Source organism: Notolepis coatsorum, assembly GCF_963971535.1.
Source record: "Notolepis coatsorum genome assembly, chromosome: 13".
In the NCBI taxonomy this organism is placed as follows: domain Eukaryota; kingdom Metazoa; phylum Chordata; class Actinopteri; order Aulopiformes; family Paralepididae; genus Notolepis; species Notolepis coatsorum.
In genome coordinates this window covers 54,816,799-54,960,977 of record NC_140177.1, presented here as the reverse complement: position 1 = coordinate 54,960,977, position 144,179 = coordinate 54,816,799, and the positions used below count along the sequence as shown (strand labels likewise).

General features: G+C 43.0%; 3 protein-coding genes across 3 annotated transcripts in view; 1 reads left to right on the top strand and 2 right to left on the bottom strand.

Annotated features, from left to right (window-relative positions):
- The window catches only part of mep1bb (meprin A subunit beta b), a gene marked incomplete at both ends in the record, with an annotated part of 211,403 nt that extends 192,471 nt beyond the window's left edge, over positions 1-18,932 (bottom strand). The window contains 3 exons of the mRNA XM_084327668.1: positions 16,058-16,208; positions 18,198-18,487; positions 18,690-18,932. Coding sequence (XP_084183794.1) covers positions 16,058-16,208; positions 18,198-18,487; positions 18,690-18,932 — 684 coding nt within the window. The remainder of the gene's footprint in view (positions 1-16,057; positions 16,209-18,197; positions 18,488-18,689) is intronic.
- Positions 18,933-55,143: 36,211 nt separating this feature from the next.
- On the top strand, positions 55,144-95,143 carry LOC311239361 (opsin-5-like; the record flags this gene model as incomplete). The annotated part of the gene is made up of 5 exons (XM_084327667.1): positions 55,144-55,231; positions 74,234-74,396; positions 74,694-74,821; positions 75,293-75,627; positions 94,517-95,143. The coding sequence occupies 5 exons, from the start codon at positions 55,144-55,146 to the stop codon at positions 95,141-95,143; spliced, it is 1,341 nt and encodes a 446-aa protein (XP_084183793.1).
- Positions 95,144-100,611: 5,468 nt separating this feature from the next.
- ripk1l (receptor (TNFRSF)-interacting serine-threonine kinase 1, like) lies at positions 100,612-130,483 on the bottom strand. The gene is made up of 11 exons (XM_084327899.1): positions 130,433-130,483; positions 130,049-130,233; positions 126,340-126,496; positions 121,511-121,648; positions 121,170-121,392; positions 120,403-120,552; positions 114,984-115,060; positions 113,959-114,034; positions 113,132-113,761; positions 108,248-108,388; positions 100,612-103,948 (listed from the first exon to the last, which is right to left on the bottom strand). Exons 2-11 carry the CDS (start codon positions 130,204-130,206, stop codon positions 103,653-103,655), a joined length of 2,046 nt encoding a protein of 681 aa, XP_084184025.1. The 5' UTR covers positions 130,207-130,233; positions 130,433-130,483; the 3' UTR covers positions 100,612-103,652.
- Between the last annotated feature and the right edge of the window lie 13,696 nt (positions 130,484-144,179).

Genomic DNA, 144,179 nt, shown 5'->3' with positions numbered 1-144,179 from the left:
AGTATTGCAGGTGACCGAGATTATAGCTCACACCCCCTCACCCATTAGAACCTCACGCAGACAGACCAAACCAGTTTACCAACTATTGGCAGGGGAGGACCAGACCCACTTGTGTATTGGAGACAGGATTTAAACAACTTGTTGAGAACAGTAGGGGACTCAGTCTAGCCGAGACTGTTGTCATGGAGGGACCTCTACTGTGCTGCTGTGTAACCTGTGCCATGTCTGCTGAATAAATCACATTCTTCACCAACTGAGCCATTGCCTCTGAAAACCATCTCCAGTCTGAATTCTTCTTGAAACCAGCGCCCACTCTCAAAGAATCTACTTCAAATGGTGCCGAAAATCCAGGGACGCAAAAAGCAGATCTTCACAAACTTGAGAGGGTAAGTGGAGAAATTATGTTAAACAGGAGATGTTGGCATGATTCAGGGACAATCATAAAATGGAGGAAATGCGCTGATTTCAAGAAAGAAAAAACCAGAGGAAAAAGGTTGGTGTATTTTAAAGCACACAGAATGGGTTGAAAAAGCACAGTAAAAGTCTATCTTTAAAGTTATCTCGTTTTAGGCGTTTGGCCAAAATAGTAAACAAATAGTATATATTAGGTTAATTACAATTGGAGTGTCAGCCGTATGACTAGCATACGAAGTTAATATAGATCTTACTATGAAAAATAGTAAGCAAATAGTATAGGTTAATTGCAATTGGAGTGGGCCGCAGATGTGCGATGTTAAAAAAAATTAAACAAAGTAAATAATTACAATTGGCGTGTCAGCCGTATGACTAGTATACGAAGTTAATATAGATATTACTATGAAAACGAGGGAAATAACATTGCAATTCGCATGTAATGTGTAATCTGCTGAATTTAGGAAGTGGATTTTTAGCGATTTGGAAAATATAGGCATCACTAGGGTGGCTTGAGAAATTACGTTAGATATACATGCATACGCCTGGTAGCTCCGGTAATGTATGTAGTCAAATGTTTAGGGAAATTGGATAGGTTAATTGCAATTGGAGTGGGCCGCAGATGTGCGATGTTAAAAAATAAAAATACTATGATGAATGAAAAATCACATTACAGGGCGAAGGAGAATGAGAAGAGAATTGAGATCCGGATATTGTTATACTTGTTGGCCAGAAAAAGACGTTTTCTTGGGTCGATAAGAAGGTGAAATGCACTTAATAAATTAAATCCTTTTTAATAAGGTGGCGATATTACATAACTAATGTGTTATGTGTAAGAGCTACTTCCGGTATCGCGGACAACGGAGAATGTGTTTGAATTACGACACTTATCATTGGCTATGTGCTGCGTGACTGGTAGTAACGTGAATTCTCATTGGTCCAAACGATCTAATGGCGAATCAGCACATGCACAAAATGAGTGGATGACGTCAGCACCGCCAGTTCCCACGGGAGAATGGGTTTCATTGACAAAAATGACTAGTAGCGTTGACGTGCTGTATCAACGTAGCAGAGAAGGAAAATATGTTTGGATAATGTTGGACGAATGTTTTATATGTATAAATGTGGGCGGAATAGAATAAAGGACTAAATTGCAATTTGTTGTGTGTATGTGAGAACAATGTGTAGAGACGGCAGTTAATTACAAGAGTAGAGAGCAGGCATGCGTTGTTCATGGCACGGGGTACCACTCAGTGGTACCTCACTGAGTATTAAAGATTTGAGCAGAAGCGCGTGCACGCACATGCACGCGCTCGCGAGAACGCGCTGCGCTCGGCTCGGATCGTTGTGTTTACCTGCGGCGCTACCTCGCATTATCATAACAATAGCCGCTATAGGCTGGTGTCTTCAACCAGTCTGGGACTCTTTGTGATGTAAATATGGAACGTCCCAAGTTGCCGCTGCCCACAGAGTGCACCGCCGTCCAAAGGTGAACGACGGCGAACGAAGGGCCAAATCAAAACAGCCGTCAATTCCGAATTGACAACTGTTTTGATTCAACCCCCCACCCACCACCACTCACCCCCGGACAACAACACACTCTGCAAACAGCAGCAACCCGGGACATTCCATATCTACATCACAAACTTCGGGACTGAGTAGATAATTAATTAATCTTCTCTTTATTTTTATTATTTATATTAAAACTGAATCAAACCATAAACAAGGTTGCCTGTTGGGATGTTAGATCCTAATGTGAAAAACTGATTTTATATGTCTGCACTTTATGTGCTCATTTTATGCCTGTCTTAATTCTGTTGTGAAGCACTTTGAGCTGCAGTTTCTGTATGAAAGGCTATACAAACAAAGTGTATTATTGTGCGCGAGGGAACATATGCGCATGCGCGCGGGGCCGCGCGTGCGTGCGCGCGCGCGTGCGCGCGGCGTCATTATCCTGCGTGGCGGCTCAGCCCATAATAACAACGCAACGCTGGTAGAGAGCCCGCCACACTGAAAATGCTGCTCAAAATCATTGAGGAAATTTCGTTTTCACCACAAGGTGGTAACGAATCACAACAAGTCATTTTAAATCCAATACAATGGATTGATTTTATAAGGTAAATACGCTGCCTATGCTACAAAGCAAATAGATCTGTCCAATAGAACATTACTCTACATGTTAAATGATATGGAAGTAAAAAATAGTTACAGATAAATAAATAGATATGGTTAGAGAAAACTAGAAAACAGCTTCACAGGACATTTTTGAGCTGTTGAAACGCTGCATTTCAGTAGAAATATTGCATCCTGATTGATCATATTTAGTACACAAATATCGGATATATTCATACACAGAGTATCATGTTAAAACTCACACAGCTAACACATAGAAGACACTTGATGTTGGGACAAGTGTTGAATGTATATTTTATTGTTTTTTATTGATATGTTTACTGTATCAAAGGGGGCATTAGCTCTTTAGAACTATGTCGATTTTTGTTTATAAAGAAATTCCTTTGCTGTTAAATACACACGTTTGGAAAATATGAAATGAATGTGCACTTCAACTCATAGAGGCCTTTACTACAATTTAACAGAAATAGGGAAAAGATTGTTAGCAACGTCTGCTGGTAGGGTAGGGTATAGGATATTGTACTACTACTAGTAGGAGGAACTTTGGGGATTTAGTCAAATAAAATGGTTGCTTCTATGAAAATCAAGTGTTTAGAAGTGTGTTTGAATTCCATAGCTTCAACAAAGACTTATTGGTTTAGATTATATGGTTAGAAGTGTTTTTAAGATCCAGTCTCAGAGTTTAGGGGTGGGGCGAAGAAGGATTTGTGAGTGGTTACTAAGCTTATAATGTTAAGTAAGGTGAGAACGGAAGAATGGGGCAACTTGCATACTTATGAATGACTGCGGGAGGTGTGACCTGTTGAGGATGCAGGCGATAACAGAAAAGAATACTGATGTGTTTAGAGGTGTTTAGATTAAATAAGTGAATAATGAAGGAAGAAATTATTCTGTGAGTGAAATCGATTAATGTTTTAATGAGAGACAATGGTTTATACCAGTATGCTAGTTAAGACGACACGTTTTTTGAAAAATATATATTAAGGGAATGTTTTGAATATATTTAATGCAAATGTAGGTAATACACTGCATTAGAACATTTTAGATATACTCAGTACGTTTGACTTTGTGCATATACTGTAGGCTAACAAATCAGCTTGATAGAAGTACATTTACGTATTAAATACATACATACACATAACACCCATATTTATATTTATAAAAAACAAGATACATAAAAGTGTACTCCCCTTTCACTTCATCAGTACATTTAAAAATCAGAGCTACCATTGGACACACATAACCACATAGAAACGTGTGATTTTGTAAAGTGAGTGGCATTTGGATAGGAACCAGAAGCGATTGAATATATTCTATTTGTTTTTATTGATGGTTTAGATAATGTGTGCTCTTGTTATTTAACTATGTTGTTGTGTAACTGATTTAGTGTTAGTTTAATTTTAGATATAATTGTTAGTACTGGATCAAAGTGAATTGATCAATGCAACTATTTAGTTTCACTAAGCTTGTAATGATAGGAGACAGACACAGACTCTGCTATGGTTTGAAAAATATTCCACCCAAATTGTGAAATAATCCTCACTTGTAAATGAATGGATAGTCCAGTCGGGTCTTCACCAAATTAACTTGTATACATCCTCCAAATGGTTTATTAGATGACTGTTGTGAGTCCACATCAAATTATGGCATTCAGTTTAAAACAGTAGATAAGTACTGTACAGAGATTGCGACTTACAAATAGATGGAATTATAAATAGATAGATAGATAGATAGACACATAAGTGTTGATTGCAATATTATAATACAGAAGAGATAGAAAACAATCACACAAGTGGCGACTGAGTTGAGAGGGTAACTAATTTACATATATTGACAATAACTACTCCTAGAGGTGTGAACACTTACTTATGCGACGGTTTGGCTTGACAGAAGAGAGGAGAAATTACTAAGGAAAACTATATGTCAGATGAAATGGTTTATGATGTGTTCAATAATGCTGTGCTGAATATATACTTGTGACTGTACTAACCAATTAGATTGTGCTGATTATGTGTCCAGGTGAAGTAGATATGTTTGGTTTACATTGCATACAAGATACAAGATACAAGATACTTTAATGCCACACAACGATGGTTGGTGGTAATTGTTTTCGGTACAGATGTTGAGCACTGGTTACATCAAACATGAAACAGACATCAAACATCAAAAACGTCAAAAACATATATACATAAATACATATAGGACAGTCACGGTAACAGTGTGAGTCAGTGACAGATGCTTGCCCGTCTGTGCAAAGGGGGGCGGGCCAGGGTGTTCAGTGTTTGGACTGCTGTGGGGAAAAAACTGTTTGTGAAGCGTGTGTGTCTGGTTAGAATGGACCTGTAGCGACCTGAGGGCATGTGCTGGAATAAGTGGTGTGCTGGGTGAGAGGGGTCGTTGACTATTTTAACAGAGCGGGTGACTGTGCGTGAGGTGTAGATGGAGTCCAGAGAGGGGAGGGGACAGCCAATTATTTTGGAGGCTGTCTTGATGATGCGTTGGAGTTTGTGTTTGGTGTGTTTGTCAGTGGAACCGTACCAGACTGTGATGGATGAGGTGAGGATACTTTGAATTATGGCAGTGTAAAATTGGACCAGCAGGTGTTGTTGGACTCTGTACTTCCTCAGTTGTCTGAGGGAGTACAGGTGCTGCTGGGCCTTTTTGATGATGGCAGTGGTGTTAATGTCAATGAAGATAATATGCTCAAAATTCCGATTTCTGTGCTCATCAGAAATATAATTCATTTAGAAAAAGATTGTTTTGCATATAGTAAACAATAGTTTAGGTCAGTATAATGTTTTCACAGTAGGAACTTGTTGCAGGATTGACCATGCAAACTATATATGTGTCATTTTATTGTTAAATAACTGCTATGCATTCATTTGGCAACATTGTATACCTTATGATTATTATTTTAGATTATTGGAAATGTTTATTTCACATTATAACAGAAGAAATTCTGGCTTTCTTTTAAGTAATATAATACTGTATATTCATATTTTTAAGTCTGGTAACAGAAGTGTATACATGACATGAATGGTGTGGAAGTGGGTATTAGGGTTAGGGTTAGGGTTAGGGTTAGGGTTTCAAATGTTTTATTGATGTGTTATTGGCGTTTAAAATGTTTTTATTGATGTTATAATGTATGATTGTTTATCCCACTGTGCTAATTAAGCTGGTTCTTGATTTGTTTAGTGGATTATAGTATTCAACAAAAAAAATGGGGTTAATGGTCCTATGGGATGACTGTTCTTGTTTTGTAAAATGATAATATTATGAGAATATTATGATTAGGGCTGTCAGTTTATCGCGTTAATTAGATTAATTAATTACACAGCAAATTATCGCGTTATGAAAATTGACGCAAAATTAATTACAGCCGACCTATATTTACTTTAGACAAGTGGCAAATCGGTGCGCTTTTATTTTGAAATCCACGCTTGAGTTGGGCGTATTAAACTTGGCCCATTGAATGACCCGTAGCCTACTTGATCGTCACTTCACACATGCGTCGTCTATCAAACAAAACAAACACACAAAGGAATTAGCTCAGCTGGAACAAGATGTCAGCATCACCCGAGGCGATACTCCTGGGACCTATGAACGGCAAGTTCAATTTCAAAAAGAATATAGATGGGACAGTAAACAAGACCATTGTAATATGTAGCTTATGTCAAAAAGAATTTGCGTATCACCGAAGCTGCTCTAGTCTAACGTATCACATGAACGCTAAACATGTCCAGGCAAGTTGTTCGAGCAGCTCCAGTGTAGCTAACGTTAGCTCCAGAGCAACTCGCACGCTTCGTCAAACCACTCTTGGAGAATTACCGTTAGGCAAACGGTTGAGTAAATCCACCACAGACAAACTAACCAACAGCGTCGCGAAGTGGATAGCAAAATATTGTAGGCCAATAGCTATAGTGGAAGATAAGGGTTTAGCGGAGTCATTTCGAATAGCGTCGTCTGACCCAAATTACAAGCTACCCTCGAGAGCTACAGTGATGAAAAGGATCCACAACATGTATGACACAGAGAGGGAGGCGAGGGAAGAAGTGTTGGCACGGGCTGGCCCAATGGCCCTAACGGGTGATCACTGGACGTCGGTGGGCAATCATAATTATTTGGGTGTCACAGTGCACTTGATCGATACTGAGTGGAAACTGCAATCATTTGCATTAACGGTGACCAAAACTGTGGGCCGCCATTTCGCCGATGCGTGTGCTGAACAGTTCAACACAGTAATAGAGGAGTGGAATATAAAAGATAAAGTCACATCTATTGGGACTGATTCCGCCCGTAATATGATAGCAGCAGCGCGCTATATGCCGTTCCAGCACATGCCATGTGCTGCACACGTGCTGCAAAGAACCATCACAGTCTCCCTTGAGGACAGAAGCCTTGACACCACCCTGGCAAAGTGCCGCAAGATTGTAGGCCACTTCAAGCACAGCCCTGCCAGTACAGAAGAACTGCAGCAGCAGCAGACTGCCCTCGGACAAGCAAAAGAGCCCATGATACAAGATGTATCCACAAGGTGAGACTGTTTAACTACCTGTTGTATGCTTAGGGTAAATTTAGTGTGTGTGTGTGTTTATTTCTTTGTGTTCTGTACAATTGCATCATGCTGCATTAACAACCCCCAGTGGGACTAATAGTTATTTTATTGAATTGGAAGGTGGAATTCGACACTGGCCATGATCTCACGGTACCTGAGGAACCAGGAGGCTGTGACTGCCACTTTGGCCCAACAGAACCACAAGCTGTCCATGCTGACCCCCACAGAGTGTGACAAACTGAAGAAGCTGGAGCTTGTACTTGAGCCCTGCAGGTAAGTGTCTCTCCCTCTCTCTCTCCCCCCATACACCCCCCTCCTCTCTCTCTCTCCCCCATACACACACCTCACACCCCACTCTCTCTCTCCCATACACACACCTCACCCCCCAATCTCCCCCATACACACACCTATCTCTCTCCCATACACACACCTCACCCCCCCCTCTCTCCCCCATACACACACCTATCTCTCCCATACACACACCTCACCCCCCCTCTCTCCCCCATACACACACCTATCTCTCTCCCATACACACACCCCCCCCCCCCTCTCTCCCCCATACACACACCTATCTCTCCCATACACACACCTCACCCCCCCCTCTCTCCCCCATACACACACATATCTCTCTCCCATACACACACCTCACCCCCCCCCTCTCTCCCCCATACACACACCTCACCCCTCTCTCTCCCATACACACACCTCACCCCCCCCCTCTCTCCCCCATACACACACCTATCTCTCTCCCATACACACACCTCACCCCCCCTCTCTCCCCCATACACACACCTATCTCCCTCTCATACACACACCTTCACCTCTTTCTCTCTCGCTCTCTTGTTTCACTGCAGGTATGTGACTGAGCTCCTTGGAGGGGAAACCTACGTCTCATGCTCTGTGGTGCTCCCCGCACTCTGCCACCTAAACCGCATCATGGACCTCAACGAGGAGGATCCGGGCTACATGGTAAAGTTCAAGGCCAGCTTCACGAAGGACCTGGACGCACGCAAAGCGACCCTCAACAACAGATGGCTGAAGCTGGCTACAGCCCTCGACCCGCGATTCAAGGACTTGAAGAGCGTACCAAAGGACGAGAGGGATGAGGTGTGTGTGTGAATGAGAAGACCAGTGTTAAGTCCTTAGGCTGTCATGAAAAGTCCTATGCAACTAATTAATTGTCCCTCTTATTAGGTGTGGACCTGGCTTAAAGAGATGCTGCCAGGACCAGAAGCAGACAAAGCTGCTCCACAAGCCACAGAGGACGAGCCACCAGCGAAGAGGACCCTCCTCCTGCTGTCTTCAGACTCTGATTCAGATGAAGTCAGGGTACTGTCAGGACAATTAGACCTCTACAAAGCTGAGCCCAGCATCGGAATGAATGACTGTCCACTGGAGTGGTGGGCAGCTCACGCAAAAGCCTATGGACAGCTGTCTCCTCTTGCTCGCAAATATCTGGCTACTCCTGCTACCTCTGTGCCATGTGAGAGGCTATTTTCACTTGCAGGTCACATAGTCCAAAAGAAGAGGGCAGCCTTACTCTCAGACAATGTAAACAAGCTTGTTTGTCTTAGCAATTGGCTCAAGGAATAGATTTGTCATGCATACAGTAGACCCTGCACTAGACCCTGCACTAGACCCTGCAGTCATGCCCCAGACCCTGTAGTAGACCCTGTAGTCATGCCCCCAGAAACTGTAGTAGACCCTGTAGTCATGCCCCCAGACACTGTAGTAGACCCTGTAGTCATGCCCCCAGACACTGTAGTAGACCCTGTAGTCATGCCCCCAGACACTGTAGTAGACCATGCCCCCAGACACTGTACTAGACCCTGTAGTCATGCCCCCAGACACTGTACTAGACCCTGTAGTCATGCCCCCAGACCCTGTAGTCATGCCCCCAGACACTGTAGTAGACCATGCCCCCAGACACTGTACTAGACCCTGTAGTCATGCCCCCAGACACTGTAGTAGACCCTGTAGTCATGCCCCCAGACACTGTAGTAGACCATGCCCCCAGACACTGTACTAGACCCTGTAGTCATGCCCCCAGACCCTGTAGTCATGCCCCCAGACACTGTAGTAGACCATGCCCCCAGACACTGTACTAGACCCTGTAGTCATGCCCCCAGACACTGTAGTAGACACTGTAGTCATGCCCCCAGACACTGTAGTAGACACTGTAGTCATGCCCCCAGACACTGTAGTAGACACTGTAGTCATGCCCCCAGACACTGTAGTAGACCCTGTAGTCATGCCCCCAGACACTGTACTAGACCCTGTAGTCATGCCCCCAGACACTGTACTAGACCCTGTAGTCATGCCCCCAGACACTGTACTAGACCCTGTAGTCATGCCCCCAGACACTGTACTAGACCCTGTAGTCATGCCCCCAGACACTGTACTAGACCCTGTAGTCATGCCCCCAGACACTGTACTAGACCCTGTAGTCATGCCCCCAGACACTGTAGTAGACACTGTAGTAGACCCTGTAGTCATGCCCCCAGACACTGTACTAGACCCTGTAGTCATGCCCCCAGACACTGTAGTAGACACTGTACTAGACCCTGTAGTCATGCCCCCAGACACTGTAGTAGACACTGTACTAGACCCTGTAGTCATGCCCCCAGACACTGTAGTAGACACTGTACTAGACCCTGTAGTCATGCCCCCAGACACTGTAGTAGACACTGTACTAGACCCTGTAGTCATGCCCCTAGACCCTGTAGTCATGCCCCCAGACACTGTACTAGACCCTGTAGTCATGCCCCCAGACACTGTACTAGACCCTGTAGTCATGCCCCCAGACACTGTAGTAGACCCTGTAGTCATGCCCCCAGACACTGTAGTAGACACTGTACTAGACCCTGTAGTCAGTATATTAATATTTGAATAGTCATATTTGGCACTATATCGTCGAGTTGGACGTAGTCTATTAAGCTAATAATAGTCTGTTAATATATAGTGCTTCGTGCGGTGAGAATACTACCGTAGTCAGTACCCCATCGTTTCGGGCAGAGAACTGGCTGCTTATCCAGGGTGGTTGACCCCACGTGAAGCTGCACCCGAGGAGCCCCAGAGCCGACGAGCGAGTGGACCTGTATACCGGATTATTCTGCCGACGACAGCCCGCCTTCCCAGGCACGGATTATGCTTTGTATACTTTGATTATTCCATGGATAAAGACCCCCGACACTGCCGTGTGTTGGAACCCCCCCCCCCTGGAGAGGACGCAAGGTGAGGAGACGCTCTGCAAGACGAGGTCGCTTCACGTCTCTCCTCCGTGGACCGGATGACGCCGGCCCACAAAGAGTCCACCTGCTTTCATCTGTGGTCCAAGGATCGCCGGCGCATTGAACGGCACTACAGTGGGTTCACCTGGGATACCCTTGGCCGGATGAGGCAGCCGGATTCTACCCCCCCCCCCCCTCCTACTCCTGTCGGCTTACAAGCGACCGGATTAACCCCCCCCCTAGTGTGTCCAGTATATAATCATTAAAGTATCATTGCTGTTATTCCCTAAACTATTCCAGGTCGTACTGTACTAGACCCTGTAGTCATGCCCCCAGAAACTGTAGTAGACCCTGTAGTCATGCCCCCAGACACTGTACTAGACCCTGTAGTCATGCCCCCAGACACTGTAGTAGACCCTGTAGTCATGCCCCCAGAAACTGTAGTAGACCCTGTAGTCATGCCCCCAGACACTGTAGTAGACCCTGTAGTCATGCCCCCAGACACTGTAGTAGACACTGTACTAGACCCTGTAGTCATGCCCCCAGACACTGTAGTAGACACTGTACTAGACCCTGTAGTCATGCCCCCAGACACTGTAGTAGACACTGTACTAGACCCTGTAGTCATGCCCCCAGACACTAGCTTGCTGTGGGCTGTTTTGATTTTTGAGGATACTGTAGCTTAGTGTAAACTGTTATTGGCTGTATCAGCAACAAATGTTACCTTATTGAGAGGTATGTTTTCATTCATTTTATTTTATTCAATTTAATAAAATTGATTTCTAAAGCATTCTTCACTTGCAGGTCACATAGTCCAAAAGAAGAGGGCAGCCTTACACACAGACAATGTAAACAAGCTGAAGCTTGTTTGTCTTAGCAATTGGCTCAAGGAATAGATGTCATGCATACAGTAGACCCTGTAGTAAACCCTGCACTAGACCCTGATTTTTGAGGATACTGTAGCTTAGTGTAAACTGTTATTGGCTGTATCGGCAACAAATGTTACCTTATTGAGAGGTATGTTTTCATTCATTTTATTTATTTATTTATTCAATTTAATAGAATTGATTTCTAAAGCATTCTTCACTTGCAGGTCACATAGTCCAAAAGAAGAGGGCAGCCTTACACTCAGACAATGTAAACAAGCTGAGGAATAGATGTCATGCATACAGTAGACCCTGTAGTAGACCCTGCACTAGATCCTGCAGTAGACCCTGCAGTAGACCCTGATTTGAGGATACTGTAGCTTAGTGTAAACTGTTAGCTGTATCAGCAACAAATGTTACCTTATTGAGAGGTATGTTTTCATTTTATTTATTTTATTTATTTAATAAAATTGATTTCTAAAGCATTCTTCTTGGTGTATTTAATTGATCAGTCACCTGCCACAATAATGTAATGTCCTTGAATTTTAAATATTTATATGAATATGAAATATAAATATGCGATTAAAATGCGATTAATTAGATTAATTAATTACAAAACCTGTAATTAATTAGATTAAAAATGTTAATCGCCTGACAGCACTAATTATGATCAATGCTATGTTTCCAGGTACACTTTTCAGGTGTGTTGGGTTGATAAGTTGGTAAGTGGTTGTGACAACGACTTGAAGTCAACCAGGTGTAGACCCCGGACATTTTTTCTTTTTAACTGAATATTAAGATAAAATCAAATATTCCCAGTAGGGAAATATAGATACTTGTGTAAGGTATCATGGATTTCCTTTTTGCTACAGTGTTTCTGATCAACTCTTGCTGTGGCAGTAAGGAAAACGTAAGAGAGGATGGTATGGTGGACAATTTTGATGTCTCCCACCTGTACAACCTGGCCAAGCTGCACAGATGGGAGAGGAAAATTGTCACCGCAATGGCTTTTGTGGTCATGTGGACTCTGAACTAGACAGAGTCAAAGAGAGGATATCAAAATGGACGGTTGATTAATCCGGATGCTTACAACCTGTCAAAATTATGATGACTAATAGACAGAAAAAATGCAGATGTGTCCAAATAATTTATGCTAAATCATTCTAACCTTGAAGAGGCCAGTGAATGGTTTCTGAAACAGGGTAAGGAGAGTCACATTGGGAAATGGACGTGGTCCTATAACCTGCCAAAATTACGGCGACAATGCAAGATTGCACACAAAATTCCATGGGCAAAAAGTGAGAGACTATATTAGGAATGTTTTGAATAACCAAAACATGTGAATATTTTGTTCTTTTTCTGAGAAAATACAGGTGGAAGTGGCCAGTGGACTAGAAGTATCTTAGATTAGTTTAGAAAATAGGGAACGAAATCCAACGAACCAGCATGCTATATGAACAAGAAGACGACAACGAAAACAAAACAGTATCTTTATATTTATATCACAAATTCTCTCAATAAAAATAATGGTAAAAGAACAACATTTATGCTAAATTTAGAAGAAATTGTTTCTGAAATTACAGTTGTATATATAGTAAAACATGTCTCTTTTTGCCTTGTTCTGCTTCACAGCGTCTCACCGGGAGAACGGAGTCTGTGACAGACGTCCATCGAGTAAAGGCAACAACAGGGTCACCTAACTGAAGGTTTGTGTAAGAGAGACAAGAACTATATTAGAAGCAATATAAAAACATGCATACATACACACATACATATACACCACACACAAATTAGGAGTTACAGTTTTTCTTCTTCTGCCGAGTACAAAGGAAGTCTCTGAAAAACAATCTGAACAGTAATTTGAAAAGGAAATAGGAGAAGCCTACTTAGAGACTACATCACAGTTCTGGAGCAAAAGAAAAATGGTGAGAAAGCTCAACTCGGACAATGACAAAACAGGCCATTAACTCAGCAATGGCAGCGCGCAAATATGCCTCCCCTCAACAAGCGACGCGGTCCCAACGGGTACGCTGAAAACAGGCCGGTATGGAAGAATGATAATGATTAATTCATTATAGCCAAAGACGGGTAAGACTGCACGGAGAGAAACTCGCGGCAACCTAAGGCAGGCACATTCACGATTACAGGAGCCGTAAAAATCACTGTGAGCAAAGACTCACTGAAAGAGTGAACACAGAGAAGGGGAGGTGAAGAGAGTGAAACACAGAAATTGCAATAGGCATTGAGGACACTATCAACACCGAATAAGTGACATCTCCAGACTCATATCTCTGGACTAATAATGCACCAGACAAAGTGAATAAAAATTCAAAAAGCTTGTGGGATGAAAAATGCAAAAAGCCTTCCTGCAATTACGTTAGCCCAAAACTGGCAAACTATAATCATATTGACTGAAAATGTTTAATGGCAGGAGAAAAAAATAAAAAATACACAACACACAGAGAGTAAGGCCACTTAAAGGTCAACCTCCATGTTGTATTTTTGTTCAATAAACAATGTGGACTAGGCCAACAGTGACTTTCATGAAGAATTGGAAAAAAAAGTATTGAAATTGACCCAGTTTTAGCGTTTTTATCAAAACATTTTGTCTGCCCAACACAATCAACATGCACGTGCATATTTTAATCAATGGTTTATAACGTGCACGTGTAATGTCGTCACAACAGGTATTGGTCACCAGGGGGCTCTGTGACCCTACTCCTGTGCTCTGGGAGACACAGGCAGTAGCAAGGAGGCAGAGCATTATTTTCGGCGTTGGGTGCATGATGCGCATGCGCTGTGATCACACAAGGCAGCCAACGCCGGAAATAATGCCGTTTTGAGCAGTTTATAAAAAATATTTAAAATGTTTATTAGCAACGCAGAGCTTTCAAACCATCCCGTATCTCTGTCCGAAACCCTCGTGCAACTGTGAGTACATTTGAAATGTCTCTGTGATACTTGTATAACGAACGGTTCGGCCAGAACCAGTCCTTCATGGTAAATCTAGGTTGGTTTCCTATTAAGGAGCAAGTGACTGTGGATTCACTCGGTGCATCAGTCACGAAAGGGGCTATGATGAGCTTGGCAAGCCAGAGTAAAACACAGTTTTCATTCAATCAATCAATAACAACATTAACCAGACTCTCGTTGTGTCTATTATGCTAACGCTAACGTTACCTCATTGTGTCTATTCTACAAGCTTTAACGTTACCTAGCCTCTCGTGTCTATCTGCTAACGTTAGCATTAGGCTAACTAACGTTACGTCCCTAACCCCAACAAGCGTAACTAATCAGCGATCTTTTTGTCAGACTAAACACTTCGCTCTGTGGCAAATTGTGTTGATGTCGGTTTTGTTTCATCAATAAATGAGGCAGAATACACAGTGACTGTATCCTTTTTTATTGCACTTGTTTCTTGCTGCAAACATACAAAAGACATCCTACGCGAGACATTAAAGATGGCGGCGTTCTGTTTTCGTTCAGACTCCCCAAACAGTGACGCGTCTCTCTTCTGACCAATCAGTGGTCTGCCGTTTTTCACGTGACATTTCTGGAGCTCTCATGCTGATCACCAGCAGCCCTGCCTCCCCACACGGAGACAAACTGAGTACTTTATTTTAGTGGAAAAGCAACATTATATTCAGCACATTAATATGCAAGCCACACCTGTTGTGACGTCGGCTTTTGATAAGCTTTTTTGATTCGCGCGTGCATGTTATTCGTGCGTGGACCTTTTTAACTCTTTCAGAGTGGCATTTCCGGTGTCAAATGGAAAAAAATAAATAATGAAATTATATACCAATGATGTAAACTACCCATAATTGATCAGTAGGGTTTAACCTGGAGGTTGGGCTTTAAGAGTAGGGCACAAATAAAGTAAGAATAGAAACATGACACAGTGAGAGTTGACATAAAAACAAAGTGAATATGATGTTTGTCGCGGACCCCGTTTGCCTGGTGGGAGCTGGGAAGAGTGCACAGGAAAAGAGAGGTAAGTACAACAAAAGTGAAATAATAGAAAATTAAGACAAGGTAAAGGAAATTAGGCAATATAAACTAACTTAAATAAAAAGCACAATAGACATAGTATACAATTCAAAATAGCATAGAGTTAGTAATAGGCCAGGTCTGTGCAACTGAGCTGAGGTAATCAAACAGACACTAGAATACACTAATCAGAATAAAATAACACTACAGTGAGAGTCAGCGTCCAGGATGAGTGTGTTAACAGATGAACCATGTATTGTTGAAAACGTGTACAAGTAATTTTAGAAACAATAAGTAGGAAATAAGAACGTTCAATCAGAAAATTCTATAAGCAAATGGACAACAGAAAAATGATTCAAAGTGATGGAGAAATAACTAAAAATATAGATTAATTAGCTAAAGAAATAGTTAAACAGGGCTGAGAGAGAAAGAGAAACAATCTGGAATAAAAAATGAAACTATAAAACTGAATATTTAAGAAAGGAAAACCAATTAAGAAAAAGCACACACGCAAGGTTGAATCAGAATATGAAATTAGCTGTACTATAGTTAGTTAAGTAATGTTTTTATGAACATAGAGTGAGAGTAGATAGATTAGGGAACAACTAACATGGCCAAGGAGTTTCTACAAATTATGTGTCCACAAGGAAACTACACAGAGAGAAGGCGATCCTCCCAGGCAACCATGCACAGAGGTTCAACGACCCAACACGCCAACAGGGGATGACAAAAGCGTATCAAGAGAGGTGGAGCCAGTGACAAGAGAGGTGGAGCTATATACCACATCGCATCAGAAACTCCGGGGGGCCGAGACGACCTGGTGATCCTGCAACAATTGGTATGATCGCCCACGTGGTCCCAGGGTGGCACACAGCAGGAGGAGGTCCAAGAGTGGCACACTGCACCAGACGACTGAAGACAGCAAAGAGGCTGTCATTGGGAGCAGCCCTCACAGAAAGACCATCGGCGAAGAACAACGGTGGAGATCGAGGGCATGGCAGAGAGGAGACACCTGACCGACAGCTGTCGGGAGAAAGAGAGGGAGACTCAGACAGAAAACGAGGGCTTCACTACATTGGATTCTGACGACACACCTGTCGTGCAAAGACATCGGGAGGCCATAGGCCACAAAGAATGACAACTAGACCCAAAAGATACAGCGAGCCTTGATGAAAAATCAAGGAAGCCTCTATTCCTATTGAAAAAAAAAATTGTAATGAAATTTCATATTTCATAAAAAAACAAAAAAAAACAAAAAAAAATGTATATACTCGCCACCAGTGATGCCACAGATTACTTGTAAAAGTAATATGATTACTGATTACTGATTACTCCTTTAAAAAGTAATCTTAGTTACTTTACTGATTACTTGATTATCAGAGTAACTTAGTTACTTTGAAAGTAACTAGGTTACGAAGTCGTCCCCCCTGCTGCTGCCACAACATAAGAATGACAACAGTTTTTTTTAAACGCTTTATTGAATGTTTTTAACTTGTTTCTCTGCACATAACGTAAATTGTTAAAATAGTGCTTCAGCTTCTGTACCATCAAGTATGTTAAAGCAACAGTCTCTCCTGCTCACAGCATTAGAGCAGCCAGACAGTGGTTTTACAAAACATACACCTAACAAATGCAGGTTGAACTATTCAATTATATCAACTGTAACTATTAAATTGTTTTTATAAATGTCTTTCTATAAACATACAATCAGTCTCTCTTTAACATGAAAATGAACTGTAAATCTGGAAAATAAGAGCTTTTGCTCTGCCACAATCTTAATATACATTAATCAAAATGTATTGTATTTATAATTTGTATGTCTTTTAATCTACATTTATTTTGATTTTATTACTGGACTGTCATTATTGTTATTATTATTTCTGTCATTGTCCTGTGATTTATCATTGATTATTACTGTTACTGTATTGTTTGTCTAGTTTCATGTTAAAAAAGGGAAAATAAAAAACATTGTTCAAAAAAAAAACATTAATCAAAAGGGAAAGCAACAGTCCTGACTGTTGAGCAGCAACGAGTGGTTTCCCAAAACAAACGGTGAATAACACCACATGTAGGCTAAAAATGTCTATGAACATTCAATCAGTCTCTCTTGTCTTTAACCTGTAAATGAACAGCATTTGGCAAATAAGAGCTTTTGCTCTGCCACCATCATATATATGAAAAGGGAAAGCAACAATCTTTCTGTTGAGCAGCAACGAGTGGTTTCACAAAACAAACAGTGAATAACACCACATGTAGGCTAAAAATGTCTATGAACATTCAATCAGTCTCTCTTGTCTTTAACCTGTAAATGAACAGCATTTGGCAAATAAGAGCTTTTGCTCTGCCACCATCATATATATGAAAAGGGAAAGCAACAATCTTTCTGTTGAGCAGCAACGAGTGGTTTCACAAAACAAACGGTGAATAACACCACATGTAGGCTAAAAATGTCTATGAACATTCAATCAGTCTCTCTTGTCTTTAACCTGTAAATGAACAGCATTTGGGAAATAAGAGCTTTTGCTCTGCCACCATCATATATATGAAAAGGGAAAGCAACAATCTTTCTGTTTAGCAGCAACGAGTACACAGTAAATTGAAGTGAAAAGTGAAAATTGAAAATAGAAAAATAAAGAGTTATAAAAAAATAAATGTACTAATAGGGCAGGTAGGCCTATCTATAGATTTATAGATTTCACAAAAGATAAATGGTCAATAACACCACATGTAGGCTGATATGTACACTACCTTTGAGGCCTATCCTATTCAGATATGGTATAATGTTCCTAGTGAAACAGGGGAGAGGGGTGAGTAAACCAGTGATTATATCTCAGTAACAGAATCTTCTCAAACCTCTTGTCAGAAAGTCTGTTCCTTCTAGGCGTGAGCACCAACCCTCCCAGAGAAAAAAGACGCTCCACAGGAGCACTCGATGGGGTTGGAGTGTTATATTTCAAGAAAATGTTCTTTATGTTTGAATACCTATCCAGTATCTGAAGCTCATGCTCTGACCTTAGGTAGTCCATCACCTCCTTTTCTGCCACGTAGGTCTCCTCCTCTGGCTCGGCCTCAAAGGAGAAAAAGTCCAGCTCACCTTCGCTGGCAGATGTGTTGGGGTTGGGGACGCTGGCAGCCCTCTGTGCTCCAGCATTGTAGGAGCGACACTCTTCTGTCAGGAGCTCCTTCACTTGCTCCTTCCTACCTTCGTCTCTCAGCCACCGGAGTTTAAACTTTGGACAACTGACAGCTGCGAGAAGGGCATCTTTGTTGTCCAGCACTGGGGCAAAACGAGTCTGGATAGCCTGAGAAATATATTTTGATATTGTTATTTAGGGATGTGCGAGACTAGTTGACCAGTCTATTAAACGGTACTGCTCCTCTTATGCTATTATTATTATTTATTATTGTGTGCTACTGACAACCTACATACTGCAGTATGGTGTTCCATGTTCATGATTGAATAGTGCAATGCAAAATATGTTTAACTCAAAGGTGGAACATTACCTGCACTATGGCATCTGGAAGGCCTGCAGTCGTCTTGGAGAGGGTGTTCTTCAGAGCGAGGGTCTTCTGCATCAGCACTTCAAGTGTGGGTAGTAAAGTTCCATAAGGACAGTCACCTTGTAAAATGTCCAGTGCTACAGTCAGAGGCTTCATGGTGGTGCAGTACTCATGCAGGAACTGGTATTCTGTATCTTTGAAGCAGGTGACTCCCACCTTGGTGCACAGAGTATTCAGCTCTTTCATGGGGATTTCTACGATTCTCTTTATGGCATCGTAAAAAGAATTCCACCGAGTGGATGTAGGTACAAGGAGCTTCCTTTTATTTACTTCCTCCACTGTCTCTGAAGCAATGGTAGACCTACTTGCTTTGGTCCACAGGGCTGTGCATTTAGCCGTGCTGCTCCTATACACAGCTTTGCTCTCTGCTTTGGATAACAAGTATTTCTCCACCTCATTTGTAGAAATGATGTTGATGGTATGAGAAGCACACCTGTAGTGCGGGGGGAGAGTCACATCCTGGCCATCACTTTCATTCTCTGCTGAGAGGATTCCAGCCACGTCTAAAAAAGTGGCATCATCAACAGTGGGAATAGACTCCTCAGTCTCATCATCGGATTCTGTGACAGTGACAGGCTGATACACTCTAAATGCCTTCACGAAATTGGAACCATTATCAGTCACTGTTGCTACAACTTTATTTGTTAGTCCATATGATGCATGGATGTTTTCAATTTCTGCACCAATAATATCAAATGTGTGTCTACCACGGATTCTCCGACATGCCAATGCTGCCTTGTTGCGCTGTAGTGTTGCTCTGCTGATCCAGTGACAGGTCACCCCCATATAACTGCGGTTATTAGCAGTCCAAATATCGGCTGTAGTTGATACATGGTCAACCTCATCTAGCGTGGCCTTAAGGTTCTTCTCCATCTCCGCATATTCCGTATCCAAGTACGAGGAGAATGCCGTTCTTCGGGGCAGCTCAGCACTAGCACTACAAGGGATCTTATCTATTATGGCACGGAAAGAGGGCGAGTCAACAGTGTTCAGAGGTAACATTTCTTCTACAACATATCTCCCGACCATTCTCTTCAGCTCTCGCTCACTAACGGGTGTTTTTTTATTGAAATCCAGCTTTTGCTGTTTGGCTGGTGGACCTCCCAGTCCTGTAGAAGTCGAAGCTTCGGCTTCGTGTTTTTTTTCTATCAGTTTGGTCGCGCGGTGCTGTGATTCCAGATGCTTTCTTAAATTGGATGTGCTGTTTTTAGCGGTAGACAGTATTTTGCCTACTCCGCATAGTGTGCAACTCACGTGAATGTTTTTTTCACCCGGTTTAGCTGACACAAACCTGAAGTAGTGACTGAATTTCCAGTGTAAGAACGCGTTACCAGCATCTTCCTGCGCCATTGTAGCTCGCTATGTTTTGTTCAGTGATGATGACGATAACATGATAATAACAGCCGCGCCCACCAGCATGGAACAACACGTGAGGTTACGTGCTCAGACACGCTTTGAAAACGTGACATGTGACGTCACTCCCAAAGAGAAGTAAACAGCTCTAAGCGTATTTTTGACTGTCGAAAACGAAATAAAATACTGCATTCCGCCTGCATTATGAATTTATGATGAGATAGTAACGAAATAGTAATGCACAGCCACTTGGACAAGTAACTGCAATTAGATTACTGGCTTTTAAAGATTAACGCGTTAGATTACCATTTTCGCGGAAAAGTAATCAGATTACAATAACGCGTTACTTAGTAACGCGTTAGTGGCATCACTGCTCGCCACTGACATTCCAAAGCGCCGGTCAGGGCCCAACAATGGGGTACCACATCGCCACATCAGGTACCAAGGGACCAGGGAGGAAGCCCAGCTCTCACGGATTGAGAGCTCCGGCCAACGCACTGGCCAGACGGAGGAATCAGGGGGAGGCATCACTAAGGCCTGCGGTCATCCAACCGGGATTCCGAGCCCCGACCAAACATCAGGCTGACATCAGACAGAGGCACCTGCCCCAAGAGAGGAAGACGTTTGTGTGCCATGAGACGATGTTTGATTGCCTTGCATGACGAAAAAGAATATAAGTGAAAAACAATGCTATATTTCTCTTAAAGAGAGGAGATGGACAGATGGACTACAAACACTACAAAATGAACAACGGATGACCATAAGACCAACGACAAAAGAGCGACCACAATTTTTCTATTTTTACAAATTCAATTTTATGACAAATGGACTATAATTCGTTTACTAATTTCTTGGATTATTATTTCTTGTATTAATAATGTTAACATTCTTTCTTTCTTTATTTTCTTTATTATCTTTCCCGATATTATTCTTAGTAATATTAACTTGATTGGTAGTTCCTTCTGTTTAAATTGTATTATTATTATTTCTGTTATTATGTATTTTAGAAATTACTCTTCTGATTAATATTAATTTTCATTTAAAAAAAATTCTAGGAAAACTGAATATAAATGTTATCTTACTATTGATAGGTTACATACATTGAAATATATTAATGGGTTAATTTAGTTAAGCTAAATAAATAAAATAACGGTAACCAATATGGAAAAATACAAATTAGGATATGAGATTAAAACATAAATAATTCTGCTTGTGTGGATCCTATTGATCCACAAGAGAGGAATGAAGTAACAATTTATGTTCATATGGTCAATAGAATTGATATTATCGTGTATTTATGATTAATGGGTTATTCAACATTATCATAGCATTATTCAGAATGGCTAAGCTGAAAACAGACAACAGTTGGCTTGACCGTTGGCTTGATCACACACCCACACACTATCTCACCCCCACACAGAAACCAGTTTTGTTGTATACTTGATGAATGACACACACTCTCACACACACCAAGTATTGCAGGTGACCGAGATTATAGCTCACACCCCCTCACCCATTAGAACCTCACGCAGACAGACCAAACCAGTTTACCAACTATTGGCAGGGGAGGACCAGACCCACTTGTGTATTGGAGATAGGATTTAAACAACTTGTTGAGAACAGTAGGGGACTCAGTCTAGCCGAGACTGTTGTCATGGAGGGACCTCTACTGTGCTGCTGTGTAACCTGTGCCTTGTCTGCTGAATAAATCACATTCTTCACCAACTGAGCCATTGCCTCTGAAAACCATCTCCAGTCTGAATTCTTCTTGAAACCAGCGCCCACTCTCAAAGAATCGACTTCAAACGCAAGCTGTATAAGAATTTGACGCAACGGTAAGGTGTGTACAGAGATATAGAGGTAACAGTCCAAGTAATGCTTTATAGAGGAAGATGTACCAATGATGAAGCCTACGAGCAGGCAGGGACAGCCAACCTTCTTGTACAAAATGCAGAGATGAGTGAGTGATCTACAGCCAGTAATGAATCTTATCGCACCATGATAAGTGGCATCCAGCATAAGCAACGAGGTAGAACAGGCATTCATATACAACACGTCACCATAATCGAGTACCGGTAAAAAAGTAGCAGCGACAAGCCTCTTTTTAGAATTAAAGGAGAAACAAGCCTTGTTTCTAAAATAGAACCCCAACCTTACCCAGGTGGCCAAAAAGTTCCGGCCCATTAATGGCCTGTATCCGGCAGGCCGGATGAAATTAATAGGCCCTAGTCCGGTTGCCGGAATCGGCCAAGTAGACGGCAAAGATTACTTGACTGCCCGGAACCGGCCAGAGTACACTGGGCCAGGTCCGGGGTTGCCGGAAGCGGTCAACGTCCGGTTGCCGGAAGCAGCCCAGATGCGGCCCAAACACACAGGGCCAGGTCCGGTTGCCGGAAGCAGCCCAGATGCGGTCCAAACACACTGGGCCAGGTCTGGTTGCCCGAAGCCTAGCCGACACTGCCAATGCAATACTTGTACTACACAGTAAATTCCGCAGAGTAAATTTTCCTCAAACTGAGTACTTTTGACTCAAACTGAGTAAAGAAATTTTACTCAGTTTGAGTGAAATGTACTCAGTTTGAGTCAAATTTACTTTGCAGAATTTACTGTGTACCCAGTATTCTGCCAGAGCTACTCCACTATCTGCCTATGACCGTACATTACCGGACATACAGTAGGAAATGGTTGATTAGTAATACAATGCCACATATTTAAGGACCCTTCCCTTTACCAATGGAGTATTGGCATGTCCCTCATTGAAGAATTCAGAAGTTTACATGCTGTCTCCTACCTCACTGAAATATATTCTCAGTGTATGTGCACATTTTACACAATATACATCATTCTGCAGTGAAGCTCAAATATCAAGTAAAGTAACAATTACCCCCATACATGCTACTTTTTCCAGTTAAAAATGACAACTTGAATAGATATTTAAACATTTATTAACAAAAAATATCACATCCTCCTCTCTGAACCCAACGACAAAGCCTCCAATTAAATGAACCCATTGTTCCCCTGCAACAGCTTCTCCCACATGGGGATCTTTGATTAAACACCTGCTATCAGAAGAATATAGACAGTCAGAAAAAAAGTTCACTGTTTACTACTTAAGTACATTTAAAAGTAGAAACTTTGACTTTTACTCAAGTGTGTACTTTCACTTAAAGTGGAAATGAAGCAGTGAGCAATGTGATCCTAGTTGTTTGTTGTGTACCTTGTGTAAGACAGGGTTCTATAATCAAATGTGAAATCTATCTTATTTGTCTGAAAAATCAAATATAATATCCCTGTTTTCAACATGGGCGCCGCCATTTTGTTGCTGACGTCATGGCTGACGTCATGGGGCTTGTTTGGTGTATACACTGCTGGTTAGTTACCTATAGTGAATGGGTCAGTAAGTAAATAAAATGTTGCCTACAAAACAACGGGACCGCGGTGGTTCTGTTTGTATTGCTCCTGGCTGTTCAAACTAATTTTACCATGTGAGAGAGAGGAAAGTTGGTTAATTTCCACAAACTACCAGTGAAAAAAACAGTGTTGTTGGCATGTTGGCTCAGGCTGGCTGCACTCAGGCGGCGTGATCAGCCTGTTGGACAGGGAATGAAGATCCCCAGAGAACACTTCATTGCCTCGGATTATGTTGTTGGGGGTGGAAGGTTTGTCCAGAAGACCACTAATCAGCTGAAGCCTGATGCGGTTCCCTCGGTCTTCGACAGACAGACCGGCGTTAGCTCTCGGGAGCGATCGCTAGCTAGTTAGCACCAGCCGGGGACCGGCGTTAGCAACCGGGAGCGTCGCGGAGCATTCAGCCTGCTGGCTACCTAGATCCACTTCAACCAGCCGAGCGTCGGGAGCTCCAGCAGCTTGTCGATGTGCTAATAGCCTGGAGCCAGCTACCGTTAGCTTGCAGAGGCTCCAGCACACCGACAAGCTGTGTAGCCAGCTACCGTTAGCTTGCAGAGGCTATTAGCACACCGACAAGCTGTGTAGCCAGCAGGCTGAATGCTCCGCGACGCTGGTTGAAGTGGATCTAGGTAGCCAGTAGGCTGAATGCTCCGCGACGCTCCCGGCTGGTGCTAACTAGCTAGCGATCGCTCCCGGTTGCTAACGCCGGTCCCCGGCTGGTGCTAACTAGCTAGCGATCGCTCCTGAGAGCTAACGCCGGTTCCCGGCTGGTGCTAACTAGCTAGCGATCGCTCCCGAGAGCTAACGCCGGTCCCCGGCTGGTGCCAACTAGCTAGCGATCGCTCCCGAGAGCTAACGCCGGTCTGTCTGTCGAAGACCGAGGGAACCGCATCAGGCTTCAGCTGATTAGTGGTCTTCTGGACAAACCTTCCACCCCCAACAACATAATCCGAGGCAATGAAGTGTTCTCTGGGGATCTTCATTCCCTGTCCAACAGGCTGATCACGCCGCCTGAGTGCAGCCAGCCTGAGCCAACATGCCAACAACACTGTTTTTTTCACTGGTAGTTTGTGGAAATTAACCAACTTTCCTCTCTCTCACATGGTAAAATTAGTTTGAACAGCCAGGAGCAATACAAACAGAACCACCGCGGTCCCGTTGTTTTGTAGGCAACATTTTATTTACCGACTGACCCATTCACTATAGGCAACTAACCAGCAGTGTATACACCAAACAAGCCCCATGACGTCAGCAACAAAATGGCCGCGCCCATAATGCTAAATGCTTCAGAAATGCACACAACAAATCGTTTTTTCTTAGAAACTGCTTATTTTTATAACGTGATTTCTTCTGTGGCTTATCTAAATACTAATGTGATGCTATGAATATGTATTTATCGCACTGCTTCATTTCCACTTTAAACTTAGTCTAGCTTAGCACAATTTTTTAGGAGAATTAATACAAAAACCGAGTGATATGGCCGTTCAGTTGTAAATGAAAGCCTGCATTTAGTAAGACGTTGTGTATAAATGTCTTTTGGTTTGGTTATGAATGAATGACAGCATCTCTATAGCACAGCTCTATTACTAGGACATAAAGTGCTTTGGAATGACTGCATACATCTTTCACAATGGGTGGCCCCAGCAGGAATCAAACCCCTAACCGTGACAGTGTTAGTGCCATGCTCGGAGTGCCAAGCACAAGACCCCAATGTTATGCGGGGCTCTGCTCATAGGCGGGCGGCTCGTGGCGTGGCTCGTAGTCCTGGTTGTAGAAGCAACCGTCGCCCTCCATGGAGCCCCCCCCTCCTCCCGCGTCACCCCAGCGAGGTGGCGGGTGGCGACCCTGACGGGGTGAGCCATGGTGGGGTGGCGGGGGGCCGGCAGGGGGAGGCCCCTGGCCCTGGGGGGGCTCCGGAGAAAAGCGCCAGGGGGCCGGGCCGGGAGGCGCCCCTGGGGCACCCCGGGAGGCGTGGGCATAGCCTTTTACGGACCACGGGGGAATAGGTGACGTGAGACCACGGGGGAATAGGTGACGTGGGGGCGTGGCGTAGCGGGGGTCTGGGGGAGCTGTCGCCGTGGAGGGGACGGGACTTCCACTCACCGAACTACTGCCCTACACGAAAAGTGAAAAAGGCAAATAAAAAGAACGAACCACAAATTCAACGACAGAACAAAGACAGAAGAGAAGAGGATGAGATAGAGAGAGAGAGAGAGAGAGAGAGAGAGAGAGAGAAGAGAGAGAGAGAAGAGAGAGAAGGAAAGCAAGATAACAAAATACAACAAGAGCCACAGCATAATCTGACAGCGTATACTACTCATTGGCAACATTTGATTTCTAATTGTGTTTACCTTGGAAACAAAGTAGTTGTTGAAATGTCAATGTCAAATGGTTTAGTGATGAATATACCATCTGACTCAATAAATGATGGCGTTTTGCCCATTTTATTTCTACCCAAGAGGATGAAGAACATACTTTCGTCTTGTTTACAATTCATCAAGACATTTATGACATACACAAGACATACAAATATACGGTACTGTGTAAGAAAAAGAGATCATAACAAAATATACATCCGAAGGGGAATAAAGTGTAGTTGTTAGTATTGAGCTGTACTGTATTGTACCCATTCTGCAAGCTGTTAATAATGTTTTCAATCAATCAATCAATCAATCAATCAATCAATCGTTATGTTGAGATTGTCTTTATTGAGCGATGCCCCTCTGTGGTAATTTTTAAGTATCTATGAGACAGTAATAAAAATGCTGTTACACAATTGTTACATCAACCTCTGGTTCCAATTATTCAGAAGACACACTTGAGTAAGGCGGTTAGGTGGCCGAGCGGAGATTGCGTTCGTCACCAGCCCCGGAGCTGAGCTGGATTTGCCTGTTCGAATCCAGCTCACAGCTCCGGGGTTGTCACCAGCTTGGCTGGCCGTCTGCACTGATACAATTGGCTGTATCAGAGGGTGGGAGAAGCTGGCGGGGTGGGTCCGGGTCGTTGTAAACAGCGACTCCTACAGTTCGGTCGGGGCGCCTGCTAAGCGCGGATTGGACGTGAGGGGGATAGTGTGGTCCTCCCACACGCTACGCCCTCTCAATGAGAATCCGCGCTGCCAGGTGAAAAGAAGCGGTGATTGGCTGGACGTGTGTCGGAGGAAGCACGTGGTAGCCTCCACTCTCCCAGATGATCTGACTGTGGGGGGTAAGTGCGCAGCGACCAGGAAGGGACTGGGAATTGGCATACGACTAACATTGGGATGGGAGAAAATCGGAGGAAAATGGAGGGGGAAAAAGACAAAAAAAAAAAAAAAAGAAGACACACTTGAGTGGGGACACTGACCTCTTTGTAAACCGTTAATGTTTCTTGTAGGATCTCTCACTCCTCAATCTGTGCCGAGAACCAGTTTGTTACATTTGGTTTATTATCACAGAGGAATTGCTTTTCGTGTTACCGGAATAAAGTACACCCCCACCCCTCTTATTCTTATTCTCTCTCTAGTGTGTGTGTGTGTGTGTGTGTGTGTGTGTGTGTGTGTGTGTGTGTGTGTGTGTGTGTGTGTGTGTGTGTGTGTGTGTGTGTGTGTGTGTGTGTGTGTGTGTGTGTGTGTGTGTGCGTGTGTGTGTGTGTGTGTTGTACCTGACGTCATGAACATCTGAACGTCATGCTGTTGAATCCACTTGGCTCACTACAGCAGGGCTTCGTGTGGTGATGAACCAGCTCAGATGAGGACACCCTCCGTCAAAGGTGCCACTGATATACCGTGCGCGCACCTTGCATCTCTCTGCGTCCAGGAAAGCACTAACCAAATAGCGCTGTTGTGTATTCGCACATTTTACTGCAATCGACTCCTCTTGAATTAGCTGACAGACATGACAATGGGGTATCAACGAGGTTTTGCGATATGATTTTGTTAAAAAAAACTTTATTGGACCTCCGTAAACTATAACACCAAGCAACTCGGAGCTGCCTGGAATCCTCAATTGCCAGGATACGCCGAGGTAAGACAAATTCGGTTTTATTTTTCTGCAACGTATAGCCTAGGCCAGGTGTTGTCGTTTAAAATTCATAATAATTTGGATTTATCTTTGCGTGGTGATGAACTACAGTATAACCCGAGGCAACATGCATGCCGTCATCTCATTTCAGACTAGTGAATGAATGAATGAATGAATGAATGAATGAATGAATGAATGAATGAATGAATGAATGAATGAATTAATGAAAACTTTATTTAACAGATTGCAGAATGGGTACAATACAGTACGGCTCAATACATACAATTGTTAAGGGGATGCAGACCAGAGAAAGACGTTTGTCTTGTTTACATCAGGGTCCCCCATTTTCAATTCATAGTGTAATGTGTAATACAATCTGTAATACAATCTGTTACAGAGACGTTGCCTACAGTACAACTGAAATTAAATTAGCAACATGAGGTTACATACATTCTTAAAGAGTATGATTTGTAAATGGAAAATACACTATTTGGAACTTTCTTAAAGGGGCAATTCACCAAAAAACAACGTTGATCTATTTTGCAGATTATATTCTCACGCATATCCCAAAATTTAACACATTCAAGTTTCACAGTTATTGAGAGTTAATTAATGAGTTTGAATGTCATCCAGTGATCTCATCGGAGGACACTGAATTAGACATACAGCTTAATTAAATTATGTAAGGGATTGTTATATTTTCATCATTCATACTTTTTTCATCTCTAATTTACTTCGCTGTAATCCACCATTTCATTTTATTTGTCAATAACAACAACACCTTGGATGTCTCCAAGACTCCTTTTGTGGCAACTTTTTTAATACATTTTGATTCAATATCCAAATATCAATAGTGATTCAAACATTAAAAAAATAAAAAATATTATTTTGTTTTATAGTATGCTTATTTACATTAGCACTCCTTCATTCACTTTTTTATCATGTCATACTGGCATTGGATATCGGTTCGATACCAGTCTAAAGCAGTGGCGGCTGCAGGATACATCTGCAGTGCCGCAGCCCCATACAGGCAGGGACCTGTGCTGTGCGCGTCTATGCCAAATACAACGCTGTTCGGTTTCCGGATTCCTCTGATTGGCCACGACGCCCACGTGACCCCGCGCTAGCACACTCCCTTATCCACGCCTGCCGCTACGCCGCGCCAAGCTCCTCTGTGTGTTGCAGCGCGCGGCAGAGCGCCTCAATTTATACGCATTGGAAGTATTGACTACGCTGTAACGAATCATTAAAAAAATATACCGTTAACTGGAATATGTTGTTTCTTTACACATATGTTGGATTATGTAATTGGTTTGTCATGACAAACCAATAAAATCGCTACAGAGCTCTCATATTTGCTATGAGTGGCGACGACTTGACTTTCACTTTCGTATTTCGCTTTCGTCTTGTTTAATCAGCCGCTTCTAAAGTCGCTGTCGAAGCCTGTTTCCGCCTCCGCGTGCTAAAGTTCTGGTAAGTTTAAAGTGCTAAGTGCTGCTAAGTGCTTTATAATATTGTATTTTATAATATTGTCGCGCATCACGCGCAACGCCACTCTGAGTCAAGAGCTCTGTCATTGAAGTGGGTGGTGTTACCAACAGCGTTCACCCTGATGTAAAGTAGCGATTTGCGATTTTGTCATGACAAACCAATTACATAATCCAACATATGTGTAAAGAAACAACATATTTCAGTTAACGGTATATTTTTTTAATGATTCGTTACGGCGTAGTCAATACTTCAATGCGTATAAATTGAGGAAGCTTGAGAACACACAGGGACCTCTGCCGCTCTGCTGCGCTCTGCAACACACAGAGGAGCTTGGCGCGGCGTAGCGGCAGGCGTGGATAAGGGGGCGTGCTAGCGCGGGGTCACGTGGGCGTCGTGGCCAATCAGAGGAACCCGGAAACCGAACAGCGTTGTATTTGGCATAGACGCGTACTGCGTGTTAGATGCCTGTACACTACTGCGCATGCGGATGGGGGGGGCTCTCTTGCGCGCTATCTCTCTCTCTCTCGCTACGTGTTACAGAGACATTAGCGGAGACACGTGTTACTTTCAATTCATAATGACATTTATGACATACACAACATACGGATATACAGATATAAGAATCTAACATAAAGATATACAGTACTGTTACATTTGTGATTGATTGATTGAACATTTTATTAACAGATTGCCGAATGGGTACAATACAGTACGGCTCAATACACACAATTGTTAACCTGCTGTCGTGTGGCAGTTAAAGGGTTAACCTTCTGTGTATTGTCACAGTGAAAGGGTTAACCGTTTGGTAGTGCGGCAGTGAAAGGGTTAACAATTGTGTGTATTGAGCTGTAATTATTGTTAAATCTATATGTCACAACGAGAAAAAGCAACCAAGTCCTCACTCAGTGGCATGGGTTTTGGCTAAATGCATACATAATAAAATAATGTGACTGAAGTGATGGAGACCATGTTTGAAGGCAAACAAAAGCAAATCCCCCTCAGATAGCACAGCAACCAGAATAACTGAAATACTGGCTGGTGATTTGATTAAACAGCTTTGTGATATAATAAAAAAAAATGCACAGTGCATTTCCATAGCTGTGGATGAGTCCACTGACACCACTGAGAAGCCTATATGTTCTGAAGAACCATTCATGTTCTGAAGAACTGTTCATGTTCTGAAATGTTATTGCTAAAGATTGAGAAGATTGATCAGTTGTACTTTTTTTTTGAATACTTGAAACCCTTTTTTTGTGGAATATTTGATGCAGCCCAGCCTCACCCAGACTCTACCTCCAGCGGCCCCCAGGTAAATTGAGTTTGAGACCCCTGGTCCAGATCTATAATCATAAGTGATTGTTAGTCTGGGTGGTAATTTTATTTATTTTTAGTACTTAACACCCATTAGAGACAAAAGGAAAAAAATGAATAAGGGCAAAACATATTAGGCTTGTGGTCATTTTAATGTCAGATCAAATCGAAGGAGAACCTCATATTTTTCGAGGTTGCAAACTTTTCCCTCCCCCCTTGTAAGTCGCTTCAGTCTCTCAGTTATATTTGCCTTACAATAAATATAGTTACACTATGGAATACCATCAATACTTCAGTGTGTGTGTGTGTGTGTGCAGGGGAGGAAACTAACTTTTTGGCTTACCAGCCAACTGGCGAGTATATAATTTTTTTTTTACCAGCCAAACAGATTTATTACCAGCCATAAATAAATCGCTAATTGTGATAATTACTTCTTTGTATGTCTTCGTCTAAATTGATTTTCAATCATAGTAATAATCACACCATGTCTGTACTCTTCAAAATATTTATTACCATAAAAAAAAAGTGTCTCTACTCTTCAAGTCAAGTCAAGTCAAGAGTTTTATTTGTCACGGCATACAAGTATACAATGAAATGCGGGTGGTCTTGCCCGCAACAATGTGCAATACAGTAGTACAACATATAATAGAATCCAATAAAAACAACATTGTGCAATAGACAGGTAATATACAGGTAATATAGTGGGACATCTCGGTATCTGTACATAGTTATTTACAGAGCATGTAGGACATGTTAGGTCCTTTGGTAGTGCAATACACTGTTACTGTTGCTTTACTATTTTTAAAGTGACCTTTCCTATTTTGGACTGGGTTGGGCTGGGCAGTGAAAGATGCTGGGCTGGACTGGGTTGGGCAGGGAAAGTTGGGCTGGTCTAGGTTGGACTGGGTTGGGCTGGGCAGTGAAAGAACCAAGCATTTCACTGTAATGTAATAGCTAAATAAAACAAAACTTAAACTTGACTTGTTACATTTGCACTCTGGTTGGACGCCAAACGTATTCTGGTTGTACTGTACTTGTGCTGTATGATGACAATACATTGGAATCGAATCTCATGTCAACGCTACTGGTTCAGCAGGTGTATTCTGAATGACAAGTATGACAACATCACCGTTGTGAAGGGTATATGGGCGAGTGGTGATATGGGGGAAACCCGGTAATAATTTGGTAATAATAAAATGTTACTCGGCTGCATTTAAGCAAAGCCGCTCAGTTAGTCGTCCACTATGTTGAACACCCGTAGCTTGTTACATGCTAGGTAGCTAGCCAGCTAATGCTGGTTGACTTGAGTGAGCTCATTCTCATCCGACTCGAAGGAGACGAGTCGGGTGCTGTTGTTCGCCCCATGTCAGACCGCACTGATATCCGAAAGCGACGACTCTACCTGCAATTATTTTCATCCACTGATGTGTTTTTGTCTAAGTTTGTCTACGTTGTCAAGCCGGTGACAGGAGTCTGTAGGGCCGCACGCAGTGGTGTGTCCACTTCCCCTAGATGGGCGGCATCTTCTAGAAAACGAGTGTTCATTGGAGGAGCTTAGAGCGCAAGATGATGTTCATTGGTTATGGATTATTATGAGGCACAAATGGGAGGAATCATAAGGGGGGAGTCAGAGTTCGGCTTGTGCCAGTGAGCGAATCAGCAGATTGCAGAATGATTTTTTTGTTTTGTTTTGTTTACTACTCGCCAGTGTGGCGAGTGCTCTTCATGAATCACTCGCCAAACATAAAGAATACTCGCATTTGGCGAGTTAAAATGGCCTAATTTCCTCCCCTCAAGTTTCAAGTTCAAGTTTCTTTTATTGCCACACGGCCAGGCCGGTGGAATTTGAGCACGGTGCAGGTGGTAGCTGCGACAATACACCACATGGATGATGGAACACAACATAACATCAACAACAACATAACATAACTTAACATAACATAACATGCATAACATAACATCCCCTGTGTGTGTCAATACAGGGTTGATCTCATTCTCTCTGTATCTCTTTCATTCTCTCTCTCTCTCTCTCTCTCTCTCTCTCTCTCTCTCTCTCTCTCTCTCTCTCTCTCTCTCTCTCTCTCTCTCTCTCTCTCTCTCTCTCTCTAAAAAAAAATACGATATATATATTTTTTTTACTGATACCCGATCCAGCTATTTTACTGATATCGGCGGCCGATACCGATACCAATATCGGATCGGTGCATCCCTAATCACATTGCATTCTGGGAAGGAGTGTAGTTCTCTAATAATTTTTCTGAATTCACTGAATTCTTTCTGCTGCCTCCTGCTGCGAATTGGTAAGGATTGTACCAGAATGTTTCATAGGACATTGATTCAAATGTCAGCTAGAATTTTACAATTGATGGCTTATTTTGAAGGTATGAACCTGTACTTTCATATTATGTAAAAAAAAATTGTGAAAATTCTTAAGGAGGAGCATAATCGGCTAGACTTCAGAGGGTTAGCTCACTGACTCGGCGTCACTGCGCGCAAGCGGCCAATGTAAATGGATCAAGCAAATACATTTAGCCTACCAGGGTCATCAAATATGATGTATCGGGGCGCTCAAACAAAGCAAGTCACACACTCAGTGCGCCACTGTGTTGTCACTCGACACCAGTCGTCAAACAGTAAAGATTTGCGCCATTTCGAGGAGCATTGTAGCGAAAGCAATGCTTTATTTTGCTTTCCCTGCCTTCTTTTTCAAACGAGAGGATCAAACCCAGCGTGGATTCAGACAGGAATGACCGATTTGAAGCACATAAAGCAAAAAACGAATTTCTTTAATTCGCCCTGTACAAATTTTTGCATTTAAGAGCATATACATATTGCATATTACATATGAGAGTCCCACACTGTTGTGTCCTCATATTACAGGTTGAAGCTGTACTTCCCAAGAGTCTCCACTATGGGGCGTAGTTGATACATTTCACTCCAAGAATCAACATAGTACTCAAGCGACACACGTTCAGAAAGCATTGCACAATACGTTGTTGCTTTGCGTGACCTAGCTACCAGATGTGACTTTGATAATAAAACTGAGGAAAATCTCCGGGATCAGTTGATTGAACATGTAGCTAGCCCACAGATAAGGGAACGTCTGCTGCTTGAACCAGGTTTGACGCTGGACAAAGCTATCAATCTAGCTACGCAGTTTGAAGCGGCTACACTGCATGCTAAAGCTAGAAGTACTGAGCGTGCTGCTCCAGTACAGGCTGTGATGCCGCGGTCTCATAATACTTTCAAGAAACGGGACTGGCAGCACTCCCGTCCAGCTAAACCTGCTACTGATTCTGCCTCCACTCGCTCTTGCTACCGATGTGGCTCGGGGAACCACCTGGCGAACTCTTCACAATGTCCAGCAGTGAGAGTGACTTGCAAATTATGCCAGAAAACAGGACATTTTGCTCGTGTCTGCCGTGCTAAAACACAGTCGGTGAGTACAGTGGAAATTCCTGAAACTACAGTGCTATGCTTGGAAGCTTCTGACATTACAAAAAGGATTGTATGCAATGTGCATGTACACACACCTACTACCCAGGCTCAAGAATTGAGACTGATTGTGGACACAGGCTCAGCAGTATCCATAATGCCACTGTCTACTTATGAGAAATACTTCAGTGAAACTACCCTATCTGCACCTACTGTTCGGCTGGTGTCGTACACCAAGGCTAGCATACCTGTCATGGGGTGCCTACAGGCTCAGGTGAGGAGAGACAATGTCACGGTCCCTGCTACATTTTACGTTGTGGATAAAGGAACTCCCCTGCTGGGAATGGACCTGTTGACTGCACTCCACCTCTGCATTAGTGGAACTACTGTCCTCCCCTCCTCCGCTACACCTGCCCCTGTGATGGCTACTACTGTCACAGCTCCTACGGCATTTGGCTGTGCAAAAGGCTTTGTGCATTATGTAAAAATGTACCCTACTGTTAAGCCAGTCCACCAGAAGTTACGCCGCTTGCCTTTCACGGTCAGAGACGCCGTCTCTACTGATACTACTACTACTACTGCTACTACTGCTGCTGCGGATACTACTGCTACTACTGCTACTGCTGCTACTATTACTGCTTCTACTGACTCTGCTATGGATGTGGAGCCCGAGATAGTAGCACACATCGCTGCTACACTCAGTGCCCTGTCGGTGACTGAGTTTGGGGCTGCTTGCTCTACCTGCCCTGAAATGACTGCACTGCGTGGTCAGATTAACAGGGGTTGGCCTCACTCAGCGAAATCAGTGAGCCAAGATCTGATCGCATACTTCAAGATCAGAGAGGAACTGTCAGTCAAGGACAATTACGTCCTCAGAGGCAACCGCCTCATCGCACCAGTGTCCTTACGCCATACATTGCACACACTGGCACACGAGAGCCACCAGGGGGTCGTACGCACTAAGCAGACTCTGCGGGATCTCTATTGGTGGCCGAAGATGGACTCTCAGGTTCAGGCCGACATATCCAAATGTGTCTCTTGTCAGTCTAATGACAAGACGGCCAAGATTTATTTTGCACCACTACAGCCAGTTCCACTGCCAGACGGCCCGTGGAAGAAGCTAGGCCTCGACATAGTCGGGCCCTTCGAGTCAGCTGTGCCAGCCTGCCGTTACGCGATCACACTGACAGACTACTATTCTAAGTGGCCAGAGGTAGCCTTTTCTTACAACGCTACAACTACGGATGTAACCAAGTTCCTAAGCTCTGTGTTCGGTCGCCATGGTAACCCAGAGAGCGTCGTCACAGACAATGGACCTCAATTCACATCAGCAGCCTTCGCCGAGTACCTCAAGGAAAGAGACATTGCTCACAATCGGATTTCAGTTTACTATCCGGCAGCTAATGGTGCTGTCGAACGCTTCCATCGTGTTCTGAGGAGTTGCATTCAGACAGCGATCCAGCAGTCTCAACCGTGGAAAGAGGCTGTGTTGGGTTGTCTGCAAATATACAGAGCCACTCCCCATGCCACCACTGGCGTTTCACCACATGAACTGCTTTACGGTCGTAGAATGCGCACCAAACTGGACGTACTGCCCTTGCAGCCTACTGTGCACAGGACGAGACTGTGAGAGAAACGGTCCAAATCAAGCAAGCCAAAATGAAGCGCTACACAGATGCTAAGCGTGGCGCTCGTGCACCTGTTTTTCGGGAGGGCGAGAGAGTCAGGATTAGAATACCACATCACGTCCCCAAAGCACACCCGAGATACAGTGCACCAATGACAGTGAAAAAGAAGATTGGCAAAAGCACCTTTCTGCTCAGTGATGGAAAGAAATGGAACGTATCCCGTCTGGCTCACACTTCGAACACTCCAGATGAGCAGGACTTAGGGATCCGCCCTGCCCTGACAGCGCTCAGCGGTCACACTTCAGCACAGTCGCGTGCAAGAAACAAGCCTAGTTAGCATCAGGACTTTGTTGCACACTGAGTGAGAACTAAGAGTAATATTGGTTGAGCATATATAATTATATCTTGATAATGATTGAATAACCTGTGCTCCCTTTGTTTAATGATTACCTTGAGTTACCCGTTTTATGATACTGACTGTTGGTTCAGTTTACTTAAGAAAGTGAAAAAGCAAAAGTTCTAAATTTGCATAATGCTGAGTAGCAAGTAACATCCTTTCACAGAGAAGGGAGATGTTGTGTCCTCACATTACAGGTTGAAGCTGTACTTCCCAAGAGTCTCCACTATGGGGCGTAGTTGATACAATGCCATGTTATGCATACAGAAGGAAGTGCAGAAGGAAGTGCAGAAGAAGAGTACACGATGCTAGATGATGATAGAACATGCTGTACCATGCTTGTACCCTGCTATGCTTGACTAAAAGGCGAGTAATCTGCTTCCTGAGTCTTATTACTACACCTCTACATACATACTAAATACTACGGACGTACAACATAACACACACCACCACCACTTAATCCTTACTTAAGCCTGGTAACAACCTCTCCTGCACATCACACAGTGTGACAGTGTTCTCGGTCGTTTACATGAAGAAATGGCGCCACCGTCTGGGAAAATGCGGTATTGCGCCCCTCCTACTTCACGTATCACCGGCCGCCACTGGTCTAAAGGTATCATATCGGAGAACTTCCCCATTGAAATCCAATAGGGAGGTGTAGTGGTTACGTCATTTTCATTTTTTCCTGTTCCACCCTCTGTTCCACATAATGTATTTCCCCATTGCCCATTTCTAAAACGGTTTGTTTAAAACAAATAAAGCATGGACATTGGCATGGTGTACATTTCTGTCCGTATTCATCCACAATCTATAGCTCAACATGAAAATATTCGCAATTAATCGTAAAGGTAGCAAAATAACAACGTTTATGTTTTCGTTCGCTGGGAAACTACACTGCTATTTGGCGCTGCTGACTGACGTCACTACAGCGTAGACGCCTGGCTTTAGTCGCAGACCTAGGATCAGATTTCCCTTACATTCCATAAGCTTAACAATTCGTACAATGGGAAAATAACTGACCCTGAATCTGTGGCTAGTATCTCTCTGGTGATCATAACCATTTATCAGATGAAGCCAACCACCATTTCTAAAAGCAACAACCACGTTATCATTATTTGTATTCACTGCATATTAAATCACTGTAAATACTAATATAAATCATTGTTTCGTTGTACATATTGTGTATCGTTTATAACGTTATTGTTTTTACGGCGGGCTCTACATGCCCCGATTTAAAATGGTTATCTCCTCTTTGTATACTTTTGTCCTCACAAACAAAGTATTCTGCCAGGGAACTTATGGACAGTAGTAGTTATAAGGTTTTTGAGCTTGTAACGTTCACGCTAGTTAGCTATCGTGGTATCAGCCGGCCGTGACGTGTAGCTAGCTAGCTTGCTAGCCGGCATGGTGCGTGCAGTCAGTGCACAGGTCTGAGAAGAGGACCTGCACATTTTACTCTGTCCCGAAACGCCTCTACATGCCCCGAATTAAAATGGTTAACGACAGTAGACATTGCTAACGTCTAGTACGTTTAGCGAGGTAATGTTAACGTTAGCTAGCTAGCTAGCTTGGTATCAGCTGGCCGTGACGTGGTTTAGGCGACAGCACTGAACAGGCTGCCTAGTGAACAACAGGCTGCCTACTGGTAAATGTAGTTCTTTTTTTACGACAAATAAAAAAACGTATAACTACCTTTATTTCAACCAAAAATGCTTAAACAATAATGTTACTGGTAGAAGGGAACTCATTTTGTGCAAAAAAGGGAAGCTTGTCAATTTCCATGCGGCAGAATTGGTACAATAGCCGATAATCCATTTCCCCAATGATAAATCCCTATACGGGTGGAACAACCAGTGACGTCAGACTACACCTCCCTATACCGAGAAACGTGTAGCCTATGCTACAAAGTATGCTCTATAAGTATATGACATACACAACTTTTCTTTTCATTAACCTATATAAAGGCTTGAATTAACTTGTGACAAAAAAACAATAAACCTACAAGCCATGAGGAGACTGAAATCATACACAATGTATACAAATTAGGGGTGGGACTCTATACATTTTTTTTATCGAATTAATTCGAGACTTTATAGTTAATTAAACGAAAATACTCACATTTGAATTGCATATCAATATTTGATGCGAAAAGCAACATTTTTCAATTAAAATGAATTTTGGTATACGAGTGAGTCAATGAATATACATTATACATATGTTTAAGCAGAAATATCCTGTATTAGCTATACTACACAACAGACTACACAACAGATCAATGCAATTTTTAACAAAGTGCAGCAATTTTAGGAAAAATATATATATAAAGCGCAAAGGACCTTTTGTAAACTCAAGCACTTTCGAGGAAAAAGTAAAACGCAGTACTTTCAAGTACATTCCAGAACAGTTGACCATTGGGGGAAAAGAAACTCTTGATTGATCTCAATTTCTCTTACAATTTTTTTTTATGAACAAACCAGACTAAGAAAAAAAGTTATTTGCGATTTATTATACTTTATACTTATAGCACATGCATCAGTCTGGTCTAACAGGTATAACATTCTTACACAATAAAGTAAAATCATAATGCGATTAAATGCGTACATTTCTTTAACTTTTAATTCTTTCTGTAGTTAATTAATCAAAATTTATGCGATAAAGTCCCAGCCCTAATACAAATACAGAAATGCAAACAAATACATGAAATATGACATACTGTATGGCACTAAAGCAGCAAATTGGCTCTAACCTATATTTCAATCATGTTTGTGACTCCACAGTAATGGTGTAAGTCTGTGCTGTGCAAAGGGCTGCTCTGTGTCGGCCAATACCTACTGGCGGTTATGACTCTTGGTATCAGCAGTGAGGGAGTGGTGTTGGTGCATCATCCCTAAGAAATTAATTGGTCTACAAAAAAATTAAGAAATTAATATGAACATAACCCACTTATATACATATAACATATAGACATAATACTGTATATATACCATATATGTATAACATATCCACATCTATCTAGTTATACTACTGCCCAGTATGGCTTACTGTACATAATAATATATATAATACAACTTATTTTCGTTGTACTGTACTTGCACTGTACATTGATAATAGATTTGAATCTAATCTTGAATCTAATATAAATACAGTATAATTATTTAACAGTGCAGAACAGACAGTTGGTGGGTTGTGTTTATTATAAGAGTCCAAGGTGAGAGACAGATGTGGGAGCAGAGGTGACTGGGTGCTATAGGGGCGGGTTGAGGGGGTAGGCGGGCGGAGCTGATTGTGAAAGAGGAATCCAAACCAGACAGGCGGTCCAGGGCCCTCATTTATCAACATTGCGTACGCACAGATATGTGCGTAACACGTGCGTACGATCATTTCTAAGCAAAGTGTGGGACTTATCGATTTGAACTTGTGCTTGACTTTGTGCGTATATCTACGCACAGCTCAGAGCATACGTACCTGGTGCCCGGTGGTAGAATATGAATATTACAACGCGGAAATAAGGCGTGTTCTGTATGGCCCGTAATTCATTATAGTTCATTGTAAAATAGCAACAGTAGTGTAATTATGGTCAAAACCCTATAAATAGCATTTGGAATAATAGGTCTTTCTCTCCAAATGAATGCAGCATGGTTTATATATAGCGTTATCGGAATATACAGGGTGTACTGACTGCGCTCCGCGTAACTCAACTCGTTATTATTTTGCTCACAGACCGCAGAAACACGGGAACGCCGCAACCACATTCAAAAGGCTTTGCCATAACGTTAAACGAAACAAGTGGAACCCCGAAGGTGTAAACAGAATACAAGTCATATTAACACACACAATATAGTGTTCTTCCCCCTTCCTACTGAGGGATTTGGGGTGCTTTTTCAATGTATGTGATGTATATGTGGCCAGCTGGGGGGTATTGTGGGTGTGGCTCTGGCGTCAGCGTGTATTTCAGCCTGACCGGATGGCGGCTGAAACAAACACTGCTAGTTGGGAACGGGCGATGGCAGCAGCATTCATTTCCCCACGCATGTTACCAGACGAGAGAGAGTGTGGCGAGTAAATACTCAAGTGTCCTGGTGAGTAATTTAACTATAGTGTAAATTATCATTATGGCATTGTCATGTCGCTAGGTTTAGGTGCACTGTCAAGTTGTTTATACCATGTTTGGTCTTCCCCAGGGAACGACAGACTGTGAACAGCGACGAGGCGGGGCGTTGTGCTTGCGCCTGGCGATACCAAGGTATCGCTCGCTCCGTTTGTTTGTAGTTACACGCACAGACTGTTGGGTATAAATAGTATAATACAGACTGTCCTGATTTCCCTCAGGTTGGGGGAATAGTCGTACCGTTGCGGTCCGGGTGCGTGCTGCGTGTGGCGTTTGCTACGCCGGGTGTTTCATTCAACGTGTAAGTTTAAGCTCTCTCTCGTTTATGTCTAGTGCCATGCATTCCATTGTATCGTTATGTGATTATAAGTGTTCGCCGTTTATAGTGTGCAACAAGCAGCATGTTAAGTATGTTATATTATGCTTGGATATTCATTGTTCCATTTCCATGTCATAACAGGTGGTGGTCAACAGGTGGTCACTGCTTTGGCTATGTTAGGTTAGGGGGAGCAGTAGTGTGGATTCAGTCTGTCTCTCTGTGCTAAATGTATACATGCCGATGTATACATGGTGATAGTGATACCTCTATTTTGTATAAAATTCAACTAATCCTTTCTGATATCATAGCTTAAATAAAGATAATTATATTAAACATAATTGCTTTGTCTGTCTGTTATATGTCCTAAGCCTCCTGGTTACAGTTTGGCGCAGTTGGCAGGATTTAATTTGATTTTGTGACCTAGGCTTCGGGTATTTATAACAGCACATAGAGAGACAGATTGGATCTGCATACAGGGGGAGGATTCAGGGACAGAGTGGCTAAAAGCAGTGACCACACAGCGTCCAAGAAGAGAGGCCGGGGAGTCGGGCAACAGAAGACTCTGCCGACACAACAGTCTCCTGCCAGGCGGCAGGCCTGACAAGAGGACCATTGGGGAAGTGACGCGACACCACGGTTTAAGGTGGACTTGTGGAACATAAAAATGAGTGTGAAGGACTTGCGAAGTGAACTGGCTGCTCTGGAAGCCAGAGTGCAGTCTGGTGAAGAGGCCATCAGCCAGTTGAAAAATGAAAATGACTCTTTAGTACAGAGGTTGGATGGGAAGGAATCTCCCTTGTCTACTCAGTCCTCTGGTAATCAGGGGTTGGGGGGGGGTGGGCATGTGGGGGGTGAGAGTCTAGCTGTTGGACCCAGGGAACGTATTGTATACCTGACACAAGAGAGAAAATGTACAGTGTTCACTGGGGGGTCAAGTGCAAATTTTTATGAATGGTTGGATGAAATTAATGCCACTTTGGTCTACCGCTCCTACACTGGAGCTGAAAAGGCAGCGTACATTTATGAGCAGCTGGGGGGGGAAGCAAGGCAGGAGATAAAGTATCACCCACACAGGCTGAACGATCAAATCCAGCACGGGTGTTAGACATTCTCCGAGAGATATATGGGCAGCCCTTGTCACTCTCTAAGTTACAAAGACAGTTCTTTGATAGAAGACAGCAGGAAGGGGAGTCTGTCCGGGAATATTCACATGCATTACTGGCTGTCATGGAAGAGATCAATCACTGTAAGGTGAAGGAGGCGTGGTGCAGCGACTTGGCCTTGCGTGACCAATTTGCAGAAAATGTATCTGATATCAGTCTCCGTCGAGAGTTAAAAAAAACAACTCGGCAGCAACCAACCATGTCGTTTTTTGAGCTCCGTAGAGAAGCTTTTCAGTGGGGGGAGGAAGCGGAGTGCGGGGGAGAGCGTAGGAGGCGGGTGGTGGGTTCCTGTGAGAAGGTGGAGGCCACACCAGTAGAGGCTAGTATGGTTACCGCTGCGATGGAGGTGAAGCCTGAACCTATGCTCGCTAAAGTTTTAGATATGTTACAAAGACAACAGGTTTTAATTGATGATTTATCACAAACAGTTTCAACCACTTGGCAGGCATTAGGGTTCAGGAGAACAGATGCCCGTAAATGGCAGCCGCGATACGATGCCTCAGGGCAGCCTATTTGTTTTAAGTGTCAGAAAGCTGGCCATATCGCACGATTCTGTATGGCCCCACGGCCTAGCCCTAGTCAAGACCCTTGGTCTCCTGATTCGGCCGCAGGGAGGGAGGGGGCAGCCCAGATATCGGAGCAGCATGCAGGGAAACTGTCTCCCTCTGTGGTGAAGAGCCAAACCCCGGGTGGAGTACAGCCAGGCTCAGTAACGGTACCCGATATTGATCCACAGGTGTATGAGTGTTTATTAGGGGAGTGTGACACTGTGGAAGTTTCTATGGGGGGGGTGAAGTTTCAATGTTTAATAGATTCTGGGTCAAATGTTTCAACGGTTACTGAAGGGTTTTTCTTTAAACATCTACTGCCAAGTTGGGGTGGGAATTTGACTGACTGTGGGTGGCTGACATTGAGTGGGGTCCGGGGGTTGAATATCCCATACCTGGGTTACTTCACAATTGATGTGGAGGCGGTGGCGTTGGGCAGGACTATACCACAGAGGGGTATATTGGTGGTGAAAGACTCAATTGGACAAGCCGAAAAAGAGCGTAAACAAGCAGTGCCAGGCTTGCTTGGGATGAATGTCATTAAGGAATGTTATCAGCTGTTATGCCCTGTGCAGGGTCCTAGCCCACCGCCGCCCCTCCTGAAGGCCCCAGGTTGGCAGACTGCTGTTGCAGCCGGTCAAAGTGAACAAACGGTCATATTGAAAAGGAACATGTTTGCTGCTGCCGTCTCCCCGTTTACGATCCCTGCAGGATCGGTGTGCTTTGTTCCAGCGGCCGGACCTGGCAGTCTATGCCTGTCTAGGGCATCGGTACTTGTAGAGCCGTTGGGGTTGGAAGAGGGGAATTTGCCTGCGGGGTTGGTGGTCTCTAGTACCTCTGTAGCAGCCAACGATGGACATCTGGCTGATCCGGTCATTAATGCGGGTTCCTCAGATGTTAGGGTGAAGCCACATCTGGTGGAGGTAGTGGCCGGGGAGGGTCCACAGGAAGTGCAGGTTATGATTAGGGAGCAGCATGGGGTGCAAGGAGAGGAGAGTGAGGATGATGGTGTAATTTGGATTGGTATTGGGTCAGAGGGGGGCTTGGGGGCGGATCCCGGGGAGGGGGGTCCGGAACGGAGCAAGCAGGGTGGTCCGGATGACTCTGGGGAGCAGTCCCATCATCGTGACGGTGGGGCACGGTCTGAACCGGTGAAACCATGGCCCCACAGAGAACGGAGGGCACCGGAGGAGAGAACCATGCTCCCGGTGCAGGTGCGTCAGTCACACCATAGCAATGCGGGTGTGCGTTCGAATCCCTTTAATCTGCCGCGTTCAGCCGTTCGACATCCAGGGGGGAAGAGTGCGGTGCTAGGGGTTGCGGCGTCGCCACTTGGCCGTTGTCGTACGGAGGAGGGGTCCTTTGGGGCCAAAGACGGACTTGGCGATCAGTGGGACCCTGATTAGTTTTCTAGGGGGGTGAGTGTGGCCAGCTGGGGGGTATTGTGGGTGTGGCTCTGGCGTCAGCGTGTATTTCAGCCTGACCGGATGGCGGCTGAAACAAACACTGCTAGTTGGGAACGGGCGATGGCAGCAGCATTCATTTCCCCACGCATGTTACCAGACGAGAGAGAGTGTGGCGAGTAAATACTCAAGTGTCCTGGTGAGTAATTTAACTATAGTGTAAATTATCATTATGGCATTGTCATGTCGCTAGGTTTAGGTGCACTGTCAAGTTGTTTATACCATGTTTGGTCTTCCCCAGGGAACGACAGACTGTGAACAGCGACGAGGCGGGGCGTTGTGCTTGCGCCTGGCGATACCAAGGTATCGCTCGCTCCGTTTGTTTGTAGTTACACGCACAGACTGTTGGGTATAAATAGTATAATACAGACTGTCCTGATTTCCCTCAGGTTGGGGGAATAGTCGTACCGTTGCGGTCCGGGTGCGTGCTGCGTGTGGCGTTTGCTACGCCGGGTGTTTCATTCAACGTGTAAGTTTAAGCTCTCTCTCGTTTATGTCTAGTGCCATGCATTCCATTGTATCGTTATGTGATTATAAGTGTTCGCCGTTTATAGTGTGCAACAAGCAGCATGTTAAGTATGTTATATTATGCTTGGATATTCATTGTTCCATTTCCATGTCATAACAGGTGGTGGTCAACAGGTGGTCACTGCTTTGGCTATGTTAGGTTAGGGGGAGCAGTAGTGTGGATTCAGTCTGTCTCTCTGTGCTAAATGTATACATGCCGATGTATACATGGTGATAGTGATACCTCTATTTTGTATAAAATTCAACTAATCCTTTCTGATATCATAGCTTAAATAAAGATAATTATATTAAACATAATTGCTTTGTCTGTCTGTTATATGTCCTAAGCCTCCTGGTTACATATAGATTGGGGAAAGATGGTAGCATCTAACGGTGCCAGGTCAGAGAGGGCAGAAATGTGTTTGGCTTAGCAGAGGTTGGTTCAGAACGGTGACCAGTGGATTGAATACACTGCCAGCGAGGGTGTTTGTTGACATTCCTTGGAAGAACATCTGAGATAAGACGGAGTGTCTCCCAGAGCGAGGGAGAGCGGTTCACAGTAAATGAAACGTTTAATGTGTGTAAAGGTTATTAACGCAGTTGTCATGACAACACGTCGCATGACAACCAGAAGGCGGGGCCGTCGTTGCGACGACGAACATCTATGAGTCGAACGGTGTTTCCGGGTGTAAGGCAGACTAGAATCTGACCGAGAGCGAGTAGGACTGAGATCACACAGAGGACTCTCTCTCCTTTTATCACGAGAGAGGGGGGGGGGGGGGGGGGGGGGGGGAGAATGCCACGACATCATTAGCTTCGGCTAACACGAGGAGGGTTCAGGCTAACAAACAGGCCTGAACACTATTGGACTGAATAACAAAAGGACGATAGACGAACACACCGAAAGATCATTAGAATAGACTCTTCAAGGACGATACAATTTGATAACATCTGACAACATCTGATTATGAGGTTCTGTTTATAGCAATAAAACAACGCTTTTCCTCATAAGGTATCTCACGGTGTCGAAGTGTCGAATTCTTACGGAGGTGGAGAATTATTATGGTTTATGGATTGCACTAACGGGGGAGATAAGGATCTTATCAACCGGTATCGGAGACGTCAGGACCATTAAAAGTACACAACGCAGAGGAATTGGATGGAGAGCCAAACAGACGAAGACGTGATACTGGCCAGTTTGATCAGGATCTTACAGTTGGTGCCGATGACAGCCGGATTTGCAAGAGATTAAAACAACGGGAACAGTTGGTTGTTGATGACAGCCGGATTTGCAAGAGATAAGAACAACGGATAAAGACTTTTTCAATAATGGGGCGACAGTGGACAACAGTCATCAATGTGTGGGAGAATCATGATCGAAGCAAGGCCGGCCAGCCCTGGGGGAGAGCGGCGAGTCGAGCGGTCAGGAGGCGAACCAGCGCTGTAGGGAAAACAGCGCTCCGATCAAAAATGTGAGTTCACTGTGCACACGGTTGTTTTGATCTTTTAAGCCAAATAAAAACGAACAGATGTGCATCCGTAAACGTAAACATTTCTAGTTCGACACAGAGAGAATGCCAGCTGTAATAATATGAGCAGAGAGCCATGGTGAAAATCGAGGGTGTTATCTACAGAGAATGAAAAGCAAATGAGGCAGGCTGCACAGTTTTGGTTTAAGGAGGGTAAATGCGAGATGAGGAAAAGGGGGGGGGGCGCTTGAATCAGATCGAAAAATTGTTGATGGCGGGACTGTTTTCATAACAGAAGGAAAGTCGAAAGGAGATTGTACCAGTGTGTATTGTGTCCGATCAGGCAAGAGTATTAGTCTGAGAAAGCGTCCCCTGATAATGGATAGGAAAGAGAGGAAAAACAGCGGTGTTTTTAGGCCTTGGAAGGAAGGGCAGCGTTCGTTTGTTGAGAGAGTAGCCATTTGCACCGAGTCAAAATGGCCGCAGAGCCACGAGGGGTTTAGAATCAGGAAGTGACACGTCACCTACAATCCTCTAGACTGAGTTTTGGCCGCCATCTAGGGGGGCAGTGGGATAATACAAGCAAATGGAGGAGGAGTAGGTCGCCACCTAGTGGCGGAGGGGGGGGGGGGTAGTGCTGGGGAGTTTCCATTACCCATAGGGGAATATTTAGAGTTTAAGTTAATTAAGGAGTTTAATTTTTTCAAAATTACCAACTGCTTGTGTGTATACACGGTGGTGTATGTGAGAACTTTGTAAAGGAACTCAAAGTGTGGTATAGAGCGACGGGACAGCTCCAGGGCGACGGTAGACAGCCCCGTAGGGTATATAGAGCGACGTGACAGCTCCAGGGCGACGGTAGACAGCCCTGTAGGGTATATAGAGCGACGTGACAGCTCCAGGGCGACGGTAGACAGCCCCGTAGGGTATAGAGCGACGGGACAGCTCCAGGGCGACGTAGACAGCCCCGTAGGGTATAGAGCGACGTGACAGCTCCAGGGCGACGGTAGACAGCCCTGTAGGGTATAGAGCGACGGGACAGCTCCAGGGCGACGGTAGACAGCCCTGTAGGGTATAGAGCGACGTGACAGCTCCAGGGCGACGGTAGACAGCCCCGTAGGGTATAGAGCAACGGACAGCTCTGTTGTATGTTAGATGATAGGACGAGTACGTATGTGAGTTAGGGGCAGGGAACCAACCTGCTCTGTTGTATGTTAGAGCGATGCTCGGTTGGATGTTATTATCATAATAATAATATCGATATACAGGTTAATTAAATAGTTTAATTATTGAATGGGTTAAATAAGAATTGCACAGAGAGATGAGATGCGGTTTAATTAAATAAGTTTAATTATGTAATAAGAGGGAGTTCGATCTCCAGTGGGGCCTTTCTCACACCTAATAAATAGGCAGAGTCTTGAGGGGACACGTCACCAGAAAGAACTGGCGCGCGCTGGGGGTCACCCGTGGGACAAACGTAGAGTGCCGAGTGGGTATCGTTTAGCTGCTGGTGTCACGCCGGAAGACAACAAAACAGGGAACAGCCCTGTAGGATTAGATATGGGTGTTGAGAAGGTGGGGGACTAATAGAGAACAAATAGCGCCATGGGCTGTAGGACACTCACACCGTCCAACAGTCTGAAAGGGCGTGGCCATGGCAGGGGCTTGCAGAGGAAAAAATATATAGAGAACGAGCTGCAGGCCCAAAGCCACAGTAGACTAATAGAAAACACAGGGTCGAGTGTACAGAAAAACTGCCGGCGTGGTGTTTCTGCTTTCAGAGTCTGGAGAGGGCCGACGGCGGTGGAGATGAGCCTCAACCAAGATGACCGACAGGGCAGAGATGACCGACGGGGCGGAGACGGCCGACGAGGCGGAGTCCAGCGGTCGCAGGCGGTGTTTGCCCAGGGGAGAACGAGGCGGACATCGGAGGGGGTTTCCCTGCGGAGACGCTGTTTAGAGAGCGTTTTGAAACAACAGAGCACGGGCGGTGAATCATGGACAAACAGGGACTTCCTTTCAGAGTCAATCAGGAGTTCGAGAGACGAGACAACAGCGAGAAGTCCTGTGTTCATTGATTAGGAGTATGAGATATAAATGGAGGATTCATATAGAAGATATATGTATAGAAGGATATATATATATATAGAAGGTTGATAAGAGGGAAAACAGTAAAACAACAGGATAGAATTATTGGGAGCAGACAGAGGAGCTCCAATTGTGATGAGTCGTTGGATGTTGTTGGTTTTGGTGGTCGGTTTCGGCTCCCTTTGTGCACGAAGGGGGGCGCAAACAGACATCAGGCAGCAAGATCACTGGGTTGACCGTGGGCCGTCTTCGTTTCTTGTGCACGAGAGATGGGGTTGGTTTGCTTCAACCACAGGCTATTTTTGGCATAATTAATTAAAAAAACCAAATAATGATTTATGATTCTGAAGGTTGATTAAGGGGGGAATGAGGGATTTGGGGTGCTTTTTCAATGTATGTGATGTATAGATTGGGGAAAGATGGTAGCATCTAACGGTGCCAGGTCAGAGAGGGCAGAAATGTGTTTGGCTTAGCAGAGGTTGGTTCAGAACGGTGACCAGTGGATTGAATACACTGCCAGCGAGGGTGTTTGTTGACATTCCTTGGAAGAACATCTGAGATAAGACGGAGTGTCTCCCAGAGCGAGGGAGAGCGGTTCACAGTGAATGAAACGTTTAATGTGTGTAAAGGTTATTAACGCAGTTGTCATGACAACACGTCGCATGACAACCAGAAGGCGGGGCCGTCGTTGCGACGACGAACATCTATGAGTCGAACGGTGTTTCCGGGTGTAAGGCAGACTAGAATCTGACCGAGAGCGAGTAGGACTGAGATCACACAGAGGACTCTCTCTCCTCTTATCACGAGAGAGGGGGGGGGGGGGGGGAAATGCCACGACATCATTAGCTTCGGCTAACACGAGGAGGGTTCAGGCTAACGAACAGGCCTGAACACTATTGGACTGAATAACAAAAGGACGATAGATGAACACACCGAAAGATCATTAGAATAGACTCTTCAAGGACGATACAATTTGATAACATCTGACAACATCTGATTATGAGGTTCTGTTTATAGCAATAAAACAATGCTTTTCCTCATAAGGTATCTCACGGTGTCGAAGTGTCGAATTCTTACAGAGGTGGAGAATTATTATGGTTTATGGATTGCACTAACGGGGGAGATAAGGATCTTATCAACCGGTATCGGAGACGTCAGGACCATTAAAAGTACACAACGCAGAGGAATTGGATGGAGAGCCAAACAGACGAAGACGTGATACTGGCCAGTTTGATCAGGATCTTACACTACTGTATAAAGAAAGAATTAAAAACGCATTGCAACGAGAACAGAGGTTATTTGTTGAGTTTATGTGTATTACAAAACCCTTGCAATAAATGTGTCTTAAATGAATGAAAAGCATACATGCTCTGGATATATCGATATTGTGTGGGTTATATGACTTGTATTCTGCTTACATAACTTCGAAACTCCACCCACCCCGTCCCACAATGTCAAAGCCTTTCAAACATAAATCAAAACGTTCCCACACTTCTGCAATCTATGCGCAAAACAATAACGAGTTGAGTTCTAACAAAGAACGTATTACATGCTGGGTAGGCTGATAGAGTAAACTATGATATGAATATGATATGATATAAGGTATACTGGTCCGTCCACGAGGATAGCGAGGAGTCGGATAGCCATTAAATGGCATTTGAGAATATAGGCTATTAATGCAAAGCGACGGCCTATAGCCTATACATATTATTTAATGTTTTCATAAGCGTAAAGATACAACAGCTAGATTAATGATCAAGTTAGTTTACTGTATGCAGGCTTTGCAGGGCTGTGCCATGTGTTATTATATATGCGCAAGTTACTGTTGCATAATGTAGGCTATGGCTGCTATTATATGTAATTCATATAGGCTACCTAATACCGACAACAAAATAGATTGTATGCCTCTAGTACAAATCATATTATACCCGGTAGCCAATCGAACAAAACAAATAAAGGCATTCATATTCCAGCATGGTTATAATGACACACCAACGCCAAAAAGTGGTTAACGAACAGTCTTTATTAGTATTTCGAGCTGTCCAGGCAGAATTGCAGCAATGGTCTTAGGGAGCCGTTGATATCTGATATTACCATGTACAAGTCCGCCAGCCTTTTATTTAACCCATAACACGGGTTGTGTCTTCTTAGTTCGACAGCGCCTCAGTGAACAATCTCTCGTGGAGTTTCTCAGAGTTCGCTCGGGTCAGTCCATTATTTCACATCCCATGGGGGGTGTTTCATTACCATATATGGATAATCATGCACGAGCATTGACGGTAGAACAAAGAGGTATTTATCAACACAGAGTGTGCGTAGGACCCGTGTACGCACAGTTGATAAATCCCAATATTTCTGTGCATACACACATTCAAAATTCTGTGCTTACGTACGAAAATAGAACACTTTCTAAGAATTGTGAGCTGGGGGCTGGAGTAGGCTGGGGTATGATCTTCTGAAGGCATAGGGGACGCAACAAAATGCTGAGGGAACGGCAACAAGAATATTAGAGTTACAGGCAAAATACTGAGGGAACAGAAACAAGAATATTAGAGTTACAGGCAAAATGCTGAGGGAACAGCAATGAGAATATTGAAAACTAGGGAACAGCTACAGGAAATAAGGGCAGAGAGAGATGCCTACACCAAAGCCCCACCCATCTGGTTACTGCTGTCCCTGCTCACTCACCACTGGAACGTCTCCGTTCATGAACCACAACGGTGCACTTGATAATGCAACTCATCCAATTGTACTGCTACAGTCGTGAATGATCTCTTAACCCTTTCACTGCCACACTATCGAACGGTTAACCCTTTCACCACGACAATACAGAAGGTTAACCCTTTTCACTGCCGCATGACAAAGGGTTAACCCTTTCACTACCACACTACAGAAGGTTAACCTGTTGCGATCTGGCATGGTGGTGGTGGTAGTGTGTAGAACCCAAATGCAGACAGTGAGCGAGCAGAGAGACGAGGCAGAGTCGACGGAGTAAAGTACAATGAAAAGGCTTTACTGAGCAGCAGTAAACAAAGGCATGTTACAAGGCACAAGGAAGTAGCGGCGCAGCCGAGCTGGCTCGGGGGAAACCGCGACACAGACTATAAATAAAACCTGACCAGAAACCGAACTGAGCACGAACCAAAAGAGCATCAAAACGTGAACACTAACATACACTTACTAGACATGGCACAGGAATAAATCCGCGAACGGCAGGATAAGAACATACAGGGTACAGGCAGGATAACGGGGAGCACGACAGAGTAGCGAGTGACTGGGAATGCAGGATATGGGGAACAAGGTAAACAGGGAGCTTCACGCAGACGAGGTAGGCAGTGCACGTGGTGAACAGAACAATGATGCCACAGGGAAACACAGGGCAGGCAGGCATAAATATGGATACTAATTACAATAGGCCACAGCTGGGAAGACACGTACAGACTAGAATACATAATTTTTAATTTTTTTTAATCAAAAACTATCGGTATCGGATTGGTATCGGCCGATATGGCTCACGACGATCGGTGATCGGTATCGGTGGCAAAAAACGTGATCGGGGCATCCCTAATTAAGACTATTGCAAACATATTCTCCATCTTCTACTTGGTTCTTCAAGTTCTTGGTCTTTTTCTTCTTCTCTTATTCCAGTTTGTCCTGATTAATTGTCTAAATTGTTAAACATACTACCAGTACGTTTCTAGGGGGTGGGTTATGTGACTGGTTGCAAGCTTGGTTGTAAACAACAATACACTTCAATTTGCAGAGTTTGTAATGACCTTATTACCCCTTATTCTTCAGCTGGCTTACTGCTCCCCAGTGTATTCGTTGATTCATGTCAGCCGACATTGACCAGCCTGCTAAATCTGATTCTGATTGCTGAAGCAGAATGCAAACACTTCCAAAGGGACAGTGGCTGTCTGTCTTGTGGTCAATCAAGTGACCAGTCAGCCTAATGCCACATTATTGTACAGTCTTGTGCATCATTATAACTCTCCACGAGATAAGGGGCATATTTGAATTATCTTCAGATGTGAGAATAAACTAGACTTATCTACTCATCTACCATATTCTGAGGTAGGGGTGGACGATATAAACGGTATACGGTACTATAAACGGTATGAATTTGCGCTACGGTATGGATTTTGACTATACCTTCATACCTTGTGACTGGTAGACTAGCCTAGTCTAGAGATGGAAGTAACTAAAAGGTTTTGCATTTTTCTATTGCAGTTTTGCACAATAAATGTTCTTAAAATACCTCTGTACTATGTGAAATATGACCTAGTAATACCAGAGTACAGTAATAGCTGCCAGTGTTTTACCCCTTCAGAAGCATTTACTGTATATAGACATTTTAAGATAAATGAATATACTGTGATGTATACCGTTACCGTCTATGCTTCAAATTACACCGTGATATAAATTTTAGACCATACCGTCCAGCCTTATTCTGAGGTCATTATTCTGATCATTTGGAGGAACGGTATAATTGCGCTGTGACACCTCCTAGCATCATTACACGTTCCTTTCAGGTTTCGACCTCATCTGGAATTTACATACCTTGGTTATGCAATACAGCTTTTGAAAAAAAGGTTATTCATGTGGAAAAAGTGAAGGCTGGTTTTGAGTCATTATTGCAGCAAAGGATATTCATTCCTATCAGTCCAGTGTAGACACAGCTTGAGGTTTCAGTTAGAATGCCATTCAAGTTCCCGCTGATATCCTCATCTTTCTTCTTTACATATTTGTGTCTTCAATTTGTGAATGGATTTATTGACTGCAATGCTGACGTGTACACTTACATGAAGAGAGAGAGAGAGAGAGAGAGAGAGAGAGAGAGAGAGAGAGAGAGAGAGAGAGAGAGGAGAAAGAGGGAGAGAGAGATAATGAACATTATGTAGTGAAGGCGGGAGAGCAAGAGAATGAAAAGAAAGTGAGAATGTAAAACTGTTGGCAGTGGAGAATTCTTGGCAGTGGAATCATTACTACTAGGTTAATAATTAAAGTACATAATTGCCTGATCAGGCTCTGATACAATATAATAACAGATGTTACAAAATGTGTTTATTAATGTTTGGTGATAATGCAGTTTGCTATCTGAAATGAAACCTTCAGACAAAGAAAAACATGTTTTGAGTAGTTTTGATGTATATACAGTTGTGAAATGTGACAACTCAGCTGAAACAGTTCTCCTGTCTTCTACTCACTTAATTAGCATGCATTACTAATTTAATTAGCCCTACTTAAAACACACATACACAAAAGTTAATGTGTAAACCACTGGATTTCCTCGGGCTGTGTCCTATCCCCTAATCTGTAATGTATACTGTATACGCTCATAAAAACTGCTATGACTGTAGATGACTCTGTTCATTCATAGCTTTCGATTGGCTCATCATCGCATACATCTTGGTAGGCAAACAGCAGTTGATTACAGTTGAAGTCACCAACAGGGCTATTCTATTCTGAATAATCAGAATCTAATCTTCTAATCTCTGCGTTGTGTCTTATTCCTTAAAAGCCCTATTGTACTTTAAAAAACCAGGAAATGGTTTACAAGGCACTCAGCAAAAAGACGGCGGTTTGAAGAACGAGTCAGCGAGAAGATTTAAGGTAAGAATCCGGTTTTAATGAGATCCCAAAGTCAATTACAAACAAAAGATTTGCACTAATGAAAGAACAATGCAATGATTTCTCCTGGTTGCACTCTCTATGCCGAGGGATCAGTAGAAATCAGACTAAAAATTCACTTTAAACTAAAAAGCATCTCGCTCGGCTCCGTCTCGTTGTTTCGATGGTGTTCGTCTCAATGTGTCGCCCGTCTTTTCGTCCAGTAGGGGGAATGTGTAGAGTGTGTTGCTCCGTGTTGTTTTGTGTTCTGTGTTTCTCTCTCGCTCTGAACAGCTTCCTTTAAAGACTAAACTCCCCCCTCTAGAATACGCCAGACTTTACGTCATGAAGGGCGGACCTTTCTATGAGCGAGAGAGCTTCCAATTGGAGAACCAGTGTTTGTGGGCGTTTTTAGCCTACCCACACTTTTGATTGGCTGACTGTAGGTAACTGCCTTTTTGAGTAGGCATATACCGGAAGGTCCTTGTAAGGTATGTTTTTGCTGGAGGCAACGTCTTACTCAACTGTAATTTAACAGCTGCCATTGGCAATTGGCAGTTGGGGGGAAGTGAATCACGATAAGGCTTAAGGGTCTGGTGTCACCCCATTGTTTCAGCCAGCCAAAAGTCTTCTGTAAATATCGGGGTTGGGTGTCACCGGCCATTCCTTTGTGTTGAGTGGATATGGTCAACAAGCCATTTCTATAGTCTTATTGTCAGTGAGTTTCGGCCTGTTGTTGTGTTCTATGTGTCACTATGTTGTCACTATGTGCTAATCCAAACTTATCTCCCCTCCCCTCCGCCTCTGCAGGCAAAAGGTGGAGACCTTTGTGGACTAGAATGTATGTTGCAATGCGTTACCATGTTCACCAACGCTGCCTGGCGGACGACATCTCCTGTACATGTATACAATTTGCTTGGGAATCTACCACACAGTACAATCCAATAACAGATGATCTGTGTTCAATGAGCTGTGTTGATGGCCTTATTGGTAGGAAATACATGATATGTAGTGAGAATACTATGAATTGATCTCAAACCCAGCCCTCCTTTTTGATCCTACAATCACAACTGTTGCTTCCCTCGGACAAACATCATGACTCAGACTATCATCAAATGACAGGCTATTGAGGCAGTTGTGAGTTAAAAATAACAGTATTTGGGAGGATTTGAGTGTTTCCGTCATAATCTTAAAGTCAAATCATTGTTTAGTCCTTTGTGCTGGACCTGTTCTCTGTCAGAGTACCAGGATGTAACCGCTGGAGCGCCAAGTGAAGGATTCAACAATAATTTGGGTACAAAATTATGACATAAACACTGACATTGACCCTGATAGACTGTCTTATCCTTTCATTGGCTTTGGGTGCACTATGGAGTATGTTTAAATGCTTTACAGAAAAAAAAAGGTTACTTTACATTCGTTTTGTGTCCAAGTAGTCGTAACCGAGGGCCAGATTCAGGAGCAGCACAGGGTAAACTGTGAGGTGGCGAGAAAATGTGCTGCGGTACACTTATTCCACGTCTTGTTTACGATGTCTGACTTGACTTAGACCTGATCACTAACTTGAGACTTGCTTGTCTTGACTTGTGACTTTACTTGGGGCTCAAGACTTGAGACCAAAACTATGACTTGGTCCCACCTCTGAATATAACCCCACTACTTTAGCTCATTACAGTCTCCAATCTCCATAGACATACATTGATATTTTAAGAATTGTACTATGTAGTTTTGGGATAGAAACTTGAACCTCTGAAAATTCCAAATAGTATATCTTTAGAACTTAATTAATAAAGTGTCCCAAGAGGAAAGGTGGATCCCTGGAACGTTGTATGAAATAGCCAGTTTGACCCTCCCACCACATTTACAATACAAAGAAGCATCTTCTAAGTTTAATGTTGTATACAATGTATAGAACATTTAATGTTCTAAGTAATTTCTTGGATTTGCGTTGAGATAGGAAACGTGCTTGAAGCATTTGCAACTAATTATTCCAGAGGTTATTCTTTCTTTGCAAAACTATATAGTGGAGCTTTCAAAGCAAATGTAATCTGCAACCAAGTCCCGCTGCTCATGACAGAAAGTCCTCATTCTGTTTCAGATGGAGGAGTTTGTTGACGACATTGAATTCAGTTCCAACATACCGGTGTCAGCGGACATAGTAGTGGCTGTAGTCTACTCCATATTTGGTAAGTGAATAAACTCCTTCAAGGGTAAGTTTCAGAGTGACATAAAATAGTTCCAGCACAAAATGTTATGCGTGTGTGCAATAATGTACTGATGCTCAATGTGTAGCAGTGAGGTATTTTTTATTAGCATGTTAGGCTAGCTCCAGTCAACAAACATGTTCCACCCAGAATGCCCTAGCATGTGAGCGTCCTCTATTGTGGGGAGATGGTTGTTGTAACTGAGGGGTACAATTCCCTGACTGTATTAAATAAGTATGGTATCATTAAACCACTACTGTCTTATGTACATTACTACTGGCCATACAGTACACAGGTATATGATATGAACACCTCCACAATGACACGGTTCCACACAAATCTTGGTTAGAATAATATTTATTAGCAGCAATAATAGTAGATTACATTACTTTACTTAGAGTCGCGCTTGTAAGGCGAAGAATGTGCGTGAGTAAGTCAAGAGCGTAAGTCCATTAGAATAGTACGCAGGAGATAATAAATACCACCTGTATCAATAGGAATTATATCTATGGTACACTAGTAGGGCAGCGGGAGATACTAGTAGGGTCCCTCCGGTTGTAGGCCAGCAAGGGGGGGAAATGTTCGAATGCAAACTCTGGATCAACGGGAAATCAATAAGCTCCAGCTACGGGAGTCGGTACATTACTCCCTTGATCGGCAGACGAAAGCAGCAGCTGTAATCCAAGTATGCATGCAGCATAGGTGAAAGCCGGCCAGCCTCTCTTAGAGACGGGCTCGAGTGATGTTCCTCACGGGTAAATCCCACACAGTAGTGGGTGTAGACGATTCTCCTCCGCTCCAACAGCCACAGGACCAAAGCAATAATCCAGCTGGAAAGGGCTCTGCATTCACCGGTGTAGATTCTCCGGTGCGCGGTACTTCACATTAACTAGGTCGAACTTGACGTTATTCCACTAAGCTCTGACACTTTTACTGTCCTATTCGCACGCGGTTATAAGTGCTCTATTTAGATGCAAGGTTGCTCACTTCACTTGGTCGTTGACTCGTGATGAAGGCTTTTACGTTTGAGGGTAACACGTTTCTAGGTTAACTTGACTTTAGGCTAAGTGCTGCTGTATCCACCTGCAACGTATTTATACGTACGGTGAATAATCTAGTAACAGCCTTATTCCTGTCTCGTATTCTTGCGCAGAACCGGGCATGTCCAGGCAAGCCTTGGCGGTGACTTTGAACTAGACATTGGGGGTATGGCAGTGGCGCCTAGTGGATCGCTATCCAATAGGAGAACGAAATATTATGGTCTGTACTAGGTAAAAGGGATATTCCGTGTATATGTACAAAGAATACACAAGGGATATCAGACGATATACAAATACTATGCAATATATATCAAGTAATAAATATATATATTCGGTTTAATCTGATCCTTCGTAACAGCCGCCTCCTAATTAGTCTGCACCTAATTAGATAAGCAGAGACAGATTAACTGCACTGTCCACTACTCAATGTCCGTTGTGAGGGTAGGGCAGTTCACAAAGTCAGTAGGTCATGGTCGTCATTAGGAGAGTCGGGGAGCCTTGGCAACTCTATCAGCCTCGCCACGGGTCGGGTGTATGTCCGCCCCTGGACGAGCACTTCTGCCGCTCTGACCTTTCCGTCGGCACCAGTGATCACTTTGCTTACGCGGCCGGCCGGCCACGCAGCTCGGGGTAGTGACTGGTCTATGATCATGACGACTGGACGGGATGAAGGGGGGCTTAGGAGGAAGCGGGCCTGAGACTGCTTTGATCTGTGCTTGGCTGTGCCTCCTCCTCCTCCGTCTGTTTCTCTTGTTTGCTCTGTACCCCGTCTGAGGAGGGGCCGCCGCCCCGTCAAGGTGTCGCTTGGGGTGCTAGGTTCGAGGTCAGCTACGTCTGGAGTGCAGCTGAGGGGGGTGGAGTTCAGAACTCCCTCTTGTGCCCACGGTTCTCTCACAGGCCTCTCGCTTAATGTCAATAGCCTCTCAACGGGCTGTACGAGGGAGTGGCCGGTGTCGCTCGCCTTTGTGTGTAGGCAGCGTGTAGACGTGGGTTGACTGTCAAGTCCGTAGAGGGGGCCCTGGAGAGTCCACCCCAGTCGGGTCTGAACCGCGACTGGGCATCCTTTGGGTCCGATGTGGGCTGCCTCAATTGGGAGAATGAGGTCCGCGTGGTCGTAGCCGATGAGCAGGGTCGGTGTGGCGCCGTCGATAAGCGGTATAGGTAGTTGACGTAGGTGCACATACTTAGCCATCAGCTGTGGGATGGGGTAGGTGTACTGTGATAGGCCTATGTCGTGGCTGGTGAAGACGTTGGTTATACTATACTGCTTCTCGGGCTGGTCCACCGCTGCTATCTTGAAGGAGACCTTTTCACCTTTTATGGTCTTCTGGTCCCTTCTGATGGTGCGTATTGTCATGGTACCTTTGGCACCCCGCAGGCCCAGCTGGGCTGCGGCGGAAGCGAGGAGGAGAGTCTTTTCAGACCCATCGTCCAGGACGGCGTAAGTGTCCAGGACCTTGTCCTCGTAGCTCAGGAGCACTCTGACCACTTTGATGAGCACTCGGGGGGTCCCGCTATGCTGGTCAATGTGGAGCACTCCTGTTGGTCGGTTGCTTTGGGTCTTCTGGAGGGCCCCGCACCGTGCTGCGCGGTAAGCGGCGCCCGCCTGGGCCGTCTCACGCCACTGTTCAACTTGGGCGGGGTTCAGTGTCTTATATTCGGCGCACTGTGCCATCCAGTGTCCGCCGTCGCAGTAGGTACATTAGGGGGCGGTCTGGTGGCTCTTCGGTACTGGTGCCACCGCCTCGGCATGGTACATTACCGCGACGGGCCCACTCTGTTGTCCTGGCTGACGCCTGTTGATGTCATGCAGGACCTCCAAGTGGGCGCCGGCGCACCTGCCGCACTTCTTCTTCAAGCGGCACTCAGCTGCCATGTGGCTGTGCGCGCAGCGGAAGCAGCGGCGGTGGTCCTTGATCCACTGACTCACCTCATCCGTGGTCAGCTTCTTGAAATCGTCGCATTGATACAGCCGATGTTCCCCTTCACAGTACTGGCATTCAATCTTCCACTCCTCTTTCGTTGAGGGGGTGTCGTGGTTCTTGTGCTGCGGTACTGATTCGGCTTGGTGCATAACGGTCACCGACCGGCAGTTATCATTTAATCCCCGAGGTCCTGGTCTTGGGCTTGGTCCACTCCATACGAACGTGTCCAGTCGTAAGCTGCTGACCTCCCTGGCGAGGAACTCAGACAGGTCTAGGAGGGATGCCTCTGGGCCGTTGGGGTCACGTGGTCTCTCTGCCGCCGAAAACGCTCTTGTCGGGCGGGAGGGAGCTTCTCTAATATTCTCTCTACATTAGAGTTAGCGTACAGTTCGTATATCCCTTTTTCCTTTTGGGACCCCAGCATCCCTACCAGGGACTGTACCTTGATAGAGAGGTCATCCAATGCTCTGTTGTCTCTGGCTGGGGGGAGACGGTCAATGTCTCTTATCTCCTGTATCACGTAGTCCCATATGCGTCCATAACATTGGTCGAGGGCTACTAGAGCCGCGGTGTATGGGGTAGTAGCGTTGGAATATGCCAGCGCTATATTGTGCGCTCTGGGCACCTTCAGGTGCTTGAGTAGGATAGCATACTTGTACGTTTCATCCGGTACATCGGACATCATTGTCTCTAAGCACATTCGTAGCTCTGTGTACTGTGCTCTGTTCTCGTGTGTGAAGTCCGGGAACGTCGGTGTGCCAAGGTACGATGCCATGGATGGCTGGCACATCGGTGAGCGTTGGGGGAGAGGCCTCCTGGGCGAGTCTCCCCGTGCGTGTCGTCTTGGGCTGGTACTTGGTGGGTACCGAAGGTCGGGTACCCAGGTGCTGTTCCTCGGTGCTGACGGTGCGTCAAACTCACCCGTGAGTTGAGTCGGGGGTTTGTAGCGCAGTGCCTCGGGGCTGACGTCTGGGCTGTACTGGACCTCCTGGTCCAGAGTACGTTGCTGCTGGTCGGGGCTGTACTGGGCCTCCTGGTCCAGAGTACGTTGCTGCTGGTCGGCTTGACATTCCTCCTCTTCCTCTTCCTCTTCCTCTGCTAGGTCCTGGAGTCTTCTGTTCAGTCTCTCGGCGTGGTCCGATTCTTCTCGGTTGCTGGGTCTCGTATGGACCAGCCGGGGAGGGGGTTCGGAGACGTGGACAGGATCCTCCTGTTGGCGGGGTCCCGGGTCGCTTGGTCGGGTAGGGGAATGTGTCCTAGACCCTTGTCGTGACGATCTCCGGGAGCTCCGTGCGGAGAGAGGGGGTGTCGACATGGCAATCAATTTGTCCATCAGCTGCGCTTGCAGCCGGTCGCGCTCTGCCTCGCGCTGGGCATGGGCGGCGTCGCGCACTGCTTCGCGCTGGGCATTGGCGGCGTCGCGCTGCGCATTGGCGCTGGCATGGGCGGCGTCGCGCTGTGCATTGGCGGCGGCGCACTGTGCATCGGCGCGGCTTCTTTCAATGTTCTCTTCTGTCTGAAGGCGTCTGGTCTCCAGTCTTATGCGGTCGTCTTCACTCCTTTGTTGCGCCTGGAAGCGCTCTCGCTCGGTTGCAGAATGTTTGCGTTCACTGAGGGCTTGCGCTTGGAGTTGCGCGTGAAGGCGCTCTCGTTGGTCTGCAGCTCGTTCGCGCTCGGTGGAGGCTGCCAGGGTGGCGATGAGTGCCTGCGCCAGCATCTTGTCCGCTTCGCTGGGGGAAGACACAGGCGGAGGTGATCGGCTTCTGGCAGTGCTCGTTGGAGATCCGTTCTCCTGTCGCGCTCCGAGGAGGTCCATCTCCTGGGTGTGCGTCTCTTCTGGTAGTGGGTCGGGTTCCGTCCCTGGAGGGCTTTCTTTATCCTGGAGCTCTCCGGGGACTACCTCGTTGGCGTCGGCGGGGGGTAAAGTCATGTCAGGTCCCTCCTGGTCCCCCCCGGGAGCTTGGTCAGTTACGTTAGAACCCACTAGGGTCTCTACTGGCGGGGTCGCCTGGTCGGTAGGGTTTGACATACTTTGACTATCCGCTTTATTTATTTTATCCGCATTTAACTTCTTTATAAAGCTAGGTATTAGACTGACAGCGTATGCCTCTAGATAGGGAGGTGGCTCCGGGCGATCTAGCTTAGGAGAACCGTTTGTGGAGTGTTCATCATCGGCCATGTTAATATTAATATTATATTAATATTACGCTAATTACCCTCCGGCTCGAAGGACCAATTGTAACTGAGGGGTACAATTCCCTGACTGTATTAAATAAGTATGGTATCATTAAACCACTACTGTCTTATGTACATTACTACTGGCCATACAGTACACAGGTATATGATATGAACACCTCCACAATGACACGGTTCCATACAAATCTTGGTTAGAATAATATTTATTAGCAGCAATAATAGTAGATTACATTACTTTACTTAGAGTCGCGCTTGTAAGGCGAAGAATGTGCGTGAGTAAGTCAAGAGCGTAAGTCCATTAGAATAGTACGCAGGAGATAATAAATACCACCTGTATCAATAGGAATTATATCTATGGTACACTAGTAGGGCAGCGGGAGATACTAGTAGGGTCCCTCCGGTTGTAGGCCAGCAGGAGGGGGAAATGTTCGAATGCAAACTCTGGATCAACGGGGAATCAATAAGCTCCAGCTACGGGAGTCGGTACATTACTCCCTTGATCGGCAGACGAAAGCAGCAGCTGTAATCCAAGTATGCGTGCAGCATAGGTGAAAGCCGGCCAGCCTCTCTTAGAGACGGGCTCGAGTGATGTTCCTCACGGGTAAATCCCACACAGTAGTGGGTGTAGACGATTCTCCTCCGCTCCAACAGCCACAGGACCAAAGCAATAATCCAGCTGGAAAGGGCTCTGCATTCACCGGTGTAGATTCTCCGGTGCGCGGTACTTCACATTAACTAGGTCGAACTTGACGTTATTCCACTAAGCTCTGACACTTTTACTGTCCTATTCGCACGCGGTTATAAGTGCTCTATTTAGATGCAAGGTTGCTCACTTCACTTGGTCGTTGACTCGTGATGAAGGCTTTTACGTTTGAGGGTAACACGTTTCTAGGTTAACTTGACTTTAGGCTAAGTGCTGCTGTATCCACCTGCGACGTATTTATACGTACGGTGAATAATCTAGTACCAGCCTTATTCCTGTCTCGTATTCTTGCGCAGAACCGGGCATGTCCAGGCAAGCCTTGGCGGTGACTTTGAACTAGACATTGGGGGTATGGCAGTGGCGCCTAGTGGATCACTATCCAATAGGAGAACGAAATATTATGGTCTGTACTAGGTAAAAGGGATATTCCGTGTATATGTACAAAGAATACACAAGGGATATCAGACGATATACAAATACTATGCAGTATATATCAAGTAATAAATATATATATTCGGTTTAATCTGATCCTTCGTAACAGTTGTCATGCCAACTTCAACACAGTCTACATCCCCCTTCGTTATGTCAGATATACTATGTAAACTATAGAAAGCAATATCAGCTACAATATTGACTTGTAACAATACCTATTAGGAACATAGAACATAGCCATGTGGAATTGAAAAAACAAGGTACCAAATAATATAACATTGGCATATTATTATTATTATATATAGTATATATAAATGGTAAATGGTGCATCTATATTGCACTTTTATCCAAAGCACTTTACAATTTTGTTCCTCACATTCACCCATTCACTCACACATCCACACACCGACGTTGGAGGCAACCATGCAAGGTGGCAACCTGCTCATCGGGAGCAATTAGGGGTTAAGTGTCTTGCTCAAGGACATTTCGACACGCTGCCCGGGAGGAGCGGGAATCAAACCGGGAACCGGACGACTGCTCTACTTCCCGAGCCAGTGTATATATATTTTTTTTCCCGTTGTTGTTCAGATTGCAATCTGAAATAAATAAAATAAAATAAAATAAGTACAACTAAGTATAATTAAAAGAAAATTAAGTAAAAATAAGTAAACATTCGACAAGCTAAGATAATTGCACATTATATTGATGCACAAGGGTGCAGTAAAGTGGCTAAGCATTGTAGTCCAGTAATGAGCGGATTAACTGTTCATCAGGCGTACTGCCTGTGGGTAGAAACTGTTCTTGTACCGGTTTGTGTTAGTTCGTATGCTGCAGTACCGGTGACCGGATCACAGGGGGAGAACAGCTGGTGTCCTGAGTGGTTGTGGTCCTGGACGATGGAGATGGCTTTTTTCCGACAACTGGACTCATGGATCTCCTCGATGGACGGCAGTGAACACTCAATATTTTCCACCGTCCTCACGACCCTCTGGATGGCTTTTTTATCCTGAGTGGTGGTGTTGCCATACCACACAGTGATACAGCTCGTCAGTACGCTCTCTACGGTGCCTGGGTAGAAGTTCACAAGCCATTGCATGCTTATGCCACACTTCCTGAGGCACCGCAGGGGGTAGAGGCGTTGGTGGGGCTTCTTGAGTATGACCTCTGTGTTGTCCACCTTAGGTCATCGGAGATCTGGAGTCCTAGGAACCGGAAGCAGTTGACTACCTCCACTGGTATCACATCCAGGCTGATAGCATGGTTGCTCTGATGTCTCCTGAAGTCCACGATGAGCTCATTAGTCTTGCTGGCATTCAGTGCAAGGTGTCTTTGCACCAACACGTCAGCTGGACCAGCTCATCTCTGTACTCTGTCTCATCATATATCAGTCCGATGACTGTAGTGTCATCTGCAAACTTGAATTCTGTTGCTGTTGTGTGTGGCTGTACAGTCATATGTGAACAGAGAGTACAGCCGATGGCTAAGGCAGCAGCCTTGGGGTGCACCGTGTTGAGGATCAGAGTGGATGAGAGGTTGTCACCAATCCTCACCACCTGTGGCCTGCCCGTTAAAAAGTCCATAATCCAGTTGCAGGTGGGGGTGTCCAGGCCTAGGTCCTTCAGCTTCAGGACCGGTTTGGCAGGCACGATGGTGTTAACGCAGAGCTGTAGTCAATAAACAGTAGTCTGACGTAGGTGTCTCCCTTGTCCAGGTGTTCCAGGGCAGTGTGTAGTGCCAGGGAGATGGCGTCGTCTACAGCAGTGGTTCTCGACCTTTTTACACCAAGTACCACCTGAGAATGTAGCTGGCTCTCCAAGTACCACCATATGACCGACGTTAAAATACAGTCTATTCAGCTATGCACAGTTCACGCAGGAGGCAAATGTATTCCTAATACCATTATTTATTGTTAACTTTTGTCAGACACAGCCACAATGTACAAAGGGGTAGCACTAGAACTAGCAAACTCTTCCACACAACTCATACAATGCAAGGGGCATTGAGAACATAATAACTAACATTCTCACATAGCAAGTGAGAAAATTAACCCATTCTCTGCCACCACTTTGATCATCCTAAACCATCCTCTGCCAGCGCTATTTGTCTATGGAGATGTTCACCTTCTTTGCAGGGCTATAACTTTTTAAATTGTATTGCTAAATTGACATTACTATGGCCCATTCAACATCAATTATCTATCGTTCAGGATGTAGGAACGTTTTACTTTTTCATTCACACATTCATACAAAAATACCGTCAGAGTATAAATATGTTTTTATCGTTTTCTGCAGTATTTCATAGAACGTGAGATATAGGCATAAATGCATATATTAGATTATCAAATGCAGTTTGATACCGATCCATGCTATATTAAAAATTTCAACTGTACATGGTCCTAAACGTCATGACTGATCATCTGCGGGTGAACGGAGGGGGGGGGGGGGGTCGTTTATAATTCTATGACCGACGTTAAATGATTTATGTAGTATGGGTGATATATTGATCAGAGCAGTTTGAATCGAAAATGATAAAGACAAACGCTGAAACTCATGTCAGTCTCCTCGTAGCGTTGGACGATGAGAGTGGAGCAAACAGATCCCAATTATGGGATGTTGATCGATGCGATCCATTTCCGGTTTGTATATTACTAATACACGTCCAAATCATGTTGATTATTGAGTTATGGCAAAGATCCATATCCACGGTGTCTGTATTGAGCCCCGGGACGATAAACGAGTGGCCGGACGAAAATAGGGGACGGGCCGAGCTCCAATGGGCACTTCCGGTTTGGCAACTCGCCGATCGGCCACCAAGTTTCAAGTTTCAAGTTTCTTTAATAGTTGTCATACAGAAGTACAGAATACTTTTATACAAAATGCTTCTTACTGTTACGCTCCAGAGACTGTGCTAGACAAGATAAGTATGAAATAAAATAGTATAGCATGTAAAATAGAAGTAAAAATAGAGGTCACAGTGTTCAGTATAGACATATGTACAATGTTCGATGCAGAATAGAAGTAACTGAGTTACCATACAATATACAATATACTATGCAATGTACTAATATACAATACTATATAGTGCAGAGCAGAAATGGGATGAGGTACAATTTAGGTACAATTTACAGTAAGGTGGCGGTATTGAAGCGTTGCAGAGTTCTGATGGCTCAGACAGCATCAGCCAAGACTCCGTGGGTGAAATATGAATACCATGACGAAAATATGAAATATTGATCTCAAACACGCCTTACGGTGTGATTGGCAGACAACGAATGGCGGAGAAACCATGTTGTTGTCCATTGACAACTCACATAAGCAGGGCCGGACTGGGGAAATAATTCAGGCTGGGAAATATAGTGTGAAATATAGCCCCAGTCAGGCCACTTTCTAAGTGGGGGTCCCCCACCAGGAATTATTTTGTTACAAAGACTTAATTTCCTGCATTCTGGTGCAGGAATTTTTTAATGTTTACCCTTTAAATGCCAGCGTTTGTGATGGGCATCACAAATTATTGTAAAAAAAACAACAACAAAAAACATATTCAATACATTTTCAAATTGTAACCCTTTAAATGCCAGTTTGTGTGATGGCATCACAAATTATTGTTAAAAAAAACACACAAAAAGTTAAATATTTGCAAAGTAAATCTTTCTGGGGGGGATTATTACAGGCTAGGCATGTGTCAATGATTAGCAACAACACAGATTTTGATGGATTTTTTGTTTTTTGTAATGTCAGATTTAACAACAACTCTTTTCAGAAAAGTGGGAGTATTTCATTTTGTATCTGACGTTACAAAAAAATCTAAAAATAAAAATGGTTATGATCAGGGCTGAAGTTGAATAAAAGATTTATGACTGTTAATCTCTGTCACAGTGATCTCCTGGTTGTTCCCCACTTAGGTTATCTAACTACCACACCGCCGCAACTAGAAACACTGGCCTGCTTCTAAGTTCAGTGGCCTGACTGCAGAAAAAAATTCAATAAAAATTAGAATAAAAAAATATATATATATTTAAGGACCACCAGCAGTACCACCAAGTACCACTAACTGCAATGGGTCTAGGGAGTCTTGGATGATGCTGTTTATGTGAGTTATGACCAGCTTCTCCATGCACTTCATGGCTATGGGTGTTAGGGCCACCGGACGAATACATACCCAAGTAAATGGAAGATTGCTCCACTTCTATAAGGTCCATTGCACGTTATTGGTATCTAGCTACATCTATGGACCTCAGGGAATGTATTCCTAGTGTCAGAAATATTATGTCTGTTACTATGTTTGAGTAAATTGTAATGAACCAGGACAATATAAATGATTATTATTATTAGTTTTTTTCCCCATTTTCATAATTCTATGAATAACACCATGCTAACATTGACCAAAAGTGGAAAAAAGAGCCACTGAGCTCATTCAGCACCTTCTTGAGATCAAGTGTACTAAATATCTAAGCAAATGAACAAAGGGCAGATTATTTACAGTTTTTTTTTGTAGATACAGTACTGAATTTTGCCATCCGGACATATGCAATAATGTCGAGGTTTGTTTGACCCGTGAGATATAAACACGATTTTCACGCCAATATTTATTTTTCAAATCTAGCAGCTGCGGCTTTGTCTGGGGCTGGTGTGAGCTGGGTAGTGTAGTTTTATGACGTTTAGACGTCCATCGAAAGCCCTGGGTCTCCTCTTTCTTAGCTCTACAACGATTTCATGATGGCATCATTTCCTCACATCTAAATCATCCGATGCAATGCACTGAGATTTGTACAAGCTCATATTTAGCTAATAACACTTAAATCATTGCTTAACAAACGAAGTGTTGAAAATATACACTTTGACTGCTGTTTTGATAGTGTTAGGGTCTTTACTCTTGGCTACATTTGAAAAAGAAACACAACATCACTCAATACGGACTGTATTGATCTATTTGTGACGTGTAATAAATCGTACACTTCCTCATTAAATATGCACACATTTGCATATATCGCCAAGTCTCGCATCACCAACATGGATAATGCCAGATTAAAAAACTTGGTTTAATTTTGTTGATACATTCAAAAATAAACTTTTCACAGAAGGGATTGTCTTATCAGCCCATACATCAGGAAATACTGTCTACTGTCATAAAAAAATATATAAATATATAATATAAATATAAAATGTACTATAAACCTGGCTATGAATGATATATCAACAAACCCTTTTGTAATTAGAAGCAGGATCTGGATAGGAAGAAATATGGAAAGTTTGGTGTGTGTAGGTACTAGGGAAATGGAGTTCCAAGACTCAAATAACTAAATAATTGTTGCAGCCCTAATCATGACTATGATAATAAGCGGTATAAGCTTATATCACGACTATGACAATAACCGGTATAATCTCCTAAATTGATTGTGACGATGCTAGGATTAGACAAGCTAGGATTGTGAGGATGGCAGTGTCAGTTTGTTTTATAGTATGCACTCATTGTAGACAGACACACATAAGCGAATGCAGTGAAAGAGACTGACGTGCATATATCAACTCATCTGAGCCTCAGCCAGGGAAGCACTGTAGAAATTAACTATCATCAAAGTCCTTGATCTTGAAATCAAATCAAATCAAATCAAATGTATTTGTAAGGCCTGACAACACACGTTAATGTCCCCATGGTCCGGACACGTCTTCTTTAAAAAAGTCAAAAGAAATTAAAATAAATGCAACACTGCCAGACATACCCCACGCGAAGGTAAGGAAAATCTCACTAAAACCTAGCAATAGGAAAAAAATGCACCACAGGCAATGTAGAGTAGAGAAACCTTAGAAGGGCCGTTCAAGGGGGGATCTCCCTTCTTAGATGTCGGTGATAGTAGTGTTGCAATAAAACAGGCAAAACAGTTAGTAAGCATGCACTCATAAGTGTAATGAAACACAGATAAGTGCATGCAATAGCAACTGAACATTTTGAAAGATTAAAAATAGAGCTGATGGCGGATCTATTTGAGGCAAGGGGGCGGCGCAGAGAGGGTCGCATCCTCCCGGTTATCATCACAGGACGTCCAACACTCCGGTCATCACTCCGAGACAGCCGAGACAGGGGGACAGGCGTTAGACAGTTTGCGTGATTGTGATAGGCGGACATAGCATTAGATACAAGTGGTAAGCATATATGTGAATAGAATAGATATATGTAGTAAGCATATTATGTGAATAGAATAGAAGTACTTAACCCAGCAATGAACTCTAAACCACGTTGACAGACCACGGACAGAAGACGGTAAGAAGCTGATCCATGGCCTCGTGGTGCACGTAGAACAGTCACTGCAATCTTGGCCAAGACCCTGAGACATCCACCACCTTGGTCAACACTACGAGACAACAACTCAGAGAGATGGGGGGGGGGGGGTTAGAGAGTTCCCATGTTTGTAGTGGGCGGAGATGGAGCAATAAATACATGAAGTGAGCATATGCATATGTAGCAGCCTGAATATATTGTTTATTATTCAGAGCTGCTGACTTGCCTTTTTGCCTCCCCTTTCTGCACCAAGACATTTTAATTAGTTTCACTGAGGTTCGCACGAACAATGACACAAGCGACTCCTTCGCTCTCGCTGGAATATGGATTATAACTATTGGATTATATTCACCATCCTTCCCTTGTGTGACTGGCAGGCGGGACCAGCAGGGGGCAGTAGCAGACAGAGAGAGATGCGAGGAGATATATGGAAGAGAGAGCCGGAAGGAGAGCCTCTGCTGCTTGGATCGTTGTTGTGAACAGTCGCAGCTAAAACGGGAGGTGCCGTGGGAGCCCCGTGAAGGAACCATCAGAGAGTCCCACCGGAGCAACGGTGGGTTAGCATAGGAGTACTCGAGTTATAATAGTTACAGTGAGTGGTATAGGTAGCGTGCGGCTAATAATATATCTGAGTTCACATTAGTCGGGTTATAGCAGTTACTGTGCCGGTATAGTGTGCGAGCCAGATACGGGCGTGGACCTACAAACAGTCTGCTCCGGCCGTCAGCAGCTGTCTTCCCCGGCGTCCTGCATCAGCTCTGCACCTGGCTGCCTGCAGCACGGGAGTGCGCGCCGACCAGCAGAGGTCGGCATCGCCCAGCACACGCTCTCAGCCAACACTGCCTCCCTGCTCCAGCCCCGCCTGCTAGCACCTGCAACGAGAGCGTTCGTCGCCATCTTGCCACCCGGACGGTGGTGGAGCGGCGCGGCCGCCATTTTGGTAGAGTAACATTAGGGCTTCGGTGCCCAGGATCTATTGCACGTTACACAGTGTGGTGCGGCCTGCGGGCGAAGTTAACGGTGCTAACTACAGACCCCAAACATTACATGCCGGCATTAGCATAGGGCTTTTGTTTTGGTAATTGTGGGCTCACATTTTGTTTCTTTCCTTTCCTTTGAGCGTGATAACATGTGTGCCTAATAGTATTTTCCCATTCAGTGAACCCTTTTATTCCTCCCCTATGTTCTCCCTTCTTTCCCCATATTACGGAGTACTAGAGCAGTATATGTAAACCCTTAGGGAAGGTATTGATACGGTGTCTAGCCCAGACGTGGGCAGTCTGGGTAGAACGAGAGCACTTGGTGCCTAGGGCGTAATTACATAATTATCAGACTGTAATTATTGTGTAACAATAACCATGGTGCAATAATCACCAGACGTAGCTATTGTGTAACTAGGCCAATGATACAATAATAATCATACTGAATGGGAGCACGGTGTGTGTGTCTTTTATTGAGCCTATCTTAACCCTTTTGGTGTGGGTAATGTTAATATAATTAACCCTTTCCTATTCCACCTTTCCCTCTTCATTGTAAGGTTTCTAGGGTCATTGAGGGAGGGTACTGCTTGCGGGGGGAACTCAGAGTATTTGATTACAATTCAGTCACGAGGTGTGGGAGGGTCTAAGGAGCAACTGGGAGGAGTGGGAGCGTGTTGGGGAGTACTGCTGACCGCCCTGCGGCAGGGAAGGAAGACCAGAGTACCAGACCAGGTTGGTAAATCCCGGGTCCCATCCACTCACACTACCAGCCTCCAGTCGACGCCCCAGGCCCAAAGACGAGGGTGCAGTCAGACAGAGTTCTACTGTGTCCAGCTACCTCCTGACTGCCAGCAACCGTTCCCACGAAGCAGGGATAATCTACCCTGCTACACATACATGGTGACAGTAGAATCAAAGTATATAAGAAAATTGTGAAATTGAGTAATAGATAGAACTACTGCAAGCGTATGTATACAGGATGAGATACAGGACAATAGCTCAAGGCCGTATTACCCCGGGGGGCAGGAGAAACCACTCAGAATTGGTCAGGGCAGAGCAGGTAAGGTTCAGCACTGCAGGCCAGAAGGCGGAATGAAAGCGTTACCAGAGCATGGGTATGTCTAATGTAGGCTTACTCTTAGTCTATGCCATATTCGGATGGATGGAAGGAAGAAAGAACAGCCACGCTGTTTTCTTCTTTCTTTTTTAATGAATGTGATCTCTCTGAAAAGTAAGAGCCTCTTATGCTGAGGCATGTCGTATGTAGGGATGCACCGATCCGATATTGGTATTGGTATCGGCTGGCGATATCAGTAAAATAGCTGGATCGGGTTAAAAAGAAAATTATCTGATATTTTTTTATTTTATTATTAATAAATAAATAAGAAATAACCATCCAGTACATTTATATCTATGTGTTAATTTGTTACATTTAGTTTCACTAAGTTAGGAAAGTAATGTTTTACGTCAAGCCTGACGTTGCCTTGCACAACAGAATGATCCCAGTCTCTTCCACACAGTGACAGTGAGGCATACAGTTTATTAATTGAATGAATGAAGTTTATTTTCTGTCTTTGTTTACAACAAATCAAAAACACACTTGTGGTCCTTTACGATTCTTAAAAACTAAATATATTTTAATATAAAAAAAAACATGGATAAATCTTTTTTTTTTACTTTTTTGGAGATAGAAAAATTGGACAATAGGTATCGGATCGGTATCGGTATTGGCCCCAAACCCAGGTATCGGTATCGGGACTGAAAAAGTCGGATCGGTGCATCCCTAATCGTATGGCTTGTGTTTGGCAACAAATCCCCAATCGGTGTGGTTATTCCCAGACGTGGGGCTAGAGTTGACATGGTTCAGGGCTATGCTCAGACCATCTGTTCAGGATGCAGTTTCTTTTAGGTGGTCCCTGCTGTTCATGTAATACGATATCTCAATTATTAATCCAGTCTTCTGGATAAATAAAAATATATTCTTTATAATAAAGTGATCGTTTTGAAATTAGGTGTATTTTCTCCACTCTCAGTGATTGAATCTGACACAACATACCAGATAAAAAAATACACAAAAACAGGATACAAATATTTAAAATATTATTAAAGCTTTGGATGTGTGTGAGATTATGTGCAAAATAAATCACCATTGTTTTTTGATGAAGTGCCCCTTTAAGGTTTTAATATGCCAATTGTATATCATTGAAGCTACAGATGAAGTGGGTTAGGGTGTTTTTTGGTGTGTCAGTCAAAGGGATGCATGTTATGGTTCAGCACCTTGGAGAGCTCATTTTATGTTCTAAAAATTATAAAAAAAAATATTTCTGGAGCTCCAAACAGGAAAACTAAGCTTCCCTATAAATATCAGTTTTTTCAGCCACTCTACAAGCCTGAGATACGTGAACACACAGATCCTGGAGGACAGCCAGGCTGGTGTGAGCTGCAGTGAGGCAGCCGTTCTGCTGGTCGTGTGTCCTTGGTGTCAGTCTCTCCACACACAGGCAGCAGCACAATCCAACACAGCTGGGATATGCAGCGTGTAGAGTAGAGGGTGGTTGCAAATGAAAGGTCCCGTGTCTTGCTATTCCTTTCACTATTTGGGCAATGTTACACAATTCCTGTGAGTCTATGGAACACATCTGTACGTTTTTTTTTCAAAAGAATTCATTGTTTTGTATTTCTAATCAAGTACTCTAGTCTAAAGCAGCATTTTTCCACTTCAAGATTTCAAGCTGTTTTGGGCTGCCCATAAGCGCTTTGAGTGACAGTCACCCACAGTCTGCACTGGCAGAGAGAGACATAGAGAGATAGAGGAGGGGGATACTAATTAATTTCGCCATGGGGGGGGGGGGGGGGGGGGGCATAATCCCACGGGACAATGCATCTGTAACTTGTTTCAAATGACAATATATACCACTGTGAATATTATTGCACGGATCGGAATACAGGCGCACACGTGGGAACGTGCGCACTGCGCAATGATATTTTGCAGCAGGTTGACAGTGATATGCGAGTGCTCCCGACTGTGTGTGTTTCCCCGAGAGAAGCTCCTGCCCCGCGCACGCGTGTGAGTGTGTGTGTGTGGGGTGCTCCTGTCCCTCTCTCTCTTATCTACTAATTATTACTCTTTAACATTTTGAAATGGCATTACATGTGAAGAATGCATTAGAACCTGTTTAGGACTCAAAACCAAAAGTTTCAGACTTTGGAATTGCCAGTGTTGACTTGACTTGATTTGGGAATTGCCCGTCTTGACTTGGGACTTGAGTATGAAGACTTGAGACTTACTTGGGACTTGCAAAACAACGACTTGGTCCCACCTCTGGCTAATAGTCTGGATATAACACAGGGCAGTTGGAACAGGTGTTTACATAAGCCAGTAGAAATAGATTTTACATCTGTACTACCAAGGGACCAGGGACGTGCACAGGACTTTAGAGGGGCAGGTGCTCAAAGGCTGAAAAGGGCACTACACCTGTGTGTATATATTAACCGAGCGCGCGTAGCGCGCGAGCACAATTTTTAAGGGCCCTTTTCGGGCGGGGGCCCCCTTTTTATGCTTTTTGAGGGGTTTTGGTGATCAAATATTGAATATTAATAATAATCAGTGCAGGAGCTCACTTATCCTTGAAAGACACTTTTATCACTGACTTAAAAGGCCCATACATCTCCATAAATGTTCAGGGGGGAGGGAATAAGTGCTTACCCTACAGACCCCAAGAAGTGCTGTATATTCTGTATTGTTTAATATAAATGCATTTTTTATTCCAATTCCGATTTGTATTTGAGATTCCCAAATCCCATCGGACTTGACTTCTTCGTGTCCCTCAATGAGTGTAATACCAGCATTCAACAGCAGTTTCTATCATCATCATCATCATCATCACCACCCACGCTATGCATAAAATATATAGGTCCGCGGAGAGGCACGCTGAGGAGGCCGTGCAAACTGCAATGGAATATGGGGCATCTCTCTCTCTTTACCTAATATTTTGATTCTATCCTGACATTTTTCAGTTGGAAGGGCAGTCTATATGCTTAATAGTAAAAAAAAAAAAAAAAAAAAAAAAAAAAATCCAAAAAGGGCACTTTTTTGATGAGGCTCAAAAAGGCAGGTGCTCAGGCACCCCTTGGCCTCTATGTGTGCACGTGCCTGCAAGGGACCCTTGGCAGCTGTGATATTGTATGGCTCCTCAGATCAAATGTATGTGCATCATACGCTTTTTATGGCAGTTACAGTATATTGGCAAAGAGTTTATATATCATAAATATAATCTATATATTACAGTTTATTGTAGTTGGAGATGGAGGGGATGTTGAGCAGTGATCTGTCTTTATTTTTGGAGGTCTTTAAATGTTATAGAGGTAGGTCGAAAACCGTAAACAGAAAAGGCTCCTGTTCACTCTTTATTTCTGCATCAAGGACTAGTGACGTTTTGAGCAGAGTGCTCTTTTTCAGACACATTGACACCAATCTTAAATAATACCCATGATACTCTAGTACAACTGGGATCTTAAAAAGAAATGTGAGATCTTATAAACAAGTGAGTCTAAACACAACATCAAAATGCAAGGATTTATACATTATTATCATTTAGAATATTGAAATATCTATAAAAACATTTAACATCACGATAGAAGTGTAAACGAGTCATTGGACCTCCACTATCCCTATGGTGGACAGGTAAGCATTGTGATTGATCTGCATCTCTCTTGCTGACAAATTGAGCTCATTGAAGATCACTGATTTGATTTCCAACAGAGAAACATGGACATGTAGGATGTCTGGTTTAAATCAGAGCTCTGAGTCTGGTGACATGTACTGTTGTTTTCCCCCAATGGCACTCAATGGAAAGGGACAACCAGGCTTGGGGAGTTACTGATTACTGTGTAACTGGATTACAGTAATTAATTTACAAACGTTTGGTTACTATAATCACAATACAATCAAAATCCAGATGCTTTTGAAAAACTAGGGATTACTTGTTGGATTACTCAGAAGCATGTTTGAAGGTGGAAAAAGGCATTTTGATGGCGAGATTAAGGACACAAGCGGCATTATACACTACGTGAAACAATGAAACAACTATTGCACGCAATAGTAATAAACGTTATTCAAATTATTTCTGTGAAATGGAATAAATAATGGATTTATTGTCCATTTTACCCTACAATTCTTTATATTTAAGGTAAAGTAATCGTAAAGTATTTAGTCATCTGGATACGGTAATATGTAATCCAATCAATTACGTTACTAATTACAATTGTAAGCAGGTAATCAGTCACCTGTAATGGGATACATTTTGAAAAACAAATCTGGTGACAACCAATTCGCTCACATCAGTGCCTCGGTTTCCCTATGTAACTCTCACAGTGGGGGGTGTCTGTCCTCTCGTCTTACTAGGGGGGGTCTCTGTCTTCTCGTCCTGCAGGCGTCTGCTCGCTGTTTGGAAACAGCATGTTGCTGTACGTCTCCTACAAGAATAAACACCTGCTGAAGCCTGCAGAGTTCTTCATCATCAACCTGGCCATCAGCGACATGGGGCTGACCCTCTCACTCTACCCCATGGCAATAACCTCCAGTATCTACCACAGGTACTGCCCCTGTAGCACCCAGCAGCAACGACGACAACAGGTATAAAAGAGAAAACATGTCTCTAGTTCAGCGGTTCTCAACTGGCCTGCTGGAGGCTGTTCACACTTGTGTGCCTTGAAGGCAGTTCAGGGACGCCTTCAGATTTAGCTGAAGTGTCTGACAAACATTTGACATACTTGATTCATAATACCATGTTGCCATGTTGTTGCTCTGCTCCTCCATCACTCTGCTGTATGACAGAGTATTCTTGCCTTCCTCCGTCTCTCTCACACCCCTCCTCGCCCTCCTACACACAGGTGGCTCTATGGGAGAACGACGTGCTACATGTATGCTTTCTGTGGCGTGTTGTTCGGCATCTGCAGTCTGACCACCCTGACCTTAATGAGCGTGGTGTGTTTCATCAAAGTATGTTATCCGCACTACGGTAAGAGACTTTCTATTGTCCTTCCTGCTCAAATGACAGCGGTCGATTGTTGATGCGTAGAAAATGAAACGATAACCCTTCAGCGGGTCATTGCACACTGGCCGTCCTTCGATGACGGACAGGTTCAGAAGCCTGCACTCAATAAAAGTTGCTAGTGATGTCGGCTAATGCGGTGCAATGAAGCTCGCCATTTGCATTTTCGCACAGATTGACTAATACAGTGCTCTCACTTGGATGTTGTGGCCGGAGGCTCGCTCAGCCAACTTATCTGAAATTAGTTATTCATGAACCACTAATTTTCTCATTGCTGAGCTGTTCCTTTGAAATGTGTCCTTGCAAACAGTAGTGTCACCCTTCATTTAATATACCTTGTATTACCCAAGCGCTGCTCGTGAATGTACAAAACGTCGAATATTCGAATAATGTATTTCTTCCCATTCTTATAATTGCTTATTAACCTCCACCCCCCAGGAAACAAGTTTAACTCTGCCCATGGCTGTCTGCTCATTGGCTGCGCGTGGGCCTACGCTCTGCTGTTTGCCTGCTCCCCATTGGCTCACTGGGGGGAATATGGACCGGAACCTTATGGCACTGCCTGCTGCATCAACTGGCAACTGTCCAACAGGCACACCAAGGCACGCTCCTACACCATGGCCCTCTTTGTCTTCTGTTACATCCTGCCGTGCTGCGTGATCGTGGTGTCCTACACAGGCATCCTGGTCACAGTGCGTGCCTCGCGCAAGGCCATGGAACAGCACGCGTCCAGGCAGACGCACATGAGCAACATCCACACCATCATTGTTAAGGTGAGAACAAGGCCCCTGTGAATAATAAGCAGATTAATTCCTTTGTGTGATACGCTCACTGCATTTAGATTTGTATGTATGTTCTTTCCTCTGTAGTCGTAATTGGATTCAGGTCCATCAATAGGAAGGGTTCCGGGGGGGGGATTCCGAGGGAATATGAAAAAGCATTAGTATCACAATTATTAACTGCCTCTGTACCTTCCAGTTACTATACTGAATGTAAATAGACCTGGGCCCTCATTTATCAATAATGTGTAGAAAGTGTTCTATTTTCGTTCCTAAGCACGGAATTTAGAATGTCTCTACGCACAGACAAATCTAGATTTATCAACCGTGCGTGCACAGGTCGTACGAACACTCCGTGTTGATAAATACCAATGTTCTTACGTCTATGCTCGTGCATGATTGTAAGCATTTGCATACTGAACCGCCCCTATTTAACCATATATGGTAATGAAACACCCACATGGAATGTAGAATAATGGACTAAGCGGACTTGAAACGTCAAGTCCTCCTCGTGATCAATCTAGCTCTTAGTGAAGTTTCAACAGAGGTCATCTATTCTAACCAACAAATTGAAGCTAGAAAGCATTTCGTTGTGACCAATCTTATTTGGAAACATGACATGTGGGGGACCCTGATGTAAACAAGACGAAAGACTTTCTCTGGTCTGCATCCCCTTAACAATTGTGTGTATTGAGCCGTACTGTATTGTACCCATTCTGCAATCTGTTAATAAAATGTTCAATCAATCAAACACACAAAATAATAGTATTTAGCTTTTTATTTTAAACAATATTTAATCGCGTTTGGAGGTGGGTGTTCTGCGTCTGCCCCCCTGTGCCAAACAAGCAGGCCAACTGCGCTCTAAAGGGCTCTTGTTCGTGCGTAAGCCCTTTATAATTGCACTCCTGTTGAGTCGTTCGTTGGGTTGGTCAGAGTCATTAACATACGGTTATTCTATAACCATAGTTATATGAGTATAGCGAGCGCTCTGCTCTCTTGGAACTATCCCTTTATCAAATCTAATAATGAATAATTTTTCTCCACATGCACACACCCATCCGCCTGGCCACACCCACATCCGCTCCTCTACATAAGCGGGGTCGTGGCCACACCAACAGCTCCTTCCCAAGTCTTTCACCACGAAGGCGAATACTACGGGGTCCTCAGTGAGTCAGAGCAGAGCACTCGCTATACTCATATAACTATGGTTATAGAATAACCGTATGTTATATTATCGTATAGCTTACGCTCTGCTCTCTTGGAACACAGGAGCTGAGCAGAGCGGAATGCTCGACAGATGTACCCACTGAGGCCCCCCACAACCATCAGAACCGGGGAGGACCCGAGCCCCCGATGTGCGAAGAGGGTTTAGCACCTCAAATGCACAGGGTGAGCAGATCGTGGGACTTACCTTCACACAGAAGGACCCGCGACCACTCAGGCACGCATCCCACATGCCACCAGGGAACGGACGGGAAGCAAAACACCCCCGTCACAGCCCCCAACATCACGGGGTCAAAGGTCAAGAAACCAACCCTGTGGCAAGGCCGTAGCAGCGGAGCGCGGAGGAGGACCCAGCCCCAGGAACAACCTGAGGGCCAGGACCCCCCGAAAAAGGGGGCCCGGTGAGGTCAACGATGCCGTAGCATCGGGACCCCACCAGACGGTCACTGATGACACCAGCCCCCACATCGCCAGCGTATCGGACAGGGCCTAAATCAAGAGTAGGCCCTTCCCCCCTTTGGCACGCCGCCCTGAAGCACTCTAGCTTACTGCACCTGGTATTCCCAAAGGGGGTTGATCCCTCAATCCAGGCAACAGGCCAGAACTCGACCTGTGCCTGGAGCACTGCGGACTAGACAGGCGCCTAAGGGGTCTACTGTAAGAACAGTACCCGGCGGAAGGGGTGTTCGGTATGCTGTGCACCATGTCATGACCTCAACAAACCCGACCCCTCCAGCGGGGTCGAGGTTCAAAGGAGAGGCAGACACAATTGGCAGACGTCATGAAAGATGCAGGGGCACTCTCGGGCAGACGGGGTCAAGCCCGGCCTCAACCCGAGAGTCGACTCTGCTACCAACACACCGGAGAACCAACCACCTCCCTATGTTTAGTTTAACAGGAGGCGGTTGTTCCCTTAACCCACCAAGAAAACTTAGAAACATAACTGCGCGTATACACAGGCTATACAAGCAGTACAAGTGTTTCAGTTTTCAAAGGGTTAACCCAGGCCAACAGGTCGACGAGAACGAGTCCGGACCTGGGCCTGGCGGACCGGGACCTACACAGGGACGCCTAGAGGGGTTGACAGCAACCACCTCGACAGCCCCCTCCCATCCCTGCCCAGCAGGGGGAGGGAGGAGTGAAACAAATGGAGAAGGACCAGGCCCCCTAACACAGCGCAAAGCACAACACAGTATGGACCAAGCACGTCACTGTTATGGGCAAGTCGTAGTGGCATACATATGACACACACATCCACGACATCAATCCCCACGAAGCCCGGACCGACCCGGCATTTTCCCCCCGGAAAAGCACAAAGTCCTTCGGGGTACCAGAACAGCAGATCTGCGCCCCGGTGGACAACGGGTTAACTGACCTGGTCCGGTGTGACCAGAACCACGGATCCGGAACCTAGTCACGCGGCCATCCCGAGTCCTAAGAGGGGGGTAGGTACGCGTGTCGATCTAAAACATCACAGAGGGCGCCACCAAAATGGACAGAACGTGAATGCGCTGCTCCTGGCGGCCCACCTCATGGGCGTGAGACATCGAGTCTAACCTAGTGCACTGGCGCTCGTTAGAGTTAAAAAATCTCCTTCCTAGTCGCCTGCATAAAAAACGCCGTTTCTATGAATTGGACAACCAAGGCGCGCCGGCCCATAACGTGGTTCCACACGTGGACGCTATATGCACGTCAAGAACCCGAAACACATCAATGGTGAATTCTAATAAGAAACACCAGATAACGTTCCCTCCATGCTGTCTGGGACGAGCAGCAGGAAGCCGGTCAATAAGACACCGACACAGGGCCTTATATGACGCGACTGAGGGCAACCCGTCAATTCTGCTCCTCACATAAGAGGGGAAGACAGAAGTTCCCCCAGAGAGACCTCTACGTGAGTACAATTGAAAAAGATACATGCAATAATAATTGGGCCAAGTGACCAACGGCCCAATACACACTGTAATAGAGAGCAGAGCAGAAAACGAACAGTTTTCGAATGCATCGCATCATCCAACTTTGACAAAGACAGCGGTCTGCAGCACAGAGCCTGTAACCTCACGGATGTCTCCTGGCCAATAGGAAACGTGCCCAGTGACGTATCCCATGGCCGGGGGGAAATCCCGTAACCCACCCATCCTAACATGTAGTGGAACCAGGGAACCCCCCCTTCCCCCTCTCTGTGACGCGCTGCCCCTCAGCCGACAGGGAAAACTGACAGGCAGGAGGTCCCACCTCCCGGCCAATCAGTAAAGAGGGGGGAAGGATTTATCAGCCCACCCTCTTATGACCCCTCACCCCTGATACGATGCAACGACAAAGCAGAGCCATGACACCAGTCATAGCGTGCTACATGAAAGCGCATTATACCTGTTAGGGTAATAGCTTCACATTCTGCACGCCAGCCACAGACGATAACCTTGTCTGTGCAAAAACTGGTTTTATACATGGCTTCAGGCTCATGTGCGAACTTGCCACCTGAATTGTTTACACCTTTACCCTAAAGTAAGAAAAACACAGACCAAGAGAGGGGCCAAGGGCCTTGGTACAAGAGCTACACATGTAACTTCTGTAGGCCAACACCTAACCCAGTTGTGGATTCAATGCCACGTTTACTTAAACGTGAACACGATAGGCTACACACAACCCTCTATCGCAATAAAAAAGGGCAAAAGTTCACTCTCACTACTGCAAGAGGAACGCCGTTTTTTATGATGAGAGAAGACATAAGTCCTCGATCAAGTGCGGGTCACAGGCCTTGCTAAGTCTACATAACAGCGACCAACCAATTTTCAGAGAAATTGCCTCTCTCTAAGCAAGAGCACAACCCCAGCAGAAGCTGAGGGATTTACACCGTATCCCCAAAAATATAGTGAATCAACACACATTTTGTAAACAAAATCATATTTGAGGGGAGGGGGGGGGCAGGGGCAAACCGGGGAATAATTTCACCCACCCCTCACCACCTCACCCCTGATACGACACCAAATGTGTAGAGTAAAAGCTTTACATCATGCACGCCAGCCACAGCCGAAAACCTTGTTTGAAAACAGGTTTCCCACAGCTCTGCTAATGTGTGAAAAAAAAACTTGCCACTTGTTATTTTCATCATTACCCTCAAGTAAAGAATAACAAGCTAAGAGAGGGACTCAGCCCTCGATCATATGCCACTATGCACAGCATTGTAGGGTAACACCCAGCCAGTTGTGGGCTCAGCCACGTTGTCTAAGCCGTATATTTATGTCTTTCTGCTATTACCCTGCCCATACCTATACCTCCCCTCCCCCATGCTGCTATGACACCCACATTTACCCAAGAGGATCAATAAAGGAATATTTCATCTGATTGTATCGTATCGCATCGTATCTCATCTCATCTTATCTTATATTATCTTAGTTTTGAGTCTTCAGTGCTTTGTTAACTTAATGTTACAATGGGAATGAGGTGATGATGTCAGACCGCAGAACTAAAACTTTACTTCAATAAACTGCCAACCTGTGTGACCATGTGACTTTATCCAGGTCATCCACTCACTCACTCACACACACACACACACAGCCGGTCTGCCACAATATATAGACTATTAATTATATATCCTGGGGATCACCACGATTGATTGCGTAGTAGGGGGTACTTTAGGTTGGCTTGAAATGCTTTGGGGGTACAGTACTCAAAAAAGGTTGGGAACCACTGCGTTACATGAACACACACAACTTCTCATCATACCACAAAAACCCAGTTAATTTTTACTCACATAAAAACAACGCTGTTCTTAGGTAGAGAGAAGACATAAGAAAAGGATCCTAGCCTGGAGCCGACCTTCGTAAGCTGTGCAGTTGACCCCCCACAACTGACACACCTGGCGCCCGCGTCGCAAAAAACATCACCCGCCCAGAGAGGCCGTCAGCCCCCACACAGCCGACCGCCTCCCAAGCATAGTGTCCAGCTGCAGAGCCGGAGGAGGTCAGAATGATCATCATCTTCTAGACACTCCGGTGGCGAAGACATTATCGCTGTATTTCCTCGAAAAATAGTGAGAGAGAAAACAAAGATATAATGTCAACGCAGCTCCTTTTCTCCAATAACGTAGCTCCTTTCCAATAACTATTTCGGCACTAAACTAAAGTGGTGTATACAGGCACTTTACGGTGGTGAAAATAGGGAAGGAGCTGTTGGTGTGGCCACGACCCCGCTTATGTAGAGGAGCGGATGTGGGTGTGGCCAGGCGGATGGGTGTGTGCATGTGGAGAAAAATTATTCATTATTAGATTGGATAAAGGGATAGTTCCAAGAGAGCAGAGCGTAAGCTATACAATAATATAACTATGGCTTCAGTGGATAACCCCGATCACCTGCATTTAAGTGATATTTTAATTACAGATACCCCAGTAATAACATTACAATTTAATTCAATACAATGCGTGCCTTCCTCCCGGTCACCAGCAACGACATGTATCAGCCAAATGCTCATTGCAACATTGACTGAGTGGAATATCCCTTTCTATTCACATAACTGAATTTGTGATGGAGCTTTGACAGCTGCATGGGTGGTACAGTAACAGTCTATTGCTCAATCCATCTCCAATATATCATGATGGACCGTGCCAGTGGCCAAAGACCCGAGGGTGGAGAGGACTTGAATGTGCATGGGGATGGCATTTGTGCGTTTTTTGTTCCACGCTCCAATTTGGGTCCCAAATTGCGGTACAAATCAAGGAGAAATTCTCATTCTCCAAGGACTTATGACAAAAAGGGCTTTCTCTTAGGGCCATTTGAGACCTTTTCAGGCCGATTTTGGGATTCACCAACCGTCCCAATAAAACATATATAATTAATATTATATTATAATATATTGTCTATATTCATTTCTTGCCTGAAAAGGTCTCAAATGGCCCTAAGAGAAAGCCCTTTTTGTCGTAAGTCCATTGGAGAATGAGACCCAGAGGGTAGCGTACTCTAGTTAATATTATGTTCTCTCTGCAAATAGACTGCCCTATCTCTTAAAACAGCTCCCTGCAGAGCGCAGTCAGCGCACCCCGTAGTATTCCGATAACGCTATATAGATAAACCATGCTTCATTAATTCGGAAAGAAAGACCTATTCCAAATGCTATTTATAGGGTTTGACAATAATTACACTACTGTCGCTATTTTACAATGAACTATAATGAATTACGGGTCATACAGAACACGTCAGTGTTGAAACTAATGCATGAAAGTCCGTCTCATGTTGCAGTCTTCATATTCTACCGCTTGGTGACATGTACGCGCGGTCTGAGCTGTGCGTTTATATGCACAATCTCAAGCACACGTTCATGTTAATAAATCCCACACTTTACTTAGAAATGATCGTACGCATGGTTTACGCACATATCTATGCATACGCAGCATTGCTAAATGGGGGCCCTGGGAAGTAGGGGTGTAACTGTACGTGTATTCGTTGTGCGAATTTACAGTACGTGTGTCACAGTGCGGTACGTGCAGCCATACGAAGAATACGTCTCATACCACTAGGTGAAACTAGGGTTGCACATTTTACAAATCTATGCTCAATATCTTTACTTTACTTTACACTGGCTTACATTGATGGTTTAACCTTGAATATTAAGCTTGTATTGCCAAATTTAGATGATGAATAAAACATTGAAGCTTGAAAACGCACGCACGATGACAAGCGGACAGAACTCATTAACAACGCGCACTGACCCTCTGCACTGCAGGCTGTTTCTCCCCTCCTCTTACTACAGGTGTCGGGTGTCCCTAAAACCAAATCATGAATGTATCATGTTTGTAACACAGCAGGGTCATTACAATTTTAGTTTTCTTTCGTTTTCTTGTTCGCCCAATAATGTTAACCAATGGAAAGACACACACACAGACACACACCAAGTTGGTGTGTCACCAACACACACGCCAACTATCTCCAGCGGACATTCTCTCACAGCTGATCGAAAGGGGAATACAATACATACTTTTCCGGACTGATCATCTGAGCTCCTCTCCAGTTGAACTGCTATTGTCTTTAAATCCAAAATATTGATAAATCCTCTGCCATTGTTGTGTAATATGTTCTCTAGTCTTCAGTCTCGGTTATCCGACGCTGCGATCATTACAAAAGCATGTTTTATGATGGGGTTCGATAAAATAGACGTAAAATAGATGTTACCTTTGTCAGAAACGAGATAAAAAAAATTTGGCGCTCAAGCGTTGGCTCTCAGAAACGAGATATCTCATTTTTGGCGCGCAATGAGTTAAGGAGACAATTAACAGATTCAGTGCCAAAAACGACATATTACGCTTTTTTTATTTTTTTTTTATTGATCTTTTTCCCCCCTCCTTTTTCCTCCGATTTTCTCCCATCCCAATGTTAGTCGTTATGCCAATTCCCAATCCCCTTCCTGGTCGCTGCGCACTTACCCCCCACAGTCGGTCTGGGAGAGTGGAGGCTATCACGTGCTTCCTCCGACACACGTCTAGCCAATCAACCGCTTCTTTTCACCTGGCAGCGCGGACTCTCACTGAGAGCGTGTAACGTGTGGAAGGATCACACTACCGCCCTTAGATCCTATCCGCGCTTAGCAGGCGCCCCGACCGAACTGTCGGAGTCGCTGTTTACAACGACCCGGACCTACCCCGCCAGCTTCTCCCACCCTCTAATACTGCCAATTGTATTAGTGTGAACGGCCAGCCAAGCTGGTGACAACCCCGGAGCTGTGAGCTGGATTCTAACAGGCGAATCCAGCGTCTCCGGGGTTGGTGACGAACGCAATCTCCGCTACGCCACCTGACCGGCCTGACATATTACGCTTTTGCTCGACAAGCGTTGAGTGCCAGAAACGACATATTACGTTTTTGGATCGTTTGATCTTTTTACTTTGATTCCCGCTCTACAGACTTGCCGGGAGCGATCTGCATTATTTTGGCACATCCCCACACATTTGTATTTGTATTTGTATTTATTGGTTTAAAATACAGAGACAGTGCATATTAAGGAACATTTGACTGTAAATATGCCAGTTTAGCCAGGTTGGCTAATTTTCAACTGTAGTCTCTGGGGCAGGTGACATGAGCACTACAATAATTAAGACATAGTACAATAATTAAAACACAGTAGTAATCAGTATAGGTTACAATACACTAAAATACATACAAATAAATACATTAAAATACATTACAATACATCACAACCCCTCAGTTAAAATGGTCGCACACTTGACCATCTCTCAACCATGATTTTAAGTTAGTTTTAAATTAAATGTAACTTTGTAACGTACCCCAGTAAGGAGACGCAACACAAGCCCACAGACAGGGTAGGTGAGGGTGCAGTGACACAAAACCATGAAACAATTTGCTAAATAGTATTTATTTTTATAAACACAAAAACTCAGCAACACAGAGAGCAAGGACGACTACCTAGTGGCACCAAATGAAATATCAAAAGGAAATGAAAACCCACCCCCCCTTACAGGCGCGGACGCCCAAAAGTACAGGTGGCGGTGCTCACTTCTAAGGTTGGTGTCTTTAACATCAGGTCACCTACGTGATGCAAAAATGTAGACCCCAGGGTATCTTCCTGTCCTCAATGTCCCTGTGTGCGAAACAAAAGATTAATACAAGAGAAAAAAGGAATCACCATAGGCTGGGTGACAAGGGAATAACAAAATACACGGGTTAGGGTTTAACCTGTTAATCTGTAGACCGTTTTCGCCTAAAGGTACATGCCTAAGTAAATGGAAGATTGCTCCACTTCTGCAAGGTCAATTTGCATGTTCTTGGTATCTAGGAACATCTAGGGACCTGGGGGTATGTATTTCCAGTGTCAGAAATATTGTTGAATATTTATTAATATTGAATGAATTAATTATGATTCATTATGATTTATGATTTCTGCATCTTTGATCATGTTAAATCTGTTGGGCACGAGAAAATGCTTACTGAGCTCATTCACCACCTTATTGAGATCATGTGTACAAAAAATCTAAGCAAATGAACCGCGGGAAGATGATTAAACAGAAGGATTTATAGATACAGTAATTAATGATAATCGACTTTAATTATAAATTCATATTTGACCTTGAACTTGACCTTGACCTTATTATGGCCAAATCATACATCTATGGATAGGGGAAATGCTCCTCTTTGGCAGGGTTGAATCTGGATTTAGTCATTTCTTGCGTTTTTTACGATAAATAGCATTTTCAGATACATTTTTATTTCCGATAAAACATATAAAACATTGGTAAAAAAAATATACACTCTGACTACTGTTTTTGATATGGTTATGGTCTTTACTCTTGGCTACAAAAAAATATTTAAAAACATTGACCTCTTAACATCCAAGGGCCCACATGTGGACGATTCTTTGCCGACCTCTAGTGGCTCGGGTGTGCATTTTCTTTTAATACAATATATAGATAGAATTAAAGCCCTATGATGGACTTCCGGTATGGTGAGCAGGGAGTAGGATGCGTTTTTCCCTCTCTCCCTCATGTGTTTTTAAATTCTACGTTTTAAGACTCCAAACCCTCACAATTCTTGTTTATATGCTAGTATCGATATAGCTAACTAAGTATTTATCTTCGCAAAGATGACATCCAAGACTCCAAGACCAAAACGGGACGATGTTCAGAAACGCTTTTAGCAAGGCCTGGCTGGCCACCCTACTTGAAAGCCACAAATAGGCTATGACCACGAGTTCAGAAAACCCATTACCACTCTGGAAAATAAACTTGACCAAATGAAAACGGACGTGGCCGACAACGGACGGCGGGTCAAGTCCCTGGAGGAGAATGCGGAATCTGTAAGCGAAAGAATTGCGTCGCTAGAGGCTACATGTGCGGATCCGAGGGCTAGCCATGCTATGCTAAAGGCTAAGGCGGAGGACCTCGAGGCTCGAGGGCGACGTAACAACCTTCGGATCATTGGACTACCAGAACAGATTGAGGGCCCGAGACCAACATCCTTCTTCGCCACCCTTTTATCCCAAATTCTTGGGGCAGAGACCCTCCCTAACCCTCCAGAATTGGACCGCGCACACAGGTCTCTGGCAGCTAAACCGAAGCAGGGTGAAAAGCCTAGGCCTGTTATCATCAGGTTCCATAACTATCAAACCAAAGAACGGGTGATCCGGGAGGCCAGAAAGAGAAGAGCGGAGATGCAGTACGACGGTCAACAAATTGCTTTCTACGAGGATTATACCCCGGCTGTGTTGGAACAGCGAGCACCGTACCGCAATGTGATGGCACTACTTTACCAGCGGGGGCTGAAGCCTAGTCTTCACTACCCGGCTAAACTGATGATTACGGAAGAGAGCGGGGACAGACTACGCTTCATGTCTGTTGGAGATGCCGAAGCGTACCTCAAGGCCAAGCTAGCCTAGCGTGGACGGCTACCCAACGAGTACCCAGTGGTAAGCTAACCTGACGCCGGGAGCAATGAACAATGAATGTAGAATGCGAGACTGAATTTATAGACATTGGTTGGGCTAAACTGGTCGACTGCGTTAGACCTGACACCTAGACCTCATGGGGAGATGCTATTGACATTAAGCGGACTGGCTTCTGAAACTGAACTTTATGCTTCCCAAATAGCCGATGCGGATTATATTTGCCTGTATTTCTAACTCCTTTTTGTTTTTTTTATTATTATTTAATAGCCCTTATTTTACATGTGTCTCTCTCTCATTCAAACTGTAGACATTCCCTCTGTTTAGAGGCTGCTAGATAAATAGAATGGACCGGTTTGACAGGAAAATAAAGGTTCTATTTGTATGCTTTAGGAGTACTCAATGCGCAGAGACTGGGCCTGAATTTACTAGGCCATTTACCTAGGTCTAACGGACACCTCGGGGCCAGCTGAAACCAACACCAACAGCAATAGACATGATTACGACATATTGAGTGTTCCGCTGAACTTGTGGACCTTGGTTATATTATAGTGCCCAGTCACTATAGATTGGCCACCTATGCCTCAGAAGGGGAATATTGTTATTTCAATCGGAGTGACTCCTTCAAAAGGAACCCTATGCCAACCAGGTTGCTATAGCCATGACCTTGTGAATGATTACATGCCGTTTTCTTCGGCTCCTTATTTTGTATTTTTTGTTTTTGCTTTTTTTTTTTTTTTTTTTTTTTAACTTAATTTGTCTTTTATTTTGTATGGATTTATATACATATGACTCTCTATGCAGGGTGAGCATATTCAGGGTGCACATGCTCCTCTTAATATTTGAGGGTCTCAATACAAACAAACTGGATAGTATCTATTGGGTAGTGGGGGTTTTGTATGCATGTTTCAGGAAGCACTCAAGGTACTGACTGAACCAATTCAATTTGCACACGCTTCTTTTTACTGTCTTAAGGTACAGGTCTCTAACACTGCCGAATGTAACTAACCACATTACCTCTCTATACATATTTTATGTACATTGTGAGGTCCCTGCATCGTGTAACCCCTGTAACTGCATATACCTCATGTTTATTACTATGTTACTCTTTAAATGTATGTATATAATTTTTTTTTAAATAGGCAGAAGGAGAAAGGGGGGAAAAAGAATAGAAGAGAGTGGCACCTCTGTTTCAACTCTGTTTTGGTTTTGCAATCTTTATATCCCTAGTGGGCTTGGTAGCAGGGGCTAAATACACTCTCCCCAAGCTGTTATAGGCTGGAGGCGGGCTTTGCCCAGGTCCACTGAATTATAGGTTGACCTACACACACTGGAACGCCTCGGTTTACTTGTTCACTCTCAACTTTCTATGGGTCGCACTCCTTATTGGTAGTCATTGGTAGCGCTTTTATGTCTATGCTCTAATGGATGAGCCCCGAGTTGTGTTGCAAATATCTTTCATTTCTATCCCAATCTTTAATTTTTGAATTTAAGCATCCCTTTTTTTGTTTTGGTTTTTATTTCTTATTTCTTTGGTTGTTCGAATGTTCTTTTAACACAAATTTTAAAGTTTATCCATAACCATATTGGAAGCTGTTCGAAATTGACGGGAGAGAGGGGGAAAAGGGGAGTGAGGATGAAGTCTCCACCGGAAGGAATGTATCCAGAGAGGTACAGAGGCTGTTGCTGTTCCCTTAGGGACCAAGGGATGTACCCCCGGGTGAGTATGTTTGTGTATGGTTGTGTGGGTGTATGTGTGTGCGTCAACCCCCCCCCCCCCTTTTCTCTATCCCCCTCTACCTTTCTCCTCTCTTCCAATGTTTTATCTTTTCAACTCAGGTATGTATATACTTAACAGAACATGGCAGTGACGGGCAGGAACATCCGTTTCGTCTCATGGAATGTCAAAGGGATGAATAACTCTATCAAGGCTAACAAGGTACTTAACCATCTACAGCACCTCAAGGGTGACCTTTGTTTTTTACAAGAGACACACATCTGCACCTCGGATATCCCCCGCATTAAGAGAGCATGGATGGGACACGTTTTTCATTCTAAATTCTCAGCAAAAGCCAGGGGAGCTGCAATTATTATACATAGGGATGTACCCTTCGAGCCTGCCACCATTTTAACTGATCTTGACGGACGATATGTTATTGTGTCGGGCAGACTGCAGAACATTCCGGTGGTTTTGACCTCAATATATGCACCAAATTGGGACAGTGATAAATTTGTATCTGATTTATTTTCCTCGATACCTAACCTTAATGATCATCACATAATTATCGGAGGAGACTTTAACCAGGTCCAACCATCCCCAAAGTGGCGAGCATCCTAAAATTTCATATGGAACAGCTTGGGCTTATAGACCCTTGGAGAGCAAAATTTCCTACCGATAAACTTTTCTCCTTCTTCTCCCATGTCCACCACACGTATTCGAGGATAGACTTCTTTTTACTAGATGAAAAACTACTACATAATGTAGTCTCTACTAAGTACCATAGTATAGTCATTTCCGATCATGCCCCGACATCCGTTGAAATTAACTTCCCCCAGGGTAGAACACCCTCAAAATTCTGGAGATTCAATTCCCACTTATTATCTGAACCTGAATTTAAGGATTTTATTCATGCACAAATAAAAATCTTCTTTGAGATAAACGACACACCTGAAGTTAGCAGTGACATGCTCTGGGAGGCCTTTAAGGCATATCTCCGTGGAAAGGCCATCTCCTTTACCTCTCATTTTGGGAAGCAGGAACAATCCAAATTAACGGGTATATCAAATGAGATTAAACGATTGGACATCCAGTATTCATCTAAACCAACTCCTGCTCTATACAAGAAACGACTCCAGCTCCAATCACAATATGATTTGCTCTCAACTAGTAAGATCGAGAGGCTACTCCTGCACACCAAGCAACGTTTTTTCGAGCAGGGGGATAAGGCCGGAAAATTACTTGCGTACCAAGCACGAGTGGTGAGTGCCTCTAGACTGATTCCCAGGATAAAATCCCAATTAGGTGTCATTACAACAGACCCTACGGAAATTTCTGAAATTTTCTCTGACTACTATTCCAAACTTTACACGTCGGAGTCCTCCCAGCAGGACTGGGATCGCCCAAACCCCCTCAAGTCTCTCAAGTACCCTCAGGCGAATAAAGCGGAAGCTGAAGAGTTAGGCACGCCTATAACCATCTCTGAAGTGACTGAGGCAATCAAATCTTTACAAAGTGGCAAATCACCCGGGCCAGATGGCTATACTACAGAATTTTATAAAACCTTGGTTGCTCCTTTTCTACTGAGAGTATATAATGACTCCCTTCTAAAGGGCCAAATGCCACCCACGCTATCAGAGGCGTCACTGTCCCTGCTGCTCAAAAAAGGTAAAGACCCTCTCCTTTGTAGCAGTTACAGACCAATGTCCCTCCTTAATGTGGATTGTAAAATATTGGCTAAGGTCCTCTCATGCCGTCTTCAGAAGGTGGTCCCGTTCCTGATAGACCCGGATCAGACGGGTTTCATCATAGATAGACAATCCTTCTTTAACACCAGGAGGCTGTTAAATATCCTTTTCACAACCACGACTGGCGCGCCGGAAATGGTACTTTCCCTGGATGCTGAGAAAGCGTTTGACAGAGTGGAATGGAGGTACCTGTTCCATACACTTGAGAAATTTGGTTTGGGACCGGGATTTATTTCATGGATAAAACTCCTATACTCGTCCCCGGTAGCCTCGGTTAATGTGAATGGTACCAAGTCGGGCCAGTTTGCGCTTTATCGCGGCACTCGTCAAGGATGCCTGCTTTCTCCCTTGCTCTACGTGCTCGCCGCAGAACCTTTAGCCATATGGCTTCGCAGTGAGGACAGATTTGAGGGGATTGAGAGGTTCGGCCTGGTTCATAAACTCTCATTGTATGCCGACGATCTCCTACTTTATGTCTCCAATCCGTCATCGTCCCTGTTATCCTGGATATTCTAGAACAACATAGGCAGCTCTCTGGATACAAACTTAATCTCCAGAAAAGTGAATATTTACCTGTTAATTTATCTGTGGAACGGCTTCCTTAATCGCTTTTCCCCTTTAAAAGGGCCACGGAAGGATTCACATATCTAGGGATTTTTATGGCCAAATCACCGACAGAGCTCTTCGCAAAAAATTTCCGTCCTCTGCTGGATCGCTTTAAGCTAGATCTGACGAGATGGTCCTCTCTCCCCCTCTCGCTTCTGGGAAGGGTTAACCTGATAAAGATGGTGGTCTTACCCCGATTTCTATACACTTTTCAGCATATACCAATATTTATTAATAAAGCCTTTTTCACTTCAATTGATAAACTTATAGGTTCATTCCTGTGGGGTAACAAAAGAGCACGTATTAAGAGGACGATCATGCAACTTCCCAAATCGGAAGGGGGTTTGGCTTTGCCCAATCTTCGCTATTACTACTGGGCATGTAATATAAACAAACTCCTTTACTGGAGGACTGGGAGGGAGGAAGAAGACCAACCCCAATGGGCTCGGATGGAAGTCTCCTCTTCAAAGTACTCACTCTGGTCTGTGGCAACATCCCAACTACCCATTTCGATCCCTATTAAACAGGTGGCTCGGAACCAAATTGTGACGGATACTTTGAAAATCTGGAATCAGTTTAGGAAACAATTTGGCCTACACGCTCCGTCTGGGCTAGCTCCAATCTCTCGTAATAACCTATTCTTACCGTCCTGTTCTGATCCTGTATTCAGAAGCTGGGCGAACAAAGGTTTGCTAACCATTAATGACCTCTACACCGGAGGTGTTTTATCGTCGTTTGCAAAACTATCAAAAAAATGTGGTCTCCCAAATTCCCACCTTTTCCGTTTTTTTCAGATCAGACATTTTGTTCAGAACCAATTCCCACAATTCCCTGGCCGTCCTCCAGACTCTAGGACTGACCCTCTCCTATCGCTCGGTACCGGGCGGAAAGGGCTCGTCTCAATTTTATGATAAAATATTTTGGATGAACCCAACTTGCTTAGACTCCCTAAAAGCCAAATGGGACGAAGATCTGGGAATTATCATTACAGATGAACAATGGGATCATATATTAGACCTTGTACACACTTCCTCTATATGTGCAAGACACAGTTTGCTGCAGTGTAGGATCCTGCATAGGGTTCACTACACCAATGCGAGGTTAGCAAAGATATACCCGGATAGAACGGATGCGTGTAATAGATGTAAACAATCTCCAGCCGATTATATGCACATGTTTTGGACGTGCCCCAAACTCACAGAGTTTTGGACTGCAATATTTGATACACTGAGTAGGGTCTTGGGTGTGACGTTAGACCCTGATCCACTCACTGCCTTTTTCAGTATCCCGAATACCCCTTCGATCGCATCTAGGGCTGCAAAACGAGTTGTGGCGTTCACTACCCTCCTCGCTAGGAGACTTATTCTCTTTAAATGGATACACCCTTCCCCACCCACTCACAACAGATGGATACATGAGATACTACATTGCGTTAAGCTTGAGCGAATCAGATTCTCCCTAAAGGGCTCCCTTGAAACATTCCATGTGACCTGGCAACCATTTCTGCAACACATCGATACCAGGGGCGGAGCTAGGGGGTGGCTACCTGGGATCAAGCCCCGGATGTATTCTGAAAAGCCCCGAATCTATTTAATTTTTTTTTTTTTTTTTTTTTTTTTTTTTTTTTACAATTCATCATTGTTACATGAAAATATGTTTGCACCAGATTTAGCAGAAGCTAATTTCCATCTGTGGTCTATCCAGCTGCTAACTGTATTTGAGTGAGTTAAGTCTTGGTGTTATGGTAGACTCAGACCCAAGCTTTAAATCACAATCAACAAGTTGACAAAAACTTAATTCTTCCACCTTAGAAACATAGCTAAAGTACGGCCATTTATAAATCAAAAGGACGCTGAAAACCAGATCCATGCCTTTATCTCAAGCCAACTCGACTACTGTAATGCACTCCTTACCGGCCTCCCGAAAAAATACGATGATAACTATTTTATTGCAATGCACTATTGCATTATTTTATTCTATTTTACTAACTATTTTATTGCACTGCACTATTTTACTTTGTATCAGTGAATCATAGACGCCTGGCCATAAGAGCATTCGGAGCATCTCTGCTCTCCCACTATTGAACTTGGGGAGCAAAGGTATGATCTTGCTCCACCACTTTTTGATTATATGAAAAATATGATATATCCCCCCCCAATATATAAATCTAACCATAACTACGTTATGGTTAACTGAGTTTTATAGTGAAAAGAGCAGCTTTATTGGTCAAGATTGAAGGCTCTATATTGCAGGAAATTGCACGTACAGGTTCATTAAATTAAAAAAAAAAAATGTCGTGGAGGGGGTCGTGCAAAAGTGACCCCCTCCAAACCACCCCTTGCCTGCCAAAAAAAAAAAAAAAAAAAAATCTAAAAAAAAAATCAAAAAAAAAAAAAAAAGGGGGGCCCATCTGGGCTAAGCCCCGGATCTCCTACAATCCTAAATCCGCCCCTGATCGATACCCTGACTATCAATGAAGAGACTTAGAAAGGATAGAGCTTTACACCTCTAACTGCACTTCCTTATCTTTTATTATTATTTTATTCCTATTTTCTAATTCCCCCCCCCCCCCCCTCCCCCCCTTCCCTGTCCTGGTATGTATGGGTGTGAATGAGACCCCCGGGGGCTGGGTGGGTAACAGGGGGAGGGAGAGGGGAATGGTAGACGCAGCTGCAGAAGGTCGAACTACTCAAGAATTATCACGATACTATAGACAGGGGTGGGGGAAACAGTGAAATAATCTCATTGATGACTTTCTTCCACAGCTACAGCCGTGCTAGAGAGTTTTCTTTCTGTACGCACATACAGTAATATAGCCCCGCTACCTAGTTCCCTCTCGTCCGTATTTCAGCCAGCAAGTCATACCACCAGCTCTGTATAAACTAGCCCCTTTCGTGACTGTGATGCAAGCCCTGGCTGCCCCTGTATTCAAGCATCACAGTCATGAAAGGGGCTATGTATAAACAAGCACACGCTACAGTTGTCCACGACTTATCCTCCAAGGCATCTGCTAATATAATAATCTTCAGATTTACTTAAGTGTTATTAGTAGGTTACAGCAGTAAGCATTAGTTTGCTCAGTAAATTATGGCCAATTCATTTTATATTGTTTAATACAGTTAAATAAATAGATAAATGAATTTGTACCGAAAATATTACCGAACCGTGACTTAAAAACCGAACGTACCGAACCGTGGATTTTGTGTACCGTTACACCCCTATTACGTACCCATTGTACTTTTTCTGATGAGAATGTGTAATACAGGCAGCCATGTCGGAACAAGCATTCTATGCAAGGCCTCTATTATTGACCAGGAAATTAAACGTTTCTGAGACGTTTTTTATGCCAAAGGATATGGCTTCCTATAATGACATTCCTCCTACAAGCTTCCATCCTTCTCTCCTTCATCAGCACTATGTCACTGTAATAATCACTCCTCCTCCCCAGAGGAGCATTATTAAAGGACTCAGTCTCTCCGCTGACTGTGTGTGCCATTAACAAAACCTGCCTTCAGCTCAGCTCAGCTCAGCTCAGCTCAGCCCAGGGGTGACGGCCCCTGCTCATACCTATAATAACTGGAGCAACTCTTATTACGGTACCACACATTCAGTCTATGTGTGACCCCCTCTACAACACAAAAAGTGACAGAGACATTGAGGGGGGATAATCTAATGGCCATGTAAATGAGTTTTGAATATCAAAGCTCCTCCTTGGACAGCAGTCCTCTGTAGAGAGTGCGCTCTGTCTCTCTCTCTCACACACACGTTTTCGATGAAACTGGATGTGACCCCAATAGATCCCCCTTAGTGATGGCGCCTCTAATTAGCTGGAATTGACTGGAACACATAATGATGGATGAAAAGCCTGGTGTTGATGTCGGCCCCACCGCTGCTAAGTGCTCCTCATCTTGCCCGTGAGAACTCCCCCGGTCCATATGAGATCGGCTCAGCGATACCTCTTCTCCATACACTTGTTTGACAACAGGCACAGGGCTGCGATATTGTGAGATAAATCATTTACGCTGCTAAGAAGTTTCCATCAACCTCACTCCTGTGGGGGGGGGGGGGGGGGGGGGTCTCGCTTTGGTGTTCATCCCTCCAGAGATGATTGCATCTGATCTGGTAATCAATACTGTAACTATTTTATAACACATAATTAATTACTATTCCTCTTCACCTGTCCTTGTGTTTTACTCTCCTCCAGCTCAGCGCCGCCGTCTGCGTTGGTTTCTTTGCGGCGTGGAGCCCCTACGCTGTGGTGTCTATGTGGGCGGCCTTTGGATACATCGAGAACATCCCTCCTCTGGCATTTGCCATGCCGGCGATGTTTGCCAAGTCCTCTACCATCTACAACCCCATCGTCTACCTCATGCTGAGACCCAACTTCCGCACGGTGATGTGCAGGGACCTGAGCACCCTGCGCCGGGCCTGTCTGAAGGGCTGCCTCTGCTCCCAGAGCCCGCGGAGGCATCGCTCCAAGTCCGTGATCCGGATACGTCTCCGCAGGCAAATCGACCAGTCCTGCTGCTCCGCCCACCCCGCTGTCGTGGGCTCAAACGGCAGCGGCGGTGAGAAGTGCAGCGACGCCTTTGCGTGCTTCAGACACTATCCCAGCGTGTGCCGTGTCGCCGGCCCCTCGCCGAATGTCGACGTGCCTCCGGATCGAGTCGCATCGGCTCTAGAGCTGCACGTGCAGAAGCAAAACGTGCAGGAGGCGTGTCACAGGAGGCCTCTGCAGGCCACCGTGTGCTGTGAAAGGACCCCAGAGATGGAAAACCTTCAGATCAACCAGGAGATGGTACCAGGCCATGCCAAAGTGGCTTGGCCCTGAAAACTCCCTCCTATTGTTTACAGTCCATCTCTGGATATGTTTTGCAGTCAATACTCTCTAAACTGTGCAATTAGTTTATTTACGTTATTTATTTTCAGGAATAGATCTTTGTTAATATTTTTTTTTAAAGCAGTCACACACTGCCTGAGCCAACTTAGTAAATGTTCTACCTCAGGGAATTATATGGGCTGGGAATACAGGACATACATTATTATGGGGTGTACTTGTATCGTCAGGGTCAGGCTGAAGTCAGGGAAACCTATTGGTTATTTATCATAGCAATATTACTGAATGATACCTGAGAGCCAACTCACTTCAACGGTTGCTTGCCTTCCTATACTATCTCAGTTCAGCTATTGTTTACACTTGATGAATGCAGGTCTACACTTTTACAGGGGTGCTTGACAAATTATTTGGATAAATTGTTGGTACATTATATGCTACCACACAGTATATATATATTAGGGCTGTCAGTTTATCGCGTTAATTATATTAATTAATTACACAGCAAATTATCTCGTTATGAAAATTAACTCAAAATTAATAAAAAATAATAATAATAAAAAGAAATATATATTTTTACTTAAATATTTTTTTAACTCATTAATTCCATAAGAACGTAGAATACACATTTACAGATTTTTTTTTTTAATATGGTCAATTTGCATGTTCTTGGTATCTGATTCTAGGGACATCTATTGATCTCAGGGAATGTATTCCCAGTGTCAGAAATACTGTGTCTGTTACTAGGCTTGAGTAAATTGTGATGAACCAAATGAGAATATCAATTACATTGACTGTGAATAACACCATGCTAAAATTTACCAGACCTGAAAAATCTAAGCAAATGAATAAATAGAAGATGATTAAACAGAAGGTTTTGTAGATACAGTACTGAATTCTGCCATCCAGGCACATGCAATTTGAAATATGATTATATCTAATGTGATTAGATTAATTAATTACAAATCCTGTAATTAATTAGATAAAAAAATGTAATCGCCTGACAGCACTAATATATATATAATAAAACTGCAGTCTTGATTGTTCGTTTGTATAGTGTGATGAGAATTACTAGTCATTCTCAAGCAGAATATCAACAATAACCTCTTTGCTCCCTATTAAATACAACGAAATATAGGGAGAGGATTAAGCAGAAACAGAAAAAGCAAATCGCTATAAACCAATTTACGCAGGTGTAGATAAATTAAATCTCTATTCATTTGTGTTGTCTGATATTGACCCTTTGTTATTGTGAGTGAAATCATGTGTAGAAAATATACATTGCACTCATTGACATGAAGTCATTATCCAACACAGAGTGCGAACACAAGTGACTAATTGCCTTGGCTAATAGAATTGCAATTAGTTGTTTTAGCATTAATTACTTTGTTTTATGTGTTGAGCTTTGATGGCGTAAAATGGATTATTTTCATTTTAATACTCCAAACAAATGTATCAGATTTTATTTAATATTTTGAGCCACTGGTGGCCCTTTTACAGGAATCCTTGAAATCGGATAGAACATGGACGTAATTATTGTAACGTAAACTCTTACTGTCGATTACACATTTGTTTTCCTGTATCTAATAAATCATTCATGGCATGCAGGGATGCAGTTGCAGTAATGTCCTTGTGTTTTACAAAGGGATTCATGAAACCGCAGAACAAAAATGGATAACAAGGTTGGATATTATCATCCCCTTATCTCTGATCCTTGCTATTCATGTTCAAATATTATTATTATTATTTTTAAGTCTGTTTAAGTCTTAAAGGTACACGCCAACATTTTGGGAAATTAGCTTACCGTCAAATGGAACTGGTATATCTTCTTGTCTCTCTGGAGAAGATGATAAGCTAATTTCCCAAAATGTTGGCATGTTCTTTTAAATGTTTTTTATAGAAACGGTCACAGGAAGGCAGAGATTTAGAAACGCCATTAGTTGAGGTAGATAAAAAGGACCAATGGTTCCACTAAATCTTCTATAGAGTGTGTTGCCCGAGTTGGTACCATCTTACCAAAGTAATTATACTCTATAATCTATTCTATATAGTCCGGGAGCCATGGGGTTGAACCTTGTTTTGTCGGTAGCATTTATTCTTTTTGCTGTTTCTTGGAGCTTGGGGGTACCTCTTCAAAATACAAGAGGGTGCTCGGTGATATATCTTGGCAGTAGCGGCTGCTGGTTCTCTCTCCACTAGGGGCGCTATACCAAAACATACAGTACCACGCAACCAACTCATGGCAAGACGTGAGCGATTCGACTCACGCTCACGGCAATGAATCGGCTCTTATGAACGAGTCGCTCAGCTGTTACTACAACAACACACAACCAGTCAAATAAAGTATAGTCTAATTCACAACTTGAAACACAATATATAAATAGAAAAGTTAGAAACAAAACTCGCTCCGTCTCCAAACACACGCATTTACATTTACATTTAGTAATTTAGCTGACGCTTTTATCCAAAGCGACTTACAAGTTCTGTACGACACGCAAATCTCTCCCTCTCTCCTTCTCTCTCTCACACACAGCGCGACGTGGAATCGATTCGTTACACTATCAGACCTATTATATACCAAGAATAACTTCAGTGTGAGTACAGGGCTGTACACATATTTTGCATATTGTTAAACGAGCCAAGGCTAGCTATTAAACTATCGATATGAATCGAAAATCTGGGACCCTGATGTAAACAAGACAAACATCTTTCTCTGGTCTGCATCCCCTTAACAATTGTGTGTATTGAGCCGTACTGTATTGTACCCATTCTGCAATCTGTTAATAAAGTTTTCATTCATTCAAACATAGACGATATTGAACAAGCCATAATCCACGTATTTTCAATCCAAAAGAAAGAGAGAGAGAGAGAGAGAGAGAGAGAGAGAGAGAGAGAGAGAGAGAGAGAGAGAGAGAGAGAGAGAGAGAGAGAGAGACTCACTGTTTAGTTGACACGTCCAGGGCAGGAGGGCTTGCCTTGATAAAGTGTATAATCCACTGTTGATGTATTCCAGACCACTGTCCACTGTGTCCAGACTGCATCCGCCATATAGCTTGTTAGCCAAGTGTTAGCGTGTTAGCTTGTTAGCAGTTAGCACGACACAACACAAGTACTTCACTCCATTTCCGCGTCGAACAGACTGCAAACTACCTGGCGTTCTATCGCCATGCTCTAAGACAAACTCTAACCTTAACCAACTTTGAAAGAGTGCCTAAGCTTAACAGTCTAAAGAACTTGCAGTCACGGCACGCTCCAAGACAAACAGCTGCATCTCACAACAACACAACTATCTCTACCACCAACGGACCAACCTAGGAATAAGCTAGAATTGGAACATTAGAAATTGGATTCGGCCAATCAGAGATCGTCTCTGTGAAATTCTGCTACGGAAAAAAATACTGGCGTCGGCCAATCAGAGAGCGTCTCCGCGAAATGCGGCTACAGAAATTCTTGACGCTACTGGCTAGACCGCTTCAAATCGCGCCCGGATTCCAACATAAATACATAATAGTCATATTTCAATGCACAACGCGTTACGCACTGATTGGCTGCGACGGATACAGCGATCAAACCGTGACGCGCACTCAGAGCGCTATCGCGTCTAGCCCGGGCCGAGAAATAAAAAATAATAATAAAAAAAAAGAAAAGTGAGTCACTTCCTGTTCAAGAAAACGAGTATTTTTTTTTTTATATAATAACGTTATATTGTGCATTGGAAACACAAACATACTTAAAATGAGTAAATATTATTAATTTTAAACATGTTTATATTATTTATAGGGCTATAAAACAAAAAACTAAAAACTTATTTTTCTTCTTCTCTCATATAACCAGGGTAGGGCCTGAGGGGGGGGCGGCGCCCGAGCGCCCCTAGTGGCGAGCCGCCACTGTATCTTGGGCATTTTCAGATATTAATACCTTCATGCCTGAAAATGCCAAAATCACACAAAAATTGAGATTTATGATATTGCATGCTGAATATAAATGAAATGCATCAAATTACTTTCTCTAATGTTTTTTCATACAAGGGGTGGTGTGAAATTAATATTAACATGTAACATTTTCAGATATTAACCCCTTCATCATGCTTCATGCCCAAAAATCACACACACATTTAGATGTATGATATTGCATGCTGAATATGAATTAAATGCATCAAATTAAATTCTCTAATGTTTTTTCATACAAGGGGTGATGTGAAATTAATATTAACCCTTTCAAGCCAGGCCTGTAAAACAACTTTTGTAGCAGTTATTAGCAGCGACGCACACACTTAAGTTGTGTTGGTCCATTTATTCATATGGTGAACAAAATAAATTGCAACAGGAAAAGGGGTGCAGCTCTTCCCCCCCACAAAATGTATCTAACTAAATCAAACAAGTGCACACTCACTGGTGTGAAGGACAAATCGTGCAGATGCGTTACATATTAGGGTCTTCGGTCTTAAACATCCTACCCTGAAACATGTACCGAACATTGTACATGGCAAACCATGCACTTTACAGCTGCACTTCTTAGAGGTACACAGGGCCTCACTCTTGCAGCACACCGGATCATCTTCAGGATCTAGTCTAGGACAGGTTTGACATCTTCTGGTAGGTGGATTGGGATCAGTGCCCTGTTACAGGTGTAATTATTCCATCCAAATTCCTCTGGGTTCATTGCAGGTGGCAGATTCTTAATGAGATCTCGCCAGAGGTACGCTTGGAAGTGGGCCCTCTTCACATTTTCAATGAACGCTTCTTCCTTTGTTGGAGGTAGAGCAGCTAGATTTGGTGAAGACATATCATGTACTTTCACATTTTTACCAGTAGCCTTGTGTGTGTCATGTCTGTGCTCTCTGTTATGCCATAACAGGCTGAGATGAAGGCAGTGGCCTGGTCAAGGACTTGCTGGAATGGTGCATCCACATTCCCAATGACTGATGTAACAAGCTTTCAGGGCTTTGATGACAAAGCCTTTTCCCAACCCATAGTACAACGCTACAGTGTCACATCCTGATATGGCATGGGCTGGTAAAAGGTGTAGTTGAGCAAGTGACTTCAAAGAGCAGACAGCCTTTGTGGCTCCATCTGGTGGCATTGGAGGCTGTTTGGGTCCCTGGTATCGGTGGATGTCGACGTCATCAATCCTGTCAATCTTTGGATTTGTTTGCTCCTCACCCTCTGGGGTGAATGAATTAATTAATGAATGAAAACTTTATTTAACAGATTGCAGAATGGGTACAATACAGTACCGCTCAATACACACAATTGTTAAGGGGATGCAGACCAGAGAAAGACGTTTGTCTTGTTTACATCAGGGTCCCCCATTTTCAATTCATATTGACATTTATGACATACACAACATACATGACATTTATGGCATAGGGACATACAGGTATTTAGTACTGATACATTTGACAGAGTATATACATATGATGGGGAGGGGACTGTACATTAGGAGGGGGTGGGTGGGTGGGAAAGAAATATACATACGGTGGGGAGGAGACTGTACATCTCACTGGGTCTGTGAGTACTGTGTTAGAAGGACACCCAGAGAATCTGTGGACTGCTTTGCATTCTGTGAGGATATATCAGCATCAAAGTTATCAACAATAGCCTGAACTACTAGACTGATTGATTGATTTTATTGTGGATTAGAGACATCATCCAAGGGATAAAAAACATGATAAAATGCAAGCACTTATTTCCATCATGGTCCCTGGTATTAAAAAACAGGACATACATCAACATAAAACAACATCATAAAACATAAGATACAATATGCATTGATGGATTATCCAATAGGGGGTCCGGGGTACGAGCTAGAGCATATGTGTGTATGGTATTAGATAGCAGGTATTAGGGGTATATCCTGTATAAGACATTTAACTACCGGTAAATGGTGATTTCATTGGATGTGCACTGTTAATTAATGCTTGTATATCTTATCGTGTGTTGTCATGTTTGTTTATATGTTTGTTTAACAAAAAATTAAAAAAATACAAAAAAGATACAATATGCATATACAGTTGCAGATAAAAGAATAATAAATAAATATGCTACCCTCTCTTTCCTATGCTGATAGCCATGATCGTACATGCTTTTTGAAGCATCTTCAGCATTACATATGCCAGATATAACTTCAGGACTGCAACTGCTGCCTGAGATGCAGATTTCTTGAACCTACGATACTCTGTATATGAACAGTAGACACCATAGGGGTACATACTATTGATGAGCTTATTGGACACCACCTTTCCTGCTAGGTCTATTTGCAAACAAGTTGCTTGAGACTTGTTGTGACAATTGAACTGATGAGAAGTCCAGGAAGGGTATTATATAGCCTGGGAGACACCTTTGCTAACAGCAAAAAGTCCCTCACTGACTCTTTGACCATGTCCGTATTAATGCTGATGTTATAGTGTCCATTGTCCATGTTAATGTTTTTCACATCCTGAATGATCCTGCTGGTGTTACAATGCTCTCCATGCAAGAATGGTTTATTCACATAATCACCAGGCATATAACAGTTATAATAAAATAGAACAAATCTTTGTATGATTTAGGCATTTTCTGGCATGAAGGGTTTAATATCTGAAAATATTAATGTTAATATTAATTTCACATCACCCATTGTATAAAAAACATTAGAGAATGTAATTTGATGCATTTAATTTATATTCAGCATGCAATATCATAAATCTCTTTTTGTGTGATTTTGGCATTTTCCAGGATGAACATTTACATTTAGGTGATTTAACTTTTATCCAAAGCGACTTACAATTTCTGTACGACAAGTATGAAGGGGTGTGTGAAAATGCCACAGGGATATCACCGAGCACCCTCTTGTATTTTGTACCACCAAGCTCCAAGAAACGGCAACTAAATTAATGGCTCTGGCTCCCGGACTAATAATAACACTGATAAAAAAAGATTTTATAATTTTTTTATACCTCAAAACATAAATTTATAGTTGCTTTTTTATATGGACTTTTGAGTTTTGTACAGTATCTGCAAAATGGGGTGTTATTTTGTGACTATCAATAATAAACAGATATACTGTATGTATGTAATTCCAACTCTTTATAAGGAAAAATAAAAAAGCTCTCTCTCGCGCCAAACTCTGCTCAGAGTCATATACAGAAACCTGCCATAACAAGCAAGCACATACATTCATCTCCGGCAACAAATAACAAATGTCTTCTTCTGCAAACAAAATATTCAACACCCTTGACTGCACCTTTCAAAATGTCAATGTTTATGATGTGACATGTTGCAGTTGTATGTCTCCCGGTCTCCATCTTGGTGGGGCGAGGATCGCTGATGGAACATCAGGGACCAAGATGGAAATAAGTCCTGGAGTTTGTCGTGTTATCCCTGGGAATGTCTTACATGCTTTTTTTACTACTGTATTTGAATTTTGTCCAATAAAAAAACCTGGGGTGGAGGACTGAAAAAAGCCAGTTTAGGATCCGCTTCCTTCATTGTCCTACTTGAACTAACGCAAATGTACGTGGAGATAAATATGACAAGTGCCTAAATACTAATGTAGCTACTAGTTAATTTCTATTAACTAATGTAGTAGCTACTACAGTTCATTTCTATTAACTAATGTAGTAGCTACTACAGTTCATTTCTATTAACTAATGTAGTAGCTACTACAGTTAATTTCTATTAAGTAGCTACTACAGTTCGTAGCGGTAATGGCACCACGCCTGAGGGGCAGTCATTTCAAAACGGGCAAACGTCTTACATTGGCTATGTCCAATCACGTTCACTCTGGAAAACAGCACAGAAGAACAAATTCTACCTGCAAAAGTCTGATATTTTGACTGGTCTAAAATGTGATGAATATAAAATATAAAGTTGAAACAGAAAATCTGCTGCCCCTTAATGGACAGAGGGATAATGGCATTAACGTTGGGCCTGGGTCTGTTGGAACACTGGAAAGGTTGTCGCTGTGTTCATTGACATGTGGATTTTGTAATAGTATTGTGGTGGGTGTTGGTACAGTAGGTGCACTGGCGTAGATGCAACTGGCAGTAACGCACCTACCTATACATCTCAGTAGAACACACAAACAAACACACACACAGAATATGGCTTAATATTCTGCTTGGAGAGGAACAATCACGTTAACCTCTGTTGATTGAGTAAGACACCATAGCTCAACGAGACCTTCTGATAGCAGGTGGTCATAAGACATTTTAAAAAAATGCTGTCAGTAAATTAGCATTGCAGTATTATTCATATATAATCTCAGCTATCACAGTTTGACATCAAGTCCAGATGGACATTTGATAAAAGGGACAGAGAAGCCACAAAATTAAGTTGGTAAACAGCCTTGCCCATTAGTTGAGACGTATGAGCTACAACACTAACAGGAACTGACATATTGTATCTAAAACACTAAAACCACATGTAGCCATATTGAGAGAATTTGATTGAATTAAAATGAGAGAGAAAATAAAAAGAGAAATAAAGCTAGTGAAAACAGGTCTGGTCTGAGACTGGGTTCAACATTAGGTGGAAGAGTTGGACTGGCAGACGTTCAGAAGTTTCTGGATGAGGTCTACTTTGATGTGGCCCTCCAGAGCCTTGCACAGTTTGCCCACGGTGCAGCCTACGCTGCCCTCCTTCATCCTCCAACGCTCCAGCATCTGGTGCACCATCTCAAACAGGCCATCGCTGTGGTAGTCGTGCTCGATGGTGTCCACCTCCACGTCGGTCAGACCCAGTCGACGGGCACAGCGCTTCCACTGTGACCCAATGTTGTCCCGCAACAGATCCAGGTGCTCCTCGGTCACTGTATGGTCCTCTGGATATAGTAAGACAGGCGTTAAGACTGTGTCTGGTAATTGTGAACCCTATGAGAGAACCGGTGTTACATATACTATACACTACATAGGTAGGCTACTATGCGTAGTTACACAATAGTAATGATGATGGAAGGCTAGAAAACAGGTATGCATCACCAACATGTTTTCACTGCCTATGGCAAGTGGTAAACCCAAGTATCGGCCGATCTGTACCGTGGTGGATTATGATTTATCAATTATATCGTAGACGGATCTTCTGATCAAAATAGGTTTAAAGGATAACTCCACTATTTTGGGAAATTAGCTTATTTAACATCTTCCCTGGAGTTAGACAAGAAGATGCATACCTTTTTTGTCTCTGTGCGTGCATTTTAGCTTTGGGAATAGATGCTCCGTTAGCATAGCTTAGCTTCATCACTGGAAGTGAGGCAGGACAGTAGCCTTACAGTGCCTTACAGTGTATTGCAAGGTCTGACATTGACCAAACTTGATATGCATGACCTTGGTGGGCTCTAGGTCAACTCCTGAAAAGGGGGTCAATGTCAGACCTTGCAATCAAAAGTTAGGGGCGCACTGAAATTATGGCAAGGGTTATTAGCCCCCTAACTTTTGATTGCAAAGTCTGACATTGACCCCCTTTTCAGGAGTTTACCTAGAGCCCACCAAGGTCATGCATATCAAGTTTGGTCAATGTCAGACCTTGCAATACACTGTAAGGCACTGTAAGGCTACTGTCCTGCCTCACTTCCAGTGATGAAGCTAAGCTATGCTAACGGAGCATCTATTCCCAAAGCTAAAATGCACGCACAGAGACAAAAAAGGTATGCATCTTCTTGTCTAACTCCAGGGAAGATGTTAAATAAGCTAATTTCCCAAAATAGTGGAGTTATCCTTTAATAGTAAAAACAATTAATACAAAGGAAACTGACATGTAGGTTACAATGAGCTTTGGCTAATAAGAGGAGTGCTCTCATCATGGCCAGCTAGGAGACACACTGAGGAAGATAAGGAGACAATGAGCTTAGGCCCTTGTTACACACACTGTTTTTGTGCTCGTTTGAATACGTTTTTGAATACGTTTGCTGTCCCTATTAGATAGAAATGCCGTTTTGGCAGGAAACGTTTTGGCCCTACTGAAAATGCTAAATTGTGTTTCCGTTTTGGAATAACGCCAAAAACTCACCGACAACGTGTCGTGTAATCTGCGCGGAGCCGTTGTTGCTCAACGCCCATGCACAGTAGATACCCACATCTGCATGCTCTCACCAATGTCCGGTGACAACAGAGCTATAGCTGCAGCTACCATGTGTTGTCAAGTTATTGTTACAAGGACCCCAGTCCAAGCTACAACAGTCTGCATTCCCTTAACAATTGTATTGAGCCGTATTGTATTGTACCCATTCTGCGATATGTTAAATAAAGTTTACATCGATTCATTCTGCTAGCATTACCGATTGCATGAGCAGCTGGCTAACGTGAGCTAGCGTTAGCTATCAGACCCTGTTAGCTCAAGCTCCTCTTTCAATCTTAACAAGCATTAAACAAAATGGCCCAGTCATCTATTCACTTTTGTTTAATACACGAGGCGTTGTCTCTAATGTTATCTAGCTACTGATAGCTCCCGATATCATCAGTTTGGTGCTGGCTGGTTAACGTGAGCTAAATGTTAGCTGCTAGCCACAATGCTATACTGTTATACTGGCATATTCCATTCATGTTAGCATGTAGCTAACAATGTAGCTAACAACATCGCCGATCTTTTTTGAGACTAAACTATCCGCTCTTGGTGGTCACTTGTGTTGATGTTAATTTTGTTTCATCAACAAATGAGAGGCAGAACACACAGTGAATGTATCCGTTTTGTTTATTGCACTTTTATTACACTTTTGCTGAAAAATAAGTGCTGCATTGGGTAAATAGGCATTTAACACTTTAGTTGCCAAAGGACGAGTTTAGGCGTCCTTCCCCGCCATGCTCAAGTTGCCGAAGACGCCGTAACTCGTCTTTGATATCAATATTTCACAAATCTGTGATCGGAATCATATTTCCTTTCCGGGGCCCTGAGACACAAGTGTGATCTCCTCTCAATCCTCTAGCGGTTCAAGACCGCCATCTGGTGGCCGATCGAAAAAACGGATGTTACCTTTAACCCGGCAGGACTCACTCCATATGTGGTCCGGGCACTCGCTAATGTTAGAGAGACTCAGTCTTCACACAGTGAACATCGATCGCTGCAAATAACTCGAAAAAACAACATGATTTGGACGTATATATTATTATACAACCTGGAAATGGACCGGGTATTTCAACATCCCATAATGGAAAACTGTCTACCCCACGCTGATCGCCCAACGGCCCGCGGAGACTGGGGTGAGTTTTAGCGTGTAATATTACCGTGTTCGACACTAACTGCTATGATGAACATTTGACCCACATTAGATGAATGGTAAAACGTTGCCCACGGAATTATAAACGATCCCCCGCCCATCCGGTCAATATCAGATGATACGTAGAAACTTCTAGAAGTACGTCCAATTGAAATTTTTGATCTCGCACAGATTCCTACCAAACTGTATTTCATCATCAATATAATGTATTTGGGGCTATAAATCACGTTCTGGAGAAAGCTGCAGAAAGAGATGAAAACATACTTATACTTTAGATCATATTTTAGTATGAATATGTGAATGAAAAAGTTTAACGTTGCTACACCATGAACAATACATATAGGACCTTGAATGGGCCCTAATAATGGCAATCTAGCAATAGAATTTAAAAAGTTATAGCCCTGCAAAGAAGGGGAACTTCTCCATGTTAAATAGAGCTGGCAACGGATGGTATATCATGAATTTAACCTTAGGCAATCAAAGTGTTAAAGATGGCGGCTTGTTGACATTTTCTTTGCAGGAAGTGTATTGGCACATTCAAGTTCTGATTGGTTGAAAATTGCCTTCATGTTCGCCACCTACTGCCACCTACTGCTTTGGCAGTGTACTACATCACTGTGCTCAGGTGACAAAACGAAAGTGTGACTCGCCTACCGCTACGTTACGACCTGGAAAAGCGAAACTCATCTGAAAACGAAACGAAAACATCAGTCAGTCTAACCGCGGCCTGGGGGCCGTAGCCCCTGGCCTCTCACTTAGGCGTGAACTAAGCTATTGTTTGGGGCAACAAAAAGGATTCCTCGACAGTACCAATCTCTTTTATTCAATAGCCTACAGAGTTAACTTTAGTGGTCATTAGACCAAGAATATTGCGATAGAATCCATTTTCTCTCCACTAGTGAGATCTAACATCCTTCTCTTTAACACTCAAAACAAGTGTGAAATATCTAGGAATCACTCTTGACCAGTCTGTCTCTGGAGAAGAAATTGCAGTGACAGTCTTATCCAAAGTATCAAAGAAAGTCAAATGTCTATATCGATGCACACGTGATCTAAACCTAAAAGGTTAAAAAAGTATTAGTTGCATTGCATCTCTAATCCAGTGTCATTTCGATTATGCTTGTTCTGCATGGTATATATAGTGGTCTTTCCCAAAAGCTCAAAAATAAACTGCAGGTTGCACAGAACAATGTGTACATGTTAAACACCACTCTCAGGACACATATAGGACCGATAGAAAGAGAAGAAGTAGGAATATTACCAGTAGATAAAAGAGTAAAACAACTAAAGCTAAACCACATGTATAACATTGTTAACGACAGGGCCCCTGAATATATGAAAGGTCATGTGGTTATGGTAAGAGAGCTACACGATCATAACACCAGAGCTAGCATTATGTCTTCCAGTGTTCCTAAAGCTAGGAGTAAGATAGCAAGAAGCTCCTTTTTCTACACATGTATTGTACTTTGGAATGAGCTACCTCTGCCTACCAAGCAAAGTAAAACTAAAAGCATTTTAAAAACAAAGGTAAAGGCTCAACTATGGGAAGAGAAAATGGCTCAGCAGCCATAGGGCAGGAAATCAGATTCCAGGGCTAGAGTAGACAGGGGTACTGAAACTCTAGTTCTTCCTAGTAGGCTATATGTGCTGTGTTCTTGTGTTTTTATGTCGAGGACCATGTTGGAAATACGTGTTTTAATTCATGCATTTAGGTGCTATCCTCAGGAATACACATTGGTCATGATAATAATAGTTTTTATGATGTGTTTGGAATTTCAAAACATTTTCTAATCAAATAAAATAAAATCTCTTGAGTGTAAAGGACAGAAAATGAAGTTGGCTTTCCCTTTCAATATCTGACATACCGGTATATCAAAGATACTCTCGGCTTGGTGTTTTAATGTTACTTACCATACTTGCGAATGGTCTCTTTGAGGAGAGAGTTAGCGGATCCGTTGGACAGGGACTTGTAGCTACGGATGGGCTCACTGATGCTCATCACATTGCCGTGCCCGATCTGGATCCCACTGGCCTTCTGGATGAAAACACCTCCTAGAAACGTTTTGTTCAAATCGTAAATCGGTGCTTAACCCTTTCACTACCACACTACCAAAGGGTTAACCCTTTCACTGAAACAATACAGAAGGTTAACCCTTTCACAACCACACTACAGAAGGTTAACCGTTTCACAACCACACTACAAAAGGTTAACCCTTTCACAACCACACTACAAAATGTTAACCCTTTCACTGCCACACAACAAAGGGTTAACCCTTTCACAACCACACTACAAAAGGTTAACCCTTTCACAACGGTTAACCGTCTGTAGTGTGGTCGTGAAAGGGTTAATGTGAGTAAAACCAGGTTTGTGCCGTTTACTAGAGCCAGACATGTTGACTTTAGTGGTTTTCTTCACCTCAATGTCAGCAAGACAAAGGATATAAAAATTGGTTAACCTTGGCAGCAAGCGGTGACAGAAAATTGGCTTCTTGTACGGTGATGTAATTTATAGTCATGCTGCCGCTTCCACTCTTAACACATTGTCTGCCACGCAGTCAGGGCCGTAGCCAGGGTTTAGAAATTAGGGAGGTCCATTTTTTTTTTTGGCCCAGACCGGCCCACTATAATCGGTCGGACACCACCCAGCCAGGGTTTAGAAATTAGGGAGGTCCATTTCTGGCTTGACTAGACATTAAGGAGAGAGAGAGATGATTACAATGAACTGGTACATTCAGGTCCAGAATTGTTGGAATTCCCTGACAAATATGTGCAAAAAGCTGTACAATTTAAACAATACCATACTGGTAATGAGCAAATAGTTGTTTATTCAATTAATGCATGGAGCTGTTCCATTTTATACTAACTTCATTCATTCATTCATTTGGTACTAACTACTCAGTTCATACAGATTTCAAGTATCCAAATATCAATGATGAATATTGCATAAGGTTTACACAGTTATCACCTGTTTGTTTTATATTCATGCTCAGAGAGGAGTAAGTTAGATCTTTGTATGCGAGTTATATGGCAATTAAATCAATGGTGTGCTTGTTTGTTACAGCCGGCCACTAGGGGGCAGCGGCTCATTAGAAGTGCTGATCAGCTTAGATGTGACGGTCACTGACAGTAACCTGGGCTTATTTTAGCCAACGCGATGCTCACCAAATAACGTTATAATTAATATTATTATCGACATCACCATGGCAGAGAGAGATGGCACACACAAACTACCTCATTGTTCCTCCAGCTCACCGTCCCTCCTCTGCCCTTCTGCCTGGCTGGCTACCTGAGGCTGTGTTGAACTTGTTGCTGCACCGGCTGCACTAGTATTATTGTGGATGACGACGTTGAAGCAGCAAACATGTCTGTTATTTTATTATATTTGTCAGCATCCACGACCACCTCTAGTTTTCAGATTTTTTCCGCCGGCAATTTCTCCATGTTCTGTTTCTCCATTTTTCCTGTTTCCGCATCTGTTCTTCTAACACGAGAAACAGGTGAGAGAGGGGGGGGGGCTTATTAAGAGATGTGATTGGGCCGCAGCACGCATAATGGACCGCTGTTCCCAGCCTATTGGGGGGGGGGGGGGGGGGGGGCTTATTAAGAGATGTGATTGGGCCGCAGCACGCATAATGGGCCGCTGTTCCGAGCCTAGTGGGGGAGGGGCTTAGTAAGAGATGTGATTATTGGGCCGGCCCCGGTCGTTGACCAAACGGCCCACGAGCAAATAGTTACCGAGGTCCGGACCTCGGTGACCTCATAGCTGGCTACGGCCATGCACGCAGTATGCCCATCCTTATGCCCAGTCTGCCAGTGCTGTAACCCTATGGAGATGTTTTCCTTCTTTGCAGGGCTATAACTTTTTAACTTTTTTATTATAGCTATATCAACATTACTATGGCCCATTCAACATCGGGTATCTATCGTTCCGGATGTGGGAACGTTATATTTTTTCATTCATACATTGTTGTGTTAATACCGTCGAGAATATAAGTATGTTTTTAAGGTTTTCTGCAGTAATTCCTAAAAGGCGAGTTATAGGCCCTGACGCATATGATAGATTATCGATTGGCGTTTCTTTCCTATACACGCTATATTAAAAAATTCAAATGTATATGATCGGTATACATTATGCTTCGTCATGCGTGAAGGAAAGGGGGGGGGGGGTCGTTCATAATTCCTTGATCGTCAGTAACGGCTTTATTTAGTATGGGTTGATATGTTGATCAGATGGATTGCCGTGAAATGAATAAACAATCGGGCTGAAAATAACGTTATATTCCTCTTACCGTTCGCCGATGAGAATGGAGGAAAGATATTCCAGTTATTTGACGTCGATCTGCTAGATCCATTTCCCGTTTGTATGACGCAATAAACGCCGAACTCATATTGATTATTGCGTTTCGAAAGCGATCCCATGCACTCGAGTGTGTATCTAGACCCACGTTACAAGATATTACTGCCGGAGGAATTTCCTCGATGCACCGAGCGCCACTTCCGGTTTGGCTTGGAGTGTAACTCGCCCGACATCCACCAGGCGGCGGTATTGAGGCGTTGCAATATCAGACAGGGTCCAGCTGCAGTCCCGGAGGGAGGCTGGATGAATTATGAATGCCATGGTGAAAAAATGAAATATTGATCCCAAAAACGAGTTAACTCGTTTCTGGCGCACAACGCATGGCGGGCAATAACGAGTATACTCGTTTTTGGCGTCCAATGTGTTAAACCACTTGACTTGTCTATCACTCAGATTTAAGGCTGAGACAATATGCCATTGGGAAGAATCGATAAATCGGGACCAAATTATCGATACATATCTATATTTTTATTAAATTAAAAGGGAATATTTATTTTTCATTTTTTGTATTATGATTTAGACCAATTTAACACTTTGGTTGCCTAAGGTTAAATTAATGATATACCATAGATTGCCAGCGCTATTTGTCTATGGAGAAAGTCCCCTTCTTTGCAGGGCTATAACTTTTTAAATTCTATTGCTACATTGCCATTATTAGGGCCCATTCAAAGTCCTATATGTATTGTTCATTGTGTAGCAACGTTAAACTTTTTCATTCACATATTCATAGTAAAGTATGGTCTAATGTATAAGTATGTTTTCATCTCTTTCTGCAGCTTTCTCCAGAACGTGATATATAGCCCCAAATGCATTATATTGATGATGAAATACAGTTTGATGGCAATCAGCGCGATATAAAAAATTCCAACTAGACGTACTTCTAGAAGTTACTACACGTCATCTGATGTTGACCGGATGGGCGAGGGGGCGTTTATAATTCCGTGGGCAGCGTTATACCAATCATCTAATGTGGGTCAAATGTTGATAATATCAGTTATTATCGAAGACGGTAACGTTACACGCTGAAACTCACCCCAGTCTCCGCGCGCCGTTGGGCGATCATCGTCGAGTAGAAATTTTATCATTATGGGATATATTATTACCCGGTCCATCTCCAGCTTGTATAATGGTATATACGTCCAAATCATGTTGTTTATCGAGTTATTGGCAATCGATCGCTATGTAGTGTGACGAGCTAGAGTGCCGGAACCTATCCCGAGTGGCCGGAAGCAATACGGACATCTAGCACAACCTCTACTGCGCTTCCTGTTAAGCGGTTGCGCGATCGGCCACCAGATGGCGCTCCTGAACCGCCAGAGAGCTCAGTGGGTCCTGCTGGTGTATCTCAGGCCAGCGGAGGGACATTATGAATCCGATCGCAGATTTTTGAAATATTGATATAAAGACGACGTACAGCGTCCCCCGGCAACTTTAGCATGGCCAGCAAAGACGTCTAAAGACGGCTCCCGGCAGTCAAAGTGTTAAATACAAATGTTGTTTTATTTTGCAGCAATTCTTTGTTGTTGCCGCCATCTTTAGTGTTACAGATTTCCCATTTCAAAACTACCACAGTGATCCTTCTCATTTTATAGTCGGTGGTCACTGGATGTGACGGAGGAGTGCACTGCATATCGAATGCACAGTGCAGAGTTGCAATTCAACAGAGTTTACATGAAATGGGGATGTTTTAACTAAAACATGCCACAAGACCTAGTATTTTAGTATAGTATAAAGTATTTAAAAAATATATATTGATATGTGACGCCACTTATCGATATCACGCAGTTCTCGATAATTATCGATATATCGATAACTGGTCTCATTCTTACTCAGATTCTTTACTGGTGATACTCACCATCGTCTCCTGTATGATAAGCTTGGTTGGTCTTCTCTTGCAGAGGTGCATTAATCATTGGTACAGTCTGTGTTTATATACAAAGACCTTATTGGTAGCTAGCTACCACCTTACATCACTACTGGAATGGAACTTTGGACCCTATCTGACTGTTCTGTTGATGCTCCTGACTCACGGAACATCTTTCAACACACTTTAAAGATCAATACTCTCCCAACCTCGGCACAGTTCAAAGCCATGATCACCGACTACTGTGTATCAGTCTGTAACTGTTTTAGCTGATTTTCTTTGTTTTTCATCTTGTATTTTAGGTAATTTCCTATTTGTATCTTGTTGTGTTACTACTTTTAATTTGGTCTTATTTATTTTAACTGGAAATGAGGGCAACCTCAATGGTTTTACGAATAATGAATAATGGTTTGATGATGAGAATAAAAACACAAACACACCCTGATGCAGCATACAGGCTTATGTACATATGATATGCATACAAAAGGGTGTTTAGTAACAAACACATACATTTAGCAATCTAGATTTGGGTTCTGCATAGGGAATTGCTTAACCAAAAAGACTTCATTAGTACCTTGATCCTGAAGAAGAGATCCCATCTTGTTAGGGGTCAAGCGATGCACGGCACTGGGGTCAGGGGCTGTCGTATCAGGCACTGGGAAAGTCGGCCATGACTGCTGGCGACCGTACAGGTATGGGTTTCGCTCTCCTAGAGATGGGGAGCTGATTGACGTTGACATGGGACTGACAGTGGGCCTGGGCACTGAAGAGGTCATAGACTCATACAAGCCATGAGTGGGGTGATAGTATGCGCCTTCCTGGCTGGCAGGTTGTACCGGGTCAGCTCGTGTCCAGGACTGGACAGAGGAGACTGGGGTGGTGGGCCAGTCCTGGACAGGTTGCCTGGCGGTGAGGTCCTGGGAGGTGAGGCGCTGGGGGGCAGCATAGGGGTAGCCGTGGTGGTAGAGGTGGCTAGGGTCAGGCTGCTCCACACTGTTATAGCTACCGTGCTTGTGGTACTGGAGCTCCATCTCCAGTTTGCGATCCACGGCTGAGGGGCCGCTGACCGCCTTCGCATCCGCCTGGATGGAAGACTCTGTGCGATGGTCAAAGGGGAGGAAGTGCAGGTCCTCGATGCTGGCTTCCACGGGGACCAGGATGGGTAGACTACCGTCTGAGCTCAGCAATGGAGCCGGACAATCTCCTGGGATGGAAGGGTATAGTGAAATTTTTTTTTTTAAACACACACTATTCCAATTTCATCCATTATTTGTCAAAGCTTTTAGAAAAGTAACACAGCACCAGTTAAAATATAATGGAAACGGATGAGGAGAATGTGAATGAAGGGAAGGCCAAGTGGGTGATGTGGGGCCATAGACAGCCACCTGTGCTGCTGCTTACCTGCTGCCAGACTGTCTGGGGCCATCGATAAGAACTTCATCTTCTCAACAAGATCCTCCGGACCCTCATACGAGTTCTGTATTGCCAAACGGAGTTCAAAGCAAGTCAAAGAATATTATGACTATTCATTTAGTTGATCAGAATTGTTTTCCTTTCAAAACACTACTACTACTACTACTACTACTACTACTACTACTACTACTACTACTACTACTACTACTACTACTACTACTACTACTACTACTACTACTACTACTACTACTACTACTACTACTACTACTACTACTACTACTACTACTACTACTACTACTACTACTACTACTACTACTACTACTACTACTACTACTACTACTACTACTACTACTACTACTACTACTACTACTACTACTACTACTACTACTACTACTACTACTACTACAGTATGCATTTGTTAAAAGGGGCACTTCGCCAAAAATCTATGCAGATCAGTTTTGCACACATTCATTTAGTTTGACAGTTATTGAGAGTTATTGAATCCTTGTGTTAATTACGGCTCAATGAAATTATAAGGTAGCAGTCCCTATAAGGCAAGGTATTGCTATTTTTCACCTACATCATTATGATTTCATGGAGCTATAATTAACACAACGCAAGGATTCAATGTCCCCGATGACATCACTGGTGGCCATATTTAAACTAATTTACTCTCAATAACTAAATGAACATGTGCAAAAGAGTACAGAGTTGTTGGATGTGTGTGAGATTATGTGCAAAAAAGCATTATTTCTTGGTGAAGAAATAATTATGGGAGATGCGCTTACTGTCTCCAGAGTCAGAAAGCTATGTGGCTAGCCTAGCTTAGCGCAAATGAATGGAAGCGGATACGGAACAGCATATACGGTTCAGTTCATTTGTGCTAAGCTGGGGTAGGGAATTGGTATCCATCTTTTTGTCTGGAGAAGACGTTGAGCACATTTCCCATAATGCTGGTGTCTTCCTTTAAGCAAGGTGAGACGATTAAATTCCAAAACAAAAATTGCACTTGCCATTAGACCAAGCGAGTCACTCTCTACATACGGTTCCAACTGATCCATATACACAGGCTGGAAGAACTTGTAGCCTTCTGGAGGGAGAAAGAAATGAAGAGCATGAAAACGAGGCATAATCAAAGGAGTTCTGTTCATGGCTCACTCTTGAGACAAATTACACAAGAGCCATTGTAAATCGTGTACACTACAGTGTCAGTTAGAGGAAGTGCACTGTGGAATAGCTTACCACTCTCAGTCAGGGAGTGTTCAAGCTTTCTTATTTTTAAGAATCAGAAGATGTGGCTAAGGACAAACCAGACTTGTGACCATCTATGATCATGTACAGACACCTGCATGCACACACACGCGATATTGCCTACTGTACATAACACACACATAGGTTTTTAAGAGCAGTCACCATACAGTGTTAATTGGTTTGTGTCAATTAGTCCTGTGTATTGTCATGTCAGAGTTTTGTTGTAATAAGGTTATGTACATTTGTTTATGTTTTTGTCCAGCATGTGGTCTTTGTACGGCATGATTATTTATGTACATTGTTTATTGTCTTTATTGTTCATTGTCTTTGTATTGCATGTTCTTTGCATGTTTTGTGTTCACATCAACCTGCAAAGGGACTACAGATGGAAATTAGCTTATAGCTACAATCTGGCATGTTTACATATAATTAATGTGCATTGTCCCTATCTCTAAATAAATAAATTGAATTGAAATGCAATGTTACAGGAAGTCTGAAAGCAATAGCAACCTTCAGCTGAGGACATGTATCAATATATAATAGAGGACAAGTATCAATATATTTAATAATAAGATAAAACGTTATGTTATTATATAAAACAGATGATGTATATATATTTTTATACAATGGCATGCACATTTCTTGATTCTGATTGGCTGAAACACTTCTTTCAGACGTTGTTATTTCTCATAACACCACGTGATCCCAGAACCCGCCCACAACCGAATAACTTTTTTTCCTAATCACTCCGCCGTTCGTGTTTTTATGAATGAAACCAAGATGGCGGACAATAATCTTTATGAATGGATGTATTGATATCGTCATAACAACTCATTCAAAAACGATAAAGTCACGTGGAATGTGTTAGTTGCTTACACAATGTTGGATTATGTAATTGGTTGGTCATGACTCATTGTGAAACAAAATATAAATCGCGGGAAGTGTGTTAGATGGCATTCGTTGTAGAACCTCCCTCTCCTTCAAAAGGACACTGTCATTTCACTGTTAATAAAATGTTCAATCAATCAATCCAATAACAACCGCTAACTTCACTGTTAGATGGCATGCTTTGTAGCAACCTATGTATAGATGTAGCACTGTCTATCTGTATGTCATATATGTTATGATGCATTGAAAATGGGGGACCCTGATGTAAACAAGACGAAAGTCTTTCTCTGGTCTGCAGCATCCCCTTAACAATTGTGTGTATTGAGCTGTACTGTATTGTACCCATTCTGCAATATGTTAATAAAATGTTCAATCAATCAATCAATCAATCAATCAATCAAATAACAACCGCTAATTTCACTGTTAGATGGCATGCTTTGTAGCAACCCATGTATAGATGTAGCACTGTCGTATGTCATATATGTTATGATGCATTGAAAATGGGGGACCCTGATGTAAACAAGATGAAAGTCTTTCTCTGGTCTGCATCCCCTTAACAATTGTGTGTATTGAGCTGTACTGTATTGTACCCATTCTGCAATCTGGTAATACAATTTTCAATCAATCAATCAATCAATAAATCAATCAATCAATCAATCAATCAAATAACAACCGGTAACTTCACTGTTAGATGGCATGCTTTGTAGCAACCTGCCTCTGCAAAAGGACACTGTCGCACGAAGCGATTTCACTGGATGTCCCGGACACAATGGAAGTATGGATATATATTCGTAACAAATAATTAAAAAGATATACCGTTAACTGGAATATGTTAGTTGTTTACACAATGTTGGATTATGTAATTGTTTTTTTTAGATGGCATGCTTTGAAGCACCGCACCTCCCAGCTGCTTCTAGACACGGAGGCAACTTATTTTCTTTTTTTTTACCTACTTTTTCTGCGGATGGTTGTGAATAAATCTCCATTATGCTTCAATTACTGTGTGTTTATTGTATAGCAATAAGGTTGGATGAATTCGGCCATTGTATAAAAGTATTACACCACTTGAAGTTGTGCGTTATAGAAATTAGATCACACCTGTGGGGGTCTAACGACCCTCGGCTGCGCCTCGGGCCTAACAACCACCCATAGGCGTGATCTAATTTCTATAACACACTCCGTCGCGTGATGTAATGCTTAATTATTGCAGATGTTGACAAAGTTTTCCATTGGGAACATAATTTGCAGTTGAAAAAAGATAAATCGGAATATATTGCAATATTGGGATATTACAATATCGTGACTAGTATCGTGGGGCCTCGTGATTCCCACCCCTACTGTAGATGTGGGTTAGAATTTAAGAAAAGGCTCAACTAGCAGTGCACCACTCTGGGACTTTCTGGAGTCAACTCTGGACTTTGACTCCTCCTCCCAGAATCAACTCTTTGACTTAAAAAATGAATCCAATGGGAGTATTTGACCACTAGAGTAGGAGAGATTCTGTGTGACATGTTCCTCCAGCACGAGGATCCACACGTAGGCCGTGAGCACTGGGAGTGACGTACTGTAGGACACAAAAAGAGTGCACTGAAGGAGTGGAAGCGCCACCCTTGTGCTTCAAATTGATTGGTCAATACAATCTTCCTCGAAAGCTACGAATCGTGTGAATCAAAAGGAGGAGGTCGGACTTGTTTACAACATCACCAAGCCGAAAGTGAAACATAACATAACAATGTTAAGCAAAGAAGGGTGAGTTCTTAATGAGGTAAGAAATTGTATTATTGAACAACAACAGATTATTTGGGTGTAAGCGTTGATTCTAGAACTTTGACTCTCAAGAGTTACTAACTCTTAGAGTCGACTCTCCATCAGGGCCGTAGCCAGGGTTTAGAAATTAGGGAGGTCCATTTTTTTTTTTGGCCCAGACCGGACCACTATAATCGGTCGGACACCACCCAGCCAGGGTTTAGAAATTAGGGAGGTCCATTTCTGGCTTGACTAGACATTAAGGAGATAGAGAGATGATTACAATGAACTGGTACATTCAGGTCCAGAATTGTTGGAATTCCCTGACAAATATGTGCAAAAAGCTGTACAATTTAAACAATACCATACTGGTAATGAGCAAATAGTTGTTTATTCAATTAATGCATGGAGCTGTTCCATTTTATACTAACTTCATTCATTCATTCATTTGGTACCAACTACTCAGTTCATACAGATTTCAAGTATCCAAATATCAATGATGAATATTGCATAAGGTTTACACAGTTATCACCTGTTTGTTTTATATTCATGCTCAGAGAGGAGTAAGTTAGATCTTTGTATGCGAGTTATATGGCAATTAAATCAATGGTGTGCTTGTTTGTTACAGCCGGCCACTAGGGGGCAGCGGCTCATTAGAAGTGCTGATCAGCTTAGATGTGACGGTCACTGACAGTAACCTGGGCTTATTTTAGCCAACGCGATGCTCACCAAATAACGTTATAATTAATATTATTATCGACATCACCATGGCAGAGAGAGATGGCACACACAAACTACCTCATTGTTCCTCCAGCTCACCGTCCCTCCTCTGCCCTTCTGCCTGGCTGGCTACCTGAGGCTGTGTTGAACTTGTTGCTGCACCGGCTGCACTAGTATTATTGTGGATGACGACGTTGAAGCAGCAAACATGTCTGTTATTTTATTATATTTGTCAGCATCCACGACCACCTCTAGTTTTCAGATTTTTTCCGCCGGCAATTTCTCCATGTTCTGTTTCTCCATTTTTCCTGTTTCCGCATCTGTTCTTCTAACACGAGAAACAGGTGAGAGAGGGGGGGGGGCTTATTAAGAGATGTGATTGGGCCGCAGCACGCATAATGGACCGCTGTTCCCAGCCTATTGGGGGGGGGGGGGGGCTTATTAAGAGATGTGATTGGGCCGCAGCACGCATAATGGGCCGCTGTTCCCAGCCTAGTGGGGGAGGGGCTTAGTAAGAGATGTGATTATTGGGCCGGCCCCGGTCGTTGACCAAACGGCCCACTAGCAAATAGTTACCGAGGTCCGGACCTCGGTGACCTCATAGCTGGCTACGGCCATGCTCTCCATCACTAGGTTCAACGTCTAAATCTCAGCAATGACAAGAGCACAATGGTGGCACTTGCTTGGTGAATAAAACGTGGGTGTGAAATAGATGTAATAGAATCTAAGCTTTGATTTAATTTAATTACGTGTAGTTGCATTTCCGGTATTTCTCCTATAACTCCTATTCTCTAATATAATAATCCTATTCTAATATTCTCCTGATAATATTATCAGCAGACCCAGTAATATAGTGTTTGAATATAAGTTGCCTGTTTAACACTATGCTCAGTTATTCCTTTTTACACTTGATATGACAACATACTAGGGCTGACCCCGATTAGTCAAATAATCGATCGGAAGGAGCCGTAGTCGACTGCCAACCTCTTAGTCGAATGCAAATACAAAAAATGTATCATTCTTTCCCAAAGCAAAGACGGCTATAAGCGTGGCTAGCGCTAATGGCGTGCATACCAGAGAGGCGAACTGCCTAAGAAAATGGGCACAGAGGCACTGAAAGAGGATTTCATCTGTCTAATGAACACACTAGACTAGACAAATATCAAGATGTATCCATCAGTGGACCAATTGCATCCTTTCGCAGAGGATAAGAAGCCTTTAGTCGACTCCTTGAAGACATTAAGCACCCCCACAGCCCAAATGGAATGATACAAAAAAATATATATATATATATTATTATTATAATTAATTTCTTTTTTTAATTATTATAGTCGACTATAGAGTTGGGCACCGAACAGAGTTAGGAATTAGAACCGGTTCCTAACTTCCGGTTCTGGATAGTTCCTAGTTACAGTACAGCAACCAAATTAAACTGTATCAAGTCAACTGACAATGTGAATAGTATGAAAAAAATGTAAGATTTAAAAAAAAAAAATTAAAAAAATCTCCTGCGAAATAAGCTGTGACCTGTTTTGACCGGCACCTCAAAGAATCAGAATCGAGAATCGTTTAGAACAGGAATCGAAATGGAGAATCGGAACCGGAATCGTTAAAATCCAAACGATGCCCAACCCTAGTCGATTACCGGTCGACTATCGGCAAATTTCGGCCAATCAAAGTCGACTATACAAATCCTTAGACAGGGACAGCCCTACAACATACTATATCCTTTCAAATGCTCTCACACGCTCTCACACACACACACACACACACACACACACACACACGCACGCACGTACACACGCACAGACACAGACACACACACACCGTCAAATGTTGGTCGTTGTTGTGGATCTTGGTGCCAGCACCTCTTCATTAGATCAATTATCTCTACAGGCGTGTTCTCTGGGATGAGGTTGTCTGCAGGACGGTCACCATTACGGACACATTGGCAAATATGGTCGTCACTCCTGGCATCTGGACATACAAAAGCGTTTATTAATAATAATAATAATAATAATAATAATAATAATAATAACTTTATTTGTATAGCACCTTTCATACAGGGGATTGTAGTTGAAAGTGCTTTACATCAGTAAAAAATAAGACATAAAATCAGTGTAAAACAAGCAGCAAGAGCAAAGCATAAAGTGGGATAAAATGCAGATATATTAATCAAATCATATCAGAACCTCATGTTCCAATAGGCTTCTTTAATTTCTGTAATCTGTTACAAAACATGATAAAGGTCATAGTATGCACCCAGCGGATAGTGGGGCGTAAAGATAAAAGTAAAAATAAGTAAAATAGCAAGGGTAAAATGAGCAGACATATAAAATCACAGTTTTTCACTTTAGGATCTAATGTTTATTGTAGTTATCTGCAAGAGATTAATCTCTTAGTCTTTTTGGTGGCAGTGACAATTATGACCCATAATTGGGTCATAATTCAACCCCTTACCGGCATACAGTCTTGTGTGTGTGAGATCCGAGCCGATCTCAAATACCGCTCCTTCCTTCCCTGATCCTCCAATCACAGCTGTTGCTTTCCTTGTCGTTTCACTCCCCCCCCCCCCCCCTCCGCCATCCACTCACGCTCATAGGGCTCTCGGCACGCGAGGATGACCCAAACCACGATGGCGAAGCTGTAGACGTCAGACTTCTCTGTGGAGTGGGTGTTGATGCTCTCCAGGTGCTCGGGAGCCATGTAGCTCAGCGTTCCCGCTCCTCGCATGCCGGCAGAGCCCCTCCTCCTCCGGGACTCCTCCTTGGTGAGTTTGCTCCACGTCTGACAGGTGGCCAGGCAGAGGTCGGCAATCTGGCACATGCACAGATCACGCATATATTTACATACATAAGACAAGGCACACACTGTACCATGTGGTACTGATATTAACAAAGGGGGTGGGAGCAAAGGAGCTTATGGTATGAGATACCTTGATGTGAAAATCCTTGTCCACCAATATGTTTTCTGGTTTTAAGTCCTTGTGCATGACATTGTTCTCCGTGAGGTACACCATCCCTTCCAGAATCTCCAGGATGATCCTGCCTTTAATGGATATCGCCACTGGAACCTGGGAAATGGTGAAACTTTTGCTTACGGTAGATATACAGTAGACATATACAAAAATAAAAAAAGGTTCTTCTTATGGACGCTAAGGAAGACAACAAGTATGTTTTTCATCTTTCTTCCATTTCACTTAATTTACACTGGCACACCTACTAAGCTAAGCTAAGCTAACGGTGCGGGTGTTCCCTAAGCCTAATGCATCCACAGAGAAGAAAATGGTATGCATCTGCTTGTCTAACTCCAGGGTAGATGGCAAATAAGCTAAAAGGTTGGCATGTTCCTTTAAGTAGTTTACACATACAAGGAATTTGATTTGGTCGTTTGGTGTGACATTAACAGACAATTAACCTGTTAAGCCCTAGCCCTATTTACTCGTCGTTATTCTGCTCTTTACAATACAACTACTCGGTTCGATTGGAGTCTCAAATTAATGTGTTAAAAAAAGAGATTAACTGCATTTTAAGACAACAATCAATTTCAAATACGTAGCACAAGACAACATTATTACTTTCATGGTTCTAAACCAAGTCACCTACTAGCTATGAAGATACGATCCAACGCAAAATTTGCAGATATCCCTACTATTAAGGACCAACAAGGACTTGTTACAGACCACAAACAAATTTACGAGACTTTCAGAGAGTTTTACTCCAACTTGTACAAATCAGAAATGGTTTTCGATCAAAATAAACTGGATACATTTCTTAATCAAATTAACCTACCTAAACTCTCAGTGGAAGACGCTAAACAGTTAGATACACCTATTACACTAGAGGAACTTAGGGAGGCTATATCTGAAATTGGTAAGGCTCCTGGATGGGATGGTATCCCACCAGAACTGTACCTCTCATGTTGGGATGTAATTGGATCCCTATTACTTGATATGATTTTATACTCAATCAAAGAGGGGAACTTCCCCAGGGACGTCAATATGGCACTCATATCTGTCCTCCTTAAAAAGGACAAAGAACCCACCGTGGTTAGTTATAGACCCTTAAGTCTCCTCGGAACCGATCTCAAGCTGTATGCTACGGTACTAGCCATCAGACTTCAAAAGCATATGACATCTTTAGTTCATCCTGATCAGACTGGCTTCATAAAAGGCTGCCTGATCACGGATAATATAAGACGGTTACTACATGTGTTAGACGCCAGCAAGGATGCCATTCCACCTACGGCTGTATTATCCTTGGATGCGATGAAAGCTTTTGATAGGTTGGAATGGTCTTATTTATGGGCAGTATTCGGAAGGATGGGGTTAGGAAACGGATTCATTAATATGATAAAAGTATTATACAAAGACCCATCGGCCATGATTATAACAGGTCAATTCACCTCCTCACTCTTTCCTGTGTCGCACTCGTCCAGACAGGGTTGCCCTCTTAGTCCCGGGCTATTTGCTCTACATTTACATTTACATTTAGTAATTTAGCTGACGCTTTTATCCAAAGCGACTTACATGTTCTGTACGACAAGCCATCAGGAAGGGCACAACTCTATCAGCTGAGCAACAATGTTCATCAAAGTGTTGAGTGCTACAGTGTAGGTTAGTTTATTAGGACAAGTGCATGAGAGTAAGGTTAGTTAGTTTTTTTTTTTTTTTTTTTTTAATTCAGATAATGGTTGAAGAAGTGCGTCTTTAGTCGACGGCGAAAGATTGGACGTGTTTCGGCTGTCCTAACTGGGGTGGGTAGTTCATTCCACCATTGTGGGGCAAGGACTGAGAATAGGCGACTTCTCTTCTTCTCTTAGAGCCTTTAGCACAGTATATAAGACAATCCCAATCCATAGAGCCAATCTCAATTAAGGGCACACAGCATCATATTAGTTTATATGCGGACGACATAATATTGTTCATGCAAAACCCTACCACCTCACTGCCTCATCTTCTCAAGCTGATTGATGATTTTGGCAATCTATCAGGATTTAGGATAAACTGGCCAAAGTCGGCCTTCCTCCCACTTAATGTCTCTGCGAAGGCTACAATCCTTCCAGGAAATATACCAATGGTAGAACACTTTAGATGTCTTGGAGTTGAAATATTCCCTACTATATGCCAAACGGTGAAGTATAATTATACAAGACTCCAAGATAGGATCACAAATTACTTTGACAGGTGGTCAAAACTTAAAAACTCAGTACAGGTATCAATAGTTAAGATGGATGTTTTACCTAGAATCAACTTATTTAGTTCAATGTTACCGTTACACCCCCCCCCCCCCCTCATATAAATTTATTTGGAACAACAAACCTCCATGAATAAAAAAAATCCACCGCACAGAGAAACAAAGCCGACCGAGGTTTAGCATTTCTAGACTTCTACCACTATTTTAAAGCGTTCTCTTTAAGACCACTGATCACCTGGTTTGATTCTCAAGCATCTGTATCCTGGAGAACATTAGAAGAAAACATAGTGGCACCACATAGACTGCAGGATATAGTATACACCAAATTATCAATTAAGCAATGCGACTTGAAATGTGTCCCTCTTATTACACATGTGATTCGATCGGATATGGCGTGACACTCAGAAAAAATTTACTAACCAACATAAATGGCATAGCCATTCTCCCCTATTCAATAACAATGCACTCCTTATTGCACAACGACCTATCAGATATCCCAAATGGGAAAAGCAGGGCATACATACATTGGGAGATATCTTCAACGAACAGGGTTTCTGTAGCTATCATGAAATTCATAACAAATTTAACCTCACCAGCTCCACTTATTATTTCTATATACAGTTATTAGCTACTTTGAAGGCTCATGGAGTCCCATTAAAGATACCACTTGAGCACCAGATATCACAAATTCTTCTATGAAAGGGAGACATCGAGAGGCTTCGTATCAGACTTTTATCATCACTTACTTACGTCTTCGTATGGAATCCTTCCCCTAGACTCAGTCTGGAGGAGGGATATACCAGACTTGGAAGTAGATTTTGATTGGCAAGAAGTCTGGGCAAACGTTCGACTAGTGTCACGCAACCCGGATCATCAACAGATTAATCTTAATTATATTCATAGGACTTACCTGACTCCTATAAGATTGAACCGAATGGGGCTTAAACAAGACTCTCTATGCTCCTTGTGTCTAAGGGGTGATATCGGTACATTTATACATATGTATTGGGAATGCCCCCCTGTTAAGATATTCTGGGAAGAAGTAACCACGCAATTATCAGAATTTTTATTTCTGACCATACCTGTACTGCCTTCTGTATTGTTGTTGAATGATGTTTCTCAGTTAGCAGCCTCTATACAGATAAAGAGACTTTTGTCCGGTCTTACGGCTGCTAAAAAGCTGATAGCATCACGCTGGATTCAACCGGATAAAATGTGCCGGAAGGTATGGGTTCTTACCTATCTCGATGTGATTTATCTAGAGATATCTACAGCAAGAATTTTAGGTGTCAATGAAGCCAGCATTGCAATCTGGTTAGAAGTGGTGGAGAGAATAAAGGTTAGCATATGAATTGTAATCCCTGGTTAGAAACGAAATAATGGATGGATTATCCAAGGGGGGTCCTGAGGGGGGGGGGGGGGGGAGAAGAGCGAGCAAGAGCATATGTATGTATTGTATTGTATTGCAAGTATTATCTATATATCTCGTAAACTACATTTATATTGATTCAAATACTGGAATGAATAGTCCTGTTATTTATTGTGGATATTTACTGTTAATGCTTGTGTGTCTAGTTTTATGTCATGTCAAAAAAATTATAAAAAAGAAAAATTTCACAAAAAAAAGCCCTAGCCCTATTTTCTGAAAATCCGCCTAAAATACATACCTAATGGGGATTGCTCACCTTCTACAAGGCCATTTGCATGTTCTTGATATCTAGGGACATCTATGGATCTCATGGAATGTATTTCCAGTGTCAGAAATATTGTGTCTGTTACTAGGCTTGAGTAAATTGTGATGAAACAAAGGCGAATATAAATTATGATTTTTTAATAACACCATGCTAAAAATGACCAGACATGAAAAATGAGCTTGTTCACCACCTTTTTGAGATCACGTGTACAAAAAATCTAAGCAAATGAATAAAGGGAAGATGATTAAACAGAATGTTTTGTAGATACAGTACTGAATTCTGCCATCCGGACAGATGCAATTTGAAATATTATTATATAATATTAACTCATTCTGCGCCATCGCTTAATGCGTGAGAGGGCGCTAGAACGCCACCGCTTTAATCAATGGGGGGACTGCGAGATTTGCGAGTGCTTAAAATATATCTTAAATTATAGCTATGGGTCTAATACACCCGTCGATTATCAGTGAGTTGCTTCCAGTCAACATGTTCCCTTTAGTGGAATCCACTTATCACGTTGTAATTCTTTGCCCGATTATCGAATCTTCCTGAAATCAACGCTAGATCATCATTATTATCCTTCCTCGTGCAAGAATGAAAAGAGCCCTGGACCGCGGACTCTTGGCTACATTTGAAAAATAAACGCAACATTATGTCATACAGTCTGGAGAGATTGATTTATGACGTGATGTCATTTTGGGTCCGGTACCGGACCCGTCGGGCTTAAGAGGTTGGTAGAATAAAATAAAATGGAATATAAACTAAATGAAAATAGTAGTACAATAGAATAGAATAGAATTATAACATAAAATAGGCCAGGGCTGTACAATTGTGCACAATGTGGTTGAGTATATACACTAATTAAGATGGCTCACCTGCTTTAGCATGGCCAGCAGGTTGCCTTTGGGGATGAGTTCCATGACCAGTGAATAGTCTCCATTCTCCAGGATCACCCCCAGCAGCTTGACCACCCGCTCGTGGTTCAGTTGGGTCATGAGACTCCCCTCCTCCAGCAGCGACCTCCTACTGCCCCTGGTGAGATAAAGGGATGCATTGTCTGGAAATATGTTCTACCTTTGAATGTAGGTTTTGAGATGACTGATGTTTTCAAAATTCCTAGCATCCGATTATCCTAGAGGTCACAATAGGTTAATTTATACAGTGAGCTCAAGTTAAAAAATTAAAATATGAAATGGCTACTATGGGGACTAGCATCATCACACATGAATACAAGTGGGCCCATTGGCTCCACAAGTCTCATCTTTATATTCATACCCAATGTATGCAATTCCAAGACTGTTTAAGGACCACAGTATGCAGAAATAAGCAAATACGCGATTTTTAAAGGGTAACTAAACCTCACAAATAGATTTATTAGACTGCCACCTAAAGGTTAAATGCATGATATTGCTACCTTGGTGGCAAGTGATGTAGGTACCTGTGTATTAACCCTATACTGGATTTAATATACCTACTTGTCTGCTCGCCCAGTACAGTCTTGCTTTCTTGTCATACACCCGAGGAATATCTTTTAGACGTTGGATTACAACAATCTGACAACGCTATCGGATTCTCCGGCTCTGGTTAACTTTTACCGGTACGCCATAGAAAGCATCCTCACCAACTGCATTACAGTCTGGTATGGCAACTGCACTGCAGAAGGTGGTGAAAACCGCCCAATGCATCACAGGTACATCACTCCCTGCAATTGAGTCTTATTCATCACAAACTATGTCTGAGGAAGACATTGTCAAGGACACCTCTCCTCCCAATCATGCACTGTTTACCCTCCTCCCCTCTGAAAGGCGCTACAGGAACTCCATTGCCTACACCCTAGACTTTGTTACCGATACAATACGAACTTTGAACTATGTTGCCTATACTCAATTTATACCTGCCTAGTACTGCTTTCACTGTCTACAACTGCCCTACATTGTAATCATAATAATCCTAACTACCTACCTGAACTATAATCTACCCATATAACTCTGTATGACAGCATGTTCAATAGTGTTGTATATAATCGTATACACATTTATATATTTATATTTACTGCATATATCTGTCTGAATATACCTGCATATAATCCTTCTATATACCTACTTATACACCTGCATATAACCCATTTATCTCTGTATGATAGCATGTACAATAATGCTGAATATACCATATATATGTAACGGTAGTCATATCGTCACCTTAAACTTTGATGCCCCGAGGGAGTTTCAAACCTGTGGTCTGCCGCACCACGGGGCGACAGCACAGACCGCTATACCAAGAAGTGAACTCACTGCTTTGCAACATGTCTATGTGTCTTTTAAGGGTGAGAGTGACTGCGCTTCGCGGTACCATCCGTTACACTCACCCTCCTTAAACTCACTCCACTCCACCCAAGGCACCCGGGTCATTCGGCACCAATGTAACGGTAGTGACATCGTCACTTTAAACGTCGATGCCCCGAGGGAGTTTCGAACCCGTGGTCTCCCACAACGCAGGTCGACAGCACAGACCACTATACCAAGAAGTGAATTCACTGCTTTGCAACATGTCTTTTAAGGGTGAGAGTGAGTTTAACCCATAGTACCGCTACTCACCCCAGTCACTTCACAAAATCTGAAGTTCATCGTGACTGCGCTTCGTGGTACCATCCGTTACATATATATACTGTATATAATATATATTTACTCTTACTGTATATTTATGCACATCGGTCTGTACATACCTGCATATGATTCTATTTACATATCTGTAGATACTATATATATATCTGTAAATATCCCTTATACTCTTACTAGTAGTCACGCTGCTGGCCAGTATGACTACTACCATAATGTTTTATACCTGTATCACTGTACTGTACATATTAATACTGCAACTCTGTACATACATCTGATTAGCACTATTACTCAGTAGTAGCAGTATTACTACTAATTTATATAACCAGTATAACCTGTACATTACTATTGTACTTTATCGTTACATTTGCCCATGGATGCCAAACTTCTCTTCGTTGTACTTTACTTGGCAGTATAATGACAAGACATTTTAATCGAATCGAATGTACCCATTATTAGGGACAGGATGGATTGAAACTAGAGCAGAACATCTGTTTTTTTCTATCTCTGTGTGACATCATGATCTGACACAGACTCCTTGCCAGCAACGTAAAGCTGTGTTTATCGAGGGTTGAAACACAGACGTATAAACAAACTGAGATTGTAGGGCCTAGGCCTACATTGATTGATTGATAACTTTATTAACAGATTGCAGAATGGGTACAGTACAGCTCAATACATACAATTGTTAAGGGGATGCAGACCAGAGAAAGACTTTAGTCTTGTTTACATCAGGGTCCATTTTCAATTCATCATAACATATATGACACACACGACATACAGACAGTACTGCTACATCTATACATTTATGACATACCAGATTTGCAAATACAGTACTGTTTGTGATACAAAAAGAGTCCAGAAAAGAGAGTATACATTTGACGTAGAAACTGTACATTGGAGGAGGTTGGGTAGGTGGGGTGGGGTTGGGTGGGGGGGGACTGTACATTGGAGGTGGTTGGGTGGGTGGGGTGTTGGTGGGGTGTTGGGTAGGGGGTGGTCACTGTACATTGGAATATTGACAAAGCCATACTTGGTCATTTACTGTACATTGGAGGGGGTTGGGTTAGGACATTTGCAGGGGCCAGTTTCGAATTGCAGTCTCCCGTAGGTGCTCTTTGAGAGTGGTTTTGAAAGTGGATAGTGATTCACATTCCTTTACAGCTGTGGGTAGGGTGTTCCACATTGATGTGGCATAATTGCGAAACGTGTTTAGTCCCTAGTTTAAGCCGAATCTGGGTTTAACATGATTTGTGGAGCTCCATCTAGTTTGTTTTGAGATGTTTGTAATTTTGTTTTTAGTGCCTTTGAGGTGCTTTGGTACATGAGGTGCAAGCATAGTCGTAGTACCCTTGAATGAGTGCTCCTGCCAGAGTCTTCAGGGTATTCTTGTTTACCAGAGAGGAGATCCGGTACAAGAATCGAGTTCGTTGGTTGACTTTTTTTATTACATTGGATGCCATTTTGTCACATCTGCATTTGACAGATTATTAGAGGAAGTGTTGGTAGCTGAGTTAGCATAATGCTCAAATTGGGCAACACACGTTTGCATTACAATGCAAAAATAGTAAAAACAAAGTGATTTTACAGTTCGTACCTTCTGTTAAAAAATCAATCAAGTACTGTACTGGCACTCCATAGCCATAAGCATTCTACTCAAAGAGCAGCACCAGCAATCAGAGGGGAATAGCGTTACTCAAAGAGCAGTGACCAGCAATCAGAGGGGAATAGCGTTACTCAAAGAGCAGTGACCAGCAATCGGAGGGGAATAGCGTTACTCAAAGAGCAGTGACCAGCAGGCAGAGGGGAATAGCGTTACTCAAAGAGCAGTGACCAGCAGGCAGAGGGGAATAGCGTTACTCAAAGAGCAGTGACCAGCAATCAGAGGGGAATAGCCTTACTCAAAGAGCAGTGGCAACCAATCAGGGGGAATCCCCGAAGTCCACCGCATTGAAAAGGCAAGACTCACTCATTGCGTAGAGACCCTGTATACACTTTCTTCAACACCACCTGGCCGAGGGTTTTATGGTAGCACAGGTACACGTCACCTGAACCGCCATAGTCCAGAGGTTCCTTTTTGATCAGGTCACTGGGACTCATATGGAAGGATCCTGACGACGCGGCCATCCCTCCTCCAGTGTCCCCCCTGAAGAGCTAAACAACACAGGCTACATTGTAACAAATCGGCCAACAGTCCAAACAAAAGTACACCAGGATTATGGTACATGTAACAAGCAAGCTGCTAAAATGAGTCGAAGTAGCAACGTGTGTGGCAGAACGTAGTAGTAGTCCTGAAGTTATCCATAAAAATGTTTTTAATGTTAAAGAAAGAAATCGAAAGAAAAAACATTACCGAAATCTGAAAACACCACTCTCGAGGACTCTAGCTACATTTCCGGGTTTGAGTTCTCTCGCGCGTGCTTACGAAACCAAGCCGCATTTCTCGGAGACGCTCTCTGATTGGCCACCGACGCGTTTGCCCAATTCTCGAAGTCAACTTCCTGTCTGTTATTGCTACGCAACTGCAGCGTGGGGGGAAACCAATAGTACCCAGCTGCAGCTCCGGAGACCAGCGCTTACAAGCCCCGCACATCCGGAGCTGCAGCTGGAAGCATCTCGCATGAGCCGAGACAAGCTCCTCTAGCCAGGAGTCGAAACTCCGTTAACTCCAGAGAGAGAGGCTGAACGCAATTTATACGCATGGAAGTATTGATTACGCCATAACGAATCATTAAAAAAATATACCGTTAACTGGAATATGTTGTGTGTGCCTTTACACATGTTGGATAGGATTATGTAATTGGTTTGTATAGCGTCGCGTATAACGTTATTTCGCGTGACTTCACGGTTTATTCACATTTCACAACACAGGCAGCGGTCAACTTGTTTACACTCCCCACTTACTGTACAATGTAACATTTAGATTAACCCAGTTGTCTATCTGTATGTCATATGTTACGATGAATTGAAAATGGGGGACCCTGATGTAAACAAGACGAAAGTCTTTCTCTGGGGTCTGCATTCCCTTAACAATTGTATGTATTGAGCTGTACTGTGTACTGTATACCCATTCTGCAATCTGTTAATAAAGTTTTCAATCAATTCAATCAATCAATAACTAGACAGTTACAATATAACATTTAGATTAATTAACCCAGTTAATGCCTTAAGAGAGAGAGGCTGGTGGTCAAGTCAAGAGTTATTTGTCACAAGTTGTTTATTAGCCTAGACATTTTCAATTCATCATCTTGTTTACATCAGGGTCCCCCATGTTCAATTCATGATAACATATATGACATACAGGTAGACAGATGGACAGTACTGCTACATTTAGACATTTATGACATACCAGATTTTGAACTTGTGGTAGGCCTAGACATTTTCAATTCATCGTCTTGTTTACATCAGGGTCCCCCATGTTCAATTCATGATAACATATATGACATACAGGTAGACAGATGGACAGTACTGCTACATCTAGACATTTATGACATACCAGATTTTGAACTTGTGGTAGGCCTAGACATTTTCAATTCATCGTCTTGTTTACATCAGGGTCCCCCATGTTCAATTCATGATAACATATATGACATATATGTATGGGCCACTCTCCAGGTGACCTGCATCGACCTTGCCCACACCAGGATCTCCTCCTCAGACTGGTGAGTCATTCGCACAGTGGCCTCAAAAGAGGTATGGTCAACGCAGGTCCAGGATGGGTTCACCGCACGTCTGTACGTGCAGACATGATATGTGTAACCCTTCGGTAAAAGTCCTTCAACACACAAGCAACAAGATGTTATTTTTTTGAAAGCCAGTAAATACTGACAAAAAAAAGCATAGACACTTAGAAGAAGCAATGTATAGTCCCCCCCACCCACCCAACCTCCTCCAATGTACAGTTTCTACGTCAAATGTATAGCCTTTCTTTTCTGGACTCTTTTTGTATCACAAACAGTACTGTATTTGTAAATCTGGTATGTCATAAATGTCTAGATGTAGCAGTACTGTCTATCTGTCTACCTGTATGTCATATATGTTATCATGAATTGAACATGGGGGACCCTGATGTAAACAAGACGATGAATTGAAAATGTCTAGGCCTACCACAAGTTCAAAATCTGGTATATCATAAATGTCTAGATGTAGCAGTACTGTCCATCTGTCTACCTGTATGTCATATATGTTATCATGAATTGAACATGGGGGACCCTGATGTAAACAAGACGATGAATTGTGAAATGTGAATAAACCGTGAAGTCACGCGAAATAACGTTATACGCGACGCTATACAAACCAATTACATAATCCTATCCAACATGTGTAAAGGCACACACAACATATTCCAGTTAACGGTATATATCTTTTAATGATTCGTTATGGCGTAATCAATACTTCCATGCGTATAAATTGCGTTCAGCCTCTCTCTCTGGAGTTAACGGAGTTTCGACTCCTGGCTAGAGGAGCCTGTCTCGGCTCATGCGGGGGGCCAATCAGAGAGGGGCTTCGCTCAACCAATCAGAGAGGGGTCTGCAGAAATGGGAGGGGTCTGCAAAAATGGAGTTCAACCAATCAGAGAGGGGTCTGCAGAAATGCGGCTACGAATTGTAGAGACGCGTACCAGGCGGGGCAGTTTCGAGATGCTTCCAGCTGCAGCTCCGGAGACCAGCGCTTACAAGCCCCGCACATACAAGCCCGCACATAGCAACCCCTCGCTTCCATTGGCTGATTTTGGTCACGTGATTTGGGTCCCACCCAATGGCTGAAGTTCTGCAGACGCCTCTCTGATTGGTTGGGCTCCATTTCTGCAGCCCCCTCTTTGATTGGTTGAGCGAAGCCCCTCTCTGATTGGTTTAGCTCGCCATGCGGTAAAATGCGGATGTTAATGTTATCATCTCAAGAAGATACAAATAAATATACTACCAGATTCGCGTTTATAACGTTATTTCGCGTGACTTCGCGGTTTATTCATAACGTTATGCACATTTCACAACACAGCCAGCTGTCAGAAACTGTACATTGTAACGTTATATGTTTATTCACGTAACGTTATTTCACGTGACGCGTTCAACTTGTTTACACTCCCCACTTACTGAAACTGTACCATGACGCACTCCCCACTTAACCCAGTTAATGCCTTAACTAGACAGTTAACAATATAACATTTAGATTAATTAACCCAGTTAATGCCTTAACTAGACAGTTAACAATATAACATTTAGATTAACACAGTTAATGCCTAACTAGACAGTTAACAATATAACATTTAGATAGAGAGGCTGGTGGTCAAGTCAAGAGTTTTATTTGTCACAAGTTGTTTATTTGCATACACGTTTATGGGACAGTTTTCTACACCTGACTGAACGGTCTGGGGACAAATGATTAAGGTGGGGTTACAATGATATCAAGGATGAATATGAAAAAGGGGATCTGATCTGATGGTACTTGTACTTTATAATGTGTTATATATGTATGTACATGGATTTTATGTCCGGATGGTATATCTATGGAATGGTCACTGTCTCTATCACACTCTCATATGTGCATGTTTAGCCGCATACAAGTATCTAGGATACACATATTCGTATGTGTACATAATAGGTTTACACACACTCATATGCACAAGGCTAAGTTATACATGTCAGGGGCACACATACATGCACATACTCACTTATAGGAAATAGGCATACACACACCTACATATACACATAGTTGAGGTATAGGCTCTCACTGACACATATGGGGGATATACATGTACATAGGAGACACACACATACGTAGCTGAGACGCACATATATATGCACACCTGAGATATACACTCACATAGGGGGCGGAGGCACACATGGATACGAGACACACACAAGAGATAGGAGTACAGTCGCATACCTGGAAGATGCACACACACACACATGTGAGGCATGTACACATGCTTACGTACACAGCCCTCACCCAACCCACCCAACCCCACCCCACCAACCTCCTCCAATGTACAGTTTCTACGCCAAATGTATATACACTCCTTTTCTGGACACTTTTGTATCACAAACAGTACTGTATTTGCAAATCTGATATGTCATAAATGTATAGATGTAGCAGTACTGTCTATCTGTATGTCATGTATGTCATATATGTTATGATGAATTGAAAATGGGGGACCCTGATGTAAACAAGATGAAAGTCTTTCTCTGGTCTGCATCCCCTTAACAATTGTATGTATTGAGATGTACTGTACTGTACCCATTCTGCAATCTGTTAATAAACTTTTCAATCAATCAATCAATTCAATCAATCAATCAATACACGTACCCACATACATATGTTGGAGACACACATGCATGCATGCTATCATGCACACCTACATGTGTCTGGGACGCTTTCTCTCACATGCAATATGGAGAAGGGTGGCATCCCGATAGAGGATGCAGCACATACCTGCTCGCAGGTAGATCGGTCTACATGCAAAGTATATATATCAGGGATGTATACGCACAATGTATAGTATAGTATTTTTCTTTTTTTCGTAAGTCTTTTTTATTTTCCATGTCAGTTGTACCCATTCTGCAATCTGTTAATAAACTTTTCAATCAATCAATCAATCAATTCAATCAATCAATCAATCAATACACGTACCCACATACATATGTTGGAGACACACATGCATGCATGCTATCATGCACACCTACATGTGTCTGGGACGCTTACCGAACACTGTGACCTCATTTTCTTCTTCTAAATTCATGCTATATTATGTTATTATGTTATTTGATACTATCTTGTCTAGCACAGTCTCTGGAGCGTAACAGTAAGAAGCATTTTGTATGAAAGTATTCTGTACTTCTGTATGACAACTATTAAAGAACTTGAACTTGAACTTGAGTTGTTAATGTATTTGTATGAGTCCTTTACATGTTTTGTATGTTCTTACAAAAAAGAAAAAGGCAAATCTTGGAAGTTGCATATGGTGATGTGGAAAGAGATGTTTTGAATATTGGAGAGATTTGTGCAAAAAATATCAAAAAAAAAAAAAAAAATTAAATGCGGGTGGTCGTGCCCGCAAAGATGTGCATAATACAATAGTAATAACATATAATAGAATCCAATAGAACGACATTGTGCAATAAAACAAGTAAACAGAGTAGGGCATATCGGTATATGTACATAAGTTATTTACAGAGCATGGTAGGACATGCTAGGTCCTGTGGTAGTGCAATATTAGCTACGGATGAGGCACTGGGTCTTTATGTACATGCTATATTGGTGGTCAATGTCACTTCGGATTGCTACGACACATCTCTACTGCTTGTGACAGGCTGTGGTGCGTTCCAGACTTTACTCCTGTTGGGAAACTATAGCGATGGTCTGTGCTCACCACACTTTTCTTCGGCCTCCCCGCAGCGAGCCGTCGTCGACCCCCGAGCTTCATTTTACGACGGGCAACAGAGGTGGGTTGAGCCGCTATACTTGGCCCAGCACGGTTAGCGACTCGCCTGAGTGCGTGTGCACGTTTTGATGCATGGCTGATACCAGAGCGGCCGAAGGTGTGTAGCGCTGACAGCAGCTTGGAGGGATTCCCCTTCAGCTGATTGAAGGTCTTTATCATGGCTTTATCATCACCACCCTCTGTAGAGCCTCTTGCTCTGCCTTTGTGCAGCTGGAGAACCACACAGACTTCACACAGACTGTCTGTACAATACTGCTGTAGGCCTATAATACTTATGTAAATAAGTAAGGCAATTGAAATATATCTGCAGTACAGCTCAATACACACAATTGTTAAGGGGATGCAGACCAGAGAAAGACTTCCGTCTTGTTTACATCAGGGTCCCCCATTTTCAATTCATCATAAATGTACAGTTCCCTCCCCCTTGTATATATTTACTGTATGTCACAAATGTAACAGTACTGCATGGTCTGCATCCCCTTAACAATTGTGTGTATTGAGCTGTACTGCATTCTGCAATCTGTTAATAAAGTTTTCAATCAATCAATCAATCAATCAATCAATCAATCAATCAATCAATCAATCGGTCACTGTACCCATTCTGCAATCTGTTAATAAAGTTTTCAATCAATCAATCAATCAATCAATCAATCAATCAATCGGTCAGGTCACGTGTACCCATTCTACAATCTGTTAATAAAGTTTTCAATCAATCAATCAGGGCCTGTGGTCACGTGTACCCATTCGGCAATCTGTTAATAAAGTTTTCAATCAATCAATCAATCTGTTAATAAAGTTTTCAATCAATCAATCAATGAATCAATCAATCAATGAATCAATCAATCAATCAATCCCGCAGTGCAACGTGACCCAAATCATACGGCAATCTGTTAATAAAGTTTTCAATCAATCAATCAATCAATCCCGCAGTGCAACGTGACCCAAAATCACGTGACCAAAATCAGCCAATGGAAGCGAGGGGTTGCTATGTGCGGGCTTGTATGTGCGGGGCTTGTAAGCGCTGGTCTCCGGAGCTGCAGCTGGGTACTATTGGAGAATGCGGGGGGGCAATCAGAGAGGGGCTTCGCTCAACCAATCAGAGAGGGGTCTGCAGAAATGGGAGGGGTCTGCAAAAATAGAGTTCAACCAATCAGAGAGGGGTCTGCAGAAATGCGGCTACGAATTGTAGAGACGCGCCTGGTACATTGTGTACACTATTTAGTGGAGAAACGGATAGTTAAAGCGGCAAATTAAAGACAATCAAGCAGACTTTTCTTCAGTCCTTCACAATGCCAAAGAGCTGCTGTGTTACGCGTTATACTAATGACAAAAACAGAAATCCAAATCGGAAGTTTTATACCATCACAGAGGAAAAAGTGGCTGGTGGCTAACGTTCGGCTAACTCGCTCTGATGTTGTGGTCGTGGTAATCAGGGGGAGTTTCTTTGACTCATATCTCGCCTTTAGAATCACCAGAAAGGCTTTCGAAATAGTGAAATGCCATGTTGGCCTCAATATTTTCAAAACAAATCGTATGAAAATGTTATGAAATGAACAAGAATGTGATAAAACATGTAATAAAAACGGAGCTCAATGCATGGATTTGATGGTAGAAATCCGTATGGTCCCCCTATACCAAGATGGCGGCGGTCTCGTGACATCAGTGTGTCTTCGAGAATCCGTGACGAGCTGTGTCTTTGCCCATTTCCACGCCAAACAGCCTGCAAACTACCTGGCGTTCTATCGCCACGCTCTAGTCGACAAACTCTAACCTAACCAACATCGAAGAGTGCCTAAGCTTAACCAGTGTAGAAACAGGCGTCGGCCAATCAGAGAGCGTCTCAGAGAAATGCGGCTTGGTTTCGTAATCACGCTTCTCTCACTGTGAAGTGAAGTGAAAGCAAGTCCTGAAAGTCAATTGCAGATCAAGGCGGATAGTCGATAGAGCAAATACCAGGCAAGAGTAAAATACTTTATTTGCCATTTGCTCAGGCATTTGAATTATTATGCGGATATCAAGTAGTACAAACATGATAAAAGACATAGTAAAAAATAAATTACTCATCAGTAATAAATAGTAGATTGATTGATTGAACATTTTATTAACAGATTGCAGAATGGGTACAATACAGTACAGCTCAATACATACAATTGTTAAGGATGCAGACCAGAGAAAGACTTTCGTCTTGTTTACATCAGGGTCCCCCATTTTCAATTCATCGTAACATATATGACATACATGACATACAGATAGACAGTACTGCTACATCTATACATTTATGACATACCAGATTTGCAAATACAGTACTGTTTGTGATACAAAAAGAGTCCAGAAAAAAGAGTATATACATTTGACGTAGAAACTGTACATTGGATTGGGGGGGTGGGGGGGGACTGTACATTGGAGGTGGTTGGGTGGGGGGGGGGGGGGGGTAGGAGTGGGGGGGGGGGGGAGGTTGGGTAGGAGGGGTGGGGGACACTGTACAACTGTACAAACAAAACTGTACATTGGAATATTGACAAGACCATACTTGGTAATTTACTGTACATTGAAGGGGGTTGTGTTCGGACATTTACAGGGGTCAGTTTCGAGTTGCAGTCTCCCTTAGGTGTTTTTTGAGAGTGTTTTTGAAAGTGGGTAGTGATTTACATTCCTTTACAGCTTTGGGTATAGGGTGTTCCACATTGATGTGGCATAATTGCGAAACGTGTTTAGTCCCTAGTTTAAGCCGAATCTGGGTTTAACATGATTTGTGGAGCTCCATCTGGTGTTGTGATCGTGGTATTCACTGACCTTTGGGAAGTATTTTGACATGTACATGGGTACCTTAGTCGTGTAGTGTATCTTGTAGACCAGGCCCATTGCAAGTTGCTGTACTCTGTCGTCTACTCTAAGCCATCCTAGGTTGTCAAAGTGGGCAGGGGTGAGGTGGGTTCTAGGGGTAAGGTCAAGCAGTAGTCTGACCAGTTTGTTTTGTGATGTTTGTAATTTTGTTTTTAGCGCCTTTGAGGTGCTTTGGTACCATGAGGTGCAAGCATAGTCGTAGTACCCTTGAATGAGTGCTCCTGCCAGAGTCTTCAGGGTATTCTTGTTTACCAGAGAGGAGATCCGGTACGAGAATCTAGTTTGTTGGTTGACTTTTTTTATTACATTGGATGCCATTTTGTCACATACTGATGTTATTGATTTATTACTGATACTATATATATATATATATATATATATATATATATATATATATATATATATATATATATATATATATATATATATATATATATATATATATATATATATATATATATGGGCGTTTATTTGATTTTGGGCACTTTTGGGAAAATCTATTTATCAAAAATAAAATTGCATAAAACCTTAAATGATCAATTAAGCTTTATAGTCATTTTGTCAGGAATCATAATATGAACATTGTTGTAAACATCACTTTATGGAATTTAATACATTTAACACTTTTCCTAGAATGTCAGAGAACATTGTCATTACCATCACGTTACCAAATAACTCTTTAAAATGTAAAAACAAAAAGTTAAAAATGTGTGCTTTTAAGGCATTTATGTAACATTATACCTTACTTCTGATGTATTAGTGGTTTGAAATATTTTACTTGAATTGAAACATGCTTTTGATCTTTAGATATGCAGCCTTTTAAATATATTGCTAGATCCTGTCAAGAAAGATACAATTACTACAACAACAGGTCCATGACTCTTGTTTTTCATACATAAAATGTTAAGGGAGGGCTTGTAATATAGGAAAACATGTAGGAAAATGTCAGATTTAAACTATTTGTTACAAATTTGTTAAGAAATATGTCATGTGTTGGTAATGAGGTACTGTTGTGGTAATGACGAAATGTGATGGGAATGACATTTAGATAGATTTATTGAATTCATTCATGGATACAGTAACACAACATCAGATTCAGAATCATAGGTATTATCAACAACTGTTACAACAGGATAGGAACATCTAAGAAACCATCTAAAAAAAACACTGACAACCTTTATGGTTTCAAACAACATACTTTAACAGTAAGAGGTTTGTTCTTTTAACATGCCTACATCTTCTTCTCCATGAAGGAGCATACTTGTTTCCAGACAGAGGCATTGAGCATCATATGTCTTTTAGTAATCGGTTGGGGCTCTGGGACAAGGCCCAGCACATTTTCCATTCTATACCATATTAGGGGAGAACGGGGGACGTTGTCACACTTTTTACTCTAGTGTGAATTGCTCATAATCATCTTTCAATAGTCATTCCTACATTAAATTGAAGCTTAAGATATTGGCTTGAAATGTGTATCCCTCTCATTTTCCAACGTATTGTAACAAAGAGTTAATCACCTATCAAAGACACTGACACATTGTGACAACCAACCCCATCATGGGGATGGTTGTCACACACTATGGGGTTGGTTGTCACCATGTGTTTTAAAACTTTTAATGGGAAAATCTTAAAAAGAAGACAAGATTTAGATTTCAGATAATGATTGAAGAAGTGCGTCTTTAGTCGACGGCGAAAGATTGGATGGGTTTCGGCTGTCCTAACTGGGGTGGGTAGTTCATTCCACCATTGTGGGGCAAGGACTGAGAATAAACAAGAAGGCAGAACTAAATTTGAAAGTTTAATTGCATTGACAAGTTGACAAATACATAACTTAATGCATCTTAATGAACATAAACAGGAAACACATCTTTAGGCCATCCTATATAACAAAATAAGAACACAATAAATCGGCCTAACAATAATAGCCTACACAACATGTCTAGTAAAGTACCTGCACAGCAGGATGTCTGACAACACCACATTAGAATAGTATACACAAATATACTAGTATAATATAATAGTATACCCAAAAAACCCAAATATTGGTTATCGAATATCGATAATATAACAACCAAATATCAGTTATTCGATAGTTGCCCTTTATCTGGCCCTATTTAAAAGTTTAACTGAGATCGGAATAAAGGAGTTTTTAAACCTATTTAGTCTAGAGCGTGGAACTCTAAACCTCCTCCCATAGGGCAGTAGCTCATACTCTGCATGTAAGACATGGGAGGGGTCCGAGACTATTCTATTGGCTTGCCTTGAGTAGCCTGTTAAAAAATAGACTGCAGGGATGGGTGACCTTTCACCCCTATGATCTTCCATGCAGTCTGCATCAGACGGACCAGTTTGGACTTTAATTGTACAGACAGGTTACCAAACCAAGCTGTAATACCGTATCTGATGAAAGTCTCTAATACAGATTGGTAGAAAAGTAACACACATTTTTTATCTACACCATGAACTCTAAGGCGACGTAGAAAGTGCAGTCGTTGTTGTAGTCTGCTACACAGGCTATCTACATGGGTGTTCCAGGTTAGTGTGTTATCGACAAAAATCACAAGATATTTATATGAAGAGACCGGCGAGATGGACTGTGTGTGGATGACCACAGGCCTGTGGTCCCCAACACCTCTGGGGTCAAACACCATCTCCTCAGTCTTAACTGATTGAAAATGTTATTAACAGATTGCAGAATGGGTACAATACAGTAAGGCTCAATACACACAATTGTTAAGGGGATGCAGACCAGAGAAATACTTTCGTCTTGTTTACACCAGGTCCCCCATTTTCTATTTATAATGAATTGTAAGTAGGGTGCAACTAGCACCGTGCAATCCATTCTTTGTGGATCTAGCCCTTAATGTTGCTAGTCTTTAGCACTTTGTGATGGAGCAGTTTGTCAGCCATCAGTTGAGTGTTTGCATGTGTTTTACACAAGCATGTGTCCCTATCACGGTTGGCCTCACTATCCAAAATGGGCAGGTTTTCCATAACTTACTATAGGAAATCTTGAGCTGTGGATGTTCATTCTTGAATTTCCGCCAAAGACTGTACGTTTCATTCAGAAAGCGCTTTTGCATTTTCACTTTCTTCCGCGTCAATGTGTCTCTCTTCCCTGTTGTTGCCCGTGAGTTATCATCACGTTCCAGAAACTCTTTGACTTTTGTCCTGGTAGAGAGAGGCAATGCATTTGCATGTTTCTTCTGAAGTCCAGTTCCTCTTCTGTATTTCCGCATCATCTTTGCAGAGAATCCAAGTTCCTTTTGAGCCAGATACACCAACTTGTACTTTTTCAGAATTCCCCCCCTTAGAATCTTTGAAATTACTTGCTTCTCTTTAGTGTTGGTGTCTCGCAGCTCTGACACTAGAGTATTGTGGAACAATATAGTGTCTTCCTGAGATCACATTTCTTTGACTTCATTTGATTTTGATTGTGGCGATTGTTGTGGTTTGAGCTTATTTGACAGTCTTTCATATCGTTTTTTATATTTCTCCATATTTCGTTTTGCTCTCTCCAACATCAGGTTGGCTTCACACAGATCTCTGTAGACTTTACTTCTGTTTCTGTTCACCTTTTTTCGTCCTCTTTGTTGTGGGGTTTCTTGTGGTGTAGGCTGATTGGGACTTTCACATCTGGCAATAGGGACAGGGACAGCATTGTGTTGCTCAGGTTGTTGTGTTGGTGACACTGGTGGCCTATTCACTGTTAGGTAGTCATCCATATTTCATATTTGCTTATCGTTTGTTCTTTTGTTTCTTTGATTGATTCGCCATTGATGCCTTTTATATCTTTGTGTGCATTTGGGCAGCTGAGATATGCATTGCAGCTTACCCGTCTCTTTTCTCTTTTTATACCGCTCTTTTTCTTTTTGAAAGTATCTTTGATATTGTTCTGGATCATCTTTAAGTCTGTCTCTGTATGATTTTGACCTTTGGCCTGTTGATTTAGGTGCCATGGTAAAGACAACAAATACAAAAACCAATAAATAAATAAATAACAATAAATATCAGTTATAAATGAGACACAACATATATTTACATATACATATACATACAAGTAATGTTATCCAAAAAAAAAAGCTATAAACAGATATCTTTGTCATTACCACCACACGTTGTCATTACCACCACACGTCATTGTGTGGTGGTAATGACAGTGATGGTAATGACATTTTCTTACTTTTAAGCTAACAGCTAGCATAACATCAAACTTGCTTATATTCAATTCTTAGCTAGCTAGCAATGTACTCAATGTACCTACAAATATGAAGAAGTTTGACTAAGATTCAAAAGCATTATCAAATTATAGTGTGTTTGGTAATGACACACAATAAACATATTCTGTAGTATGAGTAAGTAAATGTGAAAATATCTTACATTCCTGGTGATCAAAATGTCAGTCTTCCACTCTGACAGCCATGTGCTCCACTGTCACTACAGGTTGTAATGGGTACCAAAGCAAGGGGCGTAGCCAACACTTCATTGTATTGCAAATAGTTCAATGTGATGGTAATGACACAGATATTAAGGGACAAACCTATTTTGATATATTTTTTTTCACATATTGTACTTAAGTTAAATATTTGGCAGATAATCATTGATTCAAATGTAGTTATAGTAATATATACCTAAAAGTATTGTTTTTTAATAGTTTTTTCTAGAGAAATACAAGACCAAACGTTAAAACTCTGGATTGGGACAAGGTGAAAATGGTAAAATTCCAACATTAAACAACAAAAAATAAGATAAAAAATGTATGTTTTTTTAGGGCGGCTAGGTGGCGTAGTGGTCTAAGGCACTCGCCACCAGTGTGGAGACGCTAGGATTCGCGTGTTCGAATCCAGCTCTCCACATTGTTTTTCAGTTTGGCTGGTCGTCCGCAGTAATACACATTGGCCGTATTACGGGGAGGGAAAAACTGAAGGGTGGGGATCGAACGTTGTGAACAAGCGACTCCTACAAGTCGGTTGGTGCGCCTGCGCAGTAGAATCAGGAAGTGTCGGGGGCAGCGTGAGCCTCCCACGCGTTACTCCTCGACACTGAGAGGTCGAGCTGCGCAGGTGAAAAGATGCGACTGCTGTTACCTCAAGTACCGGAGGGGACTTGTGCTATGTATGACTTAGTCCTCACTGCAGCCGGCTTGTGGGAGGCAAGAAACAGCGTTCGTGACAGGGGAGGGTTGAATTGGATGATACGAAATTGGGATGGGAGAAAAATATAGAAAATGGAGAAAAAGTGGATCAAAAAAAAAAAAATGTATGTTTTAAATTGAATAATTAAGTCTAGGTAAGTAATTAATTATACTAATCAATGATAGCATAAAGAATCTGGAAATATTTTTTTTCTTTCAAATATATCCCAGGGACATGAAAATGCCCAAAATCAAATAATCACCCATATATATATATATATATATATATATATAATTATATTATTGATACTTACATAATACAAAAAATAAACGTTCCTAGTGTGTGTGCGTGCGCATGCATGTATGTATGTATTCCTAACTGCAACCATCAACTCCTCACTCAACTCGGGGGTGGTCCCCACCTCCCTAAAACAAGCCAGAGTCACGCCGCTCATAAAAAAACCAACCCTGAACCCTACTGTCATAGGCAACTACCGTCCTGTCTCTCTTCTCTCCTTCCTTTCTAAAACACTTGAACGTGCTGTATCCAACCAACTTACTACTTATCTCTTACAGAATGACCTCCTAGACCCTAATCAGTCAGGCTTCAGGACTGGTCACTCCACAGAGACAGCCCTCATTGCGGTCACAGAGGCACTTCACTTAGCAAAAGCGAAAGGC

Excerpts from the sequence above, each read along its gene's own strand:
- ripk1l (XM_084327899.1), bottom strand. The coding sequence starts at position 130,206 with ATGGCCGCGTCGTCAGGATCCTTCCATATGAGTCCCAGTGACCTGATC. Across the intron at positions 121,393-121,510 it reads ACAAGGATTTTCACATCAAG|ATTGCCGACCTCTGCCTGGC; the intron begins GTATCTCATACC and ends TGCATGTGCCAG. Across the intron at positions 103,949-108,247 it reads AGAGACCATTCGCAAGTATG|AGGACCATACAGTGACCGAG; the intron begins GTAAGTAACATT and ends TACTATATCCAG.